Source organism: Pangasianodon hypophthalmus, chromosome 4, assembly GCF_027358585.1.
Source record: "Pangasianodon hypophthalmus isolate fPanHyp1 chromosome 4, fPanHyp1.pri, whole genome shotgun sequence".
Classification (NCBI taxonomy): domain Eukaryota; kingdom Metazoa; phylum Chordata; class Actinopteri; order Siluriformes; family Pangasiidae; genus Pangasianodon; species Pangasianodon hypophthalmus.
In genome coordinates, this window is record NC_069713.1 from 2565522 (window position 1) to 2695521 (window position 130000).

Consider the following 130000-nt stretch of genomic DNA (forward strand, 5'->3'; position numbering starts at 1 on the left):
AATTCTAATTAGTCTTCTACCAAATGACTCAACAAGAGCCTGGCTACACAAACGAGCAGTTAAATCAATTCATTACTACTCAGAACTCTTATTTGTGGGTGGTAACTGCACAGAAGTTCTTCTTAGTATGAAAAAAATTTTAATTTTATTACATAGTCTAACTCTGGGGCAAGAAGGTAAGTGCACTGCATTAGTTATTTTACTGAAGCGGCACACCCTGTACACCCTAAAGACCTCACTAATTTGATTACGTCCCTCAGGAAACTTCGTAAAACAGGTACTTCTTCCGGCTTCTGTCATACCGAGCGCTCTACTGGAAGTAAACTGCTTCGGCACTTGATACTTCGAGACTTTTTGCATATAAAACATGCCTGTGGTCTAAATGTGGCTCCAACTGTAACCGGCCCAAAGGCACTGACCCTAAAGCAATGACATTTTGGTTTAACGAGCATTTGGTTTAAAAGACGCATCAATACTCGCTGGGTTGCGCTTAAACACCCAAATGATCTAGATCTTAACACTCATATTACCGAATGGGTTATTTGTGACGATCTTACCTCATGCAAATCTTGAACCACATCGTATGATTTCCCAAATTCCAGAAGCTGGTTTGCTCCAACACACTTACAAGCCTCCCGTTCTACGCAGGACTCCTCTTTCTGAAGCGTATCCACAGGCGCCTCTGCGTGAGAGCTCACAGCTGACACTGCTGCTGAGGATTTTCCTGCGATTTCGCAGTCTAAGCAAATCTCCTGCTCGACAGTTGTCAGAGTCGTACCCCCACCTTCCTGGGAATCGAGTGACGTCTGGGCACTCTTCTCCATGCCCGACTTCTTTAATCTGGGTAAAAATTTACCAGATTCCAGTTCAGACTTTCCGTAGTAAGGGCCTTCGCACTCTGCGTCTTCTTCCAGGGGTTTGAGGTCTGCCTGTGGGTCATCAAAGAGGTCAGTCTGACCAGGAATGGGAAGACTCATTTCCTCCTTTTCAGACTCCCCATCCGATACGCTACACCAGCCAGGAGAAAGTTCAGAGGCTGATATCGGCCGGAAGTGAGTCCTCGGGGATATGCGGATGGCCCGGTACTGAGTGCGGTTGATGCCATATAGCCTTGGACTGAATGGCTCATTGTCAGAGTTTGAGCACAATATGGACTTTGGCTTGAATCCTGGGCTGAACGAGGCCATGTCTTCTGGTTCAAAGGAGCATTCCACATGCAGGACCTGGGAAAAAGGGTTATTGAGATCGAAAGATGAAAATGGGTAATCAAGTCCTTGCTGCTCTCCACAATAGCCTCCACAGGATCCAAGTAAATCTTCATGGAAGATAACAGAAAATCCCTTATTCAGTCTTTCCCCTGACCCTTTGGTAGCCTGACCGTTCTGTCCAAAGGACACCAAAGGTCGCCACAGGGGCTTATGACCAGGAGCAAAGCAACTGCCTGTATTCATGAACACATCCGTGCCTGCAATGGTTACCACATCAGATGAGGAAGCCGATGCACACTGCAGCAGGCTCCCGCAGGTGTTGATGGGTGGAACCACAGTCCATTCCTTGTCACCGCTTAGGGTCTTTAGTTCTCCGTACACTCCTCCAAGAATAAATGATGTATTGTCCCTCTCCGAATCAACATCCCAAGGCCTGGCAGGTGTTGCATAGTCCCCTCCGTCCACCTTGGAGACCTTATTTTTGGCCAGGCCTTGGTCCTCCTTCTGACCCTTCCACAGATGGTACTCTGAACGCTGTACAGCCTTCTTTTCGATGGGCTCCTTCGCCTCACCGTCAAGACAGCCACACTGACAGCTGGGCGTCTCCTCCGAAAACAAGTCATCGTCTGCTTTCTCCACTTCAAGAGCTAAAACACAATCTCGGTCTCCAACAGCCATCCAAATATCTTTTATTATTCCTGAGCTATAATCATCATTTTGTTGGTTGGTGTCTTCCGGAAACAAAACGGCGCTGTACTGTTTGCTCTCGTCCTGCTCTAATGCTATTCCACAAACAGACTCCAGTTTAGATACCTTGTTGAAGGTCTGATTGGACATTATGCCTGCACTCATTTCATCTTGCTGGTGACTCGGGCTCTCCTGCAAGAAATCCAAAAACTCCTCCTCCAGGTATGAAGTTGGAACAGGAGGAATTATGCAGCCAACGTCCTCACTGCCAAACTGAGAAGACTCATCTGCTTGGCCAGCGACTTGCTCAATGTCTGAGCGCGTCTCCTCCGAGTGGGACCACGGACTGCATGTTCTCGTCGACAGGTTAGAGCAGTGTTCGTTCTCATCAAAGGCACTATTTTTGGTCCAAATTAGCAAGCGAGACTGTTTGTTTGCATGGGGATCCAGACAGCTACTTGAATCTACGTTTTCGCGACTGGATGTAAGCGAGTCGCAGGAAAAGGGGAAAGCAGAGCTATCGCACTGCACCTCAAAGAGCGAGAAACAGGAGTCTAGGGCCGACGTGCTCCCACTGACATCTTGGATAGGAGGCTCTCCAAATGTGCCCGACAACCCGCTCATGTGAAACGGCACGCTGCCCAACGGTGGGGAGAGCCTAACTGGAGAGTCACCTGCACAGCTTTCTCCTTCCAATTCCTCAGAACTAGATGATGAGCAGCACTCCCACATGTGAGCGATGTTTTCCATGTCCTGCGTAAGAATCACATCATCTCCCGAAGCTCCCAAAGAATCTGCCTTTATTGCACTTTCCCCCTGCAGTTCAAAGCCATCTAAATCTACACAACACCCTGCCTCAATGTCTCTTGGCTCATTGCTCTTTTGCCGAATCATGTTTAAGATTCGACTTTCTTGTACTGCATCTGAGGCACTGGGATCCAATATGGATTGATATATATCAACTTCATAGAAGTGAGTGAATTCAGACAGATGCTCATCATCTAAATCTTTACCATCCTCAGGAAGAGGGCAGCTTGAGGTCCCATTCAGTTCAGTGGCCTCCTCGTTTCCCTCACTGGACACTTCAACAAAGTGCCCATCCACGAAAGTACCTGCTGCAAGGTACGCCCTTTGAAACGAAGTGTTGGCGATGCAGATCCCTTGTACCTGCTCCGACAGACTGTCCACATCAATGGACGTAGCTAGGTCATTGGGGGAATCTGGTTTGCTTCGATACTTTGTCTCCAGTTTACTCCAGCTGAACGGGACAAAATACTCCGATATGGGTTCGGTGTACCAAAGGGGTTCTTCCATATATTCCCTGTTGTTATTGGCTTCACCTCCAGACTCTTTCAACTCAACCCAGCTGGGATCTTTCCGAAGCTCCCTTAAGGGCTTTTTGCCTTTTTTCGTGTAGTGCTGTTGGTGCTTCAAAGGGCCTTCGGAGGCACTGCAACTGCTACCTGTGTTTCTGCGCTCTTCTTTGTCAATAGCCTTCAGGGCTAGTTTGACTTGCCCATGCTGTCGCCCTTTTTTGTTTCTGCTGCTAACCTCGCGAGACCTGTGTCTGATCCGAGCTCCTTTACAGGTCTTTGTGTCACCCTGGTTACCACTGGAGCTTGAGCCGCCCTCGCTGGAGCCAGAGGACCAGGACCGGGGACGGTGCCCCAAATCAGATCGATGTCTGGCGTGCCTTTTGTTTTGAGAAACGACCTGGTCGCTGCAAGCCCCAGAAGCACCCCCGTGGTATCGGTTCTCTTTTTCTTTCTTGCTGCGTCGGTGCTGAGCCTTCTCGTTGGTAGTGGTGGTGGTGGTGGTGGTGACCAATGCACTTTGGTCGGGTGCTTTATCCTTGAAGACTTCACCCTCGCTGGTGCAGTCTTTTGGTGAGGAGGTGTCCGTGCTTGTTTGAGGGGCAGCAGATGAGGAGCTGGAATTTGCACTCGCTTTAGCCTTGTTCCACACGGTCATAATCTCTTGGAGACAAACAGGTTTTTCTGATAGAGGTGGAAAGGCTTCATAGTACCTTGAATAAGAAAGTAGAAAAAAAAAAAAAAGCCTAAGATTTTGAGACTTCGCTTTAAAAGACGTATTTTCTATAAAGTTGAGAAGTTCCTTACATTTCCACCTGGTCTTTAGAAGAAGGTGATTCAGCCAATTCAGGAGATCGGGATTCATCTGACTTCTTAATTGTTTGTTTTTCTTTTTCTGCAAGACAGTGAACCATGTCTTTTATCGATGCTTCAGATGCTTTTGTTAGCAATATATAACGTTACATTTTAATGGGCTATTAAGTCATTCTTAAGAGAATGGAGAACAAACCACAAAAATACAAAGAGGAGGAGAAAGTCTATATAAAGTTACATTTTTTTATGCACTATTAACACATCTCTTAAGAGAGGGAAAGAAAATAAAGAAATACAGAAAAAGGCAAAAGGAAAAAAAAAAAAAAAACGATCTGGCGGTGAAACATGATGGAGAAAAAAAAAAAAAATTCAACAGAGAGGAAAATTCTAGAGAATGGAAGATCGAGTTAAGTCATGCTGAAAGTGGAAGCAAAAGTGCAACAAACCTTTTTGTTTTTTCTGAATGTCCTTGAGCTTGGAGCAAAGCTCCTCAACCAAACTTTCGACTGCAGAGTTCTGACAGAGGAAGAGAGGAGGAGGGGGAAAGACACCCACAAAATATAACACGTAAGTCACTCAAACGCTTAGTTACCATGAATATATATATATAAATAAATAAATCCCAGTACTCAGAGAATATCATGGCCCGTATGACATGACATTCTTTAATAAATTTTTAAAAATGTGGTAAACACAGGAACAAAACACTTCAGGACGTGCTGTTATATGAAAATAGTCAGCTTCGGGGTGGTAACAGTAACTCCGCTTTAACAGCCACACTGTGGTGATTCATTCCTTAATTACACAAGTATTTGCATAAAGTTCTCAGGCAAGCATCTAGGACAGAGTACTAATGCTGTCTCTCATACTAAACTGAAAACAGGATTTCTTAACACAAGCGAGTGGTCAGGTTATAGGATATGAATAAAATACAAAGTAAGCCATTGCACAGTTGTTTCCTAACCAACAGAACCTCTTACTTCATCAGAAGCAGAGCGCAGGCATTGCACAGCGGCCTGCTTCTTCATCTCCTCCAGACTCAGGTCTGTCCCTCCCTTCCTCCTGCTCTTCCCCCACTTTTTGCCAGCTCCCTTCTCCCAACCCAGGAAGATGTCGTTCTCCTGCGTAGGTATGATCAGACAACACATGAGCCCAATACCAGTTACCTATGAACTTACATCCTGTCTATATTACACTGTACAGAGGTAATGCTACAGCAAAGTGTACAAAAATACTTGGAAAGGTTTACTGCAGTAATTTTCCACACAGTTACCCAAATAAGATGATTCCTTTACCGGCACAGGCCTGATCTAAATATATTCCCAGTTACCAAAAATGCTACAGGCCTGAATCAGACTGAGCAACAGTTAATGACTCAGCAAGACGCCAATGACTAGAAGCACTACAATTAAACCAGGAACTAAAACTGTGAACAGCTGTGTTGACATTGTGACCGGACATTAGCAGGAAACAAGTCAAGGCAGCAGAAATCAACCTTAGGAGAACTTTCACTTCCCTTTCTGGGAAGAATAGAGTTAATTCTTGACATCTGTAGAGATAAGGACATGCCATGCCAGTCGGCTCGTGGCAGAAACAGATCAAATTTTAAGTCGATGCTGATGCAAAATAATCGGGATGGCCACAGTATTCAAATTAACATGTTTATCTTGGTTTGTTACTTATTCTTCACAATGTTGCCATTATTAGTAGAAGCACAAGCCTTAAACCATCCTGGCAGAACTTTAGCATACTTTAAAATCTAAGATTTACAATCCTTTGTTGATCTATGATTAAAAAAAAAATAGTTTCAGAAGTTCTGGTAGATCAGTATAGATAAACATATAGATAGATAGATAGATAGATAGATAGAAGAACCCGTACCTGGTCCTGCAGATCGTAGTCGTAGCTGTCGTGCAGCAGGAGGCTGAGGACGTATCGGGTGTAGATCATGGCGTCTATGCCACATTTCTCCAGCTCCTGGCCCAGCCAGCTCTGCACTGGGCCCAGGGACTGCAGCAGGGACATATCGGACGGGGAAAGAGAGCCCAGCAACGACACACTCTCGGGAGGGGAAGCACCGGACGAATCTCCGCTTACAGGACGCATGGGACTGAAGGGTCTTATGTAGGAGCCATTTTCAAATGCAGGGACATTGTCCCGGTTTGTCTTCAAGAGGCTGACGAAGGATGGTCTCAGTGGGAAGGGAAGGAGTCAAGACTAAGGGGGTTTCACTCCAGTGGGACGGACAAGGGGAGGTCTACATGGAGGGTCATGTAGATTTTTTTAAATGGTATTTGGCAAGGAGAGGTGCTCTAATCTTCAGGCATGGTTCAGAGAATACGGGCAGCTTATAGAAGAACACGGACCGTGCTCAGTTTGCAATCAGAGATCTTCATGGTGGGTGACGGACAGCTCCGGAATCACCTGAAACAAGAATGTAGACACTTTGAATTGTTTTGGGATGGGGGATATTTTCCCCAGATTTTCTCCCTCATTTATTCTTGGCCAATTCCCACCCACCAGTCAGTTCTCCCCTATCACACCACAGCCTTCACCATCCCGGGTTAGCAGCTATCACGTGCTTCCTCCGAGACACGTGAAGCCAACCAACCGCATCCTTTCGACCTGCTGAAACGCACTCGGAGGAAAGCGCTATCCACCCCTTTCCGCATGCACGCGCTCACAGATGCCCACAACTGGCTAGTTTCGCTGTGTTTGTTTAGAGAGAGTATCTCAACCCTCCCACTCAGAAAGCACGGCCAACAGATGGCTGTGTCACGAAAGTTCACCATTTGGGAGCCCAGAAAATAATTTAACCATCTTTAGACCACCAAGTTTAAGCAGTAAGCAACCCTTTCATGGCCTGCAGTCATGTCCTGTGGAAACTACTTTTAAAATGTAATTCATTTAAAAAAAAAAAAAAAAAAAACAACCACTAACGCCATTCCAATTTAGTGATGTGATCGACTGTACGCACGTCAGCTGGGAAAACATACGATCTTGTCTTACCGTTAAGTCAAAATATCCAATAACCCAAAATATGTCACAAATTAATCGACAGAGTGTTACTACTCAGTTACGGACAAATCGGTAGCACCCAGGATAAGCATATATCGTGTCTGGACTGGCTTTTGTTTGTAGTTGCCCAGAAGACAAGTAGGTCCAACACCCAGGAAAGGAAAGACAATCCCTTATTAACGTTTGTAAAAACCAAAGTTCTCTTTTCAGCGGGCACGGTGGCTCAGTGGTTAGCAACTGATTTCCTTCCTCCCGGTACTCTGGTTTATTCCCCCAGTCCTAAGACAGGCAGTGTTGGCGTTTCTGAAGTGTGTGTGTGTGTGTGTGTGTGTGTGTGTGTGTGTGTGTGTGTGTGTGTGTGTGTGTGTGTGTGCGTGCGATGGACTGGACCTCATGGACCTGATGTTCCTTGCCTTGTGCTCCTAGGCTACTCTGCAACCCTTGATTAAACTTACTACACTCGACCTCAATGCTGTAACTATGGCACAAGCAAGCGAGTACACACACGGCGTACAGGACAAAATGGCTGACGATAACACAGTCGTACTGGGAGGGGGATCAATTGGCAATTAGCGTACACAGACGGCACATGAGCTTTTTGGAATCACGAAAACACACTTGTGTGTGTCAAATCTGAGAAAAATAATCTCCAACACAAAGCAGTCGTAAAACTCTCCAGCTTACTACACACAGTCACTTCGCGTTTAAACATTTCGAGGGAAGTTAAAGACAATAATCAGACTTGTAACATCTTTTACGAGAAACTCTGGTCAACGCCTTTATATATAGACTTTTTGTTTGAAAGTGAAACTACAACATCATCATGACATTAGCTACCAATTTTCACACTGTGCTACATGATCATGTCGGTTCGTTTCCCTTAGTCTGTGCTAATACGCATTTAACTAGCTAACTAGCTCGTCCTGCATCATTACATTAGTTACCAATTTTTTTTTAACCTAGTCAGTTTTCAGACAACCAAAACACCACCACACTGGAGCTCTTACTCGCCCACTGGGCGGATTGATCCCTGCAGTATCCACCGTTTTTCAGTCTCCTAGCTATATAGGTGACCAAAAAAAAAAAAAAAAAAAAAGATGTATAATGCAGGGATCAAACTCTGAAAAGAAAAGAAAAAAAACCAAGCAGCAAGAATTACACAAGGAGGAAATGGTACTGAAAAGCAGAAGCTCGTCTGCAATTTGGTTTTAAACCACCCTCGTTTTGCATAAAATGTGTTGCGCAGTGGTGGTTGTGTGCTTTTTACTCTTACACAAGTAAATATGTAAAGACATAAAATGTTCTTTCGGCTGTTTTTCTGTGACATTTTGTTCTGCTGCTGGATCTCGTATGAACGTACTGCACACAAGTAGCTAACGGGACATGTAGGGATGTGGCTTAGCAAAATAAATGTTTTTGTTTTGTACTTTGCCTGAGAGTCAAGGCTATCGCCATCCCATCGTCTCAATAAAAGAATAAAAATAGGGTATGATATGGTGTAAAATGTGCTTTGGGACACTTTCAGGATGATAATGTTGCATTTGTTTACACGTGATGGCTGTAAAATATATAAAAGTAACAAGAGAATGAAGTTTAGTTTGTGGTGCCGTGACCAAAGGTGACTTTCATCAGGAATAAATTATTTAAGAATAGATAATCGCGTATCTATTTTATATTCTGATACAATGGCTATTCTATTTTATTATATTCTAAGTGAAAGTCTTTCTTCTTCATGGACCCTAAATTTGTACTTTGATATGCCAGTGATCATGATGACGATGATGAAAATAATATGCAAATGAGTGTATGACATCATCAAGCGGCTTATTTTGAGCGCGTTTAGCTACTTTCCTCTGAAAAAGCAAACGGCGCGCTCACAGCCGAGAGAAAGGATAATTCAAAAGCAGCTGATTACGATAAAAAAAAAAAAAAAATAATAATAATAATAATTTTTAGGTTCTCCATCACTGTGTAATACATAAATACACATTAACCTTGAATTTTTTGGTCTTTAAGCTGAAAGGTCACATGACAAGATGAACAACACGTCCGAATGAGCTGAAGCCTGAAGACACTACGCAAGTCAAAGAGCTAAAGTCACAGGAAGAAAATCATAATCTTCACAGAAAACTAAATATAATTTTAATTTATTTTTATTCTACTTTGCATTATCCCTTACAGCAAGTCGCAAGCTTAAACAGATCCAGTAGCCAGAGTGCTCCTCTACTCCGCTGTCTTTAACGTCTGGACCTTTCACTGTGACTCAGAAACGATGAGCGACACCAATAATCACGCAAACGAATGACCGTGTGATTCATTTTATACTCTCACAAAGTAAAATCCACTAGACACTAAAGTAAAGCACAACAGGGTTTTATCTGATATCCGAAGTCCCTCTGGGGCAAAACGCAGCTATATTTTTCCATATGAGCAGGTCACTGTGTAAACAACTGTGATTTTATGTTAGCATGCTGCAAACCCTTATAATCCACTGCGCCGACTGTGAGCGCGAGACTGGTCTCAGTGCACTCGGTGTAAACACACATACTGCTCCTACACCGCAACAAAAACGCAACATGCAACTGTTTCACTTCACATTATGGTTTAATATTTACACCTGGCTGTTAGCAAAAATGTGTTAACACTAATGTTCAGGCTCAGACCCTTTTGATCAGTATAGTGACTGTGGGTTACGTCAACAAGGTGGATGTCTCCTGGTAATAAATTCTGACAACTGGACTGGAATTAACTCGAAAACACAAGTGGACTGGACTGGACTGGACTTGATAAGTGGACTGGACTGGACTTAATAAACGGACTGGACTGGACTTCATAAACGGACTGGACTGGACTTCATAAACGGACTGGACTGGACTTCATAAACGGACTGGACTAGACTTCATAAATGGACTGGACTAGACTTCATAAACGGACTGGACTGGACTTGATAAGTGGACTGGACTGGACTTAATAAACGGACTGGACTAGACTTAATAAACAGACTGGACTGGAGTAGACCTGATAAGTGGACAGGACTGGACTTAATAAACGGACTGGACTGGACTTAATAAACGGACTGGACTGGACTTAATAAACGGACTAGACTGGAGTAGACGTGATAAGTGGACAGGACTGGACTTAATAAATGGACTGGACTGGAGTAGACGTGATAAGTGGACTGGACTGGACTGTGCTTGATAAGTGGACTGGACTGGATGTGATAAATGGACTGGACTGGACTTAATAAACGGACTGGACTGGACAAGTGGACTGGACTGGACTGGACTTGATAAGTGGACTGGACTGGACGTGATAAATGGACTGGACTGGACTTAATAAACGGACTGGACTGGACTTGATAAGTGGACTGGACTGGACAAGTGGACTGGACTGGACTGGACTTGATAAGTGGACCGGACAAGTGGACTGGACTGGACTCGACGACTAGACTGGCCTGGACAAGACAAAGACTTTTCACTGACTGATTTGGTTTGTGCTTCTGCTTTTATGTAGGGGAAATACAGAAGATCACAATACTCCTTTCCTTAATCATGTACGTAATCATGTATTATCTGTTGATGTTGAGTAACGAAAAACATCATTCCCTATTTTATTCAGTCATCTCCACAGTCCCTCCACCACAACAGAAACTGCGTAAGATCGCAGACAGATATGAATGATGCAGCATGGAGAAATCAGCTGATTGCACTCAGCAGCTCCAGGTCACATGACGTCGCTGTAGATGAAGTTAGTTATTCATGGAATCTACTCGATTTAATCATCCATTTCAGCTGCGAACCAGAGAGTGCTCAATAATGCAACAAACTTCAGGACACGTGTGAATGTGTGTTTCTAATCCACTGTGACTGCTCCTAACCAACCTCGCGAGAGGGTCTGCGTCGTGTCACACCCAGAGTCGCGCTCAGCAGCGTTAGCAGCTCCACAGGTTGAGCTCTGTGGATCGAGGGCTAGGTGTTTTGCGTACGTTAATGAATCAAAAAAGTCTTCTCCAAGTCAAATGGGTATGCCATGAAATGTCGAAAAATGCTAAAGCTTTTACGCCTTCATGTACTGGGAATTATCAGGTGAACAAACTGTGCTTCGGTGAATCAGTTTCCTTATTCTCACAGCTTTTTTTTTTTTTTTTTTTTAAATGTATGAATATATCTGTAATCTGTAATGAGACACTTTCAGGTCCTTCTTGATCACACTACTAAAAAAACAAACGAAAAAAAAAATACCAGTGACTAGGTGTGAACAATACGACAAAACATTATCAGATTACTTCTTCAGTACTTGATCTGTTTCAGGATATACAGGTTTGCCAGAGAAACAGCTGAATCAAGAAAAAAAAGGTTTTAAAATAATCCTTTAATGTTTAACTTTAATGTTAAAACCTTTAACTAATACAAAAATTAACTAACATTGAAAATAAGGATTTTTTTTATATTACATTTTACAATTTTAAAGATTCAAAACGGCAGAAAACATCAGTATCAAACTGTCATTTTTTAACTTTTTCTTCCTGTTTTTTTTTTTTAAATAATAATAATATTTTTTAAATTATTGCTTTTATTGTGATTTCTCAGAAAAGTGTATTGTGACATTATTTCATGATACTGATATTATACGGTCTGACGAGCTCCGTCTCTCTTCAAACTTTCTGCCTTCGTCGTGATTGTTGTCATGAACTGCGTTGCGAATTGAAAGCCCTCGCTGGACGTTAAAAAAAAATATTTACTAATCCAGAAAACCCAGAAGAGTCGTACGGAAAACAGCGCTAGCGTTAGTACTCAATAACGGTCTAGAATAGTACGCAAGTACGCGACTTGAGACACGACGTTAGACTGTTTACGCGGTTGGGGGATGCGGTGTCACGTGACACGTCACGTTAATTTCTCGTTCATTCACAAGCGATGCATTGTTAAGAAGTACAAATCAGCTTTGACTGTATGGGCCGCTGCAGATCCTGGGGGCGGAGCTTCGTGAACGGAGGAATTGGAAAGTTCGCTCAAGGAGTAAGGAAAATCGTTCAAATGTTGAACTCACCTAACCACTAGACACGCAACTAACGTAACCGGGGGGGGGGGGGGGGAGAAAAAAAGAGAGAAGCTAATCTTACCTAATGCACCTTTAATATGTAGAAAGTTTACGAATAATTTACGGCACAGAAATGAACAATAGTTAGCTTTTAGTGTTTAAAGTAAATTATAAATTTATTAAAATATAATCTTTGACCTTTCTTGGTAAAAGGTACATTCTAATGGTATGAAAGGAAAAGTTTTTTTTTTTTTTTTTTAAGATGGCGTTTTATATATATATATATATATATATATATATATATATATATATATATATATATATATATATATATATATATATATATATATATATATAACAGTTGCGTCAGGAAGCCGAGGTGATATCGTCGTGTAAAACGCGGAGATGGTCCACCGTCGTGATTAATCTCCAGAGCGAGAGAAAGATCAGTCGGTAATAATAAACTCCCGCGTCCTTGTCACTTGCCCTTTTCCAACTCCTTCATACAAACCCACAGAATTATTCATGAATTAGGTCACGCTCATTCACAGCTCAGCACTGTGTGTGTGTGTGTGTGTGTGTGTGTGTGTGTGTAGTTTCCTGAACGTCGCAGGACGTCTGCAGTGATGCCGGTCGGGAAACGTGATCTCTCCGAGACCAGGCGAGTTCAGACGAGACGCAGCAGGCAGATTTTGGTTTTATTTGCTTTTACAGCGTTTCTTATTAAACACTGATATTATTTTTACACCGTTTATTATTTTAAGACGTTTGCTGCTCTTACGTCTGTCGCTTTCCCCTAACTTGGTCAACGAGCCACATCTCCGCGATCGCGCTTGAAAACCGGCGAGTGTTTGTTGTTACTGGAGAGCTGATTCCCTCCAGCGTCAGGAAAGCTGGTCTAAATATGGTCAGGTCCTTTAACGAGCTCTTCTTTAGTCAGAAACTACGGACCGAACTACACCAGGAGACACGACTTCACCGGATAAAGACGTTTAAAGCTCATTTCTGGCGACGTGATTCGCCGAAACGCGTCACGTGAGAGAGATCCAAAAGGAGAGATCCAAAATCTGTTGTGTTAAAAACTTTTAACTCTGATATTGTTGTGAAAATGAAAAAGATTTTAAACGTAACCGTTTTCAATATCTAGATTAGTCTGGTTTTTAAATGTGTGTATGCAAATAAGCGAATATTTAATGAGATCTTATATTATTCGCAAATCTAAACATATTTTTATAGGAAGCTTGTAACGTTAAAACAAACAAACAAACAAACAAACAAACAAACGCCAGCTGTAATAAATGTATATAATTTATTGGTAAAGTTTCCACATTAAAAGTTTCCTCTGTTCACCTGCAGCGTCTCGCTTCAATCTCTCACACACTCACACACACACTCACACACACTCACACACACACTCACACACTCACTCACACACTCACACACTCACTCACACACTCTCTCACACACTCTCTCACACACACACACTCACACACTCACACACACACTCTCACACACTCACACACACACTCACACACACACTCACACACACACTCACACACACACTCACACACACACTCACACACACACTCACACACACACTCACACACTCACTCACACACTCACTCACACACTCACTCACACACTCACTCACACACTCACTCACACACTCACTCACACACACACTCACACACTCACTCACACACTCACTCACACACTCACACACTCACTCACACACTCACTCACACACTCACACACTCACTCACACACTCACTCACACACTCACTCACACACTCTCTCACACTCTCACTCACACACTCTCTCACTCACACACTCTCTCACTCACACACTCTCTCACTCACACACTCTCACTCACACACACTCTCACTCACACACACTCTCACTCACACACACTCTCACTCACACACACTCTCACTCACACACTCTCACTCACACACTCTCACTCACACTCACTCACTCACACTCACTCACTCACACTCACTCACTCACACACTCACACACTCTCACTCACACACTCTCACTCACACACTCTCACTCACACACTCTCACTCACACACTCTCACACACACACTCACACACACACTCACACACACACTCACACACACACTCACACACACACTCACACACACACTCACACACACACTCACACACACACTCACACACTCTCACTCACACACTCTCACTCACACACTCTCACTCACACACTCTCACTCACACACTCTCACTCACACACTCTCACTCACACACTCTCACTCACACACTCACGAGCGCTTGCTGTAGGGGGCGTGGCCACGCTTGATCATTAGCGGGTCACATGACCGTAACACGTAACTGTAGGAACTCGGTAACTTCCTCCCAGAAGCGTCGCTTCTCCGAAACGCCGTCTGTAACTTTTAGTTTAGTTTCAGAAACGACAGAAAAGAGAGAAGAGCGAAAAGCGAGCGACGAGCGAGCGAGCGCTTCCTGGAGCGTCTTTACACCGAAGAAAGAAAAAAAAAAAAAAACGCAAAAACTCTCTTTTCCCGCAGGATGTGACGCGGCACGGCAGGTCAGACGGAGATACGGTGCGACGCCTGGACTTACTCCAGCTGCACGATTTACAGAACCTGAAATACGCCGTAATCTTTCCCAAATAAATAGATAGATAGATAGATAGATAGATAGATAAATAGATAAATAAATCCTACGATTGCTATGATGGAACTAAAATTCCAGAGATGCTCGGGGAATAATTACACGACACACCTCCTGTGTGAAACTAATCCCGTCTGAACAGGGCGTTAATCTGCTTCATCCGAACCGACCGTCAAACATTCCACAGAGACGGAGACCAGATTATTCTCTCTCTCGCTTTTACTGACTGATGAATGCAGTTTACGCAGAAAGCTTCAGTATAAAAACCTCAGATCTATAAAGAAAACAGATCCCAGATCTTTTAAATAAATAAACAAATAAATAAATAAATAAGGATGCCAGATCTACATAAAACAGATCTCAGATCTTAAAAAAAATAAATAAGTAAAATAAAAAATAAAAAAGGATCCCAGATCTACTACAACAGATCCCACATCTTTCAAACAAACAAATAAATGAATAAATAAATAAAGGATCCCAGATCGTAAACAAAAAATAAATGAGTAAAATAAAAAAGGATCCCAGATCTTTAAGGGGAAAAAAAGATCCCATATATATATAATACAATAAAAAACAGGTCCCAGATATTTAAAAAAAAAAATTTAAATAAAAATAAAAAAGGATCCCAGATCTATAAATTAGATCCCAGATATTTAAAAAATAAAAAAACAGATCCCAGATGTAGTGAATAAACCATTTGAATGATTACAAAATACAAAAACAATATTTTTTTCTTTTCTTTTTAAAACACAATGTTTTAAATGTTTAACATAAATAAACATGTTACACAGTTAGGCAGCGAAAATGACTTTCTCCATTCTCGGGCAATTAGACGGCATTATGAAGCTTAATAACGCAGATTATTAATCTATTATTATTATAATTAATCTATAATTATTATTATTATTATTATTTAATGCATTTTATAAGCTCTTATAAATTATTATTGATTAACAGTAACTCACTCTGAACACCTTTACAGTGGATAACTTCTGCTCCTGATCAGGACAATTACACTCTGTTAATAAACTCTTCTGCTTTAGTTTAAAGTGAAAATGAAATAAATTTATTATTATTATTATTATTATTATTATTATTATGATGTTGGAATAAACAGTGTTAGTGAAGCATTATTAACACTGCTTACAGAACTCTTACAGGCTTAAAGCTTAGATTTTAAACTGTTATTATTGTTAATTATTATTATTAGACAGCATACTCAGCTAGTTAGTTAGTTAGTTAGTTAGTTGGTTAGTTAGTTGGTTAGCAGGTTAGCTGGATGTGAGGCCTGGTATCCGCCTCCCAGCCCGGACAGCTCCACTTCCTCACCGTCAAACTGACCCGAGTCGCAGCTTTACAGCCGAAATCTCTCCACATCAAGTTAATAATCATAATGAAAAGAATAATAATGTTGCAGCATCAGCGATGGAAGACTTTTAGCGCTTATTTACACGAACCAAACCAAGCTATGCTATGCTATGCTAAGCTAAGTTAAGCTAAGCTACAAGCTAGCTAGCGCTAGTGACGTTTGTATCTAAGAGACGTTTAAATTTAAATGTAAACATTCCCAACCCCGAGCTCCTTCTCAAATCACACATCTCAGGCGAGAAAAACAAGCGATTGTGCGTTTAAATAACTAAAAAAAAACAGATAAATGTCATTCTTACCTGCCGTTTATTCAGTGTAATCAGGGGAAAAGCGGAGCAGGAGAAGCGGTAACTTCTCTCCCGCTGCCGGCCGCTCCAGCGCTCGGGCTCTGACCGTGTTTTTATCCCGAGCCAGCTTAGCAAAGCAACTGCCGCCATTTTGGATCTGATCACAATGCTACGCGCGGGTACACACAAACGCTGACGTAGAGCCAAAATGGCCGACAGACGAAGCTTAGTTTCCGTCGCACTTCTTTCTCACCCGTCTCCAGGGCAACAAGACGAATCGCTACCGCCCTACTAATGACAGGTGTATTCCTCCGCGCCCGATTGCATCAGAGGATTAAATAGAGCCTGTTGTGAAAGCAAGTGTTGCTAGCTCTCTAATGTCGACATAAAGTCCTTTTTTAACATTTTATAAACGATTTAAAAGGTTTCTGATGTAAAACTCAGCTCTTAAATAAAGATAAAGTAGAATCACACTATTGTAGAACATTAAAACCTGATCAGCTGTTGTGTTTTTAATAAAAATACACATTAATAAGTGTTACTTTGTTAGCAGGAAGTGAGAAGTTAGCACTTTTGGATATCATTTTTCTTTTTGAAAAATATACGTAATTGACAAACTATGCAGCAACATTGATTTAAAGCATATTTTAATCTGTACATGATAAAAAAAAAACAACTGAAATACCTCATAAATATAATTATGTGTTTGGTTTATGGGTTCATCACTATTTAGCGAGTCTCTTTTACACAATATTTAGGTTTTTATGACATTTTTAGGCTAAACAATGAATTATCTCCGACTCAAACACACAAAATAGCTTTAAAAACTTAAAATCACAGTCCAGTCGAATAAAATTCTGCTTCTTCTGTCTTATTATTGTGTCATTTCAAAAAGTTTTAGTATTATTTCTTTGAACTTTCATGTGAAATTTAGTCCAAGTTTCACTTCTTTCTTTATTTGTTACTTTATTAATTACTTTAATAAACTGTAAGCGCTTTTATTTGGCTGATTTTTAGGTCCACTATAGAGTATATTATACTATTTTTATATCCGCAAAGTTGGCATTAACCAAAAAATAAGTAAATAAATAAACAAATAAAGGAGAAGCGTGTGATAAAATGGTTGAAAACAAAATGTCAGACGTTGAGTCACAGTAACAGAGTAATAGAGTGTGTGTCAAAACCACCAGACGCCGGAAAAGATTTTCTTTCCACACGCAATCAGACTTATAACCACTTAATTAGCTCAGAAAGACGATGAGTGTGTCGCTGACAGCTGTGTGAGGTGTGTTTAAGACGAAGTATTTCTGCTTACACGCTGTTGTAGGACTGTATATAGTGTCTAAGCCCTGATCAGGTTCATATCTAACTTGTATAAATATTACCAGCGTTGTCTAAATCCTTGTTTCTCTTATGGTTCAAGGTTCAAGGCTCTTTATTTGGCACATATTACATACATGTGAAATGTTTTTCCTCAGTGTCTCGTCCCAGAGTGCAACAATGATACATAATAAAAAGAATATAATAAAATAAAATAAAATCTAGTAGACAATATGTAAGAAAAGTTTAGCAGCCTTTAGAGGAATGAAATGTAGAATATGAATATGCATAAATATAAAAAAAAAATAAAAACAAAAACAGATATACGGAGCTGTAGTGTGCAAAAAATTGTCTCATAGTGCAAATGTTTCTGTGTAGAAATATACAGAGCTGCACAATTCAATTCAGTTCAATTTTATTTGTATAGAGCTTTCAACAATGGACATTGTCACAAAGCAGCTTTACAGAAATAAATGGATTCAGGATATGAATTGTAAATAAGTGAATTTATCCCTAATGAGCGAGCCAGAGGTGACGGTGGTGAGGAAAAACTCCCTGAGATGACATGAGGAAGAAACCTTGAGAGGAACCAGGCTCAAAAGGGAACCATCCTCATCTGGGAGCAACGGATAGTGCGATTATAAATCATTCCCTTCTATTATTGTGTACTATATGGACAAATAGTGCAATTGTGCAACCAGTAAATTCATCACAGTTTTTGCAAGAAGTCCGGTTGGTTAAAATCTATCCACTGTCCACTGATGGAGTCCTGAGTACGAAGCTGCTTGTGGCAACTGCAGCCCCAAAGCCACTACAGCAATCACAGTCCCAAGCCATTACAGTACAGTACAGTACAGCTACCCATATGTGATCCTCAAGCCATCTCCACAGCCCCCAGGTGGCGCCATCCCCAGCAATTCAAACAGTTCTTCAGGTCATCCATATGGGGCCCCAGCAGCAGCAAGAGAACTCAGTGATACAATTTACAGTGATACAGTGATAGAGGTTTTTTTTATATAATGTGCAAAAAATCCATTTTTATGGTATTATAATGTGTCTGTTTGTCTATAAGCTCAACAGCCAGGTCAGAGTCCTTATCTACTTTAGTGTACTTGACCAAAATTGTGAATAAAGCTGACATCATGTTCATTATCTCTGATTATCTCTGGATTGGATTAAACCGTGTCCTGATCAAGGCTGATTATCAGGACGAACAGAGTGACATCATCACCGTTTCTTCGTCAGCGACCTTTTAGCTGAACTCTGAATATTTGTTTTAAAAGGGAACTCTGGCCAGCTAAATGTCACCATTGATACGACTGTAACAATACCAGCTCACGTCTTACAGCTCGATCAGGAGGAGGACGTGAACGTTCGACACACGACGTGCCGTATGTAACGTAGCGCACAACATGAGCTTTTCTTTTCCATTGCTTTCCGCTAACACCAGCTAATTTGACCTGAATTCTGACAGCAGCCTTTTAGTCATATTCACAGATTTTAATTAAATATTAACATGTAATATTGTGGTGTTTAGATTTAATAGTGAACGCTGCAAACAAGCAAAAAACCTGCACTAGAGATACGAAGCAAAACCTCCAGACTGCGATCGAGACTGCGGTACAAACAGCAACACACAAACACGAAAACAACAAAAGCTTGACAATGAGGTGCTTATAAACTAGACTTATATAGAGGTGCTAAAGGTTAGGATAGTGGTTAGGACCTGTGACATGCTGAGGCTGATGGGAAATGTAGTTTACCATGACACTAGCACTGGCTAATTCAACAGAATTTACTGCGACATTCAGCCAGTGTGAAGCCTGGACTAATAAAACAGAAGACGTGCAGAAGAGTTATGCGTTATAACAGAGCGTGAGAGCTTATTATTATTATTATTTTTATTAAAGTATCCGCATTAATAACATAAAACACAGCCCCCCTGTTGTGTTGGAGTCTCCGAACTACATGTTATTGTGTGTATAGTGATTATTTGCAGATAAGCAAATCAATGCAAATCTGTGTGGAACCTCTTTTACACACACACACACACACACACACACTAACACACTAACACACTCTTGGTGTGTCACTGCATCCTAATTACAAAGCGCTTTTTTATTCTGGTTCATCAGACTTCCTCTTTGGTTTGTATGGAAACTGCTGTGAAATAAATCCTCAGTATGATGACGCTACAGTCCAGTTTTACGCTCTTTGCTGCGTCATGGTGTCAGTTTACAGCTTCACGTTTTCCGCCACTGAAGAGCACATTACACCACAGTGCGGTCCAGTTCTGCGTTCTGATTGGTCAGAATCGTTGTGTTGATTCATTTTCTATAACAGCAGCACTGAATTCATAGAACCATTACGTTATTGTTTCTATAGTAACAGCTCATTCACAGGGACGTGTGCAGCGGACGCTCTGCATAACTGATATAGTGAATTTTTCTGAAAGGAGGCGTTTATTTAACAACTATGGAAGGAGTCTCCAGTGTCAGCGCTTTGTAACAGTCAGAGGTGAAATTGTAACTTTATGTTTTCTGACATCTTCAGGACAGAAGAGTTTACACTTAATGTAAAAAAAATATTTTTTTTTTGGCATATCAACTTCAAGAGAGAAAGAAGAGAGTATATTGTATATTGAAGGAAAGACTGTTTATAGCTGCTATAACGTAAGTGACAACAGGAACTAACTTGGTTGAAGAACATTAAATGCAACAATAAACAGGATAAAAAGTATGATGTGTCATTCTTGAATAAATCGGAACTGTAATTGTTCACAAATTGCTGTGGTATAAGAGGAATAAAACACTCAGGGACGTGCTGTTATAGGAAATTAATCAGCTTCAGGGTGGGAACAGTAACTGCACTTCATCACACCACTCCTTACTGCCAGGAAGCTTTCGTCAATAAGCTGTTTCTGAATTTATGAATAAAAATATTAAGATGTTTTGTGTGACCTGCTAGATCTGGATATTTTATTGTGACTTTATTCCCCAGACACAGCTCAAGGTTTACAATCCAGAGCAATGGACCTATTTTTCTGCCCAGAGTATTCCCATATGTAGAGTAGAATCATGTGAGTCATGTGACTAAAAGTCTACCCCTTTATCCGCAGTACAGTGACTGGATGTTAGTTTCTCTTTGTGCATGAGAGGGCGCCACTGAGCTCAGCATCACACTCTGCTGTCCAAATAACAGCTTTCAGCTTTCACATTTCTCCCACAGTGACCTCCACAACAACTGAAACACTTTAACTGGTCTAAAGCTTATAAAAATTCATTCTATATAAATAGTCAGATTTTTCAGTCCTGGTTTGCACAGGTTTTACTGATGAAATATATATATACAGTGAGAGGAAATAAGCATTCAGACTCTTTTATTTTAGTTGTTTAATACACGTCCAGTGCATATATCCACTTCAGATGTGCTTTGTACTTATAAATATGAAAAAAGTGTGTGTTCATGAGCATAAACAATAGACATGTTTATAAAAGTAACAGGACAAAAGCATGTCGACTCCAGGTTTAGGTTTTTCAGCATTGTGGTGGTTCAGTTTTGGTCCATTCCTCTTAGCAAATCATCTTCAGTTCTGCAAGGTTATGAGATTCCCTCTGATGGACTCGCAGTTTCCAAACCCTCCGTAAATAAAGTCAGGAGATTGGCGAGGTCGTGCAAGCACCTTCACCTTCTTTTTCAGAAACCTGTCTTGAGTTATTCTGCTTGAACGTTTAGTAGTGTTGTCTTGTTGACGCGTCCTTCTTCTCCCCAGATTCGGGTTTCTCGGAAGATGAGGTGTCTATTATGTCCCGTTACATCGCTCCATTCATGTTTCCTTCCATGAGGTGTAATGCCTCAGTACTGTTTGCAGAGAAGCAGCCCCGTTTCATGATGCTCCCATCACCGTGCTTCACTATGAGTCTCGGGATCACACACACAACCCTTCTTTCTCCGAACATGATGCGCTGAATTATTGACAAAAAGTTCTACTTTTGTTTCATCTCACCAGAGTGTATTGTTCCGAAAGACTTCGGATTTGTCGAAGGGCTTTTTTTGTGCATCTCTGTGCTGCTTTTTTTAGCAGGGGACTTTAGAGTGAGGTCATCCTGCAACTCTTTTCAAGTGACTGCTGCCTTCTCTCTTACCTTCCTCATCATTAGTCTGAGAGTGCGGTGTGAAATCTCGCGTACTGAACCTATCTGGATGTTGTGGTTCTGTGAACTTTCCACCTGCGTATTAAAGAAACAAACATCCCTGTCAGTACAGTTGATGGTCTTCGTTATGGCTCTAAAGCTTTTTCCACTCGAGTCTTGTTTAATAATGTTGTTCCTGAGAACGTTAGGAAGCTCCATCACCTTCACTGTTATTACCAATAATTGTATTCCTGATTCCTGCACTAGATACTTGCATATTATTATTATTATTATTATTAGTAGTAGTAGTAGTAGTACTAGTATCATATTTTACCATTTATTAGTTCTGTTTAATTTATTATACAAGTTAAATATTATAATATATTGTTTATTAATATGATCATTACTATATATATATATATATATATATATATATATATCATTGTTATTATTTATTATATCACAATTGTCCACTCTGTTTAACGCACTGCATCCAGCTGCTATTTCTAGCTCCAGCTGAGAATACCATTTCTGCTTAAGGTGCAGTATTTACATTACATTAGGATGGTCATTGTGTTGTGTTGTCTGAGATGTGTGTGTTAAATGTATTGTGTTGTGACCAAACACCAACAGAAATCCCTAATTCATGTAAATGTATATGGTGAATAAAATGCTTCTGGTTCTGATTCACCGTGACCGCCAGCTGTTGCGTGAAATCTTCCCAACTAATAAAATGTCTTTTATAATCACACCAGGTGACCAGGTGATCTTTGACCAGGTGATCTTTGCAGAAGAACATTTTTTGTAGCATAAGTTAATATATAAAAGTATTACTTATGTAACCTTCACATAAATATTCTATTAAAATGTCCAAATACTGTTTTTTTCCTTATGAATTTCTATTTTAGAAAGAAATCTTTGTTTATGCCTACGAATACTTTTTATTCATCTTTACTCAAAGTACAAAGTCAGAAGGCATTATGTGTATAAATCTGAAGTGGGTATATGCACTGGAAGGATATTTAATAAAAAAATAAAAGATACTTATTTCCCCTCTCTTTACGTCTGCTCTGAATCAGTCGCTGATGACGTTCCCTGACTGACTGGCACCGTCTTTTAAATCTTCGTTGTAGATCATTTTCATCTTTTTTTTTTTAGTCAAAATTTTCTTTTAGACGAAAAGGCGCCATTTTGACCATTTGGTACGTCCCTAATAAATCTGTTTAACTGAAGTTAGATATATACGTGTGTCATATACACACTGATGTGAACTTTTCTTTCTGTGTGTCATGACACTCTGCATTTTATGTCCAAAGAGGCACTTCCTGAAGAGTGGTGTGTGTGTGTGTGTGTGTGTGCAAAATGTTTTCGCTGCAGCCTCTTTTCTTCTAACATTAGACCCCAAAACCACAACTGTTTGCATGTATATATACACACACACACACGCACGCACGCACACGCACACACACACACACACACACACACACACACACACACACACACACACAAACAGATAAATATGATGATGGCTGTACTTTTGCTGCAGACTGATGCATGAGGCTGCAATACATCCTGGACCATACACACACACACACACACACACACACACACCCAGGGATAATTATGTCGCTAATCCACGTGTGAGCATGTTTTTGGGAGGTGGGAGGAAACTGGAGAACCCAGAGGAAACGGGTGCAGGTAGTAAGTGGAGATCAGGAGATCAGGAGATCAGTGTTTCGGGGTCTGAGTGAACTTTTAAACACTGTTTATTTCAGATGAAATGTTTTAACAGGTTGTGTTTAGCTGCAAATCTTCAACAAAAGAGGAAGTGACATTAAAACTTTCCATTTCCAACCACTGACCTTCATAACGCTGCTAAACGTTCCACCGTGGCCTGATTACGCACTCACACGCACACTCAAACCCTCTGACTTACGCAGGATTAGTGTAGCTGACAGGTTGGGTCTTGCCTTATCCAAAACAATGCTGCACAAATATGAACTTATAGTGCTCCTTATTGTTAGGCTTATTAGCATCTATGAAGAAACACAGAGGTTCAAACTCTGACTGCAAGCCAATTTATAGAGTTACCGTTTAAGAGATCTGCGTCACATTACGTTACCTACGTTTAACTGTCAATCAAAATAAAACTGTTGTTTTAAATCATTTATTCCAGCTATGTGAGAGTTGTAGTTTTAAGTGAATAAATAAAAATTATAAACCTCAGTGGACTACTTATTTATATTCCAGACATGATAAGAAAAAAGGAGTGTTTTTACTGAGACGCTAGAAAAATGTAGTATGGAAATTATTCTGAATTATTCAGCCATATGCACATTATTCAACATTACTGAGCAATATGCCATTTTTTATTACAATTTATCAGCAATATGTAAATGAATCTAAATTACTGACCAATATGTAAATTATTATTACAGTTTTCAGCCATGTGTAAATTATTCTAAATTATTCAGCAAATTCAAATTCAAATTTTTATTTGTCACATGCATAACCAACTTAGAAAAGAAAATATAGAAAAATATTAAATATGAAGAAAAATATATATGTAAAAAAAATAAATTTATAAAGAAAAATATTAAATATAAGAAAAATATATACATAAAAAAAATACGAAGGGATAAAAAAAAAAAAGTGTATACGAATATACAAAGATCAGCCATAACATTATGACTACTGACAGGTGAAGTGAATAACGTTGATTATCTCGTTACAATAGCACCTGTCAAGGCTTGAGATATATTAGGCAGCAAGTGACCAGTCGGTTCTTGAAGCTGATGTGTTGGAAGCAGGAAAAATGGGCAAGTGTAAGGATTAGAGAGACTTCGACAACGGCCAAATTGTGATGGCTAGATGACTGGGTCAGAGCTTCTTTAAAACAGCAGGTCTTGTGGGGTGTTCCCGGTATGCAGTGGTTAGTACCTACCAAAAGTGGTCCAAGGAAGGTCCATGAACTAGCGACAGGGTCATGGGCACCCAAGGCTCACTGATGCGCGTGGGGAGTGAAGGCTAGTCCATCTGGTCCGATCCCACAGAAGAGCTACTGTAGCACAAACTGCTGAAAAGTTAAAGCTGGCTCTGATAGAAAGGAGTCAGAACACACAGTGCATCGCAGCTTGCTGCGTATGGGGCTGTGTAGCCACAGACCTGTCAGAGTGCCCATGCTGACCTCTGTCCACTGCCAAAAGTGCCTACAATGGACACATGAGCATCAGAACTGGACCAAGGAGCAATGGAAGAAGGTGGCCTGGTTCAATAAATCACATTTTCTTTTACATCACATGGATGGCCGGGTGTGTGTGCATCGTTTACCTGGGGAAGAGATGGCACCAGGATGCACTATGGGAAGAACACGAGCTGGTGGAGGCAGTGTGATGGCAATGTTCTGCTGGGAAACCTCGGGTCCTGGCATTCATGTGGATGTTACTTTGACACGTACCACCTACCTAAACATTGTTACAGACCAGGTTACACCCCTTCATGGCAACGGTATTCCCTAATGGCAGTGACCTCTTTCAGCAGGATGATGCTCCCTGCCACACCACACAAATTGTTCAGGAATGGTTTGAGGAACATGATAAAGAGTTAAAGGTGTTGACTTGGCCTCCAAATTCCCCAGATCTCAATCCAATCGAGCATCTGTGGGGTGTGCTGGCCATCAAGGCCGATCCATGGAGGCTCCACCTCGCAACCTACAGGACTTAAAGGATCTGCTGTTAACGTCTTTGTGCCAGATACCATACCACACATTCAGAGGTCTTGTGGAGTCCATGCCTCAAGGGGTCAGAGCTGTTTTGGCGGCAAAAGTCATAATGTTATGGCTGATCGGTGTATATATAGAAATATGGAAATATGGACGGTGGTATGCTCCCTTTAGGTAACATAATCCGTAAACATAATATTAGCTTCCATTGTTATGCTGATGACACACAGTTATACGTCTCAGCTAGGCCAGATGAGAATAGCCAGTTAAAGAAAGTTGAGGCATGTGCGATAGACATAAGAGACTGGATGCTAAGCAACTTTCTCCTGCTAAACCCAGAAAAAACAGAGGTTCTGGTACTGGGACCACAAGCCGCTAGAAGTAAGTTTAGAGATCACACTGTTACTTTAGATGGTCTCTCTGTTCCAAGTAGTCTAACAGTAAAAGATCTCGGTGTGATTATAGACTCTAATCTCTCATTTGAGGCGCATGTAGATAATGTAAGCAGGTTAGCATTTTTCCACCTCAGAAATATTGCTAAGATTAGAAATATACTTTCGCTAAGTGATGCTGAAAAACTAGTCCATGCATTTATCACGTCCAGATTAGATTACTGTAATGCCTTGCTATCTGGATGTTCGTCTAGATGCATAAATAAGCTTCAGATAGTTCAGAACGCAGCAGCGAGGGTCCTGACTAGGACTAGGAAGTATGAGCATATCACGCCAGTCTTATCTACATTACACTGGCTCCCAGTAAGATTCCGCATCGATTTTAAAATATTACTCCTAACCTATAAAGCATTAAACGGTCTCGCTCCGCAGTATTTAAGCGATATGTTAGTACCTTACGTTCCGCCGCGCCTACTTCGCTCTAAGGACGCAGGCTGTCTATCAGTACCACGCATTGCCAAAACCACGGCAGGGGGCAGAGCTTTCTCTTACCAAGCCCCAAAATTATGGAATAGCCTCCCAGTTAATGTACGTGAAGCAGACACGGTCTCAGTGTTTAAGTCGAGGTTGAAGACTTATTTATTTAACCTAGCATTTAGCGACTAGTGTTTTTATCAAAGGAGTAGATCTGGGGGACTCGTGGATGTTGAGTTTTATCTCCACACGGTGACTGTGAGTGTACCTAACCACTTTCCTTCTCCTTCTGCCGAGCTACACTCCTGAGCTGCCGGTGATCCAGACCTCCCCCCCTTCACTCTGGACCTGTCCACCGGCAATGCTTCATACTGCCACGAAAACGCTTCAGCTGTTTTCCATGGACTACACCAACACACATTGTGCTCACACACACGCACACTACAGTGTAAACCCATATGAGGATGGGTTCTCTGTTGAGCCTGGTTCCTCTCAAGGTTTCTTCCTATCACCATCTCAGGGAGTTTTTCCTTGCCACCGTCGCCCTGCTTGCTCATCAGAGACGGCACACACACACACTTCACTTTACTTTTGTTTGTGTAAAGCTGCTTTGAGACAATGACCTTTGTAAAAAGCGCTATACAAATAAAAATGAATTGAATTGAATTGAATTGGTAGCAGCAGTCCGATGGTACCGATATATCAATATGTAAAGTTTTATTCAGATTTATCAGCAATATTAATCAAAATTACTGAGCAATATGTAAATTCTTGCTAAAATTATTCAGCAACATATAAATTATTTTAAACATAACAACATGTAAATGATTTTAAATTATTCAGCAATATCTAAGATCTTTCATGTTGTGGGTGACGTTATTGGCCTGAACTTCTATGAAAAGAAATCACAGCACATCCAAGCTTGGCTAATTTTTCCAAACTACGTGTTATGGTCTGTGTTAAGAATGTAGAATGTTTTGGGCAAAATTCTCACAGATTTTTGTTTTTTGCCATGAAAACAAGACAAGTTTATCACCCAAAGAACATCATCCCAATGGTGAAGCATGGTGGTGGCAGCATTGTGCTGTGGTTCTGCTTCTCTTCATCTGGTAGGACTGGGGCTCTAGTCAAGCTGGTGGAAATCATGGATCGCTCCAAATACCAATCTATTTTTTACCTGCAGGTCTCTGTCAGGCTACGTCTACATTAATCCGGATAGATCTGAAAACTGCATTTTCATTTTAAAGCGCTCTCCGTCTACACTTACATCCCTGTACTGCTCATGAGTAAAAACGTAAGAAGCTTTAGCCTGCGTCATTTCCATCAGATGTTTATTTACTTTATGTCTCTTTGAATCGATGCAGCGATGCCGAGGAAAAGCAGCGAGTTTTTTAAATGGACAGACGAAGAGGTGGAGTTGTTGCCGTGGATAACACAAGACTATAAAGTTGAAAAAAAAGATGCAATCTGAAGATTGAACAAAGTGATTTTAAATCTTTAACAACACTATCGAACTGGATAGCAGGAACAACAACTGCAGTACAGCATCGTCCACCATCTTGTTTGTTTCGAGTTGAATGGGTCACATTTTCTCGTCCAACACTACAACGTGAAAACGGCGTTTTCAAACGTATCCACTTGGGAGAGCGTGGGTGTAGCCTTAGACAGCTGAAGAGGAAGAAAAATGTCACCTTCTAGCACAATAACAACCCAAAGCACAAACCCAAGTCCACAAAGGAGCGGCTTCAGAAGAAGAAGATCAGCGTTTTGGAATATCGCAGTCAGAGCTCAGATCTAAATCCTATCAGAAACCTGTGGAATGACTTGAAGAGGGCTGTGTGCAGGAGATCTCCTCACTATCTGATAGATCTGGAGCAGTTTTGTATGGAAGAGTGGAATAAAATGACCAGATGAAGATGTGCTGAGTGTGTAGACTCTTCCCCAAAAACACCGAGTGCTGAGTTACAAGAAAAAACCTGCTTTTACAAAGTATTAGTAAAGGGGTGTACATACTTATGCAACCAGGTTATAGTAAGTTTCTTCATTCTCTTTTTCCCCCTAAATTGTTTGTATTTGTTTTTCACCTGTATCTTTTTGGTGGCTGTTTCACATTAAAGGTGGAAAAAATATCTGACATGATTTACCTCAGGTTTCCTTTTTTTTTTACACCAAGAAACCATCTGAACAGGGGTGTGTAAACTTTTAATATCCACTGTATATTACTCAAAATGAATCAGCAATATGTAAAACGATCTAAATGACTCAGCAATATGCGAATTATTCTAAATTATTCAGCAATATCTAAGATCTGACATCTTACATCGGAGCTTCTACTACAGAACGAAACATTTCAAATCAGGAACAAAACCATTTTTCTTTAAATATTCATTTATTTACATTTAATAACAAATATACGCTGAGCTGCACACACACACACACACACACACACCACAAACTTTATTATCTTATCTCATTCACATGGTAATGAGTGATATATAAACTGTGGATTAGTTTACTGAGAAGCACATTGTCCTCAGCTAGAAAACACACACACACACACACACACACACACACACACACACACACACACACATGGTTTACATAGAAAAAAAAACACTTCAACACTAACACACATCAAACACTACTGCAGAAATAGTCACGTTGCATGCACTTCATTATCAGCACTTTTTAAAATTGTACAATACACGCTAATGCAATACACGCTAATATAGCTAACTGCCGGAAATCTTGCAAAATAGACACAGGACTGGAAAATTAGCATTGCAGCAATCAGGTTAGCTGTGACGTAGCAGTTAAGCTGTGGCTATTTATTGTTTTTGGTGTGACGCACTTTGTAAATGCAATGAAACTTTGCTCAATGAATTTAACAGCACTAAGCAGTACCAGCTCCTTATAAAGTTTGTACACTGGAGGCTTTTTAGCAATCTATCTGTCTTGCTAAATTGCTAAACTTAGTTTTTTTCCAAAAAAGACGAAAACCTAAAACCTTTTATAAAATCTGCACACAGAGATCAACACAGTCAGAGCTCTTGGTTAACGATGCAAATCCCCTGATAGCACAGTTGAACTCGATTCAAAGTTCTGCTCATGAAACTGATTTGTGGCACAAAACCATTGCTCGCTGTGAATTCCACTGAAATGACCAACATTTTGCTGACGAAAAGCAACGTTAGCATCTTTCTCAATCTGTCGTTTCAGGCTCAGCGGGGGTTTCTGACTATACTTCCTGTTGTTGGTCTTTATCTGTGTTATCATTTTAGAGCTGAAGCGCATGCGGCCTTGTCTGAGTCTGCACACTGCTGCTCGTCGCTCCTCTGCAGATCGAAGTAGGATTCGTACACAGGAACCATATACTGGGGAAAAAACAGAAACAATAACAAATATCAGCTAAATCCTAAATCCGTGCTTTTGTATGGAAAATCTTCTCTCAATCGGCCGTAAGTTCTCTTTCATTTAGCCAAGAAGTGCCCACCTTCACCAGAAGAAACCACCTGTCTGATATTTCTAGCAATAAACCACAGACCTGATGTGGAGGAGGAGACGGTTGTGAAAATGATGCCGTAATAAAAACCACCCCAAAAATTACCAGATACTTTCTGAGCTATTCGGAGCTTGTCCCGGAGTCTTCATCATCACCATCATCATCATCATCATCATCCTCATCATCGCAGGTTTGCTTTCACACAGGTAAATTCCTTCTGAACCACTAAAGCTTGGCTAAGTGGGAGATAAGATGTGCATCCCTTTATTGTTCTCACTGCTCTTCTGCACAGTGGATGAGGTAAAGCCGTTTAGTCAAAGCTGCTCACTTCCACGCAGCAGCTCTGGACAAATCAGCAGCCGCGATTAGCAGACTCCCTGTGTGGAGCGTTCACTTCTTATTCAGACAAGCTGGTAACAACCCGAAAAGAAAACACTTTCTCCCTTTTGACTTTCAGAAAACAAAAGTTTGATTTGTTATCTAGACTTTATGACTTTATGAGTGATTCTTATTAGGCAGATTAATTAGTGTGCATGGATGACAGACGAGCTTTTCAGAATCAGGGACAGGCAGGTTCATGGAAACTCTGAGCCATCATTTAACTCTCCTGCTTACTGCTCCTCATGGTTAAACATCCATCCATCCATCCATCCAGCCATCCATTCATTCATCCCGCTTATCCTACACAGGGTCACGGGGAGCCTGGAGTCAATCCCAGGGGGACTCGGGGCACAAGGCGGGGGACCCCCTGGACAGGGTGCCAACTCATCACAGGGAACAATCACACACACTACAGACAATTTAGAGATGCCAGTCTTCCTACAGAGCACATCTCTGGACTGGGGAGGAAACCGGAGTACCCGGAGGAAACCCCTGAAGCACAGGGAGAACATGCAAACTCCACACACACACACAGGAGGGAGGCAGGAATCGAACCCCCAACCCCAGAGGTGTGAGGCAACAGTGCTAAACCCTAAGCCATTATTAAACACGCTGAAGGAAAATAAAGATGCTAGCCAGACTCAGATAAGGTTTTTTTCCATGATGTGAGGAGAGAACGCTGCAGTTCATAGCTGAAACATTGGCCAGAGACTTGCTGACTTTTGTCAAGGTCAAAAAAACACAACATGCTACATTTCAAACTTTGATAAAACTGTATTAATGCACTAACTAGCTAACCAGCTCAGCATACGTTATTGCTTTACATTAGCTATCACTGTATAGCTGAGTCCATTACCAGGCTTAAACACGGGACTGGGCAGCACTCTGGGGCTTTTACTGATCCGATGGGTTCGCTAATACAGTTATGATTTATCCACCTCTTATACAATAATCATTTCTGAGAAGTTGGGATGCTTTTGCTTTGCTACACTATACAGCCAAAAGTTTGTGCACCCCTGACCATCACACCCATATCTGCTTGTTGAACATCTCATTCCAGATTTATTCCCCTGTGTTTGCTGTTATAATAAGCTCCACTCTTCTGCGAAGTCTTTCCACTAGATGTTGGAGCGTGGCTGTGGGGATTTGTTTTCATTCAGCTACAAGAGCATTAGTGAGGTCAGGCGCTGATGTTGGGATGTCGAGGAGGTCTGGGGTTCAGTCGGTGTTCCAGTTCATCCCAAAGGTGTTCAGTGGGGTTGAGGTCAGGGCTCTGTGCAGGACACTCGAGTTCTTCCACTCCAACCTTCACACACCATGTCTTCATGGAGCTCGCTTTGTGCACAGGGGCATCGTCAGGCTGGAACAGGTTTCTGGGACTTTTATTTCCAGTGAAGGGAAATTGTAATGCTACAGCACACAGAGACACTCTATACAACTGTGTGCTTCCATAGTGTATAACTGAAAAAAGCACCCCTGCTGTTGTGAAACCTGAAACAGGAAGTAACGTAACAAGCTCAACCAATCATGTTACTCGCTGCCTGGCCCAGGAAATGGATCATTTTCACACAATCACAGCCAAGTTCTCAGGAAACGAACACAAACGGCTGTGTTCAAGTGTAAAAAAAAAAGATGATATACAACTCACAAACTTGTGTAAAAAACTTTTCCCATTTTACACTGAAAAAAAAAAAAAGCTTCTGGGTAATTGGTGTTTCTGAAGGTTATGAAGCCTACAGTGGAGTTCACCTGATTCCTTCACATTTTAAAATGATCCAAAGCGGACAACTGATTTACAACTTCACTTCCACTGATAAAGTTACAAACGGATCTGAGCAAAGGGAAAAGAACATCTACATTTCACAGCGTTTCTCACCCATTGTGTGGATCCTCTGGAGGTTCTTGAGCTATCTCCATCCTCGCTGTTTTCTGGCTCGTCTCCTTCACTCGGAGGCCCCTCCCTTATCACCGTTCGCTCTACAGCATGAACACAGGTTTGCGTTGAATAAACGTTTTTTTTTTTTTTTTTTTATAATAAATGTTCATACACTCTTGTTTTATTCTTTCATTCAGCTTATGATCTCACCTAACGCTTCATCTGACTCCTAATCTGACATCGCATCACGTTACATTTTAAACAACACACCTTGTCTTACGAACATTTACTTCAACCACGGCTGATTAATGACGCCGTAACGATGTTACACAGCCGTTAGCTTTTCAGTGTTTCGTGTTATAGCTCTATATTCTGAACCGGTGAAAAAACACTAAAATATAGTTTAGCCATCTTAGTAGGCAGTGTATCCATATCAGTGCTTTGTGGGTTGCCATAGCAACAACCAATTTCCACGGCCATGAAGATGAGTCGTCGTTGCGTAGATACCATAATTGTGTAAATCTGTCTTTTTTTAAATTTTTATATATTTACAGTGTGTGACTAGTTGCATGTTTTGCTCACTCAGCGTTTAATCCTCTGTAATAAATATCATTTTTCTTTATTTACTTTACTATTTCTTTATTGCAGCCAATTACACAATACTGTATATTTATGGCAGGGTGAAACAATTTACTGAATTTTTATACAGTTAGTGAGGTAATCTTAGCCAGATAATGAGTATGCAATAAAAAAATAAATATTAGCAAGCTAACATTATAACTATTAACTAAAGAAATAGTATTAAATGTATATAACTTATGAGCAGCTATAAAGCTAGACTCTATCGTTTCATATTTTATATTAGCAAGCAAGTGATATGTGGAATATGTGCTGATATTAAGTTATATGAAATTAAGCTATATTAATTGAAGTTGTCTTCTCTTTAAGTCCAGTTGTCATGAGACGCTTTGGATATTGAACTCAAGTTTATAGGTTTTCAAAAATTAAACTTAAAGTAATCCATTGTGTTGACTTTGAGTTGAAACAAAGGTTGTCTTCAAGCTGAGTTTAAGGCAGAAGTTAAAATAAAAATTTAAACACTCACACACACACACACACACACACACACATATATATATATATATATATATATTGTAGCTGTAATATTGGGATTATTACAGCTATAAAAATGAGTTAAAATGTTTATAACGATGCTCTGACTTGAAACTTGAGTTGTACCTGATTTTCTGCAGCCTCTTTTCATCCTCCACACACTCAGACACACGCAGATGGACAGAATGACCGCAGACACAGACGCCCCCACCGCCGTTACTGACAGTCCTGCTGTGGACTGCGGCGATGTGGGTGAATTGCTCTGAGTTGTACATGTTTCATTATCTGTGAGTCAAAGAAACAGTTAATCAGCTAGTATTATTATTATTATTATTATTATATAATGAGCATCACAGCACTGCTGAATTCTGCATGCTGATTGGTCAGCTCTGACAGTAGCGCAGGTTTATATTAATGCGCTCGATCTAATACGTTACTGTTTCTATGGTAACAGCTCATTCACAGGGACTCGTTATACTTATGGAGAAGTTTTCTTAAAGTAAGGAGATGTTTATTTAACATGTATGGAAGGAGTCTCCAGTGTCAGCGCTTTGTACCAGTCAGAGGTTTTGCGGACATTTCATTACATGTAACTATAAATGGAGAAAAAGTACAACATGTTTTTTTAATAATAAAACAAATTGTAATCATTTCTGTGCTATAAGAGGAATAAAACACATGGGGACGTGTTGTTATAGGAATAATAATAATAATAATAATAATAATAATAATGTGTCCTGCAACTCACTCAGTCAGGCAATAAATAAATAAAAATAAATTAATTAAAAATGCTAAATAAAAAAAAAACAGATGTAAAACTAATTTAAAGGAGCGTGACATGGTGTTGGAGCTTAAAACAAATTTTAAAACAAAAAAATATTGTTCAACTAATTACCATTAATTTATTCTAATTATTAGTAATTGTGTTATATTTATTATTACTTATTTTTACATTTTTTATATATATTTTTTTATTATTGTTGGAATGAACTCACCATGTTCTCTCTCGTATGTAACGTTTGTCCCCGTTCCATTTGCCTTCACCAGCTGAGGAATGTCTTGTGTAACTTCACAAATATAAAAGCCTGCATCATTTATATCAGCGTTTTTTATAACTAATGTCGAACTGTTGATGTTGTTGTGGGTTTCTGTGAGTTTGTCAGTTTTGTTAAATTCAAATTTGTCTTTAAACCATTTCACTTTTGGTCTGGTGATGCTGATGTTCCAGCTGCAGGTGATCCGAACGTCTTCTCCTTTCCTCAGCGTGAGTGTGGCTGGAGACTGAATCACGGATAAAGACTCACTGGAACCTGGAAGAATGAATAAAAGATTAAAGATTAAAAAAAAAAAACAGCAATCCACAATGATAATCAATAAACAAAAATAAAACGAATATTTAAACACAAAATTACTAGACGTCCACTATATATTTATATAAAAATAACAGACGGGGAAAAAAAGAAAAACTATTAAACTGAATATTTTTAGAGATACAAAACAAACAAACAAACAAATAAATATACAGCAAAATTAAATGAACTAAAATAAATAGAAATAAAAAATGCAATTCAACAGATGGGAAGAAAAGAAGAACAGATCGTGGTGAATATTTTTCTGGATAAAAAATAAACATACAAAAAAAAAACATTAAAAAAAAGCAACATTTTTAAATTTGGCTATAAAACATAAATAAACAACAAAATTAAAATGACAAAAAATATAGAGAAATAATACATGCAATTGTACAGGTATTATACTAAAATATAACACAGTGCTTTACTGTTGGAAATTTGCATTGTGGGAAAACGCGTATTGTTAAGATTATAAGAAAATGCAATACATCCTGAAATATGTAGCTGCAACGACGGAGCTAATGTTTTATTTCCTCTCAGAGACATGAAGACTCTCAGAACGCTCCATCTGTAGCTCTGCTGTTAAAAGTAATTAGCAAGATATTTTAATTTTTTTATTTTTATGTACAGTTTGCTTTAGAATTGAATTTATTTATTTATTTGATGGCTTGCTTGCTTGTTTTTAATGTTTTGATTTAAGTGTGTTGCACTGTGTAACACAAAATTACACCATAAAATTAGCGAGCGAAGTTTGAGTTTTAGCAGCTTAGATAACGAGCTGCTGTTGTACCTTATTGTGTACGTTAGCAAGCTAGTTAGCTGAAAATACTGTGCTTATCATTTGGGGTTTCATTTTTTTGGGGTTAAAAGTGTGGACAGTAGTAACATTTTGTTAATTATACACACACACACACACACACACACACACACACAGTGACTAAACATTACATTATTCCCTGTTATGCATAGTGTTAAACTTACAGTTTCTACACACACAGCACAGTGTTTATATACAGTTTATATACTTATATACAGTACTGTGTAAAGTCTTAGATACATGCAAAGAAATGCAAAGTAAAGTAAAGATGCCTTCAAAAATAATGAAATTAAATCTTTCTACTTAAAAGAAAAATACTATAAAGAGCAGTAAACAGTAATAAATGAAACAAAGTCAGTATTTAATGTGACGATCCTTCACTTTAAATAAATAAAGCAGTATCTGAGGTGCAGTGTGTGCAGTTTTATAAGGAAATGAGCTGGAAGTGTTACTGAGCATCTTGCAGAAGCAGCCACAGTTCTTCTGGAGACTTTGACTGTCGACTCGCTTCTTATTTCTGCAGCGAAACCCAGCAGCCTTCATTATGTTTTTATCTGAAAAGTGTCTCTTATGGAATCTGCTGCTTTCTTTACTGACATACAAACATTTTTCTGTAACGTTTCATTTTGTGCTGGAAAACTAATGTTTGGAATCTAAAATGTTTTTGTACTGAATCAGTAATGTAGAAGTCAGAAAATAAACATCTATAACAAAGTTTGTACTAAACAAATAAGGTGCCAAGACTTTTGCACAGAACTGGAACTGGAGGTCCGTGGTGTTAATGCAGGAAGTTCACATGTAACAGTTTGTACCTGAAGCACTAGATCATTCATTAATACAGAGCGCTTAAGGAGATTACGTTTAGACGGTTAAGACTACAGCAGAATAAATCACTCAGCCTGCAATCATGTTTTGTTGTGTAGCATCTAAATCCACACAATAAACACACAACAGATAATTCTGTTTTTGACGAACACGGTTGTGGTGTGATGTGTGTTTTTTTTGGACTCACCCCAGGAGCAGAGGCAGGAAGCAAGAAGCCCACAGAGAGTAACGCAGAGACGCTGCATCTTTGAAAGGCCATCACACACTGAACACTGCTCCAACGTTTCACCTCAGGTCATCTCACACACACACACACACACACACACACACACACACACACAGCCATGCTACTGTCTTCACTTCTTTCTTTTCACACCCTCCACATCAAAGTGAAACACAAAGCTGTTGTTTTCCGCTGTCACAAACAGACTGCGCTGTAGCACTCAACACACACACGCACACAGACACACACACACGCACACACACACACAATGCTGAAAAATCACACCGTGCTGAATAATAATGGTTATTACTGTATTATTATTATTATTATTATTATTATTATTATTATTATTACATAATAAGAAACTAGAGTTTGGCTAAATTCCCCCAAACATACGTTAAGTTAAGTTAGCATAAAGATGCTTTAACACTTAATTAAAAGCGAGTTTAATCTTCACCTGACTGATAAAAATAACAGCTTTCACACTGGATTAAGTGATACTACGAATAATGAGAGAGAAACGTGGCCTACACACTGATCTGGGATCTGTCCCTGACTCTGATGTTTTCTGAGTATATAAAACGTGTAATAAAACACTGTGTGTGTTGGTGATACAGTAAAATCCTGAGCACCATTTAAGCTCGTACTCCCGTTCTCACTTACGTTAGAGCAGCTCTAAACACTTAACAAGGCAAAAATATGCGGATTATTGGTTTTATCTGGTCTTTAAATGGAAACGCAAATTTATTACTTGCCCTTCGGTCGTACTAACTGACACACAATCTCTGTTCCTGAAGTGAATTTTCAGGCTGCAGATCCTCAATTAATCTATTAACACTGACTCCGCCCACTATTTTACACTTTTGCGTAGAAACTCCTCAAAATTACTGTACATGCTAAAAATGGAGAACGTGATATTTTACTCATGTGAAGGATGAAATCTTCAGTACATCCTGTTAGTACAGTTGGGGTCATAAGTTTACATACGCCTTGCAGAATCAGCGAAATGTTAATTAAAAAAAAAAAAGAGGGATCATAAAAAGTGCACTGTGTTTTTATTAAGTTCTGCCCTGAATAAGCGATTTCACACAGCAGATGTTTCCATCTAGTCCACAAGACACAATAATAACTGAATTTATGACATTTAACAAATGACTCAGTTCAAAAGTTTCCATACACTCGATTCTTAATCCTGTGTGTGTTTCCTGATGATCAGCGACTGTTTTTATGTTTTGTGATCGTTGTTCATGAGTCTCTTGTTTGTCCTGATCAGTTAAACTGCACACTGTTCTTCAGATAAAGCCTGCAGGTTCTGCACGTTCTCTCGTTTTCCATCATCTTCTGCGTATCTGACTCCTTTCCATCAGCCGCTATATGATGCTGAGATCCATCTTTTCACACTGAGGACAGCTGAGGGACTCGAACACGACTATTACAAAAGCTGCAAACGTTCACTGATGCTCAAGAAGGAAACACGATACATCAAGAGCCGGGGGGTGTAAACTTTTGAACAACATGATCAGTGTAAATTGTTTAAATCTTTACATTTGGTTCAAAGATTTTATTTTTTTCATGTAGTACCACCCTTCAGAAGCTACATAAGATATTTACATGTTTCCCAGAAGACAAAATAATAATTTACTGTCCTCATCCTGTTTAAAAGTTTTCTGTGGTTTGTAAAAGTTCATACACACAAAAGCTTGACAAAAATGTCCTAAAGGTGTGTAATAGCAGGTAAAACGTTAAGCCAGGTTTAGCAGGATTTTAAAAAAGCCTGCATTTTCCAGCCCAGATTCTGGAAAGGAAGTGTATAAGTGTGTGTGTTGTGTGTGACACGCTGTGGTGTGCTGATTGGACGCTCCTCGGCTAATCTTATTATTATTATTATTTAAGACTTTTATGCTAGCAGGAGCTGTTAATCTCCCGTTATGGATGAAGCATGTTTTTTAACACGACTTACCGTACTTTAGGTGTATAAAATTAAAACACGGGAATTTTTAATATTCAAAAGTTTATTTTCAGCTTTTGATTACATAAACCTTATTAAATTAAAATATATACATTATTCAACCTGTAAACTGTTTGGACTTTAATGATTACTGTGAACTTACGCGGTCTTTAGCATTAGCAACCTCTTTTTGTTGTTTCATTAAAAGTAAAAAGCTGGATCTTCAGAGCGACGGTCCGTATTTTGCGTACGACTGTTTTTATGATCGTTTGGGAAAGTCTGATTAAACAATCGTGATTTCTAGCATGTAGAAAAACCAGCAGTTTCCCTCAGCTGCTGCACGAAACACTGTTCAACACCTTCATTCACTTCCTCATTTCTCTCCTGCATTCCTCTTTCTAATCCCGTTAATTCCTTCACCATCTCCATTTCTCTTTCTTCTCCTGTTTGTTCATCCCTCTCTTCCATTCCTCTTTCTTGTCTCAATTGTTCATCCCTCTCTTCCACTTCTCTTTCTTGTCCCATTAATTCCTTCACCACCTCCATTTCTATTTCTTCTCCTGTTTGTTCATCCCTCTCTTCCACATCTCTTTCTTCTCTTGTTTGTTCATCCCTTTCTTCCACTGCTCTTTCTTCTCTTGTTTGTTCATCCCTTTCTTCCACTGCTCTTTCTTCTCTTGTTTGTTCATCCCTTTCTTCCACTGCTCTTTCTTGTCCCATGTGTTCGTCCCTCTCTTCCATTTCTCTTTCTTTTCCTGTTAATTCATTCACTATTTCCACTTTTTGTTCTTGTCCCATTTCTTCATCCCTCTCTTCCACTTCTCTTTCTTGTCCCGTTAATTCATTCACCATCTCCACTTCTCTTCTTTGTCCTGATTGTTCGTCTCTCTCTTCCACTTCTTTTTCTTGTCCTGATTGTTCGTCTCTCTCTTCCACTTCTCTTCTTTGTCCTGATTGTTCGTCTCTCTCTTCCACTTCTTTTTCTTGTCCTGATTGTTCGTCTCTCTCTTCCACTTCTCTTCTTTGTCCTGATTGTTCGTCTCTCTCTTCCACTTCTTTTTCTTGTCCTGATTGTTCGTCTCTCTCTTCCACTTCTCTTCTTTGTCCTGATTGTTCATCTCTCTCTTCTATTTCTTCGTCTTGTCTGGTTTGTTCATTCTGCTCCACTATGAGTAAAGCTTGCTCTTCTGCCCTCTGTGTTTCTTACAAACACAAACACAGCAGTTTATCAGTTTATCAGCAGTTTATTTCTTCTCCTGAACCGTCGCATGTCTGACGTCTACATTCAGAATATTCCTGTCCCTCTTTATCCCCAGAGCTGCAGGCTACGTTCAGCCACAGCGTTAACCGGATGTCACTGTTTCCACTAGGAAACGTTTAAAGTTGAATCACATGCTTGATTTGCTTTACTAATGATATCACATTATTTTTCTATACAGTGGGGCGACTCGGACACCTTTATGTGGTTCAAGTGCAGCTCGTTGTGTAGCGAGCCACATGTCCCTGAGAGAAAGCTGTAATGGAGCTGAGACACTAACACTCAGCAAAGTTATCAGCTAACTGCCTTGGATACTGACAGATGTTTGTTTGATTGGTTTTTGTTTTAGACAGTTTCCTTGTCAGGATTTTTCTATCCTGTTTGTGGTGTATAATCACCTGCTCTTAGGCGTTTGTTCTTTTTGTGATCCCTGTTAAGAAAGCAGACGGCCAGCAGTAGCGTGACGAAGGGCACACATCGGATTGCAAAAATGACCGGTCCTTCTTCATCAGCAGGCCCTGCTATAAAAAAGAGAGAGAGAGATTTACACCAGTTTTTATTTAATCAGTTCAAAAATTCAAGTACAGCTATCAAATTTTATTGAATCTATTGGATGTGTTACTAGTTCAATTAAAACTATAACAGAAATCATTTTAAAAAAAGAAACGGGGTTATTAGGGTACCAAACATGGATTTCTCACAAAGCTCAACATTCAAAGTCTGGATTTAGGTTAAATAATGGATTCTTGAATAATAAGGATCAGTTTCTTGTACTATCAGTCTTTCTCAAAAATATGAATAATTCACACACTTACGTTCTGTACCAGGGATCACGCGAGAGTCTGGTCTGTCACGATCTGGTTACAGCAATAAAGATATAATATTATTACAAATATCTGCAGCTTTAGAAGAACACAGTGGTCTACAGGCTGGGGGTAGAAGCTGATGGTCACAGCAACTCAGGTCCGGGTTTAGTACATCACTATACTGCTATAAATACTACTGTACAATATTAACACCACTACTACTACTAGCACTAACCACCAGCAGAAATATATGATGTTATTATGTGTTATTATGTAATTCATTTTTTATATTATACATTCATATATGAGTCATTAAAATATCATACACTCATGTATGATCCAATACTTTGTTTTATATCACTATAGATATTACATGTTGGTCTGGGTTCTGCTGTGCTAACACTTTGTGACTCTAGATACAACTGTAATAACACTATATCACTATGGAAACGACTCTGAAATACTAACACTACATCTATATATACTGCTATACTAACACTATACCACTATAGACACTACTACTATTCTAACCCTATACCATTATAAATACTACACTGAAATACTAACACTTATATATAATACTATATATACACCATACTAACAGTATACCACTATGGATATAACTCTGAAATATTAACACTCTAACTCAGTATATATATATATATATATATATTCAATTCAATTTTATTTGTATAGCGCTTTTAACAATGGACATTGTCACAAAGCAGCTTTACAAAGATAAATGGATTCACAAAAATATATTGTAAATATGTGAATTTATCCCTAATGAGCGAGCCCGAGGTGACAGTGGTGAGGAAAAACTCCCTGAGATGATATGAGGAAGAAACCTTTAGAGGAACCAGACTCAGAAGGGAAACCATCCTCATCTGGGTGCAACAGATAGTGCGATTATAAATAAATCCCTTCTATTATTGTGTATTATATGGACAAATAGTGCAATTGTGCAACCAGTAAATTCATCACAGTTTTCGCAAGAAGTCCGGTTGGTTAAAATCTATCCACTGTCCACTGATGGAGTCCTGAGTATGAAGCTGCTCGTGGCAACTGCAGCCCCAAAGCCACTACAGCAATCGCAGTCCCAAGCCATTACAGTACAGTACAGTACAGTACAGTACAGCTCCCCATATGTGATCCTCAAGCCATCTCCACAGCCCCCAGGTGGCTCCATCCCCAGCAATCCAAACAGTTCTTCAGAACGTCCACATGGGGCCCCAGCAGCAGCAGTGACTGAACTCAACCGATGAGAACTCCAACCAGAAGTAGGGCATCAGGATGGGTCGAGGATGGGTATATACTGCTATATAGGGAGATATACTACTAACAGTATACCACTATGGATACCAAATCACAGTAATACATGCACAGTATTTACCACTATGGATACTTATGGTAAATGCTCTGCACTTATATTTTATTACCTTTAACCTTAACAGTTCTACAAAGTACTTTACACCCATTCACACACACACACACACACACACACGAAGGCACTATCCTGCCATCAGGAGCAACTTGGGGTTCAGTGTCTTGCCCAAGGACACTTCAGCATGTGAAGGGGCTGGGGATTGAACTGCTAACCCTGCGATTAGTGGACAACCTGCTCTACCACCTGAGACACAGCCGCCTGCAATATTACCACTATACCGTTATAGACACTACTATTCTAACCCTATACCACTACAAATACTCCTCTGCAATACTAACACTTATATATAATACTAAATATACTATATATAATACCATACTAACAGTATATCACTATAAATACTCCTCTGCAATACTAACACTTATATATAATACTAAATATACTATATATAATACCATACTAACAGTATATCACTATAAATACTCCTCTGCAATACTAACACTTATATATAATACTAAATATACTATATATAATACCATACTAACAGTATATCACTATAAATACTCCTCTGCAATACTAACACTTATATATAATACTAAATATACTATATATAATACCATACTAACAGTATATCACTATAAATACTCCTCTGCAATACTAACACTTATATATAATACTAAATATACTATATATAATACCATACTAACAGTATATCACTATAAATACTCCTCTGCAATACTAACACTTATATATAATACTAAATATACTATATATAATACCATACTAACAGTATATCACTATAAATACTCCTCTGCAATACTAACACTTATATATAATACTAAATATACTATATATAATATCATACTAACAGTATATCACTATAAATACTCCTCTGCAATACTAACACTTATATATAATACTAAATATACTATATATAATATCATACTAACAGTATATCCCTATGGATACTAATCAGCAATACTAACAGTATATCACTATATACCACTATACTAACACTGTAACACAACAGATACTACTGCTGATTAACGTTATACAGTGCCAGGAAAAAAGTATTGGGCCCCATCCTGATTTCCTGTATTTTTGCACATTATTTTGCACATATGGTTTCAGATTCTCATAATAAATGTAATATGAGACAAGGAGAACATGAGAAAACACACAACACCATTTTTTAAAGAAAATTGATTATTCTATTTATTGAAGAAAAAAAATGGTTATTTTTAAAACTTTTGACCCCAGCTTCCTAACAAGCTGGGATATTCTATATATTCTTCTTCTTCTTCTTTGGGAAAGATTCGCCACTGTTCCAAATTGTTTCTGAGAAAAATGGCTCTCACTGCAGTTCACTTAGAAATGGCTTTGTAACCCTTACCACACTGATATAGGTACAGGGGCAGGTCTGGAGGGTTCACAGGCACAGAGTGTTGTGGTGAACTGGGATGTTTGGATGCTGTCACCCCCCCACTCTCACACGTTCACTCAGGTGTGATGGTGGAGTGGCTGCTGCTTTATGTCCCAGGGTGTCCTCATGTCTGTGTTAGCTTCTGGCCTTTTAGTTATGCTGTCATAGCTAGTCTTGCCAGAGTCCCTGCTTGCACTCTGCACACAAAGTACCTTGTCCTTAACCATTACGGGACAAAAGCTTAACTAACAATCTCTCCCTCTCTCTCTCTCTCTTTCTCTCTCACACATGCTACTCCTGAGATACCAGTGATCCTGACCCCTTTGGATCTCCAGACCTGCCTGATCCATCCTGACGCCCTACATCTGGTTGGAGTTCTCATCACTTGGAAATCACTCACTCTGCTGAGGATGGCTCCACATGGACAGCCTGAAGATACATGAGATTACTGTAGATGGTGCCACTTTAAAACCATGAAGATGGTTTTGCTACAATGGCTTAGGACTATAATTGCTATGATAGCTTTAGGACTGCGATTCCCATGAACAGATTTGCACTCAAGTGTCCATCAGTGAACAGTGGATAACTTTAACAAAATAGACTTCATGTTCAAACTATAATGAACTTCCTGTTTATGCAGTTGTACTTTTTGACCATATAGTACACAGGTATAGAAGAGAATTATAGAGCTGGAGATGGGAATTTCTTCCTCTCAGGGAGATTTTCCTCACCACCACTTACTTTCTCATCTCTTCCCGTATTTCCTTTGATCCTAGCTCAGTGTACAGGTTGAGACTTTTAGCCTACATCACATTGCTGGAAAGACTCTGTATAAGTGATGATTAGAGTCAACATGGCTGGCAGTAATCACGCCTGGGTGTGTCTAGTCTAATCGAACCCAATTATCAATTAAATTTGGTGAATAGATTGGTTATTTTTTTCCACACATTATTTCATACAGTATAAAAACTGTATTTGGTGTTTACTCAGGATGTCTTTGTGTTATATTACATTTTGTTTGAAGATCTGAAACAATTACATGTGGCAAATATTGAAAAATAAAAGAAATCAGGAAGGAGCAGATACTTTTTCCGGGTACTGTAGATACTAATATACTAACACTGTACCACTTTATACAGCACTTAGTTCTGGTCCACTAATTTAATTGGACAAGCGGCATTCCAAGGATGCTGATATTTAGTATAACAGCACTGGGACATGTCTGTGTTCACGACATAAAATTCCAAATCTAGCAATAGTTTATTGTGAAGCCGTTTGTTGTGTATATAGAATTGTTGTATAAAAGCAATATCACACTCGCAGTCGTGCTGCTGTACTGAATATCAGCACTGCTGTCAGTACCTACGGCTGATATTCAGTACAGCAGCACTCTCTGCTCATACAGTACTGCTTAAATAGCTGCTACTTTATTAACACTATACCACTAAAGATAATCCTGCACTAACACAATGCCACTACTGATATTCCTGTAATGCTAAAGATCACATGTGTGTCTAACTTAATGCCCGTGGCCTGCCGTCTCGTTTCATTTCCCCTGCGCAAACTTACAAAAAATAATACTGAAACCACTCCACATTTTGCCAATAGACCAGTAATATCTCATCAGACCCACAGTGTAGGGAACAGTTGAATAGTTTCTGTTACCTGCCTATTTTACTTTCAGAGACGAGGTTAATAAGATAACTGAGATAATCATAAGATAATCAGAATTTTTATTTGACTTACGTTTTGCATGAGGTGAGACTGGGTTGTCAGGCTCTGGTTCAAATAATAGAAGATCATATTACACTTAACATTGAATTTTATTCTGATACCAACACATAGTAAATCTACAACCTCAGATACTACTACTAACACTATACTGTGCATCTGTAGATACTATTATATTATACTGACAATATCCCAAGATGGCTATTGCTTCACTAACACAAAAATACATAATATGATCAGAAATAGCAGGAGATCCATGAGTCTGATCAGTTAAAAGAAAAATTGAGTCAGGTTTGCTTTAGTGCACCAGCGCTCCCGTTTGGCGTGTGTGTGTAAGTGCTGTTTAAAAAGCAGTAAAGTTACTGATTCTCAAAAAACTCTCAAAAAATCTTCATTAAACACAAATTGAGTTTAAGAAATGTAAAAAAAAGGGTTATCATCAGACCTCACTGAGGTGTAAGGCACCTTCTGGTAGCTTCATTAATTTTATTTTGGTGTTATAGAAGAATTTTAAAAACATGTTCAGCAAAATATGAAATATTTCTCTGTATTTTTATTTGATGGCGTGTCCATCAAGTTAGCAGAGTTACTCAAAAAGAAACTGGCCTGTAAAAAAAAAAGTTTTTAACCACTTCCTGTGTCGAAGAACAAAGCATAATTCATTAATTCTGAGAAATGTCTCATCCAGGCTGTTTGCACTGTTCTGCTGTGAATTAATTCATGTTAACGTACAAGACTTACATAATGAGAAGTTTGTGAGAAGCACTCTCACCATGTTCTCTCTCGTATGTAACGTTTGTTCCCGTTCCATTTGCCTTCACCAGCTGAGGGACGTCTTGTGTAACTTCACAAATATAAAAGCCTGCATCATTTATATCAGCGTTTTTTATAACTAATGTCGAACTGTTGATGTTGTTGTGGGTTTCTGTGAGTTTGTCAGTTTTGTTAAATTCAAATTTGTCTTTAAACCATTTCACTTTTGGTCTGGTGATGCTGATGTTCCAGCTGCAGGTGATCCGAACGTCTTCTCCTTTCCTCAGCGTGAGTGTGGATGGAGACTGAACCACGGATAAAGTCTCACTGGAATCTTTAAGAGGACACAAAAGGATAAAAATCAGGGACAAAGAAAGAAGATCATTACAAATTCACTTTCTTGAAGATTGACATGCCACAGCAGAGACCAACGCACTATGCAGGCCTATAGATACAGTGTCTTGCAAAAGTATTCACCCCCTTTGGTGTTTTTCCTGTTTTGTTGTATAACAACCTGGAATTAAAATGAATTTTTATTTTGATTTTATGGAATTGGCCTAACAAAATAGTCCAAATTGTTGAAGTGGAAAAAAATTTAAAAACTGAAAGGTTGTTAGTGCATATGTATTCACCCCATTTACTATGAAGCTCCTAAATAAGATCTGGTCCAACCAATTAACTTCAGAAGTCACGTAATTAGTGGATTAAGGTCCACTTGTGTGCAATCAAAGTGTCACATGATCTGTCACATGATGTCAGTATAAATACACCTGTTGTGAACAGCCCCTGAGTCTGCAACACCACTAAGCAAGCAACATGAAGCATGAATTCTTTTGCAACAAAACAAAGAATATGGCACCTCTGACCACCTGACAAGAGAAGGCCGCTCACCAAAATTCACAGACTCACGGGCAAGAAGGGCATTAATCAGATTCAACAAAGACCCCAAAGATAACACTGTAGGAGTTGCAAAGATCCACGGCAGAGATGGGAGTATCTGTCCATAGTTCACTTCCCACAATGAAGCAAGGTGATGGCAGCATCATGCTGTGGGAATGTGTTTCATTGGGAGGGACTGGAAAACTGGTTAGGATTGAAGGAAAGATGGATGGCACCAAATACAGGGCAATTCTTGAGGAAAAACCTGCTTCAGTCTGCCAGATATTTGAGACTGGGACGGAGGTTCACCTTCCAGCAGGACAGTGACCCTAAACATACTGCTAAAGCTAAAGCTACACTGGAGTGGCTTAAAGGGAAACATTTAAATGTCTTGGAATGGCCTAGTCAAAGCCCAGACCTCAGTCCTGTTGAGAATCTGTGGCATGACTTGAAGATTGTTGTATACCAACACAACCAATCTAACTTGAAGGAGCAGTTTTGCTTTGAAGAATGGGCAAAAATCCCAGTGGCTAGATGTGCTAAGCTAATAGAGAGATACCCCAAGAGACTTGTAGCTGTAATCGCAGCAAAACGTGGCTCTACAGTGTAGTGCGTTGAGGAGGAGGGGTGAATACTTATGCACACTCAAGATTTCTGTTTTTATTAATTTTATTTTTTTTGTCTTAATCATTGTTTGTGTCACAATAAAAATATTTTGCAACTTCATTACTGGCTCTTTGTGAAAATAAGAAATAATAAAATTATATTTATATCCAGTGGGTTTGGGGGCTTTGTCTATTTAAAAAAAACATGCACATGGTGTTTACGGCCAAGTTTGATTTTCATCTCATCTGATCACAAAAACATCTACAAAAAATTCCAGCCCCTGGCCGATATTCAGCTGACTTTTGAAACATTTAGTTTAACTTGTGTTACAGAGTTTATCAGTCTTTCACTCTGATAGTGAATGATGAAGGGATTTTGCATGTGTGCAACCTCATATTTATACTCCACAGAACCAGGAAAATTCCTAGAGACTGAGAACATAAAAAAAAAAAAAAATTGCAGATGATGATTTGTTTGCATTTATTTAGAAGTATTTTTACAACTGAAGGAAAAAAATTAGAAGTTCTCATGAAATATATTTTCTTAAAGGAATGGTCAGTAGTATTACTTTAAGAAACTGAAATTTTATAAATTGAAATAATTGGGCCTCATTTGTTTATTGATTGATTGATTGATTGATTGATTGATTGATTGAACTTGTATGTGAATGTTTGCCGAAGCCAAACCAAACAACAGTTTTCCCCCGGATTTACAAAGGTTTCGTAAACTGATTTTCTTCATAGTGGTATGTGTATGTTTATGCACTTTCTGAATATTTGCATTTAGTGACTCCCACAAAACTCCATAAAAGGTGAAGTGCACAGACAGCTGGGAGCATGAAATGAACAATCAGTGTAAAGACCGAAAATCAGAAGTGGAAGTTATTTTGACTCACTTCTGTGCCAATAAAATATTTAATAATATATAATATTAATAATAATAATAAGCAAGCACTAAATCTTCCACCAGCTGAGGCGTTTGTTTACGGCTTACGGCTCTGCGCAGACACACCGGCCCTGCGTTTATAAACCACCGTTTCCTTTACCATAACTGAATGATTCATTTGATTTGTCTTAATTTATGGGTGTGTGTTTGCTCACTTCCTTTATTTTTTATATTCTTTAATTAAAGCCAATAAAATAAAGCGACTGGTTTGGACTAAATGCTCTGGATGTTACTCTGAGTCCCTGAGCGAGAGAACTAGCATGAGGATGTGTTTCTGATCGAGACTCTAAAGCTCTTCTTTAGTGTTTAACAGCTAAACGCTGTAAACATAATAAAAATACTCAGTTTAAACTCCACAGTATACTCCAGATATAAAAGTGCAGTAATCCATACAGATTACATGCAGATTATAAAATCAGATTATATGATGAAGTCGATCAAATGGAGGTTTATATTAGTGATTCTTCTTATGTGTAAATTTACAAACACTCAGGAGCACGAGTAGGAAACAAACAGACTTCTGAATTTACAGGATTTTCATGAATACCAAATTTCCTGTGTAAAGGCCCGTGATTTATTTCATTCAATTTTATTTATGCAGCGCTTTTAACAGTGGACATTATCACAAAACAGCTTTACAGAAATATATAAATTCCAAATATAAATTTTAAACTTATACATTTTTCCCTAATCAGCAAAAATGGTGGTGAAAAACTATATGAGGAAGAAACCTTGAGAGGAACCAGACTTCATCGGGGTGACACCGGATAGTGTGATTATAAATGATTTCTCTTTTATAACTGTATACTATATAGTCAAAGAGTGCTGAGTGTGTTAAAAGGAAGTTGAGTAAGAGCATCAAGGTCATTTCTGAATTTAACTTTATGTCTAGCGTATCAGAGGTTATCGGCTGTTCAGTGACTGAGACTTGAGCGTGAAAGAACATCTTTAGGGCATCCTAAAGTGTGGTACCATCCACAGCGATCTAATGATGAGCTTTAGTCTACCTGATCTCGAGGTGAGCCATCCTCAGCAGCATTTACACATAAACCTGTTCATATTCACCTTAATAAATGAGGCCCATAGTGTGTCATGGTTATTTTATAGAATCATTTTTGTCCATTATCTTGAAGGGTGCCAATAATTCTGCAGTGACCCTGATGCAAAGCAAAAATATTAGAAAAAATATTAGAAAGGAAAAAATGGCAACTGTGGTCTAGCTCACAAAATGCTACAGGTATTTACGCACAATGAAAAAAAAAATCAAAGCAAATTTTTAAAAATTAAATCACCGAAAGGAAAAATTCTCACTCGAAACTATAACTGTAACTATAAGATACTTTAATACAAACAAACAAACAAACCAAAAATGGCCACATTTACTTTTTTAAGTAAAGAAACTCTGCGTATAAACAAACAGACATAATGTGATTAATTTGTAACAAAAATATATAATCTTTAAAAACATAAAGTTAGTGGACTAAACTTTTAGAAATGAGACGAGGCTAATTTTTTAATTTTAATTGTTCTGTACAGTGAGGTCGAATTACCTCAAGCTAAAACAAACAAACAAAATAAAATAAAATAAAAAACCCTAAAAGGACAAATAACAAACTGCGCAGTACAATCAAGGAACATACGCAAACATATAAGCGTTGCAGCTGTGCAGATTTTTCAAAAGAAAAAAATGTGGATTTAAATAATAATGCAGATAAAATATCCTAATATTACTGCGACTACTAATAAATTATTATTACTATTATTATTATTATTATTATTATTATTATTATTATTATTATTATTATTATTATTATTAACAATGACAAGATGAAGAAGAAGGAAAAGAAGATTTTTTTCCTTGCCCCCTAATAATGCATTACTGTATATTTTGTATATATGGAACTTAGACATCTTAATTTCTAATTTCCACCAGAGCTAATATCTAATTAAGACGGAAACATGGATCGGTTTAAAATAAACTTCATGTGAGATTATATTGTGTAATTGTATGTTGTTAGACTCACCACAGTAACAGGAAATGAAAAGCCCCCCGAGCAGAACACAGAGATGCTGCATGTTTGAAAGCCCATCACACTCTGATATCACCCAGCGATATCGTTTCATCTCACACAGGCCATCACATACACACATACACACATACACACGTACACACACGCAAGGCTTCTTCCACCTTACACACCAGTAATACAATAGATATAACGCAAACACACTCACATTCACACATGCTCCAACCCTGGGCCTCCAAGCTGACCACAAAGCAGAGTGTCTTGTTCAAGGCTGAGTTTCGTTCCTGTTTGTCAGACACACTGAACACAATCCTGTACAGGCTAAAAGAGCCCCGGATTCTATTTTACATACAACCAAGAATGACGTTTTTTAGCTCTGAGGACACAGGAACGAACAGGCGTATGAGCTGCAGAGCTCTTTTTATCTGTACTTTGGGTACAGTTTTAAACACAGTCTGGCTCGCACTAAACACTCAACACTCAACACTCAACACAACACTAAACGCTCAACACTAAACGCTCAACACTCAACACTCAACACTAAAAACAACACTAAACACTCAACACTCAACACAACACTAAACACTCAACGCTCAACACAACACTAAACGCTCAACACTAAACGCTCAACACTAAAAACAACACTAAACGCTCAACACAACACTAAACGCTCAACACTAAACGCTCAACACTAAAAACAACACTAAACGCTCAACACTAAACGCTCAACACTAAACACTCAACACTCAACGCTCAACGCTAAACACAACACTAAACGCTCAACACTAAACGCTCAACACTAAACGCTCAACACAACACTAAACGCTCAACGCTAAACGCTCAACACTCAACACTCAACGCTCAACGCTAAACACAACACTAAACGCTCAACACTAAACACTCAACACTCAACGCTCAACGCTCAACACAACACTAAACGCTCAACACTAAACACTCAACACTCAACGCTCAACGCTAAACACAACACTAAACGCTCAACACTCAACGCTCAACGCTCAACGCTAAACACAACACTAAACGCTCAACACTAAACACTCAACGCTCAACGCTCAACACAACACTAAACGCTCAACACTAAACGCTCAACACTAAACGCTCAACACTAAACGCTCAACACAACACTAAACGCTCAACACTAAACACAACACTAAACGCTCAACACTAAACGCTCAACACAACACTAAACGCTCAACACTAAACACAACACTAAACGCTCAACACTAAACGCTCAATGCTCAACACTAAACGCTCAACGCTCAATGCTCAACACTAAACGCTCAACGCTCAACACTAAACGCTCAACGCTCAACACTCAACGCTCAACACTAAACACTCAACACTAAACACTCAACACTAAACGCTCAACGCTAAACGCTCAACACTAAACGCTCAACACTAAACGCTCAACGCTCAACGCTCAACGCTCAACGCTCAACGCTAAACGCTCAACGCTCAACGCCAAACGCTCAACGCTCAACGCTCAACGCTAAACGCTAAACGCTCAACGCTCAACGCTAAACGCTCAACACTCAACGCTAAAAGCTCAACGCTAAACGCTAAACGCTCAACGCTCAACACTCAACACTAAACACTCAACGCTAAACGCTCAACACTCAACACTAAACAATCAACACTCAACACTAAACAAATCCTAATCTCTCCACTGCTTCTTTCTTTGTCTCTCTTTGGTCATTGGCAGTGTAGTGGTAAAGCACACACGTAAGCTGCAGTAAGCTTTTGTCTCCTCTCGTCTGGATTATTGCAACTCTCTGTACACTGGAATTACGGTTAGTGCAGACTCATGACAGATACACGGCAGTGCAAACACATTACCTCTATTCTTGCTTCTCTACACTGTCTACTGGTGCGCTACAGAACTGATTTCAAAACACTCCTACTAGTTTAGAAATCTCTGAACAATCTAGCTCCATCAGATCTTACAGAGCTTCTATCTGTACACACTCCCTCTAGGAGGTCATGTGATCAAGTGCTACTAGAAGAAGAAGAAGATGAAGAAGCCTTTATTTGTCACATATACATCCCAGCACTGTGAAATTCTTTTCTTCACATATCCCAGCTTGTTAGGAATCCGGGGTCAGATGCAGGTTCTCAGATCTTATTGAAGTTTAGGAGTGATGGTGCTTTCGCTGTGGCTGGAATAAGCTTTAGAATAGTCTGCCTTTACACATTAAACCTGCTCCTACCTTAACCATTTCCAAATCCAAGCTGTAGAGATGGTTTTAAATTTGTTATATGATTGTTATGTAACAACAGTTATAATGTTAGTTTTTTTTACTGATATTATTTTATTTCTATTTTAGCTTCTGTAATTATTGTTGTAAAGCACTTTGGTCAACCTATGCTGCTCTTCATGGTGCTATATAAATAAAATTGACATTGCCATTAACATTAATAAGTCAATAACTCAGGTACAGGAGTGTGAGGGAAGCCCTCCTTGTTTACAATACGTGTTCCACTAGCACATGAGCTGCCAGTGAAAGAGCTAGTGCGTTGTTTCTGACCTTCCTTCTGGTCTTGGTTTAAAGATTTGTGATTTCTAGCAGCACTATGATGTGAATCGGCTAATTCCTAAACTATTCAACACATTCATTCAGTTCCGCACTTCTCTTGTTCAAGTCTCTTTCTTGTCCCGTTAATTCATTCACCACTTCCACTTCTCTTCCCTGTCCTGCTTGTTCAGCCCTCTCAATCACTCCTCTTTTCTCTGCCGTTAATTCATTCTCAGATTCCACTCCTCTTCCTTGTTCCAGTTGTTTATCCCTCTCTTCTTCTTTTCTTTCTTGTCCCGGTTGTTCTCGTCCTTTTCGTTCATTCTCCTCCTCCACGACTACGTCTTGCTCTTCTGCTCTTTCTGGACCTTACAAACACATCCACAGCAGTTTATTTGATATTTGGTCTCATTAACGGTCATATATCTGACATCTCCACTCACAGTATTCTTGTCCCTCATTAACACCAGTGCTGTAACCAGGATCCAGATTTTAATGAGGTCTAAGCTGTTGTGTGTAATTAATGGAAATGATAGAACTTGCATAGAATATTTTTTGGTTTGTATATTATTTTTATTAAAATGGATTGTTCTTGTTGAATAAACTTATGCAAAATGAGTAATTAAGACAGTAATTAATAATATAGAGTTCAATAGAGTGTCTACATCGTAACTAAAGCAGAGGAGAGGCAGCTCATCCTCGAGCCCTCACCCACTCACCCAATAAACGCCTGGTGGTTACCGTAAAACTCAGTGTATATACCCTCTCTAATATCTACAGCTGGTCTGACCTTTTTAACTTGAGGTTACTGGATGCCAAAGAGTCATCTCTCTCTCTCTCTCTCTCTCTCTCTCTCTCTCTCTCTGACGCTATTATTTGGTTTGGTTACTGTAACCAATGCAGTTTGTAGTCTAGCTAGCTACATTTCTCTGAAAGAAAGCTTTAACGTTGCAGAGATACTAACATACTTTAGCTAAATAATCAGCTTTTCTTGTCAGGATTTTTATATCCTTTTTTTTTGGTACCTACTCACCTGCTCTTGGTCGTTTATTCTTTTTGTCTCTGTTAAGAAACCAGACGGCCAGCAGTAAAGTGATGAAGGGCACACATCGGATTGCAAAAATGACGGGTCCGTTCTCATAAACTTCTTCAGCGTCCCCTGATATTGAAAAACAGAGCTTTACACACTAGATTCGATTAGTTTAGATTCAGTTTTATTGTCACTGAGCAGAGTGCAAAGCTGTGAAATGCAGTTAGCTAAGCAGAAGAGCAAAACAGCAAGTCACTTTAAGTGTAACTTGCAGAGGAAATGAGGTAAGTTGGCAGAAAAGTGCAAGTGACGTGCAAATATGTTATCAGCAGTACAAATGTTATATAAAGCAGGAACAAAAACCCAGTGCAAATGGCATAATGTGTGTGAATGAGCATAGAGACATAGATTACAGTAATGAATACAGCACAGTACAGTGAACAAAGGTGCAAACTGGAATGGAGGAAGTACTGTGCAATCTGTTTAAGGTTAGTCCATGTGCTGAAGGAGGGATGTGTATGAGAGTATGTGCAAACTGTGTAATGGTACAAACCACAATGTAGCGGTTAGAGGATGGGGATTAGCAGTGTTGTGAGGAGTTCAGGATGGTCCAACATTAGTTTTTATTTAATCCAATTCCAATACAGTTATCAGGTTATATTATTATATCAGTTACCAGTTAAATTAAGTATACTATAACAAAAGACAATGAAACATGTGTGAACATGGCGGCGGGGGGTTACAGATTCAAACATGGATTTCCCACACACCTAAACACACGATCTGTTGGGATTTGGGTTAAATAAAAGAATGGATTCTTCAATAATAAGGATTAGCTTTTTGTTTACCAGTCCTTGATATGTAAAGAAACATAAGCACATATTGGCTCATGTACAACGCAACAGTGGGCACAGCAGCTCAGTTCCATGTTACAACACTATACTACTGTAAATACTATTCTACCGTATTAACACTACTTTATATACTGCCATAGACACTAATATAAATACAGACATTGCTTCATTCACATATGTTCATATATTATATTAATTTTACTGCACATACTTACATACTGCATATATAAATAATTCACTTACATATTGTATTAGGTGAGGCAGTAGAAACTGGTTCAGTAGTAGTAGTAACAGGCTCTGGTTGAAACAATAGAAGATCGTATTAATATTAACAGGTAATTAAACGCTCAGCCTTATAAAAAATATTAATACGTTATCTGAGTTAGTCTAACTCTATCATACTATAGATACTATAATATTAACACTATATCACTATATACTAACACTATACCCCATAGATACTACTGTATACTAACACTATACCCCTATAGATACTACTGTATACTAACACTATACCCCTATAGATACTACTGTATACTAACACCATACCCCTATAGATACTACTGTATACTAACACTATACCTCTATAGATACTACTGTATACTAACACCATACCCCTATAGATACTACTGTATACTAACACTATACTCCTATAGATACTACTGTATACTAACACTATACCCCTATAGATACTACTGTATACTAACACCATACCCCTATAGATACTACTGTATACTAACACCATACCCCTATAGATACTACTGTATACTAACACTATACCCCTATAGATACTACTGTATACTAACACTATACCCCTATATATACTACTGTATACTAACACTATACTCCTATAGATACTACTGTATACTAACACCATACCCCTATAGATACTACTGTATACTAACACTATACCCCTATATATACTACTGTATACTAACACCATACCCCTATAGATACTACTGTATACTAACACCATACCCCTATAGATACTACTGTATACTAACACCATACCCCTATAGATACTACTGTATACTAACACTATACTCCTATAGATACTACTGTATACTAACACCATACCCCTATAGATACTACTGTATACTAACACCATACCCCTATAGATACTACTGTATACTAACACTATACCCCTATAGATACTACTGTATACTAACACTATACCCCTATAGATACTACTGTATACTAACACTATACTCCTATAGATACTACTGTATACTAACACCATACCCCTATAGATACTACTGTATACTAACACCATACCCCTATAGATACTACTGTATACTAACACTATACTCCTATAGATACTACTGTATACTAACACCATACCCCTATAGATACTACTGTATACTAACACCATACCCCTATAGATACTACTGTATACTAACACCATACCCCTATAGATACTACTGTATACTAACACTATACCCCTATAGATACTACTGTATACTAACACTATACCCCTATAGATACTACTGTATACTAACACTATACTCCTATAGATACTACTGTATACTAACACCATACCCCTATAGATACTACTGTATACTAACACCATACCCCTATAGATACTACTGTATACTAACACTATACCTCTATAGATACTACTGTATACTAACACTATACCCCTATAGATACTACTGTATACTAACACTATACTCCTATAGATACTACTGTATACTAACACTATACTCCTATAGATACTACTGTATACTAACACTATACTCCTATAGATACTACTGCATACAAACACCATACCCCTATATATACTACTGTATACTAACACTATACCCCTATAGATACTACTGTATACTAACACTATACCTCTATAGATACTACTGTATACTAACACTATACCCCTATAGATACTACTGTATACTAACACTATACCCCTATAGATACTACTGTATACTAACACTATACCCCTATAGATACTACTGTATACTAACACTATACCCCTATATATACTACTGTATACTAACACTATACTCCTATAGATACTACTGTATACTAACACTATACCCCTATAGATACTACTGTATACTAACACTATACCCCTATAGATACTACTGTATACTAACACTATACCCCTATAGATACTACTGTATACTAACACTATACCCATATAGATACTACTGTATACTAACACTATACCTCTATAGATACTACTGTATACTAACACTATACCCCATAGATACTACTGTATACTAACACTATACTCCTATAGATACTACTGTATACTAACACTATACCCCTATAGATACTACTGTATACTAACACCATACCCCTATAGATACTACTGTATACTAACACCATACCCCTATAGATACTACTGTATACTAACACTATACCCCTATATATACTACTGTATACTAACACTATACTCCTATAGATACTACTGTATACTAACACTATACCCCTATAGATACTACTGTATACTAACACTATACCTCTATAGATACTACTGTATACTAACACTATACCCCATAGATACTACTGTATACTAACACTATACCCCTATATATACTACTGTATACTAACACTATACCCCTATATATACTACTGTATACTAACACCATACCCCTATAGATACTACTGTATACTAACACCATACCCCTATAGATACTACTGTATACTAACACTATACCCCTATAGATACTACTGTATACTAACACTATACCTCTATAGATACTACTGTATACTAACACTATACCCCTATATATACTAGTGTATACTAACACCATACCCCTATAGATACTACTGTATACTAACACCATACCCCTATAGATACTACTGTATACTAACACTATACCCCTATATATACTACTGTATACTAACACTATACTCCTATAGATACTACTGTATACTAACACTATACCCCTATAGATACTACTGTATACTAACACTATACCCCTATAGATACTACTGTATACTAACACTATACCCCTATAGATACTACTGTATACTAACACTATACCCCTATAGATACTACTGTATACTAACACTATACCCCTATAGATACTACTGTATACTAACACTATACCCCTATATATACTACTGTATACTAACACTATACTCCTATAGATACTACTGTATACTAACACTATACCCCTATAGATACTACTGTATACTAACACTATACCCCTATAGATACTACTGTATACTAACACTATACCTCTATAGATACTACTGTATACTAACACTATACCCCATAGATACTACTGTATACTAACACTATACTCCTATAGATACTACTGTATACTAACACTATACCCCTATAGATACTACTGTATACTAACACTATACCCCTATAGATACTACTGTATACTAACACTATACCCCTATAGATACTACTGTATACTAACACTATACCCCTATAGATACTACTGTATACTAACACTATACCCCTATAGATACTACTCTGCTATACCAGCACTATACCACTATAGATATCTATAGGAAAAGGAAGTGGTAGCTCAGTGGTTAAGGCTTTGGGCTGACCGGAAGATTGTGAGTTCACATCCTAGCACAGCCAAGCTACCACTGTTAACCCTTAACTGCTCAGCCGTATCCTGTCTCAGTTGTAAGTCACTTAGGATAAAAGCATCAGCCAATTGAGCAAATGTAAAATGTGCTATACTAATGCAACATCACTATAGACACCAATATACTAAAACTCTAGCGCTATAGATAGCACAATGCCGATGTAGATAAAACTTACGTTCTGTTTTGGGTGAGGTAGCAGAAAGTGGTGTGATGGTAGAAACAGGCTCTGGTTCAAACAATAGAAGATAATATTAATATTAAGGTAATTGAACCCTTATATCAACATATACTAAAATCATACAACTGTCTATATATTTTTTTTTTTTACCATACTAATACTATACTGTACATCTAGTAGATACTACTACTGGATATTATATTGAAAACATACCAACATGGATATAGCTGTACTAACAGAAAACTAGACATTATTAACAGGAATAGCAGAAGTATGTGAATCTGGTCAGAGTTAAAGTAAGAAAAACCCAGTCATTCTGCATTAGTGCACTAGTGCTCCCGTTTGGCCGGTGTGTGTAACTGCTGTTTAAATGATTGTGTGTAACCTGGTGTTTAAAATACGCCTCAATTCATCCATGTTACTCAAACAGAAACTGCAAAAAAATACAGCAATGTTTTTCTGTAACCAGGTCCTGTGTGGAGGAACAGAACATAATGAATTATTTCTGAGATACTTCCTGAGACACTTATGTCATGAAACGTCTCATTCAGGCTGCTTCTACTGTTCTGCTGTTAATTTTGTAACTTATAAGTCACAATATTAGCTAAAAAAGTTTGACATGATGCAGTTTTATTCAGTTTATTCAATTACATTCATGTTAAACTAAATTTTGACTTTTTATGCCCTTATAGTATTCATGTATTTTCATGCATTTATAAGAAAAACTGCCATAATGACTTTTGATCTGTTTCTTAGTGATTTGTGTTATTAAACATAATCAGGCTTAATCTTATTCAGTCAAGCCTTATAAAGTGATAAGTTTAGGAGAAACACACTAACCATTTTCCGCCTGGTATGTGATGTTTGTCCCCGTTCCGGTTACCTTCAACAGATGAGGGATGTCTTGTGTAACTACACATGTATAAACGCCTGCATCATTTTTATCGGCGTTGTTTATAACTAATGTTGAATTGCTGCCGCTGGGTTCTGTAGCAATGAGTTTGTCGGTTTGATTAAATATAACTGTGTGGTAGTCTTTAAACCAGTTCACTTTTGCTCTGGTGATGCTGATGTTCCAGCTGCAGATGATCTGAACCTGCTCTTCTTTCCTCAGCATGAGTGTGGACGGAAACTGACTCACAAAAAAGGAATCACTGGAACCTGGAAGGGGGATACAAAGGCTCAAAATCCAGATAATAAGAACATAACAACCTCAGAAACACAAATAAGGAGTCAGGTGAAGTGAGATATGTCTGGAGTTGACTGTACAGCTATACAGATATAGAAATAAATCTATTTAGCTGTTTAAAATAACGTGACTCTGACCAGGCAGGTACTAAGGCTGAATGAATGAACACTGTAAATGCTTCACTCAGCTCTGCACAGGTTTGTTAAAATTTATGTTAATTCTCGTGCTCTACTTTGTGTTGGGCCGTACTGCACCGTTCCCATGTTGATTATTTTCCTATAACAACATCATGTTTTCTGATCACATTTTCTTTCTCATGTATCATTTGAAGCTGAATGTGACAGTGGAACTGAGACCCACCTTTTCAAAAACACCTCCTGACTCTTCGAAAAGCTAGACTTGTAATTCAGTGCGAGTAATATTTCTTTGGTTTTTAGTCCCTTATGTAACACATATTTTACTGAAATATGATAAAGTTCAAATGCTACAACAGTCCTAAATTATCAGTGTGAAAAATAGTAGAATAATCAAGGCTTGGGGTCGCAGAAAATGTCCATTTGGGTTCATTTGCACAAAAACCTTGGCAACGTTTGATTTAAATGTACATTTTTAGAGGAATGGTGTGTAGTAGTACTTTTGAAATGATTGTGTGTAATATCTATATTATACAATAATATTTAGTCCATTATCTTGATGATAATAATTCTGTAGTTTTTAATTTAGCAGAAACTATATATAATATTTAAATACTTAAGCTTAATGGACTAAACATTCAGAGCCGAGCCGAGGATATTTTTAAAATGCATTTTTTTAACAGTGCTGTACAGTGAAGGCAAATTACCTCACGTTGAAATAAAGTAAAGTAAAACACGTAAAAGAAAAAGAAATTAAAAAAACCAGAAATATAACATACTGCGAAACACAATTCGAGATTGAGGACAATACACCTACATATACACACTGAAACACTGCAGATTTTTACAAAGTAAAAACGATAAAGAAAAAAAAAAGATTTAAATACTATCGCAGATCCATATCCTAATGCTATTACTACTAATAATAATTAATAATCATTATTATGCCTCAATTTAGAAGTGGGAGAAACTAATAATAATAATAATAATAATAATAATAATGATAATAATGATAATAATAATAATAATAATAATAATAATAATAATAATAATAATAATAATGATAATGATAATAATAATAATAATAATAATAATAATAATGATAAGAAGAAGAAGAAGAAGAAGAAAGTTCCTCACAAATAAGAAAACCAATGAATTCCAGTGCGAGTCTAAGTGCTTGGACCCCCAATAATGCGTTATTTATGTTTTTCATATGATTAATTAAATTTAGATAATATCTAATTTCCAAAAAACAAACAAACAAACAAAAAAAGGATCAGTATAGATTAAACCTTATGCGAGATTATATGTATAATTGTATGTTCTCGGACTTACCACAGTAACAGGAAACGAAAAGCCCCCAAAGTAGAACACAGAGATGTTGCATGTTTGAAAGCCCATGACACTCTGAAATCACCCAGCGATATCACACACACACACACACACACACACACACACAGCCTTTCTACACCATGTAGACCAGTAGATATAATGCAAACACATTCACAGTGACACACTCAAAAACTGGGTCTCAAAGCTGACCACAAAACAGGGTGTCTTGTTCAAGGCTGAGTTTTGTTCCTGTTTATCAAACCCTTTGAACACACCAGAAAAAAACTAGCTTTTACTTCATGTGCCATCAAGAATGAAGATTTATTCTAAGGACACGGAAAGAAACAGGAGCATCAGTTGCAGAGCTTTTTTTAATCGTTACTTTGGGTATAAAAATACCCAAAACAGTGCTTTTCACCACAGGCTGCTTCACACACCACTAACAAAGCAACATTTCTTCTGCTTGCTGTTTCGTGTTCTCTCTGCCAGGTCATTGGCAGTCTACTGATACTAGCATATAAGTCAGCTGCTGTTAATAACTCAATAACTTGTTTCCACTTCATTCTCACCCCTCCTTTCCTTTCCAGCTGACCCGGATGGGGGAAAAGAACATGAGATGGCACAGATGACTTCACTCTGGGGGGAATGTAGAGGAGTGACGGCAGCAAGCGAGGCTGCCTGTGCATCGAGAGACGTGGTTTGGGCTGAAGAGTAGCTTGGGCAGATAGCCAACGGCTGTGAGAGCTGCATCAGAATCAGAATGAGCTTTTATTGCCAAGTGTGCTCACACACACTCACACACACACACAAGGAATTTGACTTGGTATGAAGCTTCCAGACACACATACCAATAAGATGGCAAGACATATAATAATAATAATAATGATATGAGAGAATATCTAACACTGACACAATAGGCTGAAACGGAATAGATATATGTACAGATATAATACAGCTATGTGCAAGGTGAAGGCCATGGCAGAAGCGTTAAGGATATGTGTACAGGTAGTAAATTAAAAAATTAATTTACATATTGCACAACAAATTGTATCCACAGAGCGGTAATACATTAAGAAGAACCTAGAAGTAGAAGGAGTTAACTGTTCATGAGGGAAATGGCTTGTGGGAAAAAGCTGCATGAGGTCTATCCGGATATTTCTGCATCTCGTGAGAAAGGTGGCACGCACACTGACTTGGTCCAGCACTCCACTGACACCAGTACAGCAGCCCTGATTTCTCCTCTCGCTTCATCATCATCCACTGGAGAACCATCAGCTGGCAGAACCAAAGGTGAACGAGACGATGACAGCAGGAGTCACTGAGCCATCTAATGACTAGTAATGCTAGTGAAGAAGAAGGATGGGGGTTTGCGGTTCTGCATAGATTACCACAGCCGCACAATTCCACCACCAAGCAGGACTTCTACCTGGTACCCTGCATCGACTACGTCCTTGACTGGGATGCAGGTCTGAGGGGTTCAGCTCCGGGACTTGTGCAGTGATTATTAGTGGGTGGCATGACGACAGCGTTCACCCTGGGAGTGGGGGTGTAGCTTTTCATGGTCATGCCATTTGGGGTATGTAATGTCCCAGTCAACTTCAAGAGCTAATGAAGCAGGTGCTGGCCAACGTGCTGAAGGAACACTGCACTTGGACGACCTGCTCATTCATGCTCTCAGTGTTGATGAGGTGTTCATATACAGTACTGTGTAAAAGTCTTAGGCACCCTATTTTTTTTAGTACAAACTTATTATAGATGTTTATTTTCTGACTTCTACATTGTTGATTCAGTACAAAAACATTTTCGATTCCAAACATTAGTTTTCCAGCACAAAAGGAAATTACAGAAAAATGAAGTTACAGAAGTTACAGAAAAATGTTTGTATGTCAGTAAAGAAAGCAGCAGATTCCATAAGAGACACTTTTCAGATAAAAACATAATGAAGGCTGCTGGGTTTCGCTGCAGAAATAAGAAGCAAGTCGACAGTCAAAGTCTCCAGAAGAACTGTGGCTGCTTCTGCAAGATGCTCAGTAACACTTCCAGCTCATTTCCTTATAAAACTGCACACACTGCACCTCAGATACTGCTTTATTTATTTAAAGTGAAGGATCGTCACATTAAATACTGACTTTGTTTCATTTATTACTGTTTACTGCTCTTTATAGGATTTTTTAATGTAGAAACATTTAATTTCATTATTTTTGAAGGCATCTTTGCTCTACAGCATGTCTCTGCATGTGACTAAGACTTTTGCACAGTACTGTACTTCATAGAAGTATTCTCCAACCTCAGATCATGGACCCAGGCATGGCATCCAGCACCTCCAGGCTGGTGTTAGTATTGCCTGGGCAAGGTAGCTGCTTCATCATCAACATGGACATGAGTAAGAGTGGAATAGGAGCAGCAGTGTCACAGTTGCAGGGTGGAGAATACAGAGTCGACCTGAGCATTGGTGGCTGGAATTAAGCACTTCAGGCCATAGCTCTACAGCACGCAGTCGACCTGTGCGCAGACCATGCATCCCTGACCTGGCTGCTGCAGTGCAAAGAGCCAGAGAAACCAATAACGAGCTGGATCACCACTCTGCTGGTCTTCTGGTGAGGAGCGCTGCCGTTACTGTGAGCATTTGACGTCTAAGCGAGAGCAGTAGGAGAAGTGCGCAGCAGCAGAGACCACACTGACCCGCAAGGCTCTTCAAGACTTCAGCAAAGAGCAGCTACACCAGACGCAGGAACCTCGAGAGACACTGTCCAGGACCGTGCTGTCCTTCATCTTTGATGTTGATATCTGTGTTATTTTAGATTAAGTGTGCTTTGTGTGTTTAGTAATTAGTTTAGGGTTGTTGGTTTTTATTTTTTCAGTATGAGTTATACTAACATATTATTTTGTGTCCAATCATGTCCAACATCCTCACATAAATAATGGGGTTTATGGCAAATTTCCTATCCCTTCTCTCTCTCTCTCTCTCTCTCTCTCTCTGTCTGTCTCTCTACTTCCTTTTTCTCTCACATTGTTTCCTTTTCCTCCACTCGTTTCTCTATTTTCATCTTTGGTTCTCCACCTCCTTCCTTTCTTTTTATTCTCTTTTTTCCTCTCACTTTCTTTATTGCCCTCTTTCTTTCTTTCTTTCTTTCTTTCTTCACTTTTATTTTAAACCCCCATTACTCTATGAAACATTTCAGACTGTTAGGTTTTTCACAGCTTTCAGAACATGTTTCCTGAACTGTATGTTCTTTATACTAATCTGTTTTTCCTCATCTTTCACCTTCAGTTTCTTGCAAGTGCAGTGTTTCCTTTGATAAATGTTCACTTAGTTTCATTTTCAACCACAACTCTCCTAACTCTGTAGGCTGATCAAATCTGTAAGAGGTTTGTCTTTCAACACAGAACTGTCTGTGTGTCTAGTTCAGAATTAAACGAGTCTGCTTATTCCACCATGAGTCACTGTGCAGGAGTTACAATGCTGCAAGCCGATCATCTTTAATCCCTGCACATTAAGGTGCTCATGGCATCCTGTCCATCCTGTGAATGAAACAAGTGCTTTAGTTAATTCAGCCACAAGATGCCGTTAAAGTGCCTTTTACACACCGCTCCATCATGTCGCTGTATTAGATCAGTGAGTGTGTGTTATTTTATTGTTAATATTACCATATTCTGATTAGATAAGTAAAGAATTAAACATAATGGGCTGTGATGTGGATTAAAGGAAAATAATCCACGGTTTGGTGTTATTATTATTATTATTATTATTATTATTATTATTATCATCGCTGCCCTGCTTGGAGACTTCTTTGGGCCTTCGAGTTTGGTTAAAGTGGTGCTATTTAATGCACACTCAGGAAATAACAAGGGTTTGTCTTTACCAAGTATCATCACGGGAAAAAAATGGATTTTTTTCATCTTAACTGAAACTTGGCAGGAACAAAATGCTGGATTTCAAAATACAGTATCAACCCTGTGTCTGTATCGAGGTTACTTCATCTGAAGTCTCGTTTTGAGTGTCTCAGCTCCGAATACTTCTATAATCAGCACAGTTTGCAGGCCTCCAAGGACAAGTGAAGTTTTTATGTCTGCGTTTGCTGATCTGTTGTCTATTTTGTGTTCCAAGATCCAGAGCATTCTTATTTTGAGAGACTTTAATATTCACATTGACCAAAATAACTGGGTTTTAACTGGGGACTTTCTGTCATTACTGGAAGATTTCAGTCTTTCTCAGGTTGTCAGTGGTCCTACTCACAACAAAGGGCACACATTACAAATGATTCCTCTGTGTGTCAGCTGTTGATATTGGACTGTCTGATCATTTAACTATTTCTTCAACTTGGAACTGACTCGCTCAAACATTTCCTCTTCTCACACTGTACATTTTCAGAAGTCAACTGAAATCAAATGATCAGTCTGAGTTCATTAATTCTGTTGTTTCCTCACTGAGCTGTTTTTCCTTTTCTGATCCTCTTGAAAAATTTCGCCGTTAAATGATGTTCTGGTTTCTAATTCGGATTCTTATGCTCCTCTTAAATCTTGAAATATTTCCTCTTCACGCTCTGCTCCCTGGTGTAACTGCAGTCTGCACTCTCTGAAGGCTGAGATGGAGCGTAAGTGGTGTCTTTCTGGCTTGAATATTTTTATCTGAATATAGAGCAGCAACTGAACCTGCCAGTTTATTTTTCTCAAATTGTTCGTGATAATCAAAGCAATCCTACACACCTCTTTCGGACCATAAATAGATTACCTAAGGTTGACTGTACCACCACGTCGATAATATTCATAAACTCGTTTTTACTCCTCCAGCTGCCTCTTCTGTTTCTTCTTTCAGTTTGTCTGGTTTCTCTGGTGCCCCTCTCTCCAATTTCTCTCAGCTTGACTCTGTTTTACTTGGTAAAGAGGTGTCAGGTGTGATAGCTTAGATAGCTTCAGTACTACTAGCACACTCGACCCTCTTCCTACTAGCTTATTTTAAATCTTGTTTTGGTTCCTGGTGTCCGGCTGTTCTTAGCGTAATAAATGATTCCCTGTGTACTGGTGTCATGCTGCTGATACACCAGTCCCAAAAAATCTTCCTTTCTTTGCAAAAATCCTGGAGTGTGTCGTTGCTTCTCAATTACGTAAACACCTTACTGTTAACAATCGCTTTAAGCCTCTTCAGTCTGGTTTTCCAAAGTTTCATAGTACAGAAACCGCTTGATCTCAGTGCTGCTTTCGATATTGTTGATCTTAATCTTTTACTTTCAGACTTGAAACTGTCTTTATTATCATCGAGACTGCCTTAAGCGGTTTCTTATCTCACGGCTTGGAAGCAGTTTGTCTCCATGGATAGTGTTAGGTCTAAGATTAGTCCTGTCTGCTCTGGTGTCCCCCAGTGTTCAATTTTGGCCTCTTTACTTTTTAGCATTTATTTTTTTCTGCTTGACTATATCTCTTAAAATCTCTTGGGTTAAATGATCATTTTATATGAGGATAACACACAAATCTATATCCACTCAAAAAAGGGTTGAAATGTGGCAGTTCCCTCCTTATTAACTTGGATCTCTGAGATTACATCATGGACGTCTCCATGTCTCCATAATTGTCTCTGTCTGAACAGTAATAAGACTGAAGTCTTGCTTCTCGGCTCTTCTCTACAGCTCTCTATAGCAGGTCCTTTAACTCTTTCAGTTGATGGTTCAGTTCTGGAGTTTCAAACAAAATTGAAAAATCTAGGAGTTATATTTGATGCAGGCTTGACTTTCTATCCACATCTGCAGAATACAGTCAAAGCATCTTTTTTTCATCTCAGAATTATGGCAAGACTTCGTCCTCTGTTATCTTTCTCTGTGGCTGAAAAACTGATTAATACTTTTGTTTTCTCCTGCATTGATTACTGTAATGCACTTCTTGCTGGGGTAAATAAATCCACACTAAACCAGTTACAATACATTCAACACTCAGCAGCTGGAATCCTGACTAGGGAAAGGACACGTGATCATATTACTCTTCTACTGGAATCCTTACATTGGCTTCCTGTCAGGTTTCGAGTCGATTTTAAAGGTCTCATGCTTACGTATGAAGCTCTGCATGGACTGGCTCCTCTGTATTTGTCTGAGCTCTTAACACTATACACCCCAAAACACAACCTTCGCTCTTCTCAGTCTGGTCTTTTAACTGTCCCTCAGACTCGTTTACGCTCCATGGGTTATAAGGCTTTCTCCACTTATGCTCCTAAACTATGGACTTCACTTCCAGCTGATATCAGACACACAGACGTTAGGTATTGTTAAATCTAATCTTAGCCTTTACCTGACTGTTGAATTAATTCTTTGAGTGTAGATATGTGCGTTTATTTTTAATTTGTATTTATACGTGATTGTGGTTTTTTTATGTAAAGGACCTGGAGAAGGCACTATATATATAGTAAAGTTTATTATTATTATTATTATTATTATTATTATTATTATTATTATAACAGCATAAGTGTTTTATTCCTCTTACACCACAGCAATCTGCCAATGATGGCTTTTTTTTATCAGTAAATATCATGTCATACTTTTTATCTGTTATATTTCATGTCATAGAACATCCACGAGACATGTTAGTTCCTGTTCTCACTTACGTTATAGCAGCTGTAAACAGTCGTTCCCTCACCAGCCTCTCTTTTTTGTCTCTCTCGATGTTAATAAGACAAAAAAAAAAACACAGTTTGTCATGTTTCAAAAAAAACCCACAAAGTCTAAAAAACACTGTTACAAAGTGCTGACACTGGAGACTCCTTCCATTAATGTTAAATAAACATCTCATTACAGATCAATGATTTTACACTTTCATTTTTTTTTGTGGATCGTACGAGTCCCTGTGAATGAGATGAGCTGTTACCATAGAAACGATAACGTATTAGATCAAGAGCATTCATATAAACCTGCACTACTGTCAGAGCTGCTGTTCTAGAAAACTAATCAACACCTTCTGACCAATCAGCATGCAGAACTCAGCAGCTCTGTGGTTTAAGTTACAGTAGAATAGCACAGGTATTACAGTAATAGGTAGGATACACACACACACACACACACACACACACACAAACACACACTGTAGCCTAATTATTACATGTTAGAAGAAAGTGTTTTTTTTAGAAACTTTTATTTACACACAATAAGAGAGAAATCTCCAGACAGTTCCAGAAACACAAGCAAACACAAGGCACAAATATATAAATATATAAATAAATAAATAATAACACCAGTAAGATAAGATGAGATAAGATGAGATGAGATGAGATAAGATGAGATAAGATGAGATGAGATGAGATGAGATAAGATGAGATAAGATAAGATAAGATGAGATAAGATGAGATAAGATGAGATGAGATGAGATAAGATGAGATAAGACATTCCTCTTTTATCTGCCTTTAACGCATGTAAGTATACATCGAGCCGAGGGTTGTATCGTTGCCATGGTAACGCGACGCCCTTGCGCTGTAATGCGTGTGATCTCGCGAGAGTTCGGCGCTCCTCCTCTGCCGCTGTGCACTGCGCTTCACGGACGCGGAGATAACCGAAGCGCTCGCGCAGCCGGCTCGCGCTCTGCCGCAACGCACCGGGTGACTGACACACGCGCTCCAGACCCCCAAGCCAAAGCTTATAAATAGATTTGATAAGAAATATATAAAAAAAAAGAGAGAGAGAAGCCCCATCATGATGTCACTGGATCTTAACCTGCACGTGCTAACGAAGGAGCTGTCGGTGTATCTGGAGAACCAGGTTCGGGTCGGTGGCTTCCTCGGCTCCGGGGTCGGGCTGGCGCTCGCGCTCGGCTTTGGCGCCGCCTACGCCTGCTACTACTGGACGTCTGTAGCCAAGGTAACACCCGGGGGAGCCTTCAGGGTGACACTGATGCGGTCATTTCATTGCATCTCATTGCATTGCATTGCATGCAGCAAAGGCGGAAAGCGCTAGACTGCACGCGCGGGGCTTGTTTCATAGGAGACATACCGGCGCCGCTCGCGCCACTCTCCGTTAGTAATGCAGAAGATTCTGCAGGCCTGCACACACACACACACACACACACACACACACACGAGGCTTATTATTATTATTATTATTATTATTATTATTATTATTATTATTATAAGGGCTTCACCGCACTAGAAGGTGATCGATATGATCATATGAAGTCCTCATGCATCATTAATGTCACTCAGAGCTCGCTATTCTATCGTCACTATCATCCTCACTATATGCATCACTATATACCCCAATATATGCATCACTAATATATATATGTATATAATCACTATATGCACCACTGTATACATCACTGTATACATCACTATATCCATCACTATGTACACCTATATATATATGTATATGTACACTGCCCGGCCAAAAAAAAGGTCACTGTTTAGATTTTAATAGGCAAATACATAAGAGTCTATGAATGGATCATTATTAGAGTGATTATAATGTTTCTAGCATGTTATATGTTTGGCAACAGTTCTTTTAATCTTAAAAGATGAAGTGTATAGATTTTTTCATTCTTTATTATCCATGTAGAAAGACGTATCATGGCCATATTCCAGGACGACACTGCCAAGATTCATCAGGGTTAAAATTGTGAAAGAATGGTTCAGAGAGCATAAAGAATCATTTTCACACATGAATTGGCACCTCTGAGTCCTGACCTTAACCTCAGGGGAAGTCTTTGGGATGTGCTGGAGGAGACTTTACAGAGTGCTCACCTCTTTCATTGTCAGTACCTTGACCAAAAAGTGATGCACCTCTTGATGGAAATAACATCACAACATTTATTTCCATCAAGTGGTGCATCAGTTTTTGGTCAAGATCTTGTACTGACAATGAAAGAGGTGAACACTCTGTAAAGTCTCCTCCAGCACATCCCAAAGACTGTAAAATCTAAACAGCGACATTTTTTTTGGCCGGGCAGTGTATATATCACTATATCCACCACTATATACACCACTGTATATATCACTATATTCACCACTATATACAGCACTGTATATATCACTATATTCACCACTATATACACCACTGTATATATCACTATATCCACCACTATATACACCACTGTATATATCACTATATCCACCGCTATATACACCACTGTATAGATCACTATATACACCACTATATACACCACTGTATATATCACTATATCCACCACTATATACACCACTGTATATATCACTATATCCACCACTATATACACCACTGTATAGATCACTATATACACCACTATATACACCACTGTATATATCACTATATCCACCACTATATACACCACTGTATATATCACTATATCCACCACTATATACACCACTGTATAGATCACTATATACACCACTATATACACCACTGTATATATCACTATATCCACCACTATATACACCACTGTATATATCACTATATCCACCACTATATACACCACTGTATATATATCACTATATTCACCACTATATACACCACTGTATATATCACTATATCCACCACTATATACACCACTGTATATATATCACTATATCCACCACTATATACACCACTGTATATATCACTATATCCACCACTATATACACCACTGTATATATCACTATATCCACCACTATATACACCACTGTATATATCACTATATCCACCACTATATACACCACTGTATATATCACTATATATATCACTATATCCACCACTATATCCACCACTGTATACATCACTGTATATATCACTATATCCACCACTGTGTACATCACTGTATATAATCACTATATCCACCACTGTATACATCACTGTATATATCACTATATCCACCACTATATCCACCACTGTATATATCACTATATCCACCACTATATACACCACTGTATATATCACTATATCCACCACTATATACACCACTGTATATATCACTATATCCACCACTATATCCACCACTGTATACATCACTGTATATATCACTATATCCACCACTATATCCACCACTGTATACACCACTGTATACATCACTGTATATATCACTATATCCACCACTATATCCACCACTATATACACCACTGTATACATCACTGTATATATCACTATATCCACCACTATATCCACCACTATATACACCACTGTATACATCACTGTATATATCACTATATCCACCACTATATCCACCAATATATACCCCACTGTATACAACACTGTATACAACACTGTATACAACACTGTATATATCACTGTATACATAACTATATACATCACTGTATACATCATTGTATATATCACTATATCCACCACTATATACACCACTGTATATATCACTATATATATAACTATATAAATCACTGTATACATCACTATATACACCACTGTATACACCACTGTATACATCACTATATACACCACTGTATACACCACTGTATGCACCACTATATACACCACTGTATACACCACTGTATATATCACTATATCCACCACTATATACACCACTGTATACATCACTATATACACCACTGTATACACCACTGTATGCACCACTATATACACCACTGTATACACCACTGTATATATCACTATATCCACCACTATATACACCACTGTATACATCACTATATACACCACTGTATACATCACTATATACACCACTGTATACACCACTGTATACATCACTATATACACCACTATATACACCACTATATACATCACTGTATACATCACTATATACACCACTGTATACACCACTGTATACATCACTATATACACCACTGTATACATCACTATATACACCACTGTATACACCACTGTATACATCACTATATACACCACTGTATACATCACTGTATACACCACTGTATACATCACTATATACACCACTGTATACATCACTATATACACCACTGTATACATCACTGTATACATCACTATATACACCACTATATACATCACTATATACATCACTATATACACCACTGTATACATAACTATATACACCACTGTATGCATCACTGTATACATCACTATATACACCACTATATACATCACTATATACATCACTATATACACCACTGTATACACCACTATATACACCACTGTATGCATCACTATATACACCACTGTATACACCACTGTATACATCACTATATACACCACTATGTACAGCACTGTATACATCACTATATACACCACTATATACACCACTGTATACATCACTGTATATATCACTATATCCACCACTATATACATCACTATATACACCACTGTATACACACTATATACATCATTATATACACCACTGTATACATCACTATATACACCACTGTATACATCACTGTATATATCACTATATACATAACTATATACATCACTGTATACATCACTATATACACCACTGTATAAACCACTGTATACATCACTATATACATCACTGTATATATCACTATATACACCACTGTATAGATCACTATATATATATATCACTATATACACCACTGTATAGATCACTGTATACATCACTATATACACCACTATATACACCACTGTGTACATCACTGTATATATCACTATATGCACCACTATATACACCACTGTATACATCACTATATACACCACTATATACATCACTATATACACCACTGTATATATCACTATATGCACCACTATATACACCACTGTATACATCACTATATACACCACTATATACATCACTATATACACCACTGTATACATCACTGTATGCACCACTATATGCACCACTGTATACACCACTGTATACATCACTATATGAGCCACTGTATACACCACTGTATACATCACTGTATATATCACTATATACACCAGTGTATAGATCACTATATACATCACTATATACACCACTGTATAGATCACTATATATATCACTATATACACCACTGTATAGATCACTATATATATCACTATATGCACCAATATATACACCACTGTATGCACCACTATATACACCACTGTATACACCACTGTATACATCACTGTATATATCACTATATACATCACTATATACACCACTGTATGCACCACTATATACACCACTGTATACATCACTGTATACATCACTGTATGCACCACTATATACACCACTTATTACATCACTGTATGCACCACTATATACACCACTGTATACATCACTGTATACATCACTGTATACATCACTATATGCACCACTATATACACCACTGTATACATCACTATATGCACCACTATATACACCACTGTATACACCACTGTATACATCACTATATACACAACTATATACATCACTATATACATCACTATATACACCACTGTATACATCACTGTATACATCACTGTATACATCACTGTATATATCACTATATACACAACTATATACATCACTATATACATCACTATATACACCACTGTATGCACCACTATATACACCACTGTATACATCACTGTATACATCACTATATACACCACTGTATACATCACTATATGCACCACTATATACATCACTATATACATCACTATATACACCACTGTATACATCACTGTATGCACCACTATATGCACCACTGTATACATCACTATATACACAACTATATACACCAATGTATACATCACTGTATACACCACTGTATACATCACTATATACATCACTGTATATATCACTCTATACATCACTGTATATATCACTATATGCACCAATATATACACCACTATATACATCACTGTATATATATATATATATATATATATATATATATATATATATATATATATGCATCACTATAGACATCACTATATACACCACTGTAAACATCACTGTATACATACATACATATATATATATATATATATATAATCACTATATGCATCACTATATACACCACTGTATACATCACTCTATATATATATATATATATATATATATATATATATATATATATATATATATATATATACATCACTATATACACCACTATATACATCACTATGTATATATATATATATATATATATATATACATCACTATATACATCACTTTCTAATAAATCAGATCGCTTAGTAACAAGCAGCTGATTGACTGCCTGTCCCATGTGCCACTGTATCATTTACATATTTAGTAATTTAGTTAATTTATTATTATTATTATTATTATTATTATTATTATTATTATTATTATTTTATTTTTTTTTTAGTTTATTTCACTTATACACTGAACAAAAATGATTGGTTTTGTGAATGTTCAGTTTATCATTGTGACAGACTGTTCACTTTTGTTTAATATTTAACACGCATGCACAGTGTTTAACTAACACACACAGTGTTGACTGAATATTGAACACCACTGTATACACCACTATAAAGCCTACTCTTACAGTGTTTAATCAACAACCACAGCAGCCACAGAGCTGAGTTAATAGCTACAGTGTTCAGTAACCACCAGTAGTGTTTAATTAAATGGTACACTGCTTAATTAACCAGTTACAGTATTAAAATAACACCAACACTGTTGCATTAACTCCTCCAGGGTTAATTAGACACTGTAACTCAAACAGTGCTACAATAACTCTTACCCAACATGATTAATGCTAGACAATATTTAGATACATTTGGGATGATGTTGGAACAATATAATAAACCCAATATACCATTTTTTTAGTATATCATGACATCAGCTTTTTTATTTTCAAAGAGAATGACATTAAACACAACATAACAGTGTGCAAGAGTTCAATAATTGTGAGGGTATCCACTAAAATATAGTTTAAAGTGGACATATTAAGAGGAATCACTCAGAGCCATCAGTAGTTTATCACTCCAGTGAAGGAAACCAGCTAAAAATGGCTTTTAACAGATTGAGCTGAGCTTAGCCTTGTTTTGTAGACTTATTGTAACGCACATTTAATGGAGGCAGGATACACGTGCATAAACTCAGCATGTGTTTTATGTAGTGCAATCCAAGAAACATCATCAAAGACTACAGCAGGGGTCACCATGAAGGCAACATTAAAACAGGATAATCCATTATACAAAAACAAGACCAGGAAACACAGCATCAGAGAACAAGTCTCAGACTGAACACACAAAAGGCACGATAAGACTTCACAAGGAGGAACACAAAAAACAGAGCAGACACAACAAAACAAGTCAAGGACACAGAACAGGTGAACACATTAAGATAATAAACCAGTGACAGGACAAGGGCAGGTACAGGACTGGAACAGAAACAAACACACATGACATGAACTCAAAACAAAACGACATGAAAGCGGCGCTCATCATGCTGAGAACCGCACCACACGCTGAGAAAGTGAATTCATGACATTTCCAGCTGTATCCAGAGAGCACAGTATCTCTCATCACTAAATCCGGCCACAAACACTGGCTAAAAGTTTTCACTTGTTTTTCCCGGATTGACAGAAGTGCATACAGACTGAAGTGTAAATAGCTGTTCAGATGGCAGAAGATTCTGAAGCTTGTGGCCAGATAAGTGTACAAAGCTTTTAATCAGACACTCAATGGGCAGAGCATCTGGATTTCTGGCTCTGTACAAAGCACAGTTCCTAGTCCAACCATTGCTACCAATACTGTCTCGATCTGTTCAGCAGAAGTTGGGCGAGTGTGAGGACAGGCACAGTGTACAGCTATATTAGCGTAAGTAAATTCAGTTAGGTGAAGTCCGCCAATTAGCATCAATAATCAACAAGCACAGTGACGTAATCATGACACTGAATGATCACTAGCATTGCGTTCTACCAGAAGGAAGCTGCATAATAGGCGGAGTTTGTGCTCCTGAGAGAAACTGTCCAATTTGGAGGACACCATAAAGACAGTCGTCTTTTAAACCAGCGGTTCCCCCTGCAGAGCCACAGGGAGGCGCCAGTGAGGCCACATTAATACCTCTGAAGCTGTATCTCTGTTTAGTTTAAATTTTGTATATTTATTCACTCTGCTTCTGCCAAATCTAAAAAAAGTGGTATGTGCTTAAAATTGTATTAAATATTTTTATAATTGGATGATGTGCCAACCAATCATAATTCACAACCATGCTGCTCGGGCTTAATGAGGTTTCTGTAATGTCATCAGAACTGCACCAGCATCACATCACGTTTACTGGTCAGTGATGGGGTGGTTGTGTGGGGTCACAGTGACTCTTAAAGCCTCAGCACACTTCACGCGTAGATGACTTTCTGCTGACACAAACAGTATGAGCAAACGCTCCACGTGTTGCACGCAGACGCACGTGTTATATGACCAACCCAGTGATTGGTCATTACATTCCTATCATTCCAAGTATCTCACAGGTTTCATTACGATGCTAAACTCGCTATCTTCAACCCTCAAGTTATTTAATGGTCTCACGTGCCACCTGCGTCATATTTCTCTTTCCCTTTTCTCTTCGTAAATATGGAACAAAATAAGCGGTTCTTCTTCTTGTTCCTGGTCGATTATTTGCTTACGTACTTCTAACACCTCCTGTGCCTCTGTAGTTTATAATGTTGGCACTTTGCAGCGGGCAATCTGTAGTCATGGAAACAGTGGTGAAATTTGAACAGCGCCACCTGCAGGGCTGGAGCACTCGCGTGTGAAGGCTAATCCGAAATCGCTCAGAGTATGCAAGCTTGTAAACTCACGAAGGTGTTTTTGTCTTCACACAATCGTCGCAGATGTTGTCAACATATTGAGTACACAGAAGCCTTTACTATTCACAAACATGGGCTTAGATGAAAAATGTTTCAGATCCTCTGTCTTACTGTTCATTAGTTCTGTACGTGGAAGAACTCCTGATGAATGAGAAATAGTATATCTGGTGAGAAAATGGAATCCTCTGCTTTTGTTAGCTAGAAAACTTGCTAATATTTATGTTCGATTTGTACTCGTAGGAGTTTAGGAAAGCATCTTTATTGTTTTATCCTTTGAGCTGCAGAGTGATATTTCTCTCTCTCTTGCAGAAACCAAAGCTTGTATCTGGAGGGAAGAAGTTTTATGAGTTTCTGAAGGAGAATTGCCCCGTGGTGACGGAGACGTATTACCCCCCTTTCTGGTGCTGGGAGAGTCGGGTACAAACTCTCCTCCGGCCGTTTGTCACTGCCAAGCCCTGGGTCTCCTACAGGAAGTAAAGTTTTTCATTCATCTATTAAAGTAGCAAAACTGTTAATTATTCATGAGCCATGGGCCATGGTCTTTATGTCAGGAATAAACTCTTACCCATTCTGTCTTAGTGGCAGCTGTTATGGGCAGCGGTGTATGTTTTCCCAGTGGTGCCATCCGTGGTCAGGAGTCGTCACTGGGTGGAAGAAGTATTGTTTCTCTCTCTCTCTCGTGTCAGTTAGTACAGAGTGGATATAAAAGTCTACACACCCCTCTTAAAATAGCAGGATTTTGTGATGTAAAAAAAGGAAACCAAGATGTCAGATCTTTTTTCAACTTCATTGTGATAAAGCAACCAACAAAATTCAAGTGAAAGCAAATAGAAAAGTTGGAGGGAGAAAAAAGAAAAAAACTCACAATAACTTGGTTGTAAGTATAAATATATACACCCCTAACTAATACTTTGTTAAAGCACCTTTCCCTGGTAATACAGCACTCAGTGTTTTTGGGTAAGAGTCTACACACTTAGATGTTGCTTTGTGCCAAAATAGATTGGTATTTGGAGCTATCCATGATTCCCTCTATCTTGAATAGAGCCCCAGTCGCAGATGTACAGAACCAGCTGAATAGCATGATGCTGCCACCACCATGCTTCAGAAGTTCTACCTTGCTCTTCTCAGACCAGAACACATGGTTTTGCCACATGGTTTAAGGTGATTTATGACTTGGACTTGTGGTGACTCCTGGTGATGTCACTATGGTGCTCCATTTTCTCCACTTGTTGATGTTGATGATGGTCTCCACCGTGTTCTGTGGTACATCTAATGTTTTGGAAATTCTTTCGTACCCCTCTCCTGATCAATACCTTTCGACAAGTGAGATAGCAGGTACAGGCTCTGTAAGCTCTTTGCGGACCATGGCTTCAGCAGTCAGATGAAACCGAGAAGATGTCAGGAAATCCTACAGAAACAACTGGCCTTTATTTGGGGTTAATCAGAATCACGTCGTTGATGACAGCTGAACGATAATTACTTTTGAACCTGAATTTGAATGTGATTGGTTCATTCTGAGCACAATCACATGCCCAAATATAAAAGTGTGTTCATACTTACGCAACCAGGTTACTGTACGTTTTTTCTTTTTCTTTTTTCCTCTAAAATGTTTCCATTTGTTTTTGACTTGAATGTTGTTGGGTGCTATATCACATTAAAGGTAGAAAATGATCTGACATGATTTATCTCGGGTTCATTTTTTACATCAGAAAAAACCTCCAATTTTAACATGGGAGTGTAGACTTTTTATATTCGCTGTATGTGTGTTCAGAATTTGGTAGATACTCCTGTTCTCTAAGTGTGTGTAAAGCTGTGGCTTCATGCCATGCTCCTTCTGTCACACAATAGCAGGAACCAAAATAAAGAGGTGGAAAACAGAGAATCTATACAGCCTTAAAAACTGCACTATGGTGTCCAACAAGGGTCCGTATTAGGTCCCTTTTTATTCTGTCTTTCTATCAAGTTCCTTAGAAATGTAACTTGCAAAAATAATGCTGGCTTGAAATTTAGCAGTGAATGAGCCTGTTTGCACGCAGACGTTCCCTCACCAGCCTCTTTTCTCTCTCTTGAAGTTAATAAGACCAAAAAAAAAAAAAATGCAGCTTGTCACGTTACCGAGAAACTGCAAAGTGTAAACTCGTCTGTCCTGAAGATGTCGGAAAAGTTACAAAGCGCTGACACTGGAGACTCCTTCCATAAATCTTAAATAAATGCTTTTCTTACAGAAAATGATTTTTTTTTATCCCTTTATGTGGATCGTCCACCGTACGAGTCCCTCTGAATGAGCTGTTACTATAGAAACAGTAACATGTTCAAACGAGTGCATTAATATAAACCTATTAGGGCTGCTGTTGTAGAAGATTAATCAACACCTTAAAACCAATCAGATTTGAGACAACGCTGTGGTTTAATGCAGTATAACTTCAGGAACTTCGATGTTGCTTCATGCAGGATGGAAAACAGGAACTGTTGCTGACGTGAGTGATTTAGAGACGCGGTAATTACATGAATTTCATTAGTACATTCCTGAGGTATACCTTTTGTTCCCTGGATGTGCTTTATTACCCAGAGATTAATCTGCAGAACTCGTAGTCAGGACTGAGAAGGCTTTTGTGCGAGGGATTTATCGACACACAGCTTGGAGCATTCTCTTTCAGATTAACGGTCAGTCATTAAGCAGCTTCTAGTGGATTTCAGATTGTAAATTTATTCTTTCATTTTTGTGCAGTTTGCAAGAAACTCATGAAGTAACGATACATCATCATCACATTTTCTGCTCGGATGTTTTGGCATGCAGCCAGCAGGCTACTCTTAGCCCTTTATCGGCTGCTTATTTAGCTAATTAATCACTGGGAAATGAGCTGACTGAGGAGTTAGCGCATTGATTGGATTGCATTTATTGAGATTAGTGATCAATGCAGGAATCTTTTGTGTTTATCTCCACAATGAACTCAAAAGGGAACAAAATCTATTCTGGCTGAAATCTGATTAGTGGCTTTGTTTATGTGGAACATCCAGCTGCTCTGAAGGACTGAAGGTCGTCCGCTGCTGTAACACAAGGTCGCCTGGGTTTGAGCAACCCGAGAGAGAAATGCCTTTGTGTGCGGTGATGTCATCCACTGTGTGTGTGTGTGTGTGTGTGTGAAAGACTTGGCTGTGAAATGGATCCTAATTCTGTACCAAGAAGGCAGTCTTTAAGCAGTATTGAGTTGTTTGGAAAAAGCAGAGCTGCTATACCTGATACAATCGTTCGTGTCACTGCAGTGTCAGTGTCACTGTGCCATCTGTGTACATTCTTTAAATGGAAAAAGTTATAATAACTAATGAAGAATTAGTTATTGATTAGTGAGGACCTGTGTGCCGCCCAGGCCCGGGTTTCGTTTCAGAAACCTAAAAAGTGGTGCAGATGTTAGCTGGTTAAGAGTACATGCTGCTTTTCTCACTGGTCAACACATCTTACTGTATATGAGAGTCGGTGTTCTGTCCTCACATCACACATCACCCGAGTGTCGATATGTTTATCCACGAGCTGACTGCGGATAGCATTCACTTACGGGCTAGTGGTAGATCCTTAACATCACAGCGCTACAGTGCAAAAATGACAGCAAGGGAAAATATCTTGAATATAGTCAATTTTATCTACTATTTCCCATCAGAAGATTACAGTACCCCAAAAATAAGATTATTAAACCTATTTCTAGACATTTTTAACTCATTTCAATTTCAGTTTTATATTTTCTTGTTCCATTGGCTGCTTCTTTCTAAAAATAAATGCTTAAAATAATCACATTTAAATTATTTAAAACAATTGTGTACCAATACAACAAGACTATTTCAAGGTTGAATTGAATAAAAAATGACTAAAAATAAGTTTAGTAATCTTATATTTGGTTTATTATTGTAGGCTGATTGGCATTTCCAAATTGTCCATAATGTGTGAATGCGTGAGTGATTGAGTGTGTGTGTGTGTGTGTGTGTGTGTGTGTGTGATTGTGCCCTGTGATGGGTTGGCACTCCGTCCAGGGTTTTCCCCCGCCTTGTGCCCAGAGATCCCTGGGATAGACTCCAGGCTCCCTGCAACCCTGCGTAGGATAAGTGGTACAGAGGATGGATGGATAGATTGACGGATGTAATCTTTTTTGAAATGCTAAATAAATGGAACTATATTAAAACTATTTTCACTTGTTAATGTCATTTTTGCAGTGCGCTGCCAGAGTGGTGTAATTCATTTGATTTGTCTGTGTGTCACTCATTTTAAGATGCAGTGAAATAGATCTTGAGAAATGCATCTCCTCGATATATTAATTCAGCAGTAACCACCTGAGTGGCACTGTAGTGGAGAAATTATTCATATTCTTTAAATCTTCACGCCCAGTTTGTTGAAGCTCTTGGTTTTGGGTAGAACAGTGAATTCTCCTGGAGGATTTTTATAGAAGTGGAATCGAAATGCTGATGTAATTAGCATCTCCTCTCCTGTGTGTGTGTGTGTGTGTGTGTGTGTGCGTGAGAGAGAGAGAGAGAGAGGGCTGATCGGTGAGAGAAGAGGAGAACGAGGTTGGAGGTTGATCTCAGACTGCGTATTCAATACCTGCTCTGAAATTACACACTGGTTCTAGGGTAATGCAGAGAGCCGATCTGATCATCCAGCCATGCTTTCTAAAACTGCAGAGTGGGTATGGATTAAGGGCTGACTCCCTGAGCCTGCAGAAATCTACAGCGAAGGGCACAGAGGGCACTCCATCAACAGTGTTCACAGATGTTTGGTGAAATGTGGTAGACGGTAAAAGGTTGATGTCTCATGCTTTGCGTTTGCAAACGGTGTGATGGGTATTTCTGTTTCGAATCTGGCTGCAGTCCCAGACTGAGACGAAGACTCTGTTCTGTACAGTCAGGAACAGCAACGGAGGGAAGGAGGGAGGAAGAGAGGGAGGGAGCTGAGGGAAAGACTGATGATGTCAGTGCTCAGTGCAGGTTGGATCGAGGCTGTGCCAGATTGCAGTCTCTCTCTCTCTCTCTCTCGCTCTCTGTGCTGACTGTCACTGTTTACATCACTGCATGTCATTAGTTCAGTTCATTTTTATTTATATTAATGCGCTGCTTCTAATACGTTATCGTTTCTATAGTAACAGCTCATTCACAGGGACTTGTACTGTAATAAACGAAATAAAAACAGGTGTAATCATTGATATGGAGAAGTTTTTTGTAAGGAGAAATGTGTTTATGTAACATGTATGGAAGGAGTCTCCAGTGTCAGGGCTTTGTAACAGTCAGAGGTAAAGCTGGAACTTTAAGTTTTCCGACGTCTTCAGGACAGAGGAGTTTACACCTTTCAAATTCTCAGTAACATGAAAATAAGAGAAAAATGCAGCTTAACTTCAAGTGAGAGAGAAAAAGAGAAGCTGGTGAGAGAAGAACTGTTTCTAGCTGCTATAACGTAAGTGACAACAGGAACTAACTTGTTTTGCAGACGTTCCACAGCATTAAATGTAACTATAATTGGATAAAAAGCCTCATGTGTTGTTCTTTAATAAATTAGAATTGTAATTATTAAGAAATGATTGTGATTTAAGAGAAATAAAACACTGTTATAGGGTCATGTTACAGGGTGGTAACAGTGACTCCGCGTCACACTGGGCCGTATCACACCACCTTGTCGTGGATTAGTTTCCTGTAAACGCGCCTCCTGCTGTGTGCTATTCCATGCTGATTATAATGGCCATAATGGGACAAATCGCTCACTTCTGCTAAATAAACCAGGAACACTGGAGATGCTGCAATGGAAATGTAACAGTAAAGCAAAGATTTGACATTAAAGCCTGCATATTAAAGACTGGAAGCTGGAAAGAGATTGAGTCACATCTCAAATCTATGACAGATAGAATGAACGAGTCCTTTAATTCCCCAGTGTTTAATCTGGACTTAATAAATCCTGATGTGTTTACACCCTCGGCACAGCTTAACAGCAGCACGGCTCCGGCTGTTCCAGGCTATATATAAAACACTCTCTGTCCAGTCTCTCTTTCACCTCTTCGTTTATTTTCACTCGGCATGTTGTGGCGTGCTGCAGTGATATACAGCGCCTTGCATAAGAATTGGACCCTTTGAACTTTTCTACACTTTAGAACTTGAAACTGAAATGGACTTCGTTGAGATTTTTATCACGATATGTCTAACGTTTGATGGTGCAAACTATTTATTATTGTGACACAAATGTTAATTAAACAAAAAAGCAGAAATTTGTTGCATAAGTATTCACATCCCTGGGTCAGTACTTGGTAGAACCACCTTTGGCAGCAATTACAGCTGTGATTTGTTTCTATTAGCTTTGCACATCTGGATCCTGATATTGTTGCCTATTTTTATTGGCAAAAATTCTTTGAGCTCATGGAGATGTTAATGCTCAGTTGGACACATTCAGCTTGTTGGTGTTGAACCTCTGCAGTGTAGCTTTGGCAGTGTGCTTAAAGTCGATGGAGAGTGAAGCTCCGCCCCCAGATGCAAGTCTCACACAGACTGGAACAGGATTTCTTCTAGCACTGCCCTGTATTTGGCTCCATCGATCTCACCCCTGCTGACGAGAAAGCATTCCCCACAACACTATGCTACCACCACCATGCTTCACTGTAGGGATGGTGATCTCAGGTGGTCCAACAAATGAATCATAACCCTGTTTTTTCCAGAAGCTAGTCGCAGACTTGTTTTGATAGCTGATGCTGGTTGTTATGTCTGGTCCATTAGCTGTTGGAAACGTTGTGTTTTCACGTTCCTCACCTGTCCGTCTAACATTCTCATTAGCGCGATACCTCAGGAACGAGTGGTTGAATGTCTGTAGGATATACAGGGAATGATCATCGTAAGCAGCAGATGAACTGATTAGATTTTGGAATTGATCCAAATATGGTCAAGGTCACAGCAAGGTCAAATGTCTGACCTTGTTCTTCAAACTGAATGTTCTTCAATAGCTTCCTTCATATTTAAAGTATATTTTAAGGGAATTTCAGGCGTACACATTAGTAACAAGAAGAACGAGACTTGTTGGTGGTGGAGGTGTGCTACTTGACTCTGGATTTTTCCAGAAGTAGGTGGATTTATACTGAGATCACGTGACACTGTAATTGCACACAGGTCGACACCATTTAACTAATTACATGATTTCTGATGGAAGCTTATCGTTTTGGTGTAGATTCATGATGGCCAATTATGGCCACTTCATATTCTGACACAGAACGTTTGTGCAGAGTCTCTCTCAGCGATGGCCTCTTAGGGCAAGTGAATGTGACAGATGTGATGATGTGAGTAGTAATCGATGAGGATGAGAAACGAGGCCGTCCCTTCCACTCAGAAAGCAGGGATAATTATGCTTGCTTATATTCCAGGTCGTGAATGGCTGAGGTCTTGTCAAGAGGCAAAACTTTAGACGGCTGCACCACTCTGGAGTCTCGTGTTTTGTTTTGTTTTGTCTATCTTTTTTTTCTGATGAATTTCTAGAGCTGGTGTTTTCCAGTTTAATAGAACACAAAAAACGCCACGTTCCTTGTGATTTACTGCTGAGATGTCCAGCAAGACAGCACTCGATTTGGAACACAGCCCTGCAAACCTGCCGAGATGGATGCAGGCACTAAGCCATTAAGAGCGTTAAGAAAGAAATAATGTGCGCAATATCCTCCGTCTTTCTTTTCAGCATTTCAGTAAAAGAAAATCGTTCACAACGCAGGAATCAGCCGAGATGCCAGCTCTTCCGAATGAGTCAGTGGAAAATATGTTAACAGTGCCAGTGACAGCAGCAGCAAGCTGTTCATGTTGTCATGATGCTGATGATCCATTCAGAGATCCGAAGGAACTAATTACAGAATGCTGAAGATTTTTTTTAGCATTTCTTCAGAGCTAAAGGTTTATACCATGATTAAATCAGCTTTAAAGCAATTTTTCAGGCACTGTTGAACATTTTGTGCTTAGAATGATGGCTCGTATTTGTGCTTATCCTAATGTTTTTGGAATGACTTCTGAAAGTAGAGTTCAAAGATTCGAGCAGCGTGCCTATTGACTCATTCGGGTTTGATAATTAAGATATATTCAGCAGAAATTGAGTTATTTTGGGTCAAGGTTCCAAACAGATCAGGGTCAGGGTTAGACTCTCACTGTGAATGAAAAAGCTTTTATGTTTTTGTAACGCATTATTTTCCATGATGAATATTCTGTGTAGCAGATTTGCCTTCTGTGTTACATATAAATGTGTGTGTGTGTGTGTGTGTGTGTGTGGGCGGCAGTGAGCTCATGAGAGCGCCAGATGGAGGTCAGATATCTCTGGACTGGTTTGATAATGAAGACAGCCTCTCTCACCCCGACTCGCCCACTCGGCCCACCGTCCTGCTCCTGCCCGGTCTGACCGGAACCAGCCGCGAGTCCTACATCCTGCACATGGTGCAGCAGAGCCGAGAGCTCGGATACAGGTGGGTTACAACCGGTCTGATTGGAACGCCGACCCTAGGGGCAGACGCAGAAAAAATAAACATTTCCTCACACATAGGAGCACCCACAGGGCACGTCGTCTCATTTTCACGCCTGTAGGAGAGCCTGGATTCCTCACTGGAAGGGCGAGCTAGAGGGCACTTCATCACCTTTAGAGTCTCTTCATTTCATCACTTTTTTCATTTGAACGGCAGACATTAGGGCACTTCATCATGTCTTCTTCACTATAAGCACACTATCACAGTTTACTGAATATGAGAAATATTTTTCTACATCTAAGTACTGTACATATTGCAATATAAACCATCTCTTTTGTTTTTCTTGTGTTTATATTGCCCTACATTTGCCATATATTGCCATATATGTGGTTATGACTGTGAAAGGGCTTTATAGTAAAATATATTATTCATACCCTTTATTATTTATCAAGCCTTTTTTTTTTAAGAGTGTGTGTATTAACTGGGTAAGTGTGTGGTACAAACTCCAAGCTATTGCTATTAATAGGGTTCTCTTACAAATGAAGGGTTCTTAGATTCCAAGAAAGGGTTCTGCTTCATAATGCGAAGCTCTCTTAAAAAAAAAACTCCTAATGCAGATTTTATCTGCTTTATCTGGGAAAAAAAGCAGGAAAGCAAAGTGTTTCTGTGTCTATCATATCGCTGTAGCGATGGACAATATGTACGCTTTCTTAAAAAAAAAAGTCTAATTTCGAATATTTGCATGTATTGTGTCACAGAATGGAGATAGAGGCGGATGCAAGTGCAGATCATTTATTCTGTAAAGTGCAAACAAAACAACCAAAACCATGAAAACAAGAACCATCAACATGAACTGTGGATACGAGGCAAGAGACATAAAGGCTATAAGCAATAATGCAGCACAAACAACAAGCACAGCAGAAGCGTGATGGTGAGATGCTGAAAGACTGGAACTTAAATAGTAGTGCTAACAAGGAGACACACAGGTGAGAGTGATTAGGCAGACATGTGACGTGCTGGGGCTGATGGGTAATGTAGTTCTGCGCCCTTTGGCATATTGTAACGATGTGCTCTGAAATGAGTGCTTCTCCGTATGGTTTGTGAACTCCTGATGAACAGCGTTAATATTAATTTACTGCTTTATTACTGAATAAAAAGATTCATTTCAATAGTTTTTTTGTATAGTGCTTTTAACAGTGGCCATTGTCACAAAGCAGCTTTACAGAAATAAATACATTCAGGATATAAATTTTAAACTTAAACTTTAAAAGCTGAAGAGAGAAGCGAGAGAGCGAGAGCGAGAGCGAGAGCGAGAGAGCGAGAGAGCGAGAGCGAGAGTGAGAGCGAGAGCGAGATAGAGAGAGAGAGTCTGCAGTGTACTAGATCAGCTCTTTTCTCTCAGAGCAATACTGCTCTTCACACACCATGGCTGCGTACAAAATCACGTACTGTGACAGAACCTACTGCATTCGATTCAATACCTTCTTCATTTGATTCAGAACCAACTTCATTCGATTCAGAACCAACTTCATTCGATTCAGAACCTACTGCATTCGATTCAGAACCAACTTCATTCGATTCAGAACCAACTTCATTCGATTCAGAACCTACTGCATTCGATTCAGAACCAACTTCATTCGATTCAGAAGCAACTTCATTCGATTCAGAACCAACTTCATTCGATTCAGAACCAACTTCATTCGATTCAGAACCTACTGCATTCGATTCAGTACCTACTGCATTCGATTCAGTACCTACCTCATTCAATTCAGTACTTTCTTCATTCGATTCAGTACTTTCTTCATTCGATTCAGAACCAGCTTCATTCGATTCAGAACCTACTGCATTCGATTCAGCACCTACTGCATTTGATTCAGTATCTGCTACATTCGAATCAGTACCTACTGCATTCGATTCAGTAACTGCTACATTCGATTCAGAACCTGCTGCATTTGATTCAATACCTACTACATTCGATTCAGTAACTGCTCATTTGATTCAGAACCTAATACATTTGATTCAGTACCTAATGCATTTGATTCAGAACCTACTGCATTTGATTCAGTACCTACTGCATTCGATTCAGTAACTGCTGCATTTGATTCAGTACCTACTGCATTCGATTCAGAACCTAATGCATTTGATTCAGTACCTACTGCTTAGCCGCTGATACAGCACCTACTGATCAGTATATGTGTGTGTCGTATGAGTAAAATCCTGACGTACTACATCTGCCATGTTGGCATTGTCATGTGACCTATGACATCATAGTAACTGCAAAAACTTAAAGAACCTGCCAGACAGGAGCAACTGTTTTTTCTTGTTTAAACCTTCAACAAGTTAACAATTGACTCAGGTGTTGTTAAACAAGTACGCTTTAACCACAAGGAACAGCGTTTAATACCTGTAGCACTTACGCTTAAAAAGAGCCGACGTGCCACCTTCTGCTGTTTTTGATTCTGACAGCTCTTCCATGCCAGTCCCAGTGCCTTATGGGATAGCGCAGTTAGGGAGGGGGTAGGTGGTTGTGGGGGGTGGAGTTTTAGGGAGGGGGTAGGAGTTTTAGGAGGGGTAGGAGGTTGTGGGGGGGGTAGTGTTAGGTGGTTGGGGGGGTAGGAGGTTGTGTGTGTGTGTGTGGGGGGGGTGTTAGGTGGTCAGGGGGTGGTGGTTAATGTCCACTCAGCATCTTGGAGTTGGAGTCTGTCTGTAGAGCTTAATGGATTAACACTCAACTTCATACTGCAGCAAAGACACACACACACACACACACACACACACCCAGGCTAAACTACATGAAGGTTATTAAGGTTGTTAAACTCTATGCACTTTATATAATCTGCTCCAGCCTCCAGCTTCATGATAAATAAGGAATAAGTTCACGGTCCGCCATGTATTTTCTGTTTCAAAATAAAAAAAAAAAGAACGATTTTCCAAACAGTTTTTGCCTTTAGAATAATAAATATTACAAAAAAGCTGTTGTATTTCTCCTTTGCCTGTTTTTCATCATCTCAGATTCATTTTGAGGCTTAAATGTTTTTTTTTGATTTATGAATATTTGATCTAGAATTTGGAACCGTAAAAAAAGAGTCAATTTGAAACAAACAACAACAACAAAAAAAACCTTCACCTTGATGCAGATTTGTGTCTTACATTTGAAGGAAGGGCAGAAACCTCCGGAAACTGTACGAGTGAAGTGTGTGTGTGTGTGTGTGTGTGTGTGTGGTTTGCGGAGATGTCTGAACGCTGACTCGTTGTTTTTTCAGATGTGTTGTGTTCAACAACAGAGGCGTGTCTGGCGAGAAGCTGCTGGTAAGAATACAACTTCCTTTTCTTCTGGGTATGTGGTTACACTTTTCATGTTTCGCTGCCAAACACACAGCAACAGAGACACATTTATCATCAAAAAGGGGCGGAGCTTAAGTGACAACTTATCTTTTAATGCTTCATCTGAGTGAGTACAATAAAATACTGATGTTATATTCACACAATATAGTAACTTGGCTAGCTACTTAACATCAGATAGCTAGCAGAAGTGTGATGAAGTGGAGTTACTGTTACTATGCTAACGTTAATTTCCTCTAACAGCACGTCCCCCCGTGTTTTATTCCTCTTACACCACAGCAACATAGCAACGATTACAATTTATTCATTTGTTAAATAACACGTATTTTTCATCAGAAACGAGTTTGTTTCTGTTCTCACTTACGTTATAGCAGCTATAAACACTCGTTCCCTCACCAGCCTCTCTTTTATTCTCTCTTCAAGTTAATAAGACAAAAAAAACGCAGGTTTTTACGCACGTTACCGAGAAACTGCAAAGAAGCGTAAACTCCCCTGTCCTGAAGATGTTGCACTACTTAAAGTTACAGATTAACCTCTGACACTGGAGACTCCTTCCATAAATGATAATTAAATAAACATCTCACAGAATATCAACGACTACACACATTTTTTAATCGGTTTATTAGCAAAGCGTCTGCGGTACACGTCCATGTGAATGAGCTGTTACTATAGAAACGATAACGTATCAGAACGAGTGCATTAATATAAACCTGCACTACTGTCAGAGCTGCTGTTCAACAACTTCTGACCAATCAGCATCCAGAACTCAACAGCGCTGTAGTAACTAGTTATGTGGTTAACGTGGTTAAGTGGTTAGTGTGTGTGTAGTTAGTGTGTGTGTAGTTAGTTAAAATTACACTGTGTATTAAAAACACAGGATTTTGTGCTGTGGAGTGGAAAGAAAGTGGAGTGTCACTCAACAAAACCAGGACGTGTCTCACTAACACATGCTTTATGAAGTGTTGTGTGTGTGTGTGTGTGTGTGTGTTGCAGTGTGTATTAGAGAGTGTAAGATCAGAATTCTCTCAGTCCTTTAGAGCTGAAAACACAAACATCTGCCCTTAGAGGTGTGTGTCACGTCCTCTAAATACGACACACCCGAATTCCCAGGACAAGTGTAATAATCCCACTGGGAGTGTTTTACCTTGAAACTGAGGTCAGTCTCACACCTGTGTGTGTGTATATGTGTGTGTGTGTGTGTGTGTGTGTGTGCTCCAGACTCCTCGGACGTACTGTGCAGCGAACACGGAGGATCTGGAGACGGTGATTGAACACGTCAATAACACTTACCCAACCTCTCCCATCATGGCTGCTGGAGTCTCCATGGGAGGGTAAAGATTCATCTCACACACACACACACACACACACACACACACACACACTCATCCTTTATCTTCACTTTACACCTCTGAATTTGCAGAAACAGAATCATCATCATCATCATCATCATCATGAACTTTTATGTCCTACATGACATGCATTATGTATTATAGCATTTAAATGTAATAATATAGAATACGAAAGAAAGAAATCTGACCCTACTACTAGTGCTGTTATTTCCTGCACTATGTAACAATGTAGTGCACTTCTGTAGGGATTAGTGAACTCAGGCCCAAATTAGAGCGCAAGTGCACTCTAAAGAGTGTAAAAGCGTTTTATTTGATAACCTGTGTAGTGATGTAGTGCACCTCTATAGGGAGCAGGGCACTAAATCCCAAATTAGACATCCATAAGAGCACATAGGGTGTAGAATCCATTATATGAGCTATTTAGTGCACTTCTGTAGGGAATAGGGAGCGGAGACGGAGGGCACTGTTAGAGGAAAGACGTAGCTGATATATGGACATTTAACAGCAAGAATATTACAGTTTTATTGAAATAAAGGCAGTAAAAATGTGAAATATTCAGGTTCTCCAGGATCACCGCATGCACGCGCAGGACCCTGATGTTTTCATTATTCTGCATAACACCGATCGAGTGTTTATTTTTATCGAACAGCTCCATATTTCACATTCTAGCCATTGATATAGTGCGTGTTCCCGAAGGCCAAGTGTTCCAGCGTTGATGTATGTGACAGCGCAGCAGAAATGTTTTAACACCTCTGTACACACTCCGCTGTCCTAATTTATCCCCCGCATCCATTTCCACAAACTCAGCATCTGAACACGCAGGACTGAAGAGCTGGCCCAGCATCCTGCCTCGAAAAACACACATTTATTCACTTCTACACAGCAAATGTTGCGCACCTTTCTGCTCAAATGGTACACAAACACTGAAATGTTTAAGAACGCCTTTGAGAAAAGAAGAACGTATGGAAATCATTCTCATGGCTGGATCAGGAAGGTTGCGATGGACTTTAACAGGAAACATGGCGAGCACATCACACACCACACTGTCGCCAAACTTATTAACAAATTCAAAAAGGCTGGAAGACTGAACATCCACGAGCATCCACTGATGAAGACACAGCTGACGTGGTGCTGGAATACACAATCGCCTGTGTATGGAGACTCGCTGTAGATTTTACCACACAGTCCCATTCGGCTACGTGTTTAACACTCGTCCACATTCAGCAAATCAGCAAATTAGGTGGAATTTACACTTTAAACATTCGAGTTTCAAGACAATTCTTCATCCATAGTCACTCTGAACACTCTTTTTCTATGGAGGTTTGATATTTTTATTACTACACTTTAAAAGAAGACACACTATAGATACAATTTATTGAAAAATCTGAAAAAAAAAAATCATTGATGTGACCTTATGTGATGTGTCTTGAATTAAAAATAAAACTAAACGTCTAAACATCTTTACAGTCAATATGTGAAGGAATTCAACTATACATCTTTACATTAAAGAGGCAAAATAAAGATGAGGATACAGTAAAGATTTAGAGAAAAAAAATTGTTGAATGGAGTGAACTTCATTTTTCGAGCAAAATGAGTCAAATTACTGTATAATGGCTAAGAGCTAAATGGCGCTCAACTAGAAACAAAACATCGTAGCGTCTTTCAACTCACATTCCTCTGAACCGAGTTTTAAAGGCCTTGCTTTTACAGAGCGCTAACGTTCGCTGTCGTTGTCGTTCCTCTGCAGGATGATGCTGGCGAACTATCTGGGTCGTAAAGGTCACGCTACGTGTCTGAAGGGTGTGGTGGTGTTCTCAGCCGGCTGGGACGTGTTCGAGTGCACCGCTTCGCTGGAGAAACCTCTCGATCGCTTTCTCTTCAACTCCTACCTCACCAGCTGCCTTCAGGCCTCCGTACACCGGTACACCAGGAGGGCGTTACTATCCGAACCTAGCCTAGCATTGCATAATGTCCAACACTGTCCGATCACGAGAATGAACTTCCCTATAAACACGAGCGAGTTTGGTCCGTTTTACTAAAGTACATTTTAATTCTTCATCGTGCAGACGCTAGTTAGCTAGCTGAATACACTGCAAAAAATAACGTCTAAATATAAGAAACAGATGCATGATTTCAGAAGAGACAGACTAGAAACAAGTCCAATGATCTGCCAGCGCAGTAAGATAATCACACTTGGTAAGATTTCTTGAAATAAGAAAACATATCTAGGCTTTAGAAAAGAACAAAATGTCTTAAGATAAGCATTAAAGCACTTATTCCAAGCAGTGTATTTAGTCTAATTAACTTAAAACTAGCTTTTTAATTCATTTTTAAACACTTTATCTTAATTTGTTAAAATATCTTAAAATCAGAGCTACTAAACAAGAGAATTCCTCTTAATTCATTATATATTCTGACTTAAAATGAGACAAAGCATTTAAACTTAAAACAAGACTATTAAAATCAAGATCACGCATACATATTGTCAACAATTATTTATTCAACAACAAGCATTTGGAATAAATAATACTAATAAAACCTTCTTAAAGTCTTAAAAGATACAAGGCTGGCCTCAGACGATGCCTGTGATGGTAAATAAACTTAATTTGCAGGTAAAATAAGTAACTTTAAGCTTTGCTAACTAAGCAAAAAAAGATAAATAATCTTAATCTTAATAATCTTACACAATCTGCTCTTGCATAGTATTTTATTCTTAATTAGATCAATAAGATTTTATGGCTAGATATAAGATTGTAAGTCTTGACTAGATGAGGAGTTTTTGTAGTGTAGTCAGATTTCTCTAGTATTTCCTATTATACGATTAATAAACCTATTTCTAGACATTATTACTTATTTCAAGCTTGTAATTTGTTTGTTCTATTGGCAGATAATTTGGCTTCTTTTAGAAATAAATGCTTAAAATGAGTAAAATGATCTGCCAGTAGAACAAGACTGTTAAGCTTGAAATGAGCACAAATGGCTTGAAAAAGGTTTAATAATCTTTTATTAGGTTTATCGTAATCTTATAATAGGAAATACTAGCTAAATTGGACTATATTCCAGATATATTCACTTGGTAAGACACTGTAATATGCTGACTGTGGTCTTTTTTCCAGACACAGGCCTGTTCTCGAGCGGAATTACGACATAGACCATGTGATGAAGGTAAAACCTGCTTTTCTTTCTCAGTACGGCGAATCCACCCGTCCAATAATCAAACCTTCATACGCTTCTGATTTCCTGTCTTTCAGGCTAAAACCATCCGAGAGTTTGATGAACGTTTCACCTCAAAAATGTTCGGCTACCCGACTAACGACGATTACTACCGAGACGCCAGCCCCATCCACAAGCTGAAGTCGGTGCAGGTGCCCATGTTGTGTCTCAACGCAGCAGACGACGTTTTCTCGCCGAACCACGGTGAAGAACCCTGAAATGCAAACTCTTTCCTCAGCATTGTTTCCAATTCTCAAGTCTGATTGGTCAGAAGGTGTTGATTAGTTTTCTATAGCAGCAGCTCTGACAGTAGTGCAGGTTTATATTAATGCGCTCGTTCTGATACGTTATCATTTCTATAGTAACAGCTCGTTCACAGGGACGTGTACAGCGAACGCTCCGCTAATAATAAATAGATTAAAAACGTGTGTAATCATTCATATGGTGAAGTTTATTTCACATTTATGGAAGGAGTCTCCAGTGTCAGTATTTTGTAACAGTCAGAGTTAAAGCTGTAATTTTAAGTTTTCTGACGTCTCGTTGCTGTGATGTAAGCGGAATAAAACACTTGGGGACATACTGTTATAGGAAAAAAAACAACTTTGGGCTTGTTAATCAGTGTACTTTAATTTCTTTCGTGTGTGTGTGTGTGTGTGTGTGTGTGTCTCACAGCTATCCCTGTCGAAGCAGTGAAGCAGAACCCAAATCTGGCGCTCCTCATCACGTGCCATGGCGGCCATATTGGATTTTTGGAGGGCTTCTGGCCACGTCACAGCACCTACATGGACCGAGTTTTTCGGCAGTTCGTCAAGGCGGTCGTTGAAAACGGCAGCTCGCTAACAGACCTAGCAAGCTAACACAGTGATGACCCGCTCAGCTACAGCGCCCCCTACACCCAGGAGCAAAAAAAACACAACAACAACAACACAACAGCTACATTTTCTGATCGAGACATTCGGTTGTTTATCTGATCACAACATCGCTCGTGGATTCAGATCACTCGGCCTGTTCATCCTTTTCTTTCACTCTTCACTTATGTCTTAGTTTAGATGTGTAGATTTGTGCCCATGTGAGTGTGTGTGTGTGTGTGTGTGTGTGTGTGAGACTCTTAATTCAGGTTGAGAGAACATTAGGTTTTCATTATACTGTGTATATTTTGAAGTACGCTGTTTTGACCAATGGATCAACTGGAAGAAAAACAACTTTGTGAATTTCTTACTCATCCAATCAGCACTCATTTAATTCCAGTCTGCTTTAAACTGGCACTTAAATAACCTTCTGCTCCAACCTGCAAAGATTTATTACACACTTCCACTCGAAATCTCGACGCTCCATAAACGTCTGTCACGGGCGAGACACTACAGGAGAACAGGGGCAAATAAAATCACTAAGGAAGAAAGTAAATAAACAAATAATTCACAATTCATTTCACTTGATCGCTAATATTGTAACAAGTCCTGCTTTTATAGTTGAATTCCTTCACATATTGATATTTGATATTTATTCATGCAAATGAGTTAGCAAATTATGTAAATGTAAGAGGCCGTGTCTCATTTATCAATTATTTATTGTTTAATCAAGAAAATACCATGGAATAGATGTGCTTTATCCAAAAAATCTGCGTTTTTATTAAAAATGCTTTTTTAAGACCATTTTCTGTACAACATCGAACGTAAATCTGACAATAAGCAGCATTTTGGGAAATTGCTCTTTAATATCCTTTTAATAAGAGAAGATATAATTTAAATTGAATGACTACAGCTCATCTAGAAATATTTTGGATTTGAAAAAATGAGAAAAAATAGAAAAAAACTGATTTTGCGAAAACTAAATGTTTAAAAATGCCCGATGTGGATTAAGGTGATTCCTCTCTAATTATTGTGGTTTCTAAAGGAAATTGAGGTGTGTATCGTAATGAGACTTACACTGACATAAATATCAGGAAACGAGCTTTTCACAGAAATATGACGTGATTGTGAAGTGGGAGGAGCTTAAAGAGTCAGATAATTGCGAACGAAAAAAAACATTTTTCTGTATTTTTCAGACTTTTTCATTAGTACAGTTTGAGCGGAGGTGTGTGTGTGTGTGTGTGTGTGTGGTATAGATGTGGTTTATCCAAAAAAAATCTGAGAAATGATTGACAAACTCATTTCTGGCTGTAGTGTCTCGCCTTAAACGTCTCATTGCATTAAACTCGATTGGCCACGATCCGTCCATCCATCTGTCAGTCCATCCATCCATCCGTCCATCCCTTCTTCACAACACTTGAGTATTTATTCGTTTAGATATTCAGCGGACTCGTGATTTGGGTCGAGAGGAACCGTTTTGGCTGCATTCCCATGATAGATGTAGATGACATTCGTGAGAACGCTTGGCTGAAACTGAGCCGCATGCACACGGATTAATAACACACACGATTCACACACACGCATCATGAACAAGAGAAATGCAGTTTTTAGACAATCCCTCACGCAGTAGTGATAATACGAATAAACTGGCAGCACGAGCGTTCGTATTCTACGGCTGTTTTAATAGTATGAAATAAAGATTTATAAATTGAACTTTTTTTGCCGAAAAATAGCTAGCCTTTAACGGCTTTCTCTTAAATAAGCTAGCGAGTGTTACACTGGGATTACATTACTTATTGTTGAGTATGTTAGCTTAACGTAAGTATCTCTCTAACAGCTTCATAAGGTGTTACTAATACCAATATGGTATTAAGTATAGCTAGCTGGCTAGCATTGCACTGAAAGTTTGTCATAGGACATAAATAGGTAACTAATTAGCTGCCTTGCTAGTTAACATTACCTTGATAGCTAGCTAGTTATCGGCATGGTGTTAAAAAATCATGACTTTTGATCTGCGTTTTCTCATAACGCTCTCATGGACGTACATGGAAGAGCGCATATGAAAGCAGCTTCGATTAATTTTAAAATATGACTTTTAAATTGAATTTTTTAGGCAAAGAAAACTGATTTTAGTCACTGCAAATGTGAACGTACCGTATCATGAACTTTCATTATATTTTATGCTTTGACATAAATGATTAATTTATTCATTGCATTTTGTCCCTGAAGTAAAACATATGTGATCTAGTAGTGCTTAAGAAAGCAGCGTAGATCTGATTTTCTTTTTCATTCCAAAATATTAAGATCTGTCGGTGCGTTCAAGTCATGTCGGAAAGATGGGAATTACGAGGTGAACACACATGAACATGAACACCACCACAAAGTCGTAATTACGAGTGGGAAACTCGGGATTTTCTTTCAGCGCTGAGTTTCTGAGAAGGGGGCGTGTCAGGAAGAGAACATGGTGGAATCAGTGGATACAGCGTCTGTAGCTGATGGTTAATTAGCTGAGTATTTATCAGTGAATTTATCTTTATCAGGCTTTTTTATTTACAATAAAACAAGCTAATTTCCTGCACAAAATACGATAGCATTGTACAATTACAGTATAATATGTAACGATAGAGTCTACAGTGGCTTGGTAAATTGATTAGAAACATAACGAAGCAAAACACACCTCATGCGCTTTGTTTCTTCTTCATTTTCTAGAAGTAGAGTTAAAAACATTGCTGTATTTTTTGGAGTTAATTAAGAGAAGGTTCACCGCCATCTTGCTCCGACTAAAGTGACCTGAACGCACCTGACGTCATAATTAATAACTTCCCAACTCGTAAATATGAACTTCCCAGGAGCACTCGAACACACAGTGTGTCTCTGTTCACATTTAGTAAAAAAAAACAGGTTTGGATCACTGTAATGTGAACACAATGTGTGTGTTTTCATTACATTTAATGTGTTGGAGTAAATTATTAATTTATTAAGTTGCTTTTTTGAGAGATTCACACGTTTCTTTGGCCTAACTGACTTTAAACTGACTTTAAACTGACTTTAAACTGACTTTAAACTGACTTTAAACAGTAAAACAGTTCACACGCTCCTTCAGTGAGAGACACTGATCTGAAATCAGCTCCAGAGACACTCAGTAGTTAAGTGTGAAAGCGGGATTAAGTCTTGTTGAAGCTCGTTCCTGGCCGTCTCTCCTGTGAGATGAATATTCCCAGCTGTCTTCAGAGCCTCGCTGCTTATTCGATCTTTGAGGACTTTGTCAGAGTGGATCAGTTCCTTGCTCATTAAACGAGTGGTTTGTTCTGCTGCCTGCGCTTCTCGCTTTCTCGCTTTGTATCGCGAGCAGCTCCCATCCACCATCCACCAACCTGCAGTCAGGATGTTTCTTCACTTCTCTCTCTCAGAGGATCTCCATCCGTTCTTTCAGATAAATGAACACAGATCAGTACACTAAAAGATGAGTGTCATCCTCTCTCTCTCTCTCACTCTCTCTCTCTCTCCTATTCATCCTCATTTGTTTCACTGATTGAAAATATACCATATATAACAGATCATTTTTATAAATAGCTTCTCTCTGTATTCATTCCTTTCTTTACTTCCCATCTTCTCAATCTTCTTCCCTCTTTATTCCATATTAAACCATCGTTTCTTATCAGTTGCTTCTTATTATTAATTCAACTCCTTCCATATTTGTCCTCCTTTTTTATATATTTTTTTCTTCATTGCTTTTTAGCATCTTTTCTCAATCTCTTCTCCATTTTCTTTACTATTTCATCTCCATCTTCTCCCACCCTTCTGCAAATTTTACCCATTTCTTCTCTATTTCTTCTCCATGTTTAACCACATTACCAACATCCTCTCCATCACTTCCTCATTTCTTCCTGCCTTCGTTTTTATTCCCTTCTGTACAGTTATACAGTTCTGTATGCACAGTAGGCACGTCTGTTAAGTTCTTTTAAAAATCACTAAACAACTGTTTTTCTTTATTGTCTCAAAGTAAACAAATGGTTGGATTTGACTCTGAAACTGGGATTTGCTTCCTCCTGTGGGATAAATCAGATAGGTGACTTGACTCCAGGTAATAAGATTGCAAAGCGTTGTTCACAAAACTCATCTTTAGGTTGAATAAGTGTTTTAAACAGTTGTACTGACTTTTTCATGGATTTTTGTTCAACCATCACAACAAAACCACTCATTTAAACCTTTTTCAAGTTGTTTTTTTTTACAGTGTAATGTCTTCCTCAGTTCTTCATTTCTAATCACACATCTTCTCAATTTCCCCCGTTTCTATCCAGATTTATTTTTTCAGTTATTTACATTTTTTTTCAGCCTCTTCCTTTTTTAAAGCGTATTTTTTATCTGTTTCTTTCCCCCTCTCTCTCCTCTCACTGTCTGTAGCATCTTAGCCCTCAGGGATGCAAGGTTTCACAATTTAAATTCATTCTTTTTCATTTGTCAGTAGTTTAGCTTTACATGGTATTGATATTTGTTAAAAAAAAAAAAAAAAAAAGAGTAAATTACAGATTGTAGCAAAATGGTTGTTTCTGTTTGTTCTGCATGCACTTATCCCCGTCGTTTATTCCAGCAGACGTTGGCTCTCTTTAAAAAAAAAAAAAAGAAAAGAAAAGAAAAAAAGGAAAAGCAAAATGTACAGTAGAAGACATGAATAATTCACCGTGAATGTGCTTTCATTGGTCGATTTCTCCTACCTCTAATAGTTTTAAGCAGATTTGACCAGTTTCAGTATTTCAGAATTCAGTAATGAAAATAAAAGAAAAATGGAGTTAAAGCCTGTTATCACGCTCAGCAGCTCCGTATTGGAGAGATCCGCTTATATTTTACACCAAACTGCACAAACGCTTGTGTTAACGTGAAAATAGTGAAAGCAAGATGGTGTCATTTTTCCAGCTAGTATGATTCTAACCAATTAGCAGCTTTGAAAAGAAAAAAAAATTGTAAAGACGTTTTATATCTTGCACAGTTGGAGTTGCTGTGACGTAGTTGAGGATGTGAAGGTCTATGTGACATTCTTGCTGTACTTTTTTTTGTATTAATCTCTGCTTTTCAGCACTGTTTTACCAAAACACAGTCTGTGTACAGTTCTATCAGCTTGTTGCTTAGCAACCATGCTAAGTAAGTGGCTATCCGAGTAAAGTAGCAGTGTTATATTATGTACTAGTTAGAGTAGAACAAATATAAACACCTAAAATTAATGTAAAAGAAACTTCAAATGATCGTTCATCTATGATGATTTTTGAGTCGATCCATCATCTATCGATCATCTGAAAAACTTTACTTGAGTAGCTAAAGTAGCAGAAAGTTGGCAAGGCTTCGATCACGTGGGACGAGTGCGCATTAAAAACAGTACTGGAATGCAGTCTTGGTGTGTTTGGATGAAAATCCTGTTTAAATGGAAAGTGTTTAATTCCACATGTATGTAAAGAAACTACTTTTTCCTCCAGTTACTGGAGCAGGTGTAACTGTTAACGAACTTCTCGAGGAAATCGTCCTACTAACAGCGAAACCCATCACACATGACATAACTCACAGCACAACGGCAGATAGAATTATTTTTCACCAACAAGTGTATTTCCTTTTATACATTTCTAAAAGGATGGTCTTGTTTTCAGCAATAAGACGAAAAAAAAGAAGAAATGTGGATGTAGATAAAGCCTATGCACAGGTACTTGGATGAAAGTGCATTTGCTGTCTTGAATAAATTATGGAATTAAAACTTATATTCTGAGTTTGTTTTCATTCAGCAGATCTACGACGACAATAAATACATCTGAAAGCAGAAAGGTTAGGAGTGGCGGCTGTACTGCATAAGTCCCGCCTCTCAGTTAAAGGAACCAATTATTGTTAGATGGAAAAAAAAACACTTGACCAATCAGATTCTTAAACTGACACTTGTAGATTATAAGCCACTTTTTTTTAAAAAATAATTTTTAATTATTATTATTATTATTATTATTATTAATGCTCAAAACACAATACACAGCTAATATCAGATAACAGCAATGAGAAACAACAAAAACAGAGAAAAAAGGGGTGGGGAAGATTAAATACAGAATAAATTGGAAATATTGACAATATTTCCAATTAAAAACTAGAAAAGAATTACAAACAGATCATGTTTTTAAAGCTTTTTATAAAATTCTTTTATTAAAACAAAAAGAAGTCTAGAGATTGAATATTTGGAGCGGTGAATGTGGGACTTGGTGAGCAACAGAATCAGATTTCTAAGATAAAATTGTCCATTTTTTAGATTGATTACAGTCACCAAAGCCCAGGAGCACGTCCTTCCAACACAATACACACTCATTATTAATTCCACTCTTAATAAATCCTCAGAGATCTCACCAAAGCTTTTCTTTTTTTAAATGAAGAAAACCACAAAAGACGTCCAACAGTTTCAACAGAATCACCACGAACAGAGCAGATTTCATTTTAAACTTTATCATACAGCGGTTTGCAGGGTAATACCTGCGAATTATTTTGACAGAAATCTCTTTTACTGTGTTGGTTGTGGAATGTGGGAGCGTCCACACTTTCTTCCATGCTGCATTAATCCACTACGCAGCTACAGAGGGTACAGTAACAGCGTCCTGCTGGAATAAAGAGCTGAATAATCTGTTATTACTCCTGCAGGATGAAACAAAACGCAGTCTCCTGACAGGAGCGTCACCCGGACTGAGTGACACTGGTAACATTTTCAATCAAGCAACAACAGAAGCAGAGGAGGAACAGAAGCAGTGACTCTGGAAAAGTCTTTCGGGGAAATGTGAGACTGGAAATGTTGTAGGAATTAGCGCAGACTGACCGAAGGAGCAGAGATCACTCCGGAGAGCAGGGAGCTGAGGCCAATAGACTTTATTCTTTCCCACTTTACCCAGAATTCACCTGCGTATGTAACGTCATATAGCTCACTTTTGGGCCTCAGTGTCTCAGCACACACAGTTCCAGTCAGCAAACCTTGATTCTGAGATACTGGCTACGATGATACATCTTGCACTATATAGGTTCCATACATCTATAACACTGAGGATTAAACACTATTAAATATGAGTACACGTTTCGTGGTTAACATTCTGCGGTTAAAATATTCTATAAAAATGATCGAGAACTTCCTTATACGAGGACAGCATTCCTCGAGAGTTAACTGACTGACTGACTAACAATATTTTATCAAATCAAGTCCAAAAAAAGATTGATTTATTCTTATATAGAATAGATAACACATAAGCCGCGTTGCCACTTTAATGATGAGACACGTACGTGTGTGGCGTGTGTAAAAGGCGGTTTGCTCCGTGGATGAGAAACGCATTTTCATGAAAAATAAATTTTTTTTCACCTTATTTGAGGCAAACACACACTATTTACACCATGCTGTCAGATTCTTAACAGTGATTTTCAAATCTGCGTTTGAAACCGTTTCCAGTTAAAGTGTCTCCTCATTTAAGTACATATGAGCCTGAGTGAAATATAGCCAAGATGGCCGCCGAGTGGACAGAACTTACTAGAAAAACACTGAGGAAAAATAATCTGCTTTTCTTCTCAGTTACTCTTCAGTGATGTCTGTAGCTAATATCTTTCTGCCCTTTTAAAATGGTTTTCACCAAACAGTTAAGTAACAGGGGATTTAATCACTTCAGTCTTCTTATTTAGCTGGTATCAAGATTCATAGTCAGAAAATTAGAGGAGGAAAAAAAGGAAAAAACAGATATCATAACCAAATAACAAATAAAATGATCACTGACTCTAGTCATCTGACTTCCACCCCAAGCCCTACCTATACATATAGAGTGTATACTGGTTAATGAGGCAGTAATGAGAGGGAGGAGTAGGACAGGTGTGAATAATAATGAGGGGGCGTGGTCAACAGGTAGCGAGCAGGTAACAGCAGGTTCTGTAATCGGATCCATTAGTGAAAGGGTTTTTTATTCACTACTCCTCTGCACTTCAATACGATTTAGCTCTCGGGTCTTTAATCACGTGTGATTCATGCTGATTCGTCTCCTTTCTTGTCGTTTTTGTTTACCTTTGTTGGTTTTTTCTGTGGTCTGAATTAGGGAAGAGGTCAGTGTTCAGAGGACTTTGGCTTTTTCCACAATCTCAGACTTCATGATAACACTGAAATAAAGGAAGTGGCTCGGACAATGTGTGTTTCTTTTCTTTTATTTCATTTCATTTCATGAAGGACTTGAAGGAAACGTCCCTCCTCAAACACATTAAATATCCCTGCTGAAAAAAACAATAGAATCCCTGGTGGAATTTGTATTGGTTTTAATGGTTATAATGGGAATTGTATTGGTTTTAATGGTTACAATGGGAATTGTACTGGTTTTAATGGTTATAATGGGAATTGTACTGGTTTTAATGGTTATAATGGGAATTGTATTGGTTTTAATGGTTACAATGGGAACTGTATTGGTTTTAATGGTTACAATGGGAATTGTATTGGTTTTAATGGTTACAATGGGAATTTTATTGGTTTTAATGGTTGTAATGGGAACTGTATTGGCTTTAATGGAAGCTGTAATGGTCCCTGTGGGTCTCTACTGGTAATTTGTTGCCTTCTATTGGTGGCATGTTATGTTTAGTGGATCCCATTAAGGACCGGTAATGATAATGGTTTTAATGGTTAGCTGATGGTTTGTAATGGTATTTATAGTGGAAACCATTAGAATTTCTGTGATGGTTTCTATTGTTTTCTTCAGCAGGGATGTTTATGTGGAAAGATTTGTGATGTGTTTAGCCAGACAAGGCTAAGACCAAGCCAACGTTACCATCATCTGTATGATTTGAGACTCGGTCAGCTTCATCAAGCTGTAAATGCACTCACACTGATCACAGCCATCACCTCCTCCCCTCCGCTCCCTGCACTCGTTTATCTGACCTGCCATCTGTCCGTCTGCATGCTGATAAGATTATATTCTGGCAGAACATGAGCCAGATCAGTGGCGCGGGTTCAAGTTCAGAAGAAACAGAAATAATAATGAGCAGGTTTTGTAACACTTGGGGACAGATGTGGGTCAGAAAGCACGAGATTCCTGCTGGTAATCCCAGATTCCTGATTGCTGGTAATCCCAGATTCCTGATTGCTGGTAATCCCAGATTCCTGATTGCTGGTAATCCCAGATTCCTGATTGCTGGTAATCCCAGAGATTTTTTATTTTACTTTATTTTTATTTTGTTGCTCCCTGTAGCTCAATTTCTTTGTTTAAAATGTAAATGTAAATTATTCCTGCTCCTCTAGGTACAACTCTGATAGCTATGTAATCAACAATCTCCGAGAAGGCAGTCTCTCTCTCTCTGTAATAAAACTATTAACGTATATTCCCTGCCTGCCTTGAAGCTAATGTTCAGCCGTATTCTCAGTGTTAGTGTCTCAGTGTGGCGTCTGGAATCCAATGCCACAAATGCGGTTATTTAACTCTCACATAAATGACGTCATGAGTGAGTTTCTCGTTTGCTTCGCTGTGAACTCGGATATTTGCATCACACCACATTCAAGATTCAAGGTTCAACAAGTTTAGAACTAGAAATGAATAAAAAAGCAAGAAATATTAAGAAGTAAGAAATATATGTACAAGAATGTTCAAAAATGGATGTACGAAATATGCAAGTATGCTTATTATGTGATCACATTATTGTATTGTTCATTTATTTATAGAAAATTACAGCAGCATTTATATGTAAATATAAAGTATAAATATAAAGTTGACCGCTATTCTCTTGGCCAGTTGATCCTGTGAGAATCACACTGTGAGCTTTAATTCAATTTTTCTTCTAACAGGCTCAATAAGACACAACGTAGGTGATATAAAACAAAACAAGTGAATGAAAAGACTTAAAAACAGTTTAACAAACTGGTGTAAAATAGAAGTGATGACTGAAAACGTTTGTATCTTTGATAAGAGTTTAATGGAGAATTGCATTATTTCTACATATTACACTATAAACTCTTACTTTGGCGGGCTTTAAATCGGCTTGACTTCATGCGCTGTATAAAATAAATCTGTAACTTTACATTTTTGTAAATGCTGTAATTCTGAATCTGGCTAAATTAAGAACAGATAAATGGATTTATGGATTTTATTGATGCTCAAGGATAAAGTTGGGCTAACCTGGAAGTAGGTGTGCAGGAAAGTAATAAAACAGTAAATGCTGTACTATTTTTAGAAATAAATGAAATAAAAATGTTTTTCTCAGCATATTTACCACACACGATCATTGCAAAGCTTTCCTGATGATATTAAAATATCAGGCTTAAAGATCGGAATCCTAAATGCTGTATAAAACACTTCGTTTGCATAAATCTCACTGCAGTGACTCACTCTGAGCTGTGGGACTTTATTTAAATTAGCACAGAGGGTCAAAAGAACTTTCCAGAACAAGTCAACCCAGCTGACCTTCAGTCCACCCTGACACACACTGATACTCACACACAAACACACACACACACACACACAGCTACACTGATACACGCAGCTACACTGATACACACACATAGCTACTCTGATACACACACATAGCTACTCTGATACACACATACACAGCTACTCTGATACACACACACACACAGCTACTCTGATACACACACAGCTACTCTGATGCACACACAGCTATTCTGATACACACATAGCTACTCTGATATACACACACAGCTACTCTGACACACACACAGCTACTCTGATACACAGTTACTCTGATACACACACATAGCTACTCTGATACACACACACAGCTACTCTGACACACACACAGCTACTCTGATACACAGTTACTCTGATACACAGTTACTCTGATACACACACATAGCTACTCTGATACACACACAGCTATTCTGATACACGCACAGCTACTCTGATACACACACATAGCTACTCTGATACACACAGCTACTCTGATACACACACAGCTACTCCGACACACACACAGCTACTCCGACACACACACAGCTACTCCGATACACACACAGCTACTCTGACACACACAGCTACTCTGATACACACTTAGCTACTCTGACACACACACAGCTACTCTGATACACACACAGCTACTCCGATACACACACAGCTAATCTGACACATACACAGCTACTCTGATACACACACATAGCTACTCTGATACACACACAGCTATTCTGATACACGCACAGCTACTCTGACACACACAGCTACTCTGATACACACACACAGCTACTCTGATACACACAGCTACTCTGATACACACACATAGCTACTCTGACACACACAGCTACTCTGATACACACACATAGCTACTCTGACACACACACAGCTACTCTGACACACACAGTTACTCTGATACACACACACAGCTACTCTGATACACACAGCTACACTGATACACACACACAGCTACTCTGACACACACAGCTACTCTGATACACACACATAGCTACTCTGACACACACACAGCTACTCTGACACACACAGTTACTCTGATACACACACACATAGCTACTCTGATACACACACAGCTACTCTGATACACACACACAGCTACTCTGCTACACACACAGCTATTCTGATACACACAGCTACTCTGATACACACACATAGCTACTCTGACACACACACAGCTACTCTGACACACACACAGTTACTCTGATACACACACAGTTACTCTGATACACACACACATAGCTACTCTGATACACACACAGCTACTCTGATACACACACACAGCTACTCTGCTACACACACAGCTATTCTGATACACACAGCTACTCTGATACACACACATAGCTACTCTGACACACACACAGCTACTCTGACACACACACAGTTACTCTGATACACACACATAGCTACTCTGATACACACACAGCTACTCTGATACACACACAGCTACTCTGACACACACACAGTTACTCTGATACACACACATAGCTACTCTGATACACACACAGCTACTCTGATACACACACATAGCTACAGTGACACACACAGCTACTCTGATACACACACAGCTACTCTGACACACACACATAGCTACAGTGACACACACAGCTACTCTGATACACACACAGCTACTCTGATACACACACACATACAGCTACTATGACACATACACAACTACTCTGATACACACACACAGCTACTCTGCCACACACACAGCTACTCTGACACATACACAGCTACTCTGATACACACACACAGCTACTCTGACACACACACACATACAGCTACTATGACACACAGTTACTCTGACACACACAGCTACTCTGATACATACACACAGTTACTCTGATACACACACACAGCTACTCTGACACACAGCTACTCTGATACATACACACAGCTATTCTGATACACACATAGCTACTCTGATACACACACAGCTACTCTGACACACAGCTACTCTGATACACAGTTACTCTGATACACACACATAGCTACTCTGATACACACACACAGCTACTCTGATACATACACACAGCTATTCTGATACACACATAGCTACTCTGATACACACACACAGCTACTCTGACACACAGCTACTCTGATACACAGTTACTCTGACACACACACATAGCTACTCTGATACACACACACAGCTACTCTGACACACAGCTACTCTGATACACAGTTACTCTGATACACACACATAGCTACTCTGATACACACACAGCTATTCTGATACACGCACAGCTACTCTGACACACACACAGCTACACTGATACACACACACAGCTACTCTGATACACACACAGCTAATCTGACACACACACAGCTACTCTGATACACACACATAGCTACTCTGATACACACACAGCTATTCTGATACAAGCACAGCTACTCTGACACACACAGCTACACTGATACACACACACAGCTACTCTGATACACACACAGCTACTCTGACACACACAGCTACTCTGATACACACACATAGCTACTCTGACACACACACAGCTACTCTGACACACACACACAGCTACTCTGACACACATAGCTACTCTGATACACACACAGCTACTCTGACACACAGCTACTCTGACACACACACAGCTACTCTGACACACAGCTACTCTGATACACACACAGCTACTCTGATACACACACAGTTACTCTGATACGCACACATAGCTACTCTGATACACACACAGCTATTCTGATACACGCACAGCTACTCTGATACACACACAGCTATTCTGACACACACACAGCTACTCTGATACACACACATAGCTACTCTAACACACACACAGTTACTCTGATACACACACATAGCTACTCTGATACACAGTTACTCTGATACACACACATAGCTACTCTGATACACACACAGCTATTCTGATACACGCACAGCTACTCTGACACACACACAGCTACACTGATACACACACACAGCTACTGTGATACACACACATAGCTACTCTGCTACACACACAGCTATTCTGACACACACAGCTACTCTGATACACACACAGCTATTCTGACACACACACAGCTACTCTGATACACACACATAGCTACTCTAACACACACACAGTTACTCTGATACACACACATAGCTACTCTGATACACAGTTACTCTGATACACACACAGCTATTCTGATACACACACATAGCTACTCTGATACACACACAGCTACTCTGATACACACACAGCTACTCTGCTACACACACAGCTACTCTGACACACACACATAGCTACAGTGACACACACAGCTACTCTGATACACACACAGCTACTCTGACACACACACAGCTACTCTGATACACACACATAGCTACACTGATACACACACACAGCTACTCTGATACACACACACAGCTACTCTGACACACACACATAGCTACACTGACACACACAGCTACTCTGATACATGCACAGCTACTCTGACACACACACATAGCTACACTGACACACACAGCTACTCTGATACACACACAGCTACTTTAACACACACACAGCTACTCTGACACACACACACACACTGTGATGAAGTGAATGACCGGTCATCATGGCACTGTAGTAGGTGAAAGGTCATCATGCCCTCAGAGGGATTGTGTGTGAGGTTATAAATACACTTTAGTGTGCAGAGTTCACTAAACACAAGCGTCATCGCTGGTGTGAGTCTGACTCACACTGTCGAACCATCGCACACATCTTAATGATCCTGTGACCTGTGGCATAGAAAAGAGGGTCAGAGTTCATTAGATTATTTACAGCACAGGACATGAGAAATTACAGCTCAGCTTCTATTGTTTTATTGCTTTAGAGCCGTAATCAGAAGTGAGGTAAGCGCACATAGTGAGGGTTTAATACCAGGGTGGAGTCTAAGACAGAGGCGTGTGTGTGACAGTGTGTGACAGTGTGTGAGGGTGTGTGAGGGTGTGTGACAGTGTGCGAGAGTGTGTGAGAGTGTGTGAGACTCTGTGAGAGTGTGTGAGACTGTGTGAGAGTGTGTGAGACTGTGTGAGAGTGTGTCACAGTGTGTGAGGGTGTGTGACAGTGTGTGAGACTCTGTGAGAGTGTGTGAGAGTGTGTGAGACTCTGTGAGAGTGTGTGACAGTGTGTGACAGTGTGTGAGACTCTGTGACAGTGTGTGAGAGTGTGTGAGAGTGTGTGAGAGTGTGTGACAGTGTGTAAGAGTGTGTGAGACTCTGTGACAGTGTGTGAGAGTGTGTGATAGTGTGTGAGAGTGTGTGACAGTGTGTAAGAGTGTGTGAGAGTGTGTGATAGTGTGTGACAGTGTGTGAGACTCTGTGACAGTGTGTAAGAGTGTGTGAGAGTGTGTGAGAGTGTGTGAGAGTGTGTGACAGTGTGTGAGAGTGTGTGAGAGTGTGTGACAGTGTGTGACAGTGTGTAAGAGTGTGTGAGAGTGTGTGAGAGTGTGTGACAGTGTGTAAGAGTGTGTGACAGTGTGTGACAGTGTGTGATAGTGTGTGACAGTGTGTGAGACTCTGTGACAGTGTGTAAGAGTGTGTGAGAGTGTGTGTGACAGTGTGTAAGAGTGTGTGAGAGTGTGTGTGAGTGTGTGATAGTGTGTGACAGTGTGTGAGACTCTGTGACAGTGTGTGAGAGTGTGTGAGAGTGTGTGACAGTGTGTAAGAGTGTGTGAGAGTGTGTGACAGTGTGTGTGCTGTGTCTCAGATACGCTGATGATGAACTGCAGCACAGATTTCTTGCGTGATGTGGGAGGAGTGGTGTTAACTCTCTGACACTGGCGTCAGTGTTAAACACATAAATATGACACTATTGAATAATTAAAGTAAACTGTAAGAATCTCAATGAAATTGACTTAACATGCTGCGTAACACGGTTCTGAAGAAGCATAACTTTCCCCAAGTAATTATTATAATACACCATTTTACAATTCGTCCCAACTCAAAAAAAAAAAAAATCTGATCTTACGCCTGCTGTTACGTCTGATCTTACACCCGGTCTTACACCCACTCTTACACCTGATTTTACCTCATCTTACACCTCATCTTACACCTCATCTTACACATCATCTTACACCTGATCTCACACATCATCTTACACCCGGTCTTATACCCGATCTTACCTCATCTTACACCTGATTTTACCTCATCTTACACCTGCTCTTACACCTGATCTCACACATCATCTTACACCTGATCTTACACCTGATTTTACCTCATCTTACTCCTGATTTTACCTCATCTTACACCTGATCTCACACATCATCTTACACCCGCTGTTACACCTGATCTCACACGTCGTCTTACACCCGCTGTTACACCTGATCTCACACGTCATCTTACACCTGATCTTACACCTGATCTTACACCCGATCTTACACCCGATCTTACACCTGATCTTACACCAGCTCTTACACCTCTTATCTGTGCACTTTGCTCCTGTAGCACTCAGTTAAAGTAGCACTGCGTGTACTGTTCTCTGCTTGATCTATCACTCTGCTTGTATTTCCTCATTTATAAGTTGTTTTGGATAAAAGCGTCTGCTGAATGAATTAATGTAAATGTAAATGTAATTAATCATTTCCAATATCTACTTGGGTGTGTATACTAAATGCTTAAGCCACGCCCCCATAAACATAAATTCTGCATGTTATTGCTCAACAGAAGCATCAGTTAGCGTGCCATAAACACGGGTCATCAGTAAACAGCCATCAGAAAAGCCTGCCATGTTGGTCTGACCTTCAGCACCGGCGTGGAGATCATCACCTGATGAACTTGACTCAGAATCCTCGTCCTCATCCGGGAAAGCGTCCTCGTAGGTGGAGTTGGCAGGAGAAACCTTCCTCATGTGAAGACAAGTCATCCTCAACGTATTGCTCACGCTTCTGTAAAGTTTATCAGTATCATATTTCATGCCTGGTTTCAATCACAGATATTCCTCTATCCTCACTTTTTTCCTTATAATTCCTAGACAAAACCTTTGCATTAATATATCATTAAATGTGGGTATTTAATGGTATTTAATCTTTATCTAAATCTAAATCTTTATATTCGTGCTTAACAATGTTATCAATCAACATTATTATGACACTATTAGGAATGCTCCATCTTTTGATTGTTTTAAGAAATTACTCAAAACATATCTCTTTAGTGAAGCTTTGAAGTTATAATCTTACAGTTGTTGTTGTCATTGTTGTTATTGTGTTGTCATTGTGATTGCTATTATGGAGTTGTGTTGTTTCTTTTATTGTTGTTTTATACTGTTGTAGTGCCTTGAGTGTAAGAAAGGTGCATTATAAATAAAATGTATTATTATTATTATTATTATTATTATTATTATTATTATTATTATTAATAACATTAGTGAGAGTGAATATTTGAAACTTTCATCATCATCTGCATTGCTTTGCATTACAGCACCAAACTTTGTAGGAAGCAATAATGAATTTCCTGGTTACGCAACTGCACTATTTGTCCATGTAGTACACAGTTATAGAAGGGAATGATTTATAATCGCACTATCCGTGTCACTCAGATGAGGAAGAGTTCCCTTTGAGCCTGGTTCCTCTCGAGGTTTCTTCCTCATGTCATCTCAGGGGGTTTTCCTCACCACCGTCACCTCTAGCTCACTCATTAGGAATAAATTCATACATTTAAAACTTATATCCTGAGTTTATATATTTCTGTAAAGCTGCTTTGTGACAGTGTCCGTTGTTAAAAGCGCTGTATAAATAAAACTGAATTGGATTAAAAGTGCAGTCTCATCATATTCACGTTGAATGAGGTGCTCCTGAGCAGCTGTGAGACTACAGACTTCATGTCTTGGTAATAAATCTGACTTCAGCTTCAAAGAATGGACAAGTCAAGATTTACATCAATTCTGCAACAATCCAATCCAGTTGATGCACTAAACCCCAGGCTCTGGATGTGTTTTCACGGAAATATTTACAGGAGATATTTAGGCTTTGGCAGACTTCCATCATGTGTTAGCGACAGTTTAACTGTAAACACAGCAAACTCCAGAGCTAAACCTCATATCTGGTAACGTGGGTGTTGTGAAATCTTCACATTATTTATTATCAGTAGATCCTATAGCCATTTCTTCCTTTTTTAAACACGATCAAAGAACTGCGCAGTCTCTGTGTCGATATCAATATCATCAATGCCACTTTATTATTACATTCATAAATTCCAGCAACAAAAAAAAACACATTTCATTTATAAGTCACATTATCAAACCCACAACCAAACCGGCAGATCCTGAGGTAGAGCACAGAGATGAGGAAACATTCATAAACTGTTCGGAACGGTGCGGAACGACTTCACGTCCGCACAGCAGATAGTGTTTCAGAAAAAAAACAAAGATTGTGAAAAGCAAATTGCATAACTTATGTGCACGTCACTTTTTATGTACAAATGAAACACATTCTAGGCGTCGCAATGCAAGATGTTCAAAACGTCTTTTCTTTCTTCATCAAAATCAATACTGGTCTTAATACATTTCATTCAAAGTAAGACAACCGGTTTAAACCAGTTCGCTATGAAAAAGACTACTGACTATTTGGCCCTTAGCCAAGTGTATAGTGCAACTTCACATCCTTTTCTCTTCAATATTCGATATTCTATGGACGTGTGCAAAAACTTCGGACGATCGATTTAAGGATCGCACTCCCTCCACGTTAGCGAGCACGCTAATCATCAGTCCAAGAAGCTCGTACAAATAAATATCAATCCCACAAAAACGGGACCTGTTTCTTTCTTTTTAAATAAATGCTGGAGAGCAGGTTCTTAGGTAGGTTCTTTGTGCCTTGGAAAAGAAAAGAGAATTCTCACCCACACGCTCGATTCCCAAAAGCGACAAAGATTTAATATATTAATATCAGCATTCCATAAAATCTAAAGATTTTCTCCACATCCAAAATGTCCAACCCCCCAAAAGCCATGCTTATTCACCAGACGCTAACAACGTCACAAAGCCTGCGTGACATTTCTTCACATGCTGTAACGTAATGCTAGTTCACGTGCTTAGTGTCGGAGGCGTGGGGAAACGATCTCAGCTCCGTCCTGGCAGCTACAGCTTAGCGTCCATGTGCAATCCCAACGTTTCCAAGCTTGGCAACAGTGGAACAGCTGTCACTTTTTACACCGGATTGATTCTTTATCACATTCTACAACATTCCTTTACGGTTTCTTGATGTCCGTTACACTGATTAACTCAAAATAAGAGGTAAAGCTAGCAACGTAACCTGCAATATTCGTTTGTTACTTCGCTGATTTGTGCGAAAAGCTAATTTGTGTTATCTCCAATGCTAACCGCTCACTCCGATTAGCTAGTCCTTCATAACCACTACGTTATCACATTCTCTTTCCTAAGCAAGTTCGGGATAATGGATTCTTCAGGTGCTGACTGATGCCACATTTTTAAAGGCACGAAGAAAACAGATTTTTGGCATTAGCAAAAAAAAAAAAAAAAACATGTGCTGATTTGTGCTTGAGTTAAAATGACATCCTGTGATTGGCTGATGTGAGAAAACACACCTGATAAAGTCACAGTGGAGAAATAATTCAATCAAGACACACAAATGCTACTCAGAGCAGGCTAGCAGTTCAGTAGCTTAGCGGCTAGCTCAGTATGGAAATGAGTGTGAAATTATCATGATTTGCATCCAGCTATGAGGAGAGGATTGTGCTCGTATCCGTGCAGTACATCTTACAGGTTTTGGTAGGCAAACTTCTGGATCTTTGGGGTTAAGTGTCCTTGGTAGGTTAGCAAGACTTTGGTGAGCAATACACTATATATATATATCTCTATATATATTGAGAGAGAGAGAGAGAGAGAAATGAAAGCAGTAGTATGAAAGTCTTTTTTTTTTTGCCTCATGACAAAAAAAACCCTGAGATGAAGCCTACGTCCATGAGGTACGCAGGTGGGATCCCAAAATGGAGCCCAGTTTACAATCGTCTTCTCTGGCGCCCTCGGCGTGTCCGAGCGAGTCCTTTCTCCACCGAAAACACGGCGAGAGCCGCCGAGTACAAGCTTCACAGTTAAGGATAAGGATCTCCTCCATCCATCAACACACGTCTCGTTACGCACGATGCGTATTCACACACCTCTGCTAGCTTTCGAGTCGACGCTTCAGGATGAAGAGGAACTTTTCTTCTGGTTGTTAAATGTGGCGTCCCGTGAGGAAGTAAAGCGGCCGGTCCTCGCTGCAGTTGGCCGTCTGGAACTCGTCTCGTAGGCGGAACTGCCACTCGTCCTCCAGCTCCAATCTCACGATCGTCTGGCGCAGAGAGCTGCGGTCCTGCGAGACCACACACAGCGTCGCACCTAGCATCGCGCGCACACACACACACACACACACACACACACACACACACACACAATGCGGAGGAAGGAAGGAAGTAAAAGCCAAAGAATAGGGAGGGCAGAAGAAATGATTAATTGTTCAATTAAATGGTTCGTTATTTATACAGCATTTTTCATACATTTAGTATAACAAAATAAAAGATAAAGTCAAAATACTGTACATGTATCCAAAAATAAAATAAATAATAAAAAATAACATAAAGACACAATTAAAATATAAACAGCAAAACAGAGGAAATACTTTTAATTAAATGGCAAGTTTAAGAGTTTCTGTTACCCTGAATGTTTATTCTGAAGCAGATTAAAAATAAAGCTTATTTTCCTATAAAAGCACGTCTACAAGTGTTTTATTCCTCTTATACTACAGCAGTTTAGCCATGATTACAGTTTTCACTTTCTTAAACAATGACATGTCAGACTTTTTATCTGTTTATTGTTACACTTATTGATGTGAAATGCCGGCAAAAAACACGTTAGTTCCTGTTCTCGCTTACGTTATAGCAGCTATAAACACTCGTTCCCTCACCAGCCTCTCTTTTATTCTCTCTCTTCAAGTTAATAAGACAAAAAACGCAGCTTGTCACGTTACCGAGAAACTGCAAAGAAGCGTAAACTCCTCTGTCCTGAAGATGTTTTGGAAAACCTAAAGTTACAGCTTTACCTCTGATAAAGCGCTGACACTGGAGACTCCTTCCATAAATGTTAAATAAACATCTCCTTACAGAAAACTTCACCACATCAATGATTACGCACATTTTTAAAATCTGTTTATTATCAGCAGAACGTCCGCTGTACACGTCCCTGTGAATGAGCTGTTACTATAGAAACGATAACGTATTAGAGCGAGTGCATTAACAGAGCTGCTGTTGTAGAAAATTAATCAACACCTTCTGACCAATCAGCATCCAGAATTCAACAAAGCCATTTAACAAGTTAAAAAATGCTACATAGAGACAACACTGAGCAAATCTGGAACGCTGTCTCTTTCAAGTGACGTGTGAAAGGGGCGGAGCTTCACCTTTCAGGAAGCGGAATTTCTTCAGGAAGCCGGAAACCACGAAGGAGTCGCACAGGTAGAGGAGCAGCCCGCTGAACACCACACCACTGTGGTCCAGGTTCACCGAGTGAGGCCTGGAGCTCATGTAACACACTACCAACTACACACACACACACACACACACACACACACACACACACACACAAAGTAGTGTAAGCTATTGTGATAAAATTACAAACACAGCAGTGTGTAGCCTGTGTGTGTGTGTGTGTGTGTGTGTGTGTGTGTGTGTGTGTCTGACCTGAGGCCCGAGGTCGAGGTAGGTGTCGATGGCGAGTACGGGGTGTGTGTAGCTGTGTAGCGCGTGAGGAAACAGGTGTGTGCTGCAGTGCTGCAGGAATCTCTCGAGCAGGAGCTGAGCTGGAACGTCCAACATCGGACACACACTGTCCGGCGCACACACAAACTGCGAGCTGGACACCGGGGACGGAGACTCCATCGCCTACACACACACACACACACACACACACGCAGATACAGAGCCTTGAGAAGTTAAAGAGATGACACACTGTGGTTAGAGTAGTGAAATCCTTGTTGCTAAGCAACTAGGAAAGCTATATATATGCTAGCTAGTAACTGAGGCTAACAATTGATCTAGATAGCATAGCTGCTATAGCCTTTTATACAGACTCAGTCACACTGAAACCTATACAGAATTGTCAGGGACATCAACATTTACCTCAGAAGTGTTGACAAATTATTAAAAAAAAAACCTCTCAGTTAGAATTATATTGCAAATTATATTACACCTAGCACTGACCACTAACCACACTTCATTTTAACTTAACAGCAGTTTGAAATAAATATTCACTGATGTGATGTTGGCGTTGGAGATGCGTGGACGTGTCGTGAATCCAGAATACAAAGCCAGATTTTCTGTTGAAGTAGTCAGAGTAGCTAATAACTGTAGCTAGGAATTTATCTAGTTAGCGCATAGCCATTATAACCTTTTATATAGACAGAGTGACAGGGAAAATTATACAAACCCATCAAGAACATCAACATTTACCTCAGAAGTGTTGATAAAGTAGGAAGAATAGACTCCGTTTGAATGAAATGATACTGTAATTACACCTAGCATTGACCGCTAATCAAACTTCAACTTCAGTTGACATCAACTTTAATAAACTTGGAGGTGTTCACTGACATGATGTTGTGTATGTGTGATGAATACAGAGGGCTGTCACGATTACTCGATTAGATTTGTGTAGCCGATTTTAAAAAATCCTCGATTACGATTTACCGTTTCGAGTATTCAGCAAAATGGCGGCGGCACGGCAGCGTGCGGACGAGGGGCCGTGTGACAAACGACAAAGAATATCAGCTGTGTGGGAGCTGTTTACATTAGATGTGAAATCATTGTCTGCTGTCACTGTATAAATGAACTCAAACACCAGAACAGCACATCTTCACTGCTGCAGCATCCAGGTTTCACAGATCTGCCGCCAGACACAGCACGACAAATTCTACTAGACAGATTTGAATCATTTTGAATAATCTTAACTTGCACTTGTGATTGTGTGTGATGTGTGTGATTGTGTGTGATGTGTGTGACGTGTATGTGTGTGATTGTGTGTGATGTGTATGATGTATGTGATGTGTGTGACGTGTGTGACGTGTGTAATGTGTGTGATTGTGTGTGATGTGTGTGACGTGCGTAATGTGTGTGACTGTGTGTGATGTGTATGATGTATGTGATGTGTGTGATGTGTGTGACGTGTGTAATGTGTATGATGTATGTGATCTATGATGTGTATGACGTGCATGACGTGTGACGTGTATGTGTGTGATTGTGTGTGATGTGTGTGATGTGTGTGACGTGTATGTGTGTGATTGTGTGTGATGTGTATGATGTATGTGATGTGTGTGACGTGTGTAATGTGTATGATGTATGTGATCTATGATGTGTATGACGTGCATGACATGTGTGACGTGTATGTGTGTGATTGTGTGTGATGTATATGATGTATGTGATGTGTGTGACGTGTGTGACGTGTGTAATGTGTGTGATTGTGTGTGATGTGTGATTGTGTATGATGTGTGTGACGTGTGTAACGTGTGTGACGTGTGTAATGTGTGTGATTGTGTGTGATGTGTGATTGTGTATAATGTGTGTGACGTGCGTAATGTGTGTGACGTGTATGTGTGTGATTGTGTGTGATGTGTGTGATGTGTGTGACGTGTATGTGTGTGATTGTGTGTGATGTGTGTGACGTGTATGTGTGTGATTGTGTGTGATGTGTATGATGTATGTGATGTGTGTGATGTGTGTGACGTGTGTAATGTGTATGATGTATGTGATCTATGATGTGTATGACGTGCATGACGTGTGTGACGTGTATGTGTGTGATTGTGTGTGACGTGTGTGACGTGTGTGACGTGTGTAATGTGTGTGATTGTGTGTGATGTGTGTGATAAACATTTGCATCGCATTATGGAAGAGCTTTTCACCACTTAAACACCCGTCAGGTCGCACAATTTAATAACAGAAAGTAGATAGAAATGATAATAATCTCTGACCAAATGTGAAGTAAACGTGAATACATCGTGAATACTGTTTCCATGGTTACACATCACACAAACCAAGGAATTATAATCACTATATACTGATACTTGTGATAGAACCTTTTGAGTTATATATAGTTTGGCGAGATTATTATTAATAATTATCTTAAATGAACTTATTGTTCACATAAGTCTATTTTTATTGTGAATTAAAAAAAAAATCTCGATTAATCGTCAAAATAATCACGATTACCACTATAATCGATAGTGGCAGCGTTAATACAGAATATAAAGCCAACTTTTCTCTTTCAGTGGTTATAACTGAGGCTAACAATTTATCTAGCTAGCACATAGCTACTCAACATAGAATCTCAACATTTCTCTCAGACGTGTCGATAAATTCGTAAGAAAAGACTCCATACAGCTACAGTTACACTGTAGTTACTGTTAGCATCAACGGCTAACCAAACTGCTACAGAGTTGCTTGGCATTGCCCTTGGAGACGAGTGTGTTTGGTTAATATAGGATATAAAACCAACATTTCTGCCTAACAAGTCACAATTTTATTACAATTTTAATATTTTTATGAGTTAATATTGATGATTTCAATTGTTTTAACTCTAGTACTACGAGTTGCTAAGTCATAATTATCTAATTTTTGAAATAATCAAAAATGTAACAACTATAGTAAGTCATAATTATTTAAATCTTGTACAATTATTTTTTGGTAATCACAGTATTTGTAAAACTTTTTTGTTCAGAGTCACTAAGTCACAATTAATTGATTTTTTAAAGTAATCATAATTTTAGTAAAACTGTATTATTGTGAGATACTAAGTCATAGTTTTGCTTTTTATTATCAAAAATTGCAAATTTGTTTATTATCTTTTAATGAAACCCCCTATTATTAAGATATATTAAGATATATTAAGAAACGTTCTCTTGATTATGACTTAATAAATTGTTTATTATTATTTTTTAAAATGTATTTTGGAAATGGGTTTCCATATAACTGGGAAGTTCAGAAAGAGGTGTGTGTGCACTTGGAAAAGTGGCCATGAGCTATGTGTTCTTCTCCACTATGTGTGTGTGTGTGTGTGTGTATGTGTGTGTGTGTGTATGTGTCTCACCGTTAGTTTGGGTTTGATGGGTGTGTGTTTTTGGCCACCAGTTGGGATGTGTTTCTTCATGATGCTGAAACGATTGAAGCGACACAGCAAGAGTCCGCTGCTGTTCACCCTCAGGTTAAAGTCCACCTCCTCACATGTGTAGCTGCACACACACACACACACACACACCAAACATAATAGCATATTTTACAATAAGTGCCATAGTTTTAGTTCTAATGCAGCACATCAGCGCCCTCTAGTGGTGTAGCCTAGTCTATGGTCTGTCAGGACTTTGGTCTTTGTGTGTGTGTGTGTGTGTGTGTGTGTGTGTGTGTGTGTGTGTGTGTCCTCACCGGTTGAGGTCGTACTGGACGTTTTGCGTGGGGTCCACGTTGAGCAGGATGAAGTCGTGAAGATGACAGCGGCTGAACGCGGTGCCGAGAGACGAGACGGAGGTTTTACTGCTCCAGGTCCTCAATCCACACATGGCGTAGTGAGAGAGTGACGGAGTCGCCTCCATGTGCAGCAACACACTCTTCAGAGATACGTTACACACCTCCACTGAGCTAGAGACAGAGAGAGAGAGAGACAGAGAGAGAGAGAGAGAGAGAGAGATGTTCATTCCTCCATCCATCTCTACATCAATGGTTTCATCCATCCAACCAACTGCAGTTTCATTGAAGGAACTTCTTCATCCATCTATTTCTCCATTCATCCTTTCAGCGCTTCACTTATCCCTTTCTCCATCCATCCTGCTTTTCCTCTATCCAACCAACCACACTCTTTTTTCCTTTATCATTCCCTCTCTCTATACATCCATCCACATTTTCCAAAGAGAGAAACAAAGTCAAATGAGAAGAATTTGTTTGTAGACTCAACTTCCTTTTTCAGCCCATCCTTCCTTCTTTCTCCTTCTCCACCCTTCCCTTCCTTCAACACTCCCTCCCTCTTTTCATCCATCCATCTCATAGAGGATGTGAGAGATCAAGATAAGTAAAGTTTCATATTTTGTTTTTGAAAGACTTTTTTATTCATCCCATCTACTTTTCCCTCCATCCCTCTCTCCATCCCTCTGCTCTCGTACCCGTCTCTGTTCTGGACGTGGGTGTTCCACAGCACACACGAGTCGTCCATGATGAGGATGAAGGGCCAGACGTCCTGCCTCTGAACACCCTGCTCCTCCTGCCTGTTCCTCTCCAGCTCCAGGTTGTGATATGACAGCTCTTTAATCATGAAACGAGCCGCTCCTGATACACACACACACACACACACATTTTATTTACATATTCGAATGCAAAAAATCCTATTAAAATAAGCATTTCTGAAACTTTTCTTTGCTCGTTGTAGTAAGAGGGGTCAGCCACTAGGGGGAAGGCGAGGTCCATCACTGCGCCACCATCAGTCAGAAATCTTTCCATCAAACAGCACAGTAAAGGGTTTAAAAAGAGTTTACATGGATGGCTGAGTGCAGGCTTTCGCCTTCTTTTGGTTCCTCACCCACTCCGGAGTTGTTGAAGATGGAGGGTAGCACCAGCAGGACATGGTTGGGCCAGAACTTCCTGTACAGTGCCATCTCATGCTGCTTGACCACCAGGATGTGGAGGTGCGGTGCCCCCTCCAGGGCGTGGTGGAGGTTTAGCAGACCCAGGTCCTGCCGGCCCGTGGTGGGGGTGAAGATCGTACTCTTTACACCATCCTGAGACAGAAAGAGAGAGAGAGACAATGCAGTCAGCATCTAGAATAACTAGAGAATATAAATTATTTGTATGGTGGACGAATCTTAGAACAGATGTGTAATGATATAATTAAATATATACTACAGTGCTATACTTCATTGACATGATCCGTATGCCACAAACAACAACAACAACAACAACAAGCACCACATTTAGGAGTGAATCCCTCACTGCAGGAGCAATACGGTAAATAAACCATCATCAGGTGACTCGCTCTGGACTTCAGCTGCAGCTCATCAGCTGTTCGTGATCAGGGTGAGATGGAAATAAAAAAGGCCTGATGCAGAGCTTTAGATGTTTTTGCAGTCTGGTACCTCAGTGCTATGCTTCATGTCAGTGTGTTTTTATTTTTTCCACTAGAGGAAGCACCAGTATGGTGGTCATGTGACTTCAGCAGACATCGTCAGTCGTTTAATATGGAGCTCTGTGTGGAGAACAGCGTGAAGTCACCTGGTCAGAGAGGAGAGGAAGCCTCATGCTCTCCAGCTGGCGTCCCTGCTGGCTGAAGACGAAGTGGTGCTCTTTGTTCTTCGGGATGATGAAGTGGAGCTGCACCTCCTCACCAAGCATAGACGAGCAGAATGAGAAGGCGTGGAAGGTGCAGTCGGACAGCTGAGGACACCACACACACACACACACGCACACACACACACACACACACGCACACACACACACGTTGTTTAACGGTACTTTACATTAGAGAGAGTGTGTGTGTGTGTGTGTGTGCGTGTAAGAGACTCACCGGACGAGCAGGGCCGGGCTCGCTGTAATGATGACACTGCTCGCAGTGGTGAAATGCATTATGGGCTGCGAACATGCTGAGCCTGATAGAGACCGTCTTCCTCTTCCTCTCACCACTCTCATCATACTCCTCTTGCTTCAGTCCTGCATAACACACACACACACACACACACACAAGCACATGATCACATGATCACATGACCACAACTACAAAAACATACACATAGTGTATAATGTTCTCTAGACTAGCAGGTCACATGACTACTGATTGATGATGTCATGTGCAGTAATGTCAGTCTCTAAAGCAAGGAGAAGAACGCTGTAGCTTTATAGTCACACCATTTAATCCCGGCGGATTCCTGCCTGAATACACCATGCTGCACTGCTTAAACTTGGGGTCACGAGGGTTAAGGTCAAAGGTCATCTTCTGCATCTCCTCCAGGTCAGGCCAGGGTGGGCCGCTGGACACGGGCGCATTGGCATCTTCAGTAGCAACATCTGAAAAAAAGATGTAAAGATTAATAAAGTAATAAACCTTAGTAAAAATGAATAGAAAAAATCAGCTGTGCTGGATTGTGATTTAAACATCTGTTAATTTTAATATCTGCTGGATTCGTCTACGAAAAGTAACACCGCTGATGAAGCACTATAGTCTGAAATCCTGCTTCTCTGGAAACCCTTATACCTGTATTTATATATAATAAAATATTCAATAGAATTAGAACACCATGGAATAACGAGGAATACAATAAGACACAATAGAAATGAACAGCATAGAATCAGATGCTGTAGAATAGAACGTAAAAAAATAGAAGAACGCAGTACAGTTGAATTGAAGAGGATAAAATAATAAAAAGAGTAGAGTGGTACAGAAGAGTACTCAGTGCAAGAGAATAGAATAATCTCTCTCACCTTCCTCCAGCTCTTCCTCATCATAAACATCCACCTCCAACAGACGAATCAACATCCGAAACAAAATCCGCAAAAACTGCAGGTATGCACCAGTTTTACCCACCTACAACACACACACACACACACACACACACACACACACACACACACACGAGAAAAAACAGCATTATTATCTGAATAGAATAGAATAGGCTAAATCACAGCACTACAAAGCTGTCCGCTGTTGGGTCCCTGATCATAAACCCCCAACTGGCACAGACAGTGTTGTTTATCAGTTTATAAATAGGCGTGTAGTGGGCGGTCCTGACCTGTGGTGGTCCACTCAGTAGGAGCCTCCTCGGGTGGGCGGAGCCTGCAGCACTGTAATCGGCGTGCTGTGGCCGCGCCTTCGTCCACTGGCGGTAATAGAGCGACTGCTCAGGGGCGTCACTCTGCTGTGGGACGGGGGGCCGGAGTGCACCGATCCACTCCACGTCTCCGTGGGGGAGGAGCCAAGCCGAGCTGGGCTGATCCGCCGAGTCGGGGGTGAGGAGGCGATACGCAGCACGGGACAGAACCACTGTGCGGCCGAAGACGCGAGGCGCTGATTTACTCCCCGCAGAGGACGTCTGAGTGGACTGGCTCGGCCGATGGGAACCGGGAGAGGTGGACGAGGAAGAGGATGAGGAAGAGGAAGAAGATAAGGATGAGGAAGAAGACCCAGGGCACTGGGAGTCACACTCCTGCTTGATATGATTAGGAGAGGAGTTAAAAGAGCTGCTATTGGCCATTTCCGGGTGGGAGGAGGAGACAGAACAGGATTTGTGGGAGGAGTCAGGAACCACCGAGGAGCTGACGCCATTTTCTGCAAGGGAGCCTGAAAGAGGGAGAGAGAGAGAGAGAGAGAGAGAGAGAGAGAGCGTTTATTAGTGACCTTGGTCATTAGAGTTCTAGCTAGTGTCACTTAGCGTGTGCAGTGAGGATTTGATACTGAAATAACACACATCAGTATTCAGACCTCAGATGTAACTACAGACTTAAGCACTATTCGGAAGTTATATGTGGGCGGAGTTTGTCTGAAACAGAGACGTATATCAGTTACACTTAATTCTGACCTGAACCTAAGCGTGATTTTCTTGCGTGATATTGGCTCGAGTACACAATATGAATATAAATATATAAATACACAAACATGACACTATTAATGAGTTAATCATATTGTCCCTTTCAAGTCCCCATAATGGGAGGAGATGGGAGGAGACACGTCTTAATCAGAGGCATGAGGAGTGAATCTTTTATGAATAAAATTAAGAATGAACTTAAAGTTTCTCTGTAAGCACAGCAGATGAGTGCTTGGTCAGCTTATCCTTCACACTGGAGCTACGTTTCCTTTACAGGAGAGTGCATGATAAAATAACACGCATCCCACACACACATTATGATTCACTTAGCTGTGTGTGCAATTAACACTTCATTTATCAGCAAAGTAAAATAAACAAGCTGTAAATCGGAATTAAAGGTGGTGGTGTAGTTGCTGTTGAAAACTCCGATGATGGAAACCCCGGAGGCTTAAACTACAGGCAGGTGACTTTAATAATCTGAATGAAGATCCCAGAAAATCGACTTAAGCAGCTGCGTAACCTGAATCTCAACGAGCATGACTTTCCGTAATATGCGTAAATATTGACGCAATAATTTCCTTATTAGTCTTATAAGTCTTGTTAGTGAGCTCCCTCAGTGGTGAGCTTCCTCTAGTATGTTAGTGTTTTGGTTATTAGTAATGTTGTTCTTTAGTAATTTTATTAATGAGCTCATTTGTTTGTAATCCGACTCATTAGTGATCTGGCTCTCAGGGTCTGACCGGAGGCTCGGGTTGCGGCACTGCCATTACTCGGTGGTCTGTCCAGGTCCAGCTGCAGTTCCTCAGACTCCGTTATTCCTCCACCGCTTCTCTCTAGCTCGTCCTCCTCTTCCTCCTTCAGCCCTGCCCCTTTGTCTGCTGTTGCCATGGTGTCAGGAATTACGCCACGTGTGACGTAGGAGCAGGCCACGCCTACTTCCTGCTCTAGAGCTGTGCGGGTCAGAAAGCTGGAGTCGATGAGTCGCAGGTCGCAGTACTTCAGAGACCTGCAGGAATGCATACACACTTATGACTTACAGTTCCACATGCAGTGTGTGTGTGTGTGTGTGTGTGTATGTGTGTGGGTGTACCTGGGGAATGTTTCCCCCAAAGGGTCTTTCCCAGTGAGAATGACGATGCAGGGTAAATCTTCCAGATCCTCATAGGTGACAGGAACCCAGTCTTCAGCTCCACACTGTCTCCACGCCTGTATTTAGCATTTCATACAGCCGCATGTTTTTATTTCATTATTTATCAAAAATTCTCATCTCCAAAACATACAATCTTATTGGCTGAGAGGAGTAAAGACAATAAAACAAACCAGCATATGAAGTTAATATTGTAAGTGTGTGTGTGTTACAGACCCTGAGCTGTGTGCAGAAGTGCGGTGCGAGGCTGATCTCGTTCGTCGGTCCTCCCAGCACCACGGCGAACCTCCGCTCCAGCCCCAGTTTGTGCTGCGCCTCTTCCAGCCGCTCCCGTGCGAGCCGCGCCAGCTGCAGTGAGGGCACGCGTACCAGCAGCATGTGCCCCCTGCCGCCCCGCCCCGTGCTGCTCATCACGCCCTCCACCATGGCCAGCGTCTGCGGAGTGACGTGATCCCGCAGTGCCGGACACGCCGTCAGCGCCATCATGGCCTCGGTGTACTGCTGGATCAGCAGGTAGCTCCGGATCACCATGCTGTGCAGATGAGGGTGACTGAAAACGGCACAGAAGACAAAGAGTTACGTTTCCTTTTTTCCATTCCAATAGTTTATTACTTTATTTACTCATAGTGACTATCTTATGGTTATTCCCATATAACACCATGCTAGCCTGTTTCTGATATGATATGCTAGCTTGCTTATCTCGGCACAGTCACACGAGCTATGCAGTGACTCCTATTTATTGTTTGTACACTTTTCTGGTCACAAGCTTCAGGATCATGAAAGGTCTAATCTGATTTCCTATGCCTTCTATCCGTCTCTGGAAAAAAATGAAACATAATGTGCCATATAGAGTTTCAATATACTGAAAAAAGTTGGAATCCTATCTCTAAAAGTTATTAAAGTAAACTAGATGATTGTAGATGTTTGCCAACAGGCTTTAGGAAAAGGTCTATAATTGGTCGTCTGAAAAGTAGGCGGTTTTTGGCTGAGTTTATTGACCTGTTCGCTGGAAAGACTATTTATTCGTAGTAACATTCTAACTTGTTAATTTCTACATGACATCCTGCTTAAATGCTTAGTTAATGTGTATAATATAATGATAATTTATGTGTGTACAATGCTCTAGCTTGGTTGGTGCTATATAGCATCATTACACGTTAGTTATTCTTACATAATACCACGTTCAGGTGTTTATATGTCTATATGACTCCATGCTAGATTGTTAATTTGTAAAACATGCTAGCTTGATTATTTCTATATGTTGTATAAGTTGACAGTAAATCAGGTTTTGTGATGTTGGGTTCTGACCGCTGGAGCAGGGCGTTGACCATCCTCTCGAAAGCATCGTCACAGCGCAGGATGGGACTGGACACACCCCACTGCACCGACCGCTGGTACTCCTTCAGCCCAAAATACACCAGGTCCTTCGGTGAGAGCGCCCCCTGCTGACACACACACACACACACACACACACCTATATTATAACAGGCTTCATTTTCAATAGTGTGTGCAGGTTTTTATTAATACCACAGTGCTGGTGAATTCTGGATTCTGATTGGTCAGAAGGTGTTGATTAATTGACAATAGTGCAGGTTTATATGAATGCGCTCATTCTAATATGCCATCGTTTCTATAGCAACAGCTCATTCACAGGGACTTGTATGAAGGACTCTCCACTAATAATAAACAGATTAAAAATGTGTAATTGTTTATATGTTGAGTTTTCTGTAAAGAGACATTTATTTAACATTTATGGAAGGAGTCTCCAGTGTCAGTGTAACAGTCAGAGGTAAAGCTGTAACTAAGTTTTCTTCAAATCTTCAGGACAGACTACCCTTTGCAGTTTCTCGCTAACATGACAAGCTGCGATTTTTTTGGCTTATTAACTTGAAGAGAGAGAACAAAAAGACAGGTTACAGCTGCTATAACGTAAGTGACAACAGGAACTAACTTTCTCTAACTGTAATTAAATGTATAAACTATAAACAGATGCTATTAGCTGTTTAAAGGAATAATTTGGTGATGCAGACTTTACAGTGAGGTTTTGAACAAAAACATGTATTATTTTTGTACAAGTTTTTCCTGCTATTTTACTTGATTTTTTTTTTTAAAGCAGTAGCTCTGGGATTTAAGATTTGGGCACGTATGTGCAGAAATGTGAATTACAGGGGAAGTTGTGTAAGACGGAGCTTTCGCTGAGCTACTCACCGGGCCGTGGTTGCTGGGCCAGTGCACTTCGTTGTGGATGCTGATGCGCGAGTGGCACGACTGCAGCGTGAACGGGAAGGACGTGACCTGAAGAAGCAGCAGATTCTCAGCATCTAAAACCTCCTGCGAGTTCACAACACGATCAGCCAATCCCTGAAGATCACCGTGAGAGACGGAGCCAGACATCGCACTGGGAGGAGGAGGAAAGGATAAACATCATCAGTATGCTTGCCTGGCTAGGTCAATAATAATAATAATAATAATAATAATAATAATAATAATAATAATAATAATCAAGACAGCTTAAAATATTTTGTTAGAAATCGTGGTACCTGGTCAGGTCGACGTGCGAGTTATCGTGGATGAGGACGAAGAGTGTGTAAGGGTTCTGTTTCACCTTCCTCATGAACGCCTCCATTTTGGTGTGGACCTCATTGTCCAGACGTACTACATACTTATCTGCCTTTTGTTGGGCCGAGGAGGCGTCTTCCATCCCCAGATCCACCAGCACACCTGTAACACACACACACACACACACACACATATTTATGTTGGCAAGTTTCACAATCAGCAACCTTCTCTCTGGTGAGGCTCTTGGGTAAGATCTCTGAGATCATTTGAGAAAGTTTTTGTCTGAAGTAACATTTCTCAGGTAACATTTCTCTAATAAAGTTCTCTCAGGTAACTTTTCTCTAATAAAGTTCTCTCAGGTAACATTTCTCTAATAAAGTTCTCTCAGGTAACATTTCTCTAATAAAGTTCTCTCAGGTAACTTTTCTCTAATAAAGTTCTCTCAGGTAACTTTTCTCTGGAAAGTTCTCTCAGGTAACATTTCTCTAATAAAGTTCTCTCAGGTAACATTTCTCTAATAAAGTTCTCTCAGGTAACTTTTCTCTAATAAAGTTCTCTCAGGTAACATTTCTCTCAGTTAGGTTCTCTCAGCTATTTACAACAGGAATTTTTTTTTCCATGGACGTTCTCTCCTGTAATGTCTCTTAGGTAAGTTGTCTGATGTAGGCAGGTTTTCAGGTAATTCCTCTCACGTGAGTTCCTTGAGGTAGCTTATCTCAGGTAAGATCTCTCAGGTTCTCTGGTAATTTCCCACACTAGAGCTCTCATGCTAATTCTCATAGGTAACCTTTCTCAGGCAAGTTTTCAGGAAATTTCTTTCAGGTAAGTTCTTTTGGGGAAATTCTCACAGTTACCTTCTCTGAGGTAAGTAATGGACCTCAGGTAGCTTTTCTCAGTTATGTTCTCTCAGTTATGTACAGCAGGTAATTTTTCTGAGGTAAGACCTCAGAGGTAAGTCTCCTGGGTCTCTGAGGTAAGGTTATTGTATCTTAGGTAGGTTTCAGGTTACAGGTTCTCTAACCTGTCCTCAGGTAATTCTTCTCAGGAAGGAAGCTTTTCTCAAGCAACCTATTCAACATCTCATTCTCAGGTAAGTTCTCTCAGGTCACTTTTCTCTAATAAAGTTCTCTCAGGTAACATTTCTCAGGTAAGTTCTCTCAGGTAACATTTCTCAGGCAAGTTCTCTCAGGTAACATTTCTCAGGTAAGTTCTCTCAGGTAACATTTCTCAGGTAAGTTCTCTCAGGTAACTTTTCTCAGGTAAGTTCTCTCAGGTAACATTTCTCAGGTAAGTTCTCTCAGGTAACTTTTCTCAGGTAAGTTCTCTCAGGTAACTTTTCTCAGGTAAGTTCTCTCAGGTAACATTTCTCAGGTAAGTTCTCTCAGGTAACTTTTCTCAGGTAAGTTCTCTCAGGTAACTTTTCTCAGGTAAGTTCTTCCTGTTACCTTTTTCACTTTAAACCTTATGAATATCCTCTCAGGTATGTTCTCGAGCCTCACCTGACTGGCGGATGCGTCTGGCTGTCTGATGAAGGAGGACGTTTGATGGAGGCACCAGCACCAGGAAGTCGACCTTGCAGAATCGACCGAGGTCGAGGTTCTGGCTGTTCGAGTCGGCGATGCCACACACCAGAGAGAGGAGACTCCGAGCCACGGTCAGCTGCGGGGGGTAAATCTGAAACACCTCACTCAGAGGCTCTATAACACCCCGGGACACAGGAGCTTACATTAGCATGTAACAGGAAATTCAAAAGCTTTCAAATAAATCTGCTTTTAGCTACCTAGATAGTCTGAAAGATAAAGAAAAATAGAGAGAAGAAGAAAGAGAGGTCGTCTAACCTGTCCCTGTGTCAACTTTCATGTCTGCTTCTTCCTGTGAGTGAACGGAGTCACTGAGATCAGCCTGCTGCTTCCTCCTCCGCTGATACCGCAACAACTCCTTCTCCAGATTATCCCCTACACACACACACACACACACACACCTCGTTATGATTCAACCACCAGCTTAACACATGCTTAAACATTCTGAAAATAAATAACAATTTGAAAAGCAATTTGTTCCACATGTAATATTTTACAGATAAAGTACATTTATTATTTTTTTTACTAAGTGATGAATTAACAGACAAAGTGACAGGAAAGTTTTTAGAGTCTAAGATTCATGCGTTGTTGTGAAGTCGTTTAAAAGCACAATGAAACTGTAAATTGATGTAAAGTAAAAAGGTTAAAACTTGACCTAGAAAGATGTGTAAATTGTGAACTGACTTAGTGATGTGTTTAAAAGCTAATCTAATCAAGGCAGACGTTTTAAATGTAAACTGATCTCAGATACTATCAGGTAAGTTCCCTCTGGTGAGATATCTAATGTAACTCTTCTCAGGAAAGATTCTAGGTGAGCTTCTCTCCTTCAGGTAAGTGTTCTTGGGCATATTTTCTCAGATGAACAGCTTTTCTGAGTTACGTTCTCTCAGCTGTTTCCAGCAGGTAACTCCTCTCAGGTAAGATCTCTGAGGTGAACTTTCCTCTTTAAGGTTCTCAGGTAGTTTCCTTCAGGTGAGATCTCTTATGTAAGCTGTCTTAGGTGAGATGTATTTAAATGATTAACTGACCTAGCGATGTGTTGTTGAAGTGTGAAGCCAGGACGGAAACTTTCCCCGTGATGAGCTCATAGCTGATCTCCTTTAAAAACTCGCTGGTGGTGAGCATTCCCTCGGCCAGCGCCCTCGACTGGTATTTACCTGACAAACACACACACACACACACAGACACACACACACAGACACACAGATGAGCATATGAGCATGAGACTCACACACACACACACGTGTATGTGAGACTGTGATTCCACGCTGCCTCCTGCTCACCCAGCACCATGACGCAGAACTCGGAGGCTCCGGCGGTGGCGGACGTGTGGATGATCAGGACGTAGTTGGGCAGCCGTTGCGTTTGTTGCTGTTGCAGGTGTGTGTTTTCGCTGAGAGAGCGCAGTGTCTCGGCGATTCCCTCACCCAGAGAGCTCTGAGCAAGCAGAACCTGAACGCTTCCACCCGACACACTCGCCTCGACTCGCGCCAGCCACGGCAGCTGCACGGCGGTGATGGGAGGAACGGCAGCGCCACACACTGCGGCCTTCAGCACGATCTGCTCAAACTCCTCACGCATGGGGATCTGCTCCGAACCTGCGATCATCACAACCACAATCACCATCAGGGGGAGAATAAGCAAGCACAGGAATAAGAGCTATAACAAGAGTTCTTTCCCTTCAGTTCCTGTTACCACCCTGAAGTTGATTATTTTCCTATAACAGCACATCCTGAAGTGTTTTATTCCTCTTCTACCACAGCAAAGCTATAGTGTGATTTAAAATTAAAGCTACAAACTGTCGTTCCCTCACCAGCCTCTCTTTTTTCTTTCACTTAAACTTAGTTAAAAATCCGACGA

At 39.4% G+C, this 130000-nt stretch overlaps 6 protein-coding genes across 9 annotated transcripts in view; 1 reads left to right on the plus strand and 5 right to left on the minus strand.

Annotated features, from left to right (window-relative positions):
* Positions 1-16542, minus strand: part of kiaa0232 (KIAA0232 ortholog) — a 22131-nt gene extending 5589 nt beyond the window's left edge. Inside the window, exons 1-6 of the mRNA XM_026910084.3 lie at positions 16399-16542; positions 5903-6445; positions 5002-5142; positions 4468-4537; positions 4016-4103; positions 558-3921 (exon numbers count right to left, since the gene is read on the minus strand). Coding sequence (XP_026765885.3) covers positions 558-3921; positions 4016-4103; positions 4468-4537; positions 5002-5142; positions 5903-6127 — 3888 coding nt within the window. The 5' untranslated portion in view covers positions 6128-6445; positions 16399-16542. The remainder of the gene's footprint in view (positions 1-557; positions 3922-4015; positions 4104-4467; positions 4538-5001; positions 5143-5902; positions 6446-16398) is intronic.
* A 12299-nt stretch (positions 16543-28841) lies between these two features.
* On the minus strand, positions 28842-36603 carry LOC113523983 (uncharacterized). Its single transcript, XM_026910091.3, has 5 exons — positions 36480-36603; positions 34294-34608; positions 33425-33583; positions 32186-32286; positions 28842-29800 (listed from the first exon to the last, which is right to left on the minus strand). The coding sequence occupies exons 1-5, from the start codon at positions 36535-36537 to the stop codon at positions 29699-29701; spliced, it is 735 nt and encodes a 244-aa protein (XP_026765892.3). The 5' UTR covers positions 36538-36603; the 3' UTR covers positions 28842-29698.
* A 1173-nt stretch (positions 36604-37776) lies between these two features.
* On the minus strand, positions 37777-48354 carry LOC128318104 (cilia- and flagella-associated protein 251-like). Its single transcript, XM_053233222.1, has 5 exons — positions 48300-48354; positions 45973-46155; positions 40537-40578; positions 40120-40242; positions 37777-39665 (listed from the first exon to the last, which is right to left on the minus strand). The coding sequence occupies exons 1-5, from the start codon at positions 48352-48354 to the stop codon at positions 38764-38766; spliced, it is 1305 nt and encodes a 434-aa protein (XP_053089197.1). The 3' UTR covers positions 37777-38763.
* A 3473-nt stretch (positions 48355-51827) lies between these two features.
* Positions 51828-61269, minus strand: LOC117597186 (uncharacterized). Its single transcript, XM_053233567.1, has 6 exons — positions 61088-61269; positions 59270-59590; positions 58427-58477; positions 54937-54990; positions 53843-53968; positions 51828-53177 (listed from the first exon to the last, which is right to left on the minus strand). The coding sequence occupies exons 1-6, from the start codon at positions 61137-61139 to the stop codon at positions 52894-52896; spliced, it is 888 nt and encodes a 295-aa protein (XP_053089542.1). The 5' UTR covers positions 61140-61269; the 3' UTR covers positions 51828-52893.
* Positions 61270-68586: 7317 nt separating this feature from the next.
* abhd3 (abhydrolase domain containing 3, phospholipase) lies at positions 68587-99637 on the plus strand. The gene is made up of 9 exons (XM_026910113.3): positions 68587-68916; positions 77004-77167; positions 84962-85144; positions 88405-88450; positions 89702-89814; positions 91580-91753; positions 92949-92997; positions 93084-93249; positions 93718-99637. Exons 1-9 carry the CDS (start codon positions 68752-68754, stop codon positions 93900-93902), a joined length of 1245 nt encoding a protein of 414 aa, XP_026765914.3. The 5' UTR covers positions 68587-68751; the 3' UTR covers positions 93903-99637.
* Positions 99638-111474: 11837 nt separating this feature from the next.
* Positions 111475-130000, minus strand: part of greb1l (GREB1 like retinoic acid receptor coactivator) — a 64756-nt gene continuing 46230 nt past the window's right edge. For 3 of the 4 annotated variants that reach the window (XM_026910111.3, XM_053233460.1, XM_026910110.3), the window contains 22 exons: positions 129424-129738; positions 129169-129297; positions 128399-128515; positions 128060-128257; positions 126542-126722; positions 126210-126399; positions 125310-125446; positions 124218-124551; positions 123945-124060; positions 123595-123860; positions 122063-122610; positions 121755-121857; positions 121182-121340; positions 120844-120986; positions 120552-120713; positions 119863-120061; positions 119450-119612; positions 118719-118931; positions 118387-118528; positions 114993-115193; positions 114713-114851; positions 111475-113655 (listed from right to left, as the gene is read on the minus strand). In XM_026910111.3, the coding sequence (XP_026765912.3) occupies positions 113492-113655; positions 114713-114851; positions 114993-115193; positions 118387-118528; positions 118719-118931; positions 119450-119612; positions 119863-120061; positions 120552-120713; positions 120844-120986; positions 121182-121340; positions 121755-121857; positions 122063-122610; positions 123595-123860; positions 123945-124060; positions 124218-124551; positions 125310-125446; positions 126210-126399; positions 126542-126722; positions 128060-128257; positions 128399-128515; positions 129169-129297; positions 129424-129738 (4319 nt within the window). In that variant the 3' untranslated portion in view covers positions 111475-113491. The remainder of the gene's footprint in view (positions 113656-114712; positions 114852-114992; positions 115194-118386; positions 118529-118718; positions 118932-119449; positions 119613-119862; positions 120062-120551; positions 120714-120843; positions 120987-121181; positions 121341-121754; positions 121858-122062; positions 122611-123594; positions 123861-123944; positions 124061-124217; positions 124552-125309; positions 125447-126209; positions 126400-126541; positions 126723-128059; positions 128258-128398; positions 128516-129168; positions 129298-129423; positions 129739-130000) is intronic. The other variant, XM_026910112.3, reaches the window with a different exon arrangement.

What these genes read in the sequence shown, in the direction of transcription:
- LOC113523983 (XM_026910091.3), bottom strand. Translation starts at nt 36,537, where the DNA reads ATGCAGCGTCTCTGCGTTACTCTCTGTGGGCTTCTTGCTTCCTGCCTC. An exon ending in AAGAGGCTGCAGAAAATCAG is followed by an intron (nt 32,287 to 33,424) that starts GTACAACTCAAG and finishes TTCATGCTGTAG; the next exon opens with AGCGAACGGTGATAAGGGAG. An exon ending in CCAGAGGATCCACACAATGG is followed by an intron (nt 29,801 to 32,185) that starts GTGAGAAACGCT and finishes TTTTTTCCCCAG; the next exon opens with TATATGGTTCCTGTGTACGA.
- LOC128318104 (XM_053233222.1), bottom strand. Translation starts at nt 48,354, where the DNA reads ATGGTAAAGGAAACGGTGGTTTATAAACGCAGGGCCGGTGTGTCTGCG. An exon ending in CGGTGTGTCTGCGCAGAGCC is followed by an intron (nt 46,156 to 48,299) that starts GTAAGCCGTAAA and finishes GTCCTCTTAAAG; the next exon opens with ATTCCAGTGAGACTTTATCC. An exon ending in CGTGATCCCTGGTACAGAAC is followed by an intron (nt 40,243 to 40,536) that starts GTAAGTGTGTGA and finishes TCTTTTTTATAG; the next exon opens with CAGGGCCTGCTGATGAAGAA.
- LOC117597186 (XM_053233567.1), bottom strand. Translation starts at nt 61,139, where the DNA reads ATGCAACATCTCTGTGTTCTACTTTGGGGGCTTTTCGTTTCCTGTTAC. An exon ending in TTTCGTTTCCTGTTACTGTG is followed by an intron (nt 59,591 to 61,087) that starts GTAAGTCCGAGA and finishes TCCCCCTTCCAG; the next exon opens with GTTCCAGTGATTCCTTTTTT. An exon ending in GAATAAACGACCAAGAGCAG is followed by an intron (nt 53,178 to 53,842) that starts GTGAGTAGGTAC and finishes TGTGTTTGTAAG; the next exon opens with GTCCAGAAAGAGCAGAAGAG.
- abhd3 (XM_026910113.3), top strand. Translation starts at nt 68,752, where the DNA reads ATGATGTCACTGGATCTTAACCTGCACGTGCTAACGAAGGAGCTGTCG. An exon ending in ACTGGACGTCTGTAGCCAAG is followed by an intron (nt 68,917 to 77,003) that starts GTAACACCCGGG and finishes TCTCTCTTGCAG; the next exon opens with AAACCAAAGCTTGTATCTGG. An exon ending in CTTCAGGCCTCCGTACACCG is followed by an intron (nt 91,754 to 92,948) that starts GTACACCAGGAG and finishes TCTTTTTTCCAG; the next exon opens with ACACAGGCCTGTTCTCGAGC.